The sequence below is a fragment of the Cryptomeria japonica genome, chromosome 2 (genome assembly GCF_030272615.1).
Source record: "Cryptomeria japonica chromosome 2, Sugi_1.0, whole genome shotgun sequence".
NCBI lineage: Eukaryota > Viridiplantae > Streptophyta > Pinopsida > Cupressales > Cupressaceae > Cryptomeria > Cryptomeria japonica.
This window is the reverse complement of record NC_081406.1, coordinates 495,096,786-495,236,571: the sequence shown is the minus strand read 5'-3', so window position 1 is coordinate 495,236,571 and position 139,786 is coordinate 495,096,786. Positions and strand designations below refer to the sequence as shown.

The window sequence follows — 139,786 nt, the reverse complement described above, 5'->3', positions numbered from 1 at the left end:
AAGTGGGTGTAACTATCATAGTGGGTTATGACATGATATAGCACTTTGTGAGCTTTCCGATGCATCAAACGGTGCATCAATCGGACACCCGGTTCACAAGTTATGGCCTCCAGAAGTTTGGACTCCTGAAATAGGAAATATAAATTGCATCAGACACATAAATGAGTTGTAAAAGGAAGGAACACATGTTGATGTGTATTTTGACACGTGATAGGGCATCTAGAATGGAGATAAGGTTGACTCTACTTTATTGGGTGGTTTTATCCCATGGTTTTGTAATACCATTTGACGGTTTCTTGTATTGTATCTCCTATATATGAGGTGCATGAGATAGAGGTTGTGTGTAAGAGTCTTATGGCTATTGAGTTACCTTTGAATCTCTAATTAGTGCTACTCCTATGAAGAGATTTCCCTGGAAGTATATTGTAATCTATTATTGATTGTTGAATAATATATTGAGCTGCTTTTGGAGTGTGGGGTTTTTCTCCCAAAAGGGTTTTCCCCACATAAATCACTATGTTGTGGTATGCATGATATTATGTTTATTTTTGCTATGTTTTTGTAACTATTGTAACGATATGTAATTTTTTTTGCATAACCCTCTCACAGTTAATGTAGGAACTTGTTCCGCTACTTAACTACCTTACAAATACCTATAACTATAACTGCAAGCTGAAAATGGTATGGTTGTGACTATAGAGGGGTTTTCCTTAGTCAACCCCCTTGTTTTGGTGATATAGTTGGTATTGTAACTGAAAAAGTGTGTGTGCTCTTGAATCTTATGTAACCCTGTAGGATAGTAATGAATATGCTTTAGATCACAATTATGATGCAATCCTAAAACAATAATGTAAATCTGGAAACTAATGTGATGCAAATTTGAAGCTCAATGTAGAGGCATATGAACAACATGAAATCATACCAAATCCTTAGGAAGAGGTACAAGCCAATCAACAGTTAGTGATTCCCTTATTATCCTCCAATGTCTATTTAAACTTCCATGGTTGATGAATACTTGAATGATGGATGAAGTTGAAAGTTTGAAACTTTACATATAGCAGCACTTTCACTTCACAATGATCTCCTCTTGAATTCCTAGAATTAGATCCACAAATGAAGGAAATATTTGCCTTATATGTGAAACTCTAATTTTGAATTTGATGAAAATACGACTTAGAATTAATGTGATTTGACACAGAGTGGGATTTGAATTAGAAAAGACCACCAAATTATCCTCCCAAAATTTGGGGATAAAAGTTCGGGACCGAGTAGTAGAGATTTGCCCTGGTCCTATCAACTTTTTTTTGAATTTCTAGGGATGTGAGATAATGGGATTCTAATGTCGATTTCTGCTCGGTATCTCAAACCAAGATGTGTAGATATGTGGGATGTGCTTCGAAGATAGAAATTAGGGTAAGATTAGGATTAAATTGAGATTACATAATAAAAAGAGGCACACCTAGGATTAAGGGCCCAATTTTATGATATGTGGATTGATGAGAGGGAACTTAGGTTTAATTAAATTATTAAATAAATTCATAAAGAAGTCCTATAATGCATGATGCAATGGAACACACTAAGGCGAGTGCTAACTAAGCATGGAATTGGACAGCCTAATTAAGGGTGTACAATTTGCAACGCTACACTAATGATCTTGCAACATTATTGGAACAAGATGATGACAATGGTTAAGAGTTTGTTGTGAACTATATTAGTCACACTTTTCTCCATTATGAATTTTAATATTTTGTAATTGAGAAATAGTGTCTTTATCTTATGTCTAGAATGCATAAGTTGAGACATTATCTTCTTAATGCAAAATCACATGTCATTTTATAAAATTTGATCCATTGAAACTTCTTTTTTCTAAAATCAATCTTTCAAGATGTATTTCTAAGCGAGTAATATCGTTAACAAAAATTGATCTTAAGTTTGTCTCCCAAAAGGCAATTAAGGGTCAAGCATTGGCCAATCACTTAACCAACACCCCTTCACCACTTTATCTTCCAAATCAAGACTTTTTCCCTGATGACTATGTCCTTTATTTGGATATTGATCAGAGTTGGATTTGTTCTTTGATGGTTTTAGATATCAAATTGGCTATGATGTTGGTGTTATACTACTACCTCACTCGAAAAAGCCAATTTTGTTATGTTATCAACTTAATTTTATTTGTACTAAAAACATTGTGTAGTATGAAGCCCTTATTCCTAACTTGCATGATACATTGTTTCTCAATATTCTTGAACATCTTTGTATCTTTGGTTATTCATACTTGATTATAAGGAAAGTCATAAGTTATCATGAATTAGCCCTATCATTGTTGAAGTGTTTCTCCTATTTCACTATTGATACGATTCCGCAAAAAGATAACAACATGTGGATGCAACAGTGAGCACTACCTCCCTTATTTACCTAGATGATTCACGTATGGATTACCAATTTATCATTCATAATCTATCCTTGTCTTTTTCTAAAAATTCTTCTGCCATTACCTTTTGTTATAACATTGATTCAAACAAGTGGTAGTCCCACATTCTAATATTATGTGATGGTACCTTTCCAAATCTATCATCTAAAAGTGCCTGAGCTCATATGTGTATGCTCACAACATGTCATAATATCTTTTCTAATATCACTTATCATAGAGCATATAATGGTATCCTTCTTTATTGTCTTGATAAATCATAGATCCACATTGCCCTTGAAGAGGCTCATTTAGGTGCCTACGGGGGCATTTTGGTAGTCAATATTTGGTTCAAAAGTTGCTTCATATGGGTTACTACTAGTAAAGTATGGATCAAGCTTCTTTTCATTTCATCAAAAAGTTCCCTTGGTGTCAACAACATAACAATTTGTTTCGATCTCCTACCCATGAACTTTGAGCCCAAGTTTCCCAGATTAACCATTTTTTGTGCAAGGTTTGGATCTTATTGGAAAATTTTCTCCTCCTCAAGGACATCCTTTTATTATCATAGCTATAGATTACTTCATGAAATAGGTCGAAGTGGTTCCACTTGTCTTCATGACTACTAAATTCATATGTAGTTTTCTTCTCAATAATATCATCTCTTGATTTGGTCTTTCTTCTTCTTTGGTTTCAAATAGTTGTACATCATTTAAGAACAAAGAAGTGAAGAGGTTCCTCAAGATATTTCACATCCAACATTACTTCTCTATGCCATACTATCCTCAAGTGAATGGACAAGAAAAAGCTTATAATAAAACAATTGAGTAAATACTTTAGAAAATTATTAATGAACATGGAAAGGGTTGGCACACTCATCTTTACTATGCATAATGAGCTTATACCAAATGATTTTTTGCATAGATACAAGTACCACCCCGTACAACCTTGTGTATTGTGTCAATGCAATCATGCCCTTGGAGCTATAAATTCCTTCATTGTTGATTTCTCTCAATGGCATCCATGATGAAAACGCTTGCATGGAATAACAACTTCAGCAACTTGAGATGATTAATGAACAACACATACATGCTCTCAAACATCTACAAGCTTATCGATAGAGTAAGCATAAACATAATGAACATTTCATTCATAGTTGGTGACTTGATGCTCTATGAAATCAAGCAATGTAAATGCTCCACCAAGTGAAAAAAGGAAATTTGGCTCCAAGTGGTTAGGACCTTACATCATCATCAACATCTATGGATCAAGTATATATAGATTACCTACAATGGACAATATGTCTCTCAAACAACATATTAATTATATGCACTTACATATATTTTATGCTTAAACTTCCTTTTCTTTTCTGAATTGTATGCTAGTATCTTTGTTGGTATGTGGTGATTGATCATGTTGCTAGGATTAATTTTGGTGACTTTGTCAGCCACATTTTCCCCCTAGATCAAATATAGGGGAGTGTAGGGAGGGCTATTGCTTTTACATGTAAATCGATCTATGTAAACCACAAAAAAGGCTTGATAAATAAGTGATTGTGAGATGTAAAATATCATCATATTGTAATTTGCTCTTATTGGATAATAAAAGAAAGTGGATAGTTGTTTCTTTGTGGATGTAGCCCACATTGGGTGAACTACGTTAAGTTAGTGTGTTATTGTGAATTGTTATTTTTTGTCTTTTTTATTCTACATTATATTTAATATTGTTTATTGCTCTAGTCTGCCTAAACCCTAACAATATTTCTAAGGCATGTTATGTTAGAATAGATAAGATAATTATATGTTTGGTGATGTTGCTTCATTCATAACAAACATAGGTTTGTCTTGAATTATTTAAGTAATTTTTTTACCAGTGAAATTTTTTTTTATTAGCATACAATTCACTAATTAGTGTACAATGTTAATTAGATCATTATTTCATTTAATTAAATAAATGTTTTTAAATTAGATCATTGTTCCATTTAATTAAACAAATGTTGTTTAATTAGATCAACATTTAATTAGATCATGATAGTTTTTAATTCAACATATGTGAACAATAGTACTTCTAGTATCTAATTGAGTGATTTTAAATAGGTCATTTAATTTGATCATGTGATTCATTTTAGCAATATTATGTTAATAGATGTATCGATTAGATCATTGTTTTATTTATTTAACGATCTCATTAGATTGTTTAGTTAAATTGTAATTGTATTTGATTATTCATACATTTAATTAAATTATACATCACATTATTTCAGTCAGATCACAAATGATGTCTAATTAAATCATCTTATAACACAAATTTTAATCAAAACTTCGAAATGTTATACATACATACAATACATTCGACAAAATCACCACTATAACAAAATGTGGTTTCTCATAATATAGCAGTAGTATACAACAACACTACACAGGATCGTGGCTACCAAACCCCTCAGGCCCAGTTGGTGGCTATGAGATGGATGATTGTCTCTATGAGGCTACAGACCATGAGTGGCTCCTAGATCCACTCCATTCCTGCATGCCCTACATCTCAGTTCTCACCCTTCAGCTTTGTTGCATCTACCCTCATATCTGTGTGCTACTACTGTAGCCTATCTCTCTTAGCTCGTAATCGATCCACCTCTACCTATAAGCTCACCACACGAGGATGATCTATCGTGGGTGTTGTTACTGTCCTAACTATATGAAGGTCTACTAGAGCCCGGTTTCTGGTTTCTCTCAGTTGATACCCAACCAAGCTCCACCAATCCCTCCACGTAAGCTACTCTCAATTGTGCCACAAGCTCAAAAATGTCCATGCGTCACCTACCAGTTGGCTGAGCCATGTAACTAGCTTACACCAACTACTGGAGTTGCACTATAGGGATCATCTCTACTATGACCTGACCTATAAAGTCAATCCATGCCCGTGTGCCAAGTTCAAGAGGAAAACAAATGTAATATCGACCATCTCATCATGTCTGTCCAAATCAAAAGTAAACATGCAACATCTAGTGTTCTAACCTAGCAAAAATTAAAAATGCAAATATTAGTTACTCATATGGGTTGTCGACCTTCCAATTAGGATTGACCGGGGCGTTGACCGTAATTGTGGCTGTAGTTGTCATCAAGACTAGGGGAACTGTAGTGGTAGAATCGCTCATCTCTATGCACTTGAACTAACTCAGTGCTCCAACTGTAAAGGGTAGTGGCCATGATACCTAAGCGGCTCCTCGGGCATATCATCATTCCCCTACCCTCATATCATCATTCCCCTACCCTCATCTCCCCATACTACGAACACTAGCTGCTCATCATCATCATCATCTCTCTCCTCATTTGATTCATCTCCTCGATCGACCCACGACCTAGGATCACTGATAGGGTGGTCTATAGGAAATATAGGGGTAAGAGGAGCAATGCTCCACCATGTAATATATGTTGGGCTCACATCCACATCAACAACAATGAATATGGGAGTTGTATACTGCTCCTCATCATTGGAGTCGCTCAAGCAACGTCTATGATCGCAGGTTGAATATAGGTTGGTTGTGCGATAGGGACCCCCTATACATGACCGAATTGTCTAGTCACTCGATCGTAGTAGAATTGCATGAAGATATGTTCAAGTGATCAACAAATATTCAATCCCTTTGCATCCTCACCATCTATCTGTTGGCATTTGCATGAAGATTGCATTAATGATATGTTATGTTGTCATTGATGTCAATTTACCGGTAATGATATTGTTGATATTGTTATAATATTGTTTTGTAACCGGTAGAGGAAGAATTTGTGGAGTGAACTGGTATTGCTATATATTGGAGAGTTGAACCGGTAACCGATAAACCCTACCTATTGTTATTGATAAACCCTAACCAATAAAGTTTGGTGGATTGGTTATATTGGTTTATGATCTGATGATGAGCAACAATGATTATGACACGTATGATTATTGTATGAAGACAATTTCAAGTGATTTTGGCGAGTTGTTGCAATGGTTTTTGTCTAGGGAATGAGCAAATATATTGCATATAATGTAAAGCCTGTGATGAGTTACTAAGTTCGATGAAGCGGTGATCAAGGAGCGATTAAGGTTTTCTTGATTGATGTGCAGAGATTGCTATGTAATCTAACGGTCATACTTGAACCGACTTGTTTGTAATCTCTATGAAAATTAGGTTTTTGTTTTGTTACCAACCTAATTGATTTGTTTATAAGGTCGATGAAGTTGTTTAGTTTAATGAGTTGGCAAAGATTTGGAAAAGATTAGTTGAGTGTGTGGTTGCCAAACCGGATGATGTATCTACAGTTTGAGTAAAGGTAGATAGGAGCATGAAATGGATCTGATCAAGCAAGTGTAGTGTTATTCAGATAGATCAGCAAACTCATGTTGTTTTCTAACAATTACAGCAGAATTGAAATCCCCTAACCGGGTAAGCTCTAACAAGCTTGGTACTATTCAAATCCTCTAACAAGGTGATCCATTAGCTTGGATTTTCAAATCCTCTACCGAGGTTACTCCTTACAAGGTATTGTTTCTAACAAGGCATTGTAGTCAATCCCTTAACCGGGTGATTCCTAACATGATCAATTCTTAACAGGACTTTTGTAAAAGCTTTAACAGGTTAGGCTCCTAACAGGGCGAACTTCAAAAGAGTTCAGATAGTTATCTTGTGAGTCTCATCTCACCGTGGTTTTTACCTATTTGGGTTTCCACGTCAAAAATATTTATGTTAAGTGGTGAATGTTTTTGTGGTTATGTTCTTATGGTTGATTTACTTGACTACTTAACTACTTTGATAAGTTATGATAACCGGAAGCATTGAGAAATGAAGTATGTTGACATATGTAAAAGCATTTGGATGTTTGTGAGTTTGAAGTTGTTTACTATTAATTTGTTGTAACAGTCAACCGATTTATCTTATGAGTTTTTATCTTGACAGTGGTATTACATTGATAGTTCTAAGTTTACTTTGAGAAATTGATTTTTGAGATTGGTGAAGTTTGTATCAGTTTTTATATCTACTGATTCACACCCCCCCCCCCCCCCCCGAACCCCCTATCTAAGTAGTTGACTGGATACTTATTCTTTCATCATACCATCAATTGGTATCAGAGCTAATCAGGTCCTCTAAGTTCTAAGCCTAACAGCTTGAGGTAAAGATCTTGTAGATCATGATGAAGAAGGAAGGTTCGAAGTTTAATAGAGAGAACTATAGGATATGGAGTGACAGAATGAAAATTTATATCAAGAGTTTGGGAAGCCAGTATTGGGAACATGTCGATACTATCAGTTCTTTATCTGATGCAGAGTATGTAGATGTTCATGGTCTAGAGATTGCATATGAGGTATGAAAAAAACTTAAAGATATTTATAGCGATGATGAGCATGGTAAGATTGCTAAAGAAGAGAGTCTAAGAGGAAAGTTTGATGACATGCGGATGGTTGAAGGTGAGAATATCAAGCAGTATGGTCAAAGGATAAAGAAGATAGTCTGTGAAATTAAGAGTGCGAGAGGTAAAGTGGAAAATTCCACAATGATAAGTAAGGTACTGAGAACCCTGCTATCAGTCTACGCTACTCGAGTTGCAGATATTCAGGAGCTAAAGTCCATTGACAAAACTAAGGTAACTCTTGACTCCATCATTGGCAAGCTTACTGCTTTTGAATTAAATGGTTATGATGGTAGTGTATAGAAATCTGAGTCTGCATTTAGATCTTCTGTTTCTAACCCATCTGTGAGGAAAAGTAGAGATGTCAGTCACAGTTATGAATCTAGATACAGCAGAGAAGTTGATGATGAAGACAGTTTAGTTGAGCTTGAAGCATTGTTGGCCAAGCGATTGCCTAGAGGTACAGGTAAATATAGAGGTAAATTACCTTTGAAATATTTTGCATGCAACAAGATTGGACACATAGCTGCTAACTGTCCTAATGGTGATAATGAGCACAAACGAGAGAAATTCAAGAAGTACAAGAGTAAAGGAAAAAGAGAGTGTCTTATTGTTGTTGATCGTGGTATCACTGATGAAGAATCTGATGGTGATGATAATGAAGACATTGTGTTTGTAGCAATTAAAGAAGAGATATCATACCAGAAGGCATTAGTATCTAGGATGGATAACTCTGATGATTGGATCATTGATAGCGGTTGTTCACATCACATGACCGGTGATCGAAGCAAATTTCTTTCTTTGAAGGAATTTGATGGCGGAGTTGTAAGATTTGGTAATGATTCGCCTTGCATGGTTAAAGGTAAGGGAACTATTTCTCTTAGTGGAAAGAGCAGTGCAGATGATGTCTACTGGGTCGAAGGTTTATAGCACAATCTTTTGACTGTGGCACAACTCAATGACAGAGGATACCCATTGGAGTTTAAGAATGCTATGTGCAAAATCTATGGCAGCAAAGGTGAACTGATTGCAACCGGGAAGCAAACTAAAGGTAACTTGTTTCACCTTAATCCTAGAGTCAGCAACTATTTAATTGCAAAGATAGATGATAGTTGGCTTTGGCATAGGAGATTTTGTCATATGAACTTTGATAACATTGTTAAAGTGAGTAAGTCCAAGACAGTGAGAGGTTTGCCTTAGTTGGACAAACCGGTTAATGCTCTATGTAAAGAATGTCAGTTGGGAAAGATGACATCCTCAACTTTCAAGAGCAAATCTTTTTCAGTAGAACATTTGTTAGATTTGGTTCATACAGATCTTTGTGGACCAATAAGGACAAAAAGTATTCAAGGTGATAGATATTTTATGATTTTCACTGATGATTGATCAAGGATGATGTGGGTCACATTCTTGAAGGATAAGACTAAAGCTTTTGGTAAGTTCGAGGCATTCAGGGTCTTAGCTGAGAAGGAGAGCGGTAAGAAGATAAAGTGTCTGAGGATAGATCAAAATGGTGAATTTACTTCTGAGGAATTCACTAGATATTGTGAAGGAAATGGTATCAAACGGAAGCTTTCTGCACCGAGGACATCACAACAGAATGGTATTGCAGAGAGAAACAACCGGTCAGTTGTTGAAGCTGCTAGGACGATGTTGATACAAGGAGGTGTAGCGAAAACTTTCTGGAGAGAAGTTGTCAGCACAACTATCTACACTATGAACCGGATTTTGGTAAAAAGAGGTAAGGACAAGACTCCTTATGAATATTGGTATGGAAGATCACCTGATGTTAGTTATTTCAAGATATTTGGAAGAAAATGTTTTATTAAGAGAGGTGATTATATTAGCAAATTTGAAGCTAATAGTGATGAAGGTATATTTCTTGGTTATTCCACCAAGAGTAAGGCCTACAAATGTTTTAACAACCTGACACAAAGAATTATTGAGAGTGTTGATGTTCGAGTGGATGAATATCTTGAAGTCTTAGAGGAAACCAGTTTGGAGAAAAAGGATGAAGATCCTTGCATTTTGTTTTTGGAACTGGAAACTATGAAATCTGAAACCGACAAAGCAAATACTGATGTACCAGTTCAACCGAAACAGATAAATTCAGAAGAGGATGATGATAATGAAGAAGTTGAACTTGAAGATAATGATCATGTTATTCCAAGATATGTAAGATTGAATCACAATCCTAAACAGATTATTGGGGATAAGGATGTTGGAGTACTAACCAGAAGAAGAATCAAAGAGAATTCTTGCATGACCTCCACTATTGAACCAAGAACTGCTAAGGAAGCATTTGGTGATAATCATTGGGTTAAAGATGTGGAGGAACTAGATCAAATTGAGAAGAAGAACACATGGACCCTAGTACCCCGACCAGTAAATAAAGATGTGATAGGTACTAAGTGGGTATTCAGGAACAAGCTGAATGAAGATGGTGTTGAAGTTCACAACAAAGTTAGGTTCGTTTGCAAATGTTATGCACAAGAAGAAGGAGAAGATAATGGTGAGACTTTTGCACCAGTAGCAAGACTGAAAGGTGTCATAACTTTACTTGCATTTGCAGCACACAAGAAATTCAAGGTATACCAGATGGATGTTAAGTCAGCATTTTTGAATGGGATACTGGAAGAAGAAGTATACATTGAGCAACCAGATGTTTATGCTTTGACTAATAAGAAAGACATGGTATGCAGATTGCATAAGGCTTTATATGGATTAAAGCAGGCATCAAGAGCATGGTATGAAAGGCTTCATACACATCTGATGAAGATAGGTTTTCTAAGAACCAATGATGATAGTAATATATATCTCAAATCTGAAGGAGATAAAATACTAGTCAGCGAAGTATTTGTAGATGATATCATATTTGGAGGTAATAATGACATGAGCAATAGTTTTGCAGATGAAATGAAAAATGAGCTTGAAATGTCTTTAGTGGGAGAAATATAAATTTTCATAGGCTTGTAAATACAACAAATGAAGAATGGTATTTTCATCACATAGTCTAAGTATGTGAAAGAGGTTTTGAAGACATTTGGCATGAGTGACTGTAAACCAGTTGGGACACCAATGGTTATAGGTTGTAAGTTTTCTAAGGAAGATGAATCTACATCTGTTGATGAGAAGAAATACAGGTTAATGATTGAAAAATTGCACTATGTTGTTCATCGCAGACCGGACATAGCTCATGCAGTTGGCATAGTTGCTAGATTCCAGAAGAATCCTAAGGAAACACATCTGATAGCAACCAAAAGAATTTTTAGATATTTGAAAGGTACTGTTGACTATGGATTATGGTATCCATATGGAGGAAATTTTGACTTGAAGGTGTACATAGATGCAGATTGGGCAGGAAATGTTGATGACTGAAAAAGCACAACCGATGGAGCATTTTTTCTTGGAGGAAGACTTGTTTCATGGAGTAGTACGAAGCAGAGTTGTACTTCACAATCTACTGCTAAAGCTGAGTATGTTGCAGCTTACATGAATTGTACTCAGGCTATCTAGATGAGGCACATTTTGGAATGTTTTAAGATGAAGATTTCAGAACCTGTAAAGATTTTATGTGATAATACAAGTGCCATAAATATTTCCAAGAACCCTGTTTTGCATGCACAAACCAAGCATATTGAATTGAAGTTTCATTTCTTAAGGGAAAAAGTACAGAGTAAAAATGTGATCTTGGAGCATGTTTCTACCAAGGAGCAGCTTTCAGATATTTTTACTAAACCTCTGCCTAAGACTACTTTTGAGTATCTTAGAAGTCAGCTAGGGATTGTACCCCTTCATGAGGTCAGTTAAGCATGATGTATATTACATTAGTCCCGGAGCTACTTGCAGAATTTTACAGAAGGATTGGTGTAGAAGTGGAGTTATTCCACAAGGGGAGCATCAAGTTATAGATTGTTGATGTTGCATAGTGAAATTTGACATTACATGTTTTACTTTCAATTTGGCATTGTTGTCAAAGGTGGAGAAGAATTATGTGATTATGGGAAGAAGAATCAGTGACAAGCTGAAGACATGGAGAGCATGGTGAATAATTGGTAATGTAAACCAGGATTCCTATTCACAATTACAGCAGCAATCAATGGTATTGATATTTGTATTGCCATCAATGTCAAAGGGGGAGATTGTTGGCATTTGTATGAAGATTGCATTAATGATATTTTATGTTGTCATTGATGTCAATTAACCGGTAATGATATTGTTGATATTGTCGTAATATTGTTTTGTAACTGGTATAGGAAGAATTTGTAGAGTGAACCGATATTGCTATATATTGGAGAGTTGAACCGGTAACTGGTAAACCCTACCTGTTGTTTTTGATAAACCCTAACCGATTAAGTTTGGTAAATTGGTTATATTGGTTTATGATCTGATGATGAGCGGCAATGATTATGACACGTATGATTATTGTATGAAAACAATTTCAAGTGATTTTGGTGAGTTGTTGTAACAGTTTTTTTCTAGGGAATGAGAAAATATATTGCATATAATGCAAAGCATGTGATGAGTTACTAAGTTCGATGAAGCGGTGATCAATGAGCGATCAAGGTTTTCTTGATTGATGTGTAGAGATTGCTATGTAATCTAACGGTCATACTTGAACCGACTCGATTGTAATCTCTATGAGAATTAGGTTTTTGTTGTGTTACTGACCTAATTGATTTGTTTATAAGGTCAATGAATTTGTTTAGTTTAATGAGTTGGCAAAGATTTGGAAAAGATCAGTTGAGTGTGTGGTTGCCAAACCGGATGATGTATCTACAGTTTGATTAAAGGCAGATAGGAGCATGAAATGGATCTGATCAAGCAAGTGTAGTGCTATTCGGAAATATCAACAAACTCTTGTTGTTTTCTAACAATTACAACAGAATTGAAATCCTCTAATCGGGTAAACTCTAACAAGCTTGGTACTATTCAAATCCTCTAACAAGGTGATCCATTAGCTTGGATTTTCAAATCCTTTACCGAGGTTACTCCTTACAGGGTATTGCTTCTAACAAGGCATTGTAGTCAATCCCTTAACCAGGTGATTCCTAACATGATCAGTTCTTAACAAGACTTTTGTAAAAGCTTTAACAGGCTAAGCTCCTAACAGAGCGAACTTCAGAAGAGTTCAGATAGTTATATTGTCAGTCTCAGCTCACCGTGGTTTTTACCTATTTGGGTTTCCACGTCAAAAATACTTGTGTCAAGTGGTGAATGTTTTTGTGGTTATGTTCTTATGGTTGATTTACTTAACTACTTAACTACTTTGATAAGTTATGATAATCGGAAGCATTGAGAAATGAAGTTTGTTGACATATGTAAAAGCATTTGGATGTTTGTGAGTTTGAAGTTGTTTATTGTTAATTTGTTGTAATAGTCAACCGGTTTATGTTATGAGTTTTTATCTTGGCAGTGGTATTACATTGATAGTTCTAAGTTTACTTTGAGAGATTGATTTTTGGGATTGGTGAAGTTTGTATCAGTTTTTCTATCTACTGATTCACCCCCCCCCCCCCCCCCCCCTCTCAGTAGTTGACCAGATACTTATTCTTTCATCATACCATCACTATTATGACTAGTCTACCCACAACCTGATAGCCCTATATGGTCACCTACTAGGATGTCTACAAGTTGTACTCTGTCAAAAACAACTTATTAATATAGAAAGTCACCACACTGCCTTGGCCTCCTAAGTGTGTAGTAATGTGCCTCAGAGGATGTCTAGATTGGCTCTACTAAAAATCCCACATGTCACATGCTTGTAATACGCTCGAAAACCCACACCTAAAGAAGCATGCAGGTCATCAAGCTTTGTCTCATAGTATACATACTACCTCATATCATGGTATAAGTGCACCAGCATGCTTCGTCCCTACACATAGATAGTCCTCTGTCCCTCAATGGCTCGAATAGTGTGAACGAGCCCCCACCAAAATGCAAGCCTTGTCTATTAGGTGCCACCACAAGTGCAATGCTAGTGATCAGGATGCAACATAGCACTTGTACACTCATGACACTGTGTAATAACCAATGTTTATAGATGTGTCTAGTAGCATTAGTGGGTACTGTTATCCAATTTACATTCTTATGTCAATTGCACAAATAAGGTCTGTACATATAGTTTCAAACTTCATTTTGGGTATTATATTCGGGATGATTTGTGAAGTCAGGTGAAGGAAGCAATAATCTTTGTCAAAAGCTTTATTCTTAATGACCATGTTGTGAAATATCAAAAAAGGTCTTGAGGTTTAAAGGTGCTTTCAAGGTTTCACTATGGGGTTGTAGTTTTAATTTGTGAATAAAATATCATTAAAAAGGGGGGCTTCCTATTGTTTGAAAATTTTGAAGGGAGAGTTATGTTTGGGAGAAAGAATAAATACTATATTGAAGAGTTTAACCCCACTTGTAATTATCAGCAAAAGACGTACATAGGGGCCAATATTCCTTGGAAAGCCAAAATCCTTATTGCTCAATTAAGAACTAATTCTCACTAGCTTCATAGTGAAACCGGTCGTTGGAAAAGACCTAAAGAAGATTGGGAGGAGAGAGTGTGCATTTTCTGCTCAACAGGTAAAGTGGAAACGGAAAAACACTTCATTTTAGAATGTGAAGCTTTCAAGGACAGTAGGGACAACTATATTAACATCTTGACAACTAACTCTTGGGACAATCTTTTCAGTGAGGGAATTGTTGAGAAGCTTGGAGCACTTATCATCACGCTGCATAAGAAGAGAGCTGAAATGCAGAAGGCAATCAGTGCTTAATCCAGTGCGGTTGGCAGTTTTGTCCCATACGTTATATTTAGTCTCGTGGACGTTAAAAAAAATTCTTCTTCTTCTATTTGTTTTTAGAAAGCCTTATGTTTCAAGTTCCCATGTAGTCTAAGTCCACTTGCATTTGGGAGGGAAATTGTTAATTTGAAGCAGCCTTTTCTTTTAATCATGTTTTAACATTGAGTTGAAATTTGGGTTAGGTATGAGTTGATCCATCCTTGAAAATTGGTCTTATGCAAGGAAAAGCCCTAGACTTGATGTTTTCTGGTGCTTGTAAACTTCAGTTTGGAGGCTGCCATGAATTGAATAACTAGAGAAGAACAATTCGTTGCAGCTGTATAAAGGGAAAAGTGTGACACATCTCATGCATGATCAGAAAGTTGAGGGATTTGTAACTGATGAGTCCACGTGCTAAAGAGCAGTAATTACCATTTCATCAGCAAATTTCATTCATATCTCGGGTATGCATCTTACCTCATCCTTCTCTAAATGGCCCAGGCATAAAGTATTGGGTTTTGTATAGGATTGATGCTTGTTGTATGGAGATATAGTGGCATAGTTAGTTCTTGCTTCAAGGTTTTGACAAAAGGTCTTAGGGTTTCCATGAAAAAATTCAAGTGGTTTATTATTTCCTTTAAGCTCAAGATCCTATTTGAATCATCACCATGAGCAGTTTGAAGGAATTATTTTTCTTAATAAACATGGGGTATCTTCACAAATACAAGAAGAAAATCAATGAAGTGGGTACTTGTGAAGATACCATACAGGACAGTACAGAGATCTAAGACTAAACAGTGAGAAAGGCATATAAACAGTCTTGTGCAAGACAGCCAAAACATAATCATTTGCAAACCTAAATAGTGGATAGCACAGCAGGGATCTCTACACAAAGGAGGAGCAAATCCAAAGCAAATAATGATCATCCAAAGTGCAGTCTATAAGGATAAGAACAGACTTCTGAGGGTTAGCATATATCTTGAGCCAAGAACAATCATGAATAAGGAAAGACAATATATCTCAGTAAAAGGATGTTGATAGCAACATTTCAATATAAGACAGTGACAAGGAGCCTTGAAGAGACCAAGTCAAGATAGTGAAGAGAGATTGATTTCAATCACAGAGCCATCAAAGATAGTAGTCCTGAAGCGCATCAAGAGATTACAGTCATAGAGAGGCCCAAAGACAGTGTAGTAATCAGAACAGTGACATGTGCAGCATTGTCAAAGCAAAGAAGACAGCCATCCATATAGTGAGTGGGGTCATACACAATAATGACCTACAGAGAAGTAGATAGAGCATGGTCATAAGTCATTTGAGGACAGGCTTAAAGGTGAGGCTCAATTCTATGGTCCAAGACATCCTCAAAAAGATACACAGAGCAACACACTCCTTGACAATCATAGGGCTCTGTTAAGGTTTTGTCCAGCTATAGAAGATCAAAGGCGTACAATGTTTGGGGATTGTTTTATTGACTGTTGTAATAAAGAAATACAGTTACAGAGTTAGAAAAGGTTTTTGACAGAGCAGAGGTCTTAAAGGTATAAGAAATGCAAGGATTGGGATTGTCATGACAGTGCATAAGGCAGTGAGATAACAAAGAACAATGGCATATAGAACCAGCAGAGATATGTAAGCAACTTTAGTGCAGCCCTAAATGTCAAAGATGACAGTCCATTAGACTGTCATAAGTTTGACAGAGATTGAGATTTTCATCAATGGCATTCAAAGAGAAATGTATATTCATTACTAAATCCAAGGACAGCTTTGTGACAAGGATGGAAAGCAAGAAAAGTATATTACAATGATAATATGGCAGCTAATCACCGTCTTAATAGCTGTTCAAATCAATCCAAACAGAGGCACAAAAGGGTGAAGGACTGAGATTAGACAGTAGAGAGCAGTAAAGAAAGTTTATTCAAAGGTCAAAAGCCTTAAGACAACACAAAGAACAGTGACTTTTAATCACTGTCAAACCAAAGAAATCCTCGGGTATTAAAGAAAGATTATTTGACAGCAAATAAGCCCTTATAGAAACATAAAACCCTATAGCAGCGAGTAGATCTCAAACAGTGATAGTTGCAGTCATAAGAGCAATGAGTGAGATGGCAAGAGCATCTTAGTGTTACAAATTTTGATTTATTTTTGGGTGTGAATAGGTTTTATTGAGAGTGCACATTGTCATAATCTCCCATGGATGCATTGCCCATTGGCAAAGAGCAGAGAGAATCATTCTTCATTAATATAAAAATAGTAAAGCAAAGTTGAAGAAACAACCAAGGTTAGTAAGAGAGATATTGTAGCGGCACCTATGTTCAGGGTTGAAAGGGCAAATAACCTATCAAAGGTCATAAATCACTTTCAACGTGGTTAAGCATTTAAAGGAGCAACATGAGCCTTATGAACAGCTAGGGCATCAAAGATTCAACAAAGATTCATGGAGATAGCAACTTCATGTACATTGAAAAGGTGTGAAGATCACAGTCCTCAACAAACGCCAGTCATGGAGGGAACATAGAGAGTCTCAGTCACATAGAAACATTCAGACTCTATCATAAGAGAGCCATGAATTAAGACCCTTATAAGGCCTATGCTAATATTAATTTCAGAGCTTCTAAGATAGTCACTGACAAGGTATGGATACAGTGAGCTTCATGAGAGCATCAATGATCAGACACAGTCAAAAGACTTCATCAGTTCAAAATGCAATGATATGAGAACATGGAATAGAGATCAAATGGAGTGCAGATCTTTAGGAACAATCCCAACACAGTGAATATGATAGCATAGTGAGCAACAATAATGATCCTCAAAGATCAATAAGTAGATGAAGATAGTGTCTGTATCTTGCCATAACAGTCCATAGATTAGACTTTCAAGAGGTCAAAAGGTTTATAACAATTGAGGGTTTTTTGTCAATCTTCAAGAGCAAAGAATTCTTCACAGCCAGAAGCATGAAGAATGGACAGTGGCAGGGTGTTTGAAAAGTAACAGAGTTATAGTGATCAATTACAAAATGCAGTCCAAGAGGACAGTGAGAAAGGAGCAAAATACATTTATAATAGTCATATCACAACCAGACCAATAGCTTGTCACAGTGAGCTTGTGATAAAGAAAGAATACAGTGGACGGTAGCTCGTAAGAGTCAAAAGATCAAAGAGAGTGACAAAAGACAGAGCAAAGTATCACAATCCCAAGTGATAGTGCAGATCCAATGCAAGGTTTAAGACTGTTCACAGTCACAAGTCATAATGTAACAGTCATGAGACTGTGATAAAGTATTGTTGCAGTCCTTGGTCGGAGTTACCAAGTAACCACCACAGTAAAGAGTAGGCATAAGAAAGTAGCAGTCCCCATGGAGTGATAATGTGCAGCCATGAGGAAGAGGTTACAGTCATTGAGTCTTTAATGTATCCAATGTATGATAGCAATATCAAAAGTTAAGTGACAGTCAATATGTTGGAAAGAGCAGTGGATATAGTCCTCTATTCAACAAAGGATAGTTCGTTGTTAGGAGCCTCCTGAAAATATCGAGAGGACAGTCACAAGGACAAACAAAAGTCTCAGAGTGTGTATAGTATACATAGCCATAGGTGACTGTCATAGGAATTTGTCACGGTCCTAAAGGACAGTGATGGCATAACCCTTAAAATCTGAGACAAAGATCAAAAAGACAATGCAATGGGTAAAGAATGCATACTGAAGGTTGAATTTGCAATGTATGAAGACAGTCAAAGGGACAGTGGTCTCGTATAAGAGCATAGATATCACCATTGAGGATAAAAGTAGAGACAGTGTCCATCATGACATTTGATGTTATATAGAAGTCCCACAGTACCAACCAAATGCCAGTAAAGTGTAGCTAAAGGAGAAGCAATCACATAAAATACAGTGAGAAATAACAGTCCATTAAAGACCTTCATAAGCTAGAAAACTTGTAGGGTTTTGAAGGAATGAAGAGTAATAAAGCATCCTCATTAAGGCACAAAGGTAGCTTTAAAGCTTTGAGCAGAACATGATTCATAAAAGGGAGCACATGGTGACAAGACTTGATTTTAAAATTCAAATTTGCCGTCAATGTAACTAAGTTCAAATTTTGGAAAAAGCCAAGCAGGGTCGACCAAAGACAAATCCCATGATTTGAGGAGGTCTTTTAGGCCTTTACAGCAGTTTTACACCTGATTTGAAGGCCCCCAAGGGTTAGTCATCAACCAAGGGGAGTTTTGGGAGCAAAGTCAGCCTGTTATCTTCGGTTCCAACCCCTTTTTGACGAATTTCCAAGGCCATCCACCCAGGCAATTCTGATTTCAAAATCACAAGCAGTTAGCTACCTGATTTGGAGGACAGGGAATAGCCAGCACACCCACAAGTTAGCTGAGTCATCAAGCCAAAGGGAGCCAAGCAATTCAGAATTCAAAAGTTTTGGAGCCACTTTTGAATATAAGTCATTCTTCTTCTTCTCTTCTGGACTAGTTCTGAGTCTTTCTTTTGCTGTAGCAGCAGAGCTTGTACTTTGTAACTCATTTCTTATGAGTTTTTCAGTCAATCTATAAGAATTTTTACAAATTTGTAATGCAAAAAACTTCTTTCTCTCAATTAAGAAGCTCATTTCCTTCTCAAGTATTCTCTGTTCCAATATTGTGTGTGAGTGATTTAATAAAAATATTGTGATTTTATATTAAAATCCTTCATTTTTATCCGATTCCTTCAATGTTGGGTTCAAAGAGTGTTATAGTGCAGGTTCTTGAATGTGTTGCCATTTTTTATGAAAGAATGTTATGAAAACAACATTGTTTTCTTCAAACAAACATTAAAGATTAGAACCTTTCATGAGAATGATTTTTTCAAGCATGGGTAATTGAGTTGTGTGCTGATTTAGCTTCGTTATTGAGTAATTTTGTAAGTTCAACGGCAGGACAAGTCTTTTTAGTCATGGTGCATCACCTGTTAATCGATAGTTTCAGTTTCAAGAGCATACTTTTATCCCTTTTCTCAAAAAGAAATCAGTAGTTTTTAGGATATCAAAAGGGGAGTCAGCTCATAACTTGGAGGTTCATATTCGAAATGAGCAACCCACAGGCTCGAAGATGTTCCCATGTTTCACGGGATTGCAAAGCATCAAGCTTAGCTCTCGAGTGCAAATCCCTGTGACAATAGGTACAACACGACTGAGATAGTACGTATGCAAAGAACAGATTTGCAAAAGTCGGTTTTGATTGGATAGGCTATCCATCCTTGGCCTTGTGGATGTTAAAATTCTTTCTTTCTTTATTTCTGATTACATTACAATTTTTCAAGTGGGTCCCATTTTTCGTGTTAAACACCCCCCAACATCATGCTACTTGCAAGGTGCACTGTCGTTAGATCATGAGATGCAATCTTGTCCGTTCAGTTCAAAAATGGCATGAAGGAGCATTACTAATGATAATGCGCTTTTTAAATAGTGCTTTGAGCTTGGGGTTGGACAACAAAACACTAAACTACTTCCACCAAGTAAGTGAACCTGCCACGTTATACATATTGCCGCCACATATAGCGGTAACTCTAAATTTGTCACTTTCGGTGCTAAATATACATATTATTCAGCAAGGAATTAGTTGATAAGTTGGGGTCACTTGTCATCATATTACACAAGAAACGGACAAATTTGCAAAAGTCAATTAGATCAGATGCGCTATCCCATAGACTTTGTTAAGTCTCGTGGACATTAAAATTATTTCTTTCTTTCTTTCTCTTTATGATTGGCCTCAACCCTCATAGCCTCACCTTGCACGAGCAACCATAAGATCTAATATACATCTTGCAATGTGACCATCATCTCCCCCATTGAAAGATGGAAGGTAGACGTGTCTGCATCCCAACGTTCCATGAGCACCATCAACATCAAGTCATGAAATCTAAATGTGGCATCTTTTATACCGACCATAATCCTACAACTCGAAGAAGTCTTATCTTTGCGGCAGTAAATGTTTGAGCGTGGTCATACAGTAATGTGTAGATATCCTGCTTTCATGCTCTCGCATCTTCAAAGGGACCTATCATCACAACAAATAGATTTCATCACTTTCCTCATGGCAAAAGTAATTTGAGCATCAAATTTTCAAATATCATGCAAAATCCCCTGAACACTGGCACCTAATCTAGATGTTGGTGCATCCTCTGGACACTTGCACCCATTTTGGATGTTAGCACTCTAGTTGGACACTAATCTCCAATTTGGATGCTAGCATTCAGGTTGGACACTGGGGAATGGCTTAAATCACACACACTAAGCTTATACTTCTAGGATTAAAAGTGTTAAACACTTAGAGTTGACTAATATTTTTTAGGCTTAATATGTTGCTTAAGGTGTGCGGTCACACTAAGAATACACTTCTAGGATTAAAAGTGTTAAACGCTTAGAGTTGACTAACATTATCTAGGCTTAATATTTTGCTTAGTGTGTGTGGTTTAAGGCTGGTCGAACACTAGCGCTCTATATGAGCCCGTTTTTACATGAAAAAGTACAAAAAGAAGATTATTCAATGAATGAACCAATAATAATGCCTACCTCGTAGGCATGGATACCTTACAAGATGTTATCCCTCACCTATAACCTAGGTCGTCGGTATGATTGTCTATGTGGCATCCTCTCTCATGATCACGTGGAACCCTCTAAATTCTCAAAAAAAGAAAAAAGTCAAATGAAAAAAAAGTAAAAAATATTTTTATTATGTCTAACCCTTCTATTCAACACTCTTTATTCAAACTTTCATAACTTAGACTTACAAACTTTGTTTTTTTTTTCCATTATTTGTTGCATTGGAATATTAGTTCTACCCTCTCTTATCTCAAATGTGTTTTGTTTGGGTGTTATTCTACCAAAGGAATTTTCATCAATTCTCTAGAAAATTGTATTGAAAAAAATATCACGCTATTTCTACATCCATAGAAGCAAAAAGAAATAGGGAGCATATATCTCCACTCAAATTTCATTCGCTTTAGAAGTTTTTTGGATTGATGTATTGTTTGTTTGCAGGATGATTTTGATTTTTGTGGTACTATAGGTTACTACATTGGGGGCTTGTTCTCACACCTAGCAACATTTTGTATCCTCTATAGTATCCTTTTAGGTATCCTTTACATGATTATTGGCTTTTAGTACTTTTTCCTATACTTAAACTATAAGGTCTACTCCCTTCCCTCTCCTTCTCATCTTATTTTAATGTGTTATTTGTATAAAATACTCGGTGACTTTTGATTATATGATACTTGGATGCTATTATGAAACTCAAGTGATGGTTTCATTATTTCTTTTGCTTTGGATATTACAATTATTATTGTGGGCACTATGGGTGTTGGCTTTTTTTCATAGACATGGTATAATTATAGTTATATGGATTGGTTTTGTATGATTATGTGATGGACTTTAGGTTGGTTAATGTTATTTTGTAGATAAATTGTTGTATCAGATGTTTTTTCTTTATGTGAAATGAAAACCTAAGGTTTATTGAGATTAGATTATAATACATAGAATACTCAATTGTGAGATTCATAAACTATTCAATTACAATGTGATTTGGTGAATAAAAGTTGTGGACATGGATTGTGGAAGCATTGGGATAATTGATTTAAGACATATTATTGATGTATAATAAAAATTGGATACTAATGCTGCAACTATGATGATTATCTATAACATAATAATGTCTATGTATCAAGTCTACAGGTGAAGTACCAACAAAAATTTGTGGTCACATAGCAATTCCAATCTATATTTTTTGCTCATGCAAATGATCTTAATTAGTTGGAGGAATTAAGATCATATGTTATATGTGAATGTTGTTGTGTTGTAAATATGTTGTATGTGAAGTCTAATGTGTCTTATCGTATAATTTGTTTGTGAAGAAAACTGATTATTGTTGTTCTTTTGTGAGTTGTTTCATAAATTTTCTTTTAAGAAATTTTATGAAAATTTTAAGTGAAATAATCATGTTTTTAATTTTGAAATTTAACCCTAGGTGTTAGGTATAGGGGTAGGGATATTTTAAACCTTTTAAAGACCTTTTAAAATGTTTTTAAGCACTTTAAACTTGTCTTTTCCAAAAGGGTGACAAAAATAAAGAAGTTAGTTGTGGGGTAGTTGGGGAGAGGAAGTTTTCTCCTTTTTCTTTATATGTTCTTTTAAGGGGGGGGCAATTTTTATTTTTTATTTTTTTATGAAATTCTTGGTTTCTTTAGAGTTTTCGTCTTTTAAAAACACACTTTCAAGGTTTGCAAACACTTAGAGTTTTAAAATTTTACTTGAGTTACATTTTTTGTATGTGTTATTATGTAAATTTAGTTATGTGAAAAAGTATTGAGGTGTGTAGTTCATAAAACCTATCTTTACTACCAAAATTTTCAGTATGTTTGTTCAATACTTTGGGCCACAAATTAATAAATACTTCAACTACAATGATTAGGGATTGTTCAACTACAATGATAGGGTTATTGTAGCTAGAGATTCCTTAGAGCAACAAAATGTTCTCTTTTGACGATCATTTTAATTTGCCTTAAACTAAATATATCTTTACAAGTTTTTAAATGTATTTATTTCTATTGGAACTAGTTGAGGATAAAATGGATTAGGTAATGCATGCCTCGAAGGAATTAAACTACAAGGTGGCTAAGAATGAGAAGGGACTACAAAATGAAAGACATTTTTAAGGGAGAACTGAAAGAATGCCTTAACTATTTGACCAACCTTATAATACCACTTGGCACAATGGAAAATCTATTGTATCATACCCTAAGGAACTAACAAATAAATAGACACTAGACCCTTTAAAGAGGAAGGTGATAGTAATATAGATGATACTCCCTATTGCATGGCTTGTTAGATGTGACACTCACCATTGCAATGCATTGTAGCTTTGGTCATTATAAATCCTAATGAAGATTATAATGAATGCACTAATGATAGTCATAGGTCAAATTTAGACCACAATCACCAAGACATTAACATTTTGTCCTCGCACTGTTCTTGTAGTGGAGATGACTAGTATTATGCTAAAGAAGGTGATCATGAACAAGACATAGAAGACAAGAGATATGTAGAAAGCTAAACCCATCAACATTTTTTTCTAATGAAGCAAAAGAGTTCCATGTTCATTACATTGATTCTTCTACCAAAACTTTTTGCTTAAGAAGGCCTCTAATGAAGAGATCAAGGATTTCACTATGGAAATAATTGCTCAAGTTAGAAAGAACTATAATTTGAGAATCAAGAAGAAATAGAAAGGAAGTCTTGTGTTAGGAAACACAAGGGGCATTTTATCACAGAAAAAAAAAAGTAACAAGGTGTTTAGACATCTACAATAAGTAATGCTAAAGATAAATAAGATGCCATCAAACAAGATCGGAACACTAGGGTCCTAGATTTGAAGAAAATGAATTCAAATAGCATAAGGATCCAATCCGTCAAACATTCTACAGTTGAGAAAGAATATGTAAAACAAGATATTGCTAGTCACATAACATTTTCTTCTAATATTATTATTCTTGTTGACACACCATTGCCTAAGTATATCTCATTGGAATATGGTACATATATTGAGCCAAATAAAATTTTATGTGCATTTGATGGGAATGATGAGAATAACAAACCATAAGTATAGATCTCTAACTTTGATTTGCAATACCCCTACTAGTGAATGTGATAATAGCAAAAGTCGCATTGAAGAGTGTAAAGCGGAAAAATCGAACCCTAGTCGTTCTCCCCTTCCCAACTCCAAGGAGAGAGAAGGGAGAGTCACTAGGGTTGATGGTTTTCACTTAGGGGAGACTTTACATTCAAAAGAGGGGTTGAAACCCACAAGATCCAATCTCACGCAATGCAAGATTGGATTCTAAATGAGTTTCAAGGGTTAAGACATCAAGGATACCCTCTTTTGTAAAGAAATGTAGATAGATTGATTGAACTAGGAATGCATGTAAAGTAGGAAAGATTCCCTTATAAACAGAGATAGGGATACGGGATGAAGCTGCGGACCTGGAATTAGTAGTAAAATGTCGAGACGGTGCTGTTCTGCAAATTTGAGCGAAAGTTGACGGGACGATGGCGCCCGACGTGCACACGGTCCTCCGAAAAATCCGCGAAACGAAGGTGGACTTGTTCGTCTCTGCACAAGGATTCCAGATCTTCAATTACAGCCGCGTACCTGCAACATGCGAAGGTGTAAATGTTGTTGTATGTTGTATGTTGTATGTGGTATGTGATCTCCTCTTCAATGGTTGAATCCTTGTCTTGAATGCAACACTTAGCCTTGAATGGAGACTTAGAATGATCAATTGCTTGAAGAAATGCTTGAATGCTTGAATGCTTGAATGTTTGAATGTCGTTTCCGCCTTTTTTTTCCATCTACCAAAATGGGAGAGGAAATGTAGTTTATATACTTGTCAATTAGGGTTGATAGACTGATTTTCCCGACCTTAGGCCGACCAGGAAACATTATTTTCCAATTTGCAAACTTAAAGACCCGAAGCCCCATAAGAGACCGGGCCCAAAATAGGGCCAGGGACCAGGGCGCTGGGCGCCATGGTCCCACCTCCAGGGACAGCGGGGTGCAAGGAGGATCAGGCCAGGGTGCTGAAAAATGCAGTTTTTGATGTTATAAACAAGTTTCGGGGTCTCCATTCAGGTTCCGTGTTGCATCGCCATCGTGAAGACCCAAATGCAATCGAAATTGCAAGTGTCGCAATTTTAGGACGCTACAAAGAGCAAAAGGAGAAATAACAAAGCTGACAATGTGGAAATGCTCTAGGTATATATAGGAAATACATTGAATAAATACCCATGTTAGGTGGACCCATTCTGTCATAGTGCCCATCAATAGCAAGCTTGTTAGAAATTGCATGATAGACTTTGGATCATCTACAAGTGTCATGCCTCTACAAGTTATGAATCGATCGGTCTACAAGTCACTAGGTCATTTGGTAAGTGCTTTGTTGTAGACTCTAAAGAAGCCCTATTATTGGAGTCATGAAAGATCTTGATTTTTTTAGATTAGTTTGATATCCAAAAAAATGATATAAAATGAATGTGACGATATACCCCCATAGTATAGTATGCTCCTATCAATGAGGTGGTGAGCTAGAATTAGAGGGACCATCCAGATGGATTCTTCCTATTCAATGATCCAATCAACAAAATTAATGTAAGATTGGATGGGGAGCCTAGAGACCAATAAATAATTGATGATCCTACTAATATTGACTGAGAAGAGAGCTATTGATGCTTTAGGGTTGAAATCAACAATGGAGAAGATAGTGGTGATTGTCAACATGGACGAGAGGACCAAGAGATATTGTTAAATGATGTGTGGACTATGCATTTTGACGGGGATTGTACCAAAAGGTGTAGGGGTTGAGATTGTTCTCATTCCCTTGAAGGTGAGTCCTTCAAATCTTCTTTCAAGTGAAGGTTTGAGTGCATAAATAATATAACAAAAAATGGATCTCCGCTTATTAGGTTTGAATCTTACTTGGAAGCATAATTTTAAGATTTTGAAGAGTGTTGGGAGATTCAAAATTGGTGATCTCCCAAATTAGAGGAAGGTATACTTCTAAAAACAAGAGATTGAAACAATATAAGAATGTTGCTTTGGACAACATATGTTTCACTCTTGATAGTATTGCCTGGACTCTTGTTTGTCGATGGAGAAAAGATCATTCTTCCTCCTCTTCCCAAACTCTTCTTCGAGTTGCGGGTGAAATTTTCACCCACCCTTAATGTGGGTTGCTAGCTGTTCTGCTAGGTGTTGTAAGTGGTCTATTATGGCCTGTGTTGTCAGTGGTCTATTCTTGACCTATTGTAAGTTGTCTTTTTGACCTGTCTTTATATAAAGTCAGCACCCTTGTTTTGCTGCTTTTATAATCAAAAACACATTTCAAAAAGCTTAATCTCAACAATTTTTCCCTTTCTGTAATAGACTCATCACTTTCCTTCTCGACATTAGACTCGTTCAAGAAGTCTTCCTCTTTAAATCATCTTCATTATCACTTATTCCAAAAAAAAAAGTTAACAAAAGTTTAACCAACTCTCCCATGGATTGTTCTTACTCTACTTTACCTTGATGCCTATTTCTTAGTGTTGCCTCAACCACTGATGATTTTCCACAGTTGCCTTTCATATAGCGTTCTAGCCTAGTCACCCTCACATTTAATTCCTCTTCGGCTGCCTTTTGAACTCTTCTTGTCATTGTCATGCACAATCTTTCAACAAATCCAACAAGAAAACAGCCAGCTCCAATACCAAAATTCATTATTAACACGTTTGCTGTAGAGCTTAGAAGGCAACCAATTTGTAAATACTCCGTACTTGCTTTGGAAATGAAAGTTCAAACAACATAGAGAAGGAATTCTAACTAAAATAAGTGAACAACTCACAAAAAAAAATTATTCTTCAAAAACCCCAGGATAAAAAAATCTAGTACCCTACTAGTGGTTATTTGCCATGCTTCCTTAATTAATTTGGAAATGGAATATTACAAGAAGTGGGCAATCTCCTTGCCTTAATTTTCACAGATTTCTCCCTATTGTAAACAAATTGTAACATACAATAACTCCCACAATTCTCCAACACATTGATATGCCTTTGACGCTTGCATACATGGCTATTTATAGATTTCCAAGGACAACAAAGTTCTCCCAAACACCATCACTAGAAGTTGTACAAAAACAATTGGCTCAGATTCTAAGTCCTAACATGTGCACTGTCAGTCTGAACATTTTTTCCATCACAGTATGAAATCTATGTTTTCTACCATTACAACAACATCCAGTACTTGTTCATACACCTAAATTCAATCTTTTGTTCAAATTCTTCTGTTCTAAAACATTTTCCAGGTTCATTCCGATCAAGCTGACGCCCCAAGAGTGGCACCCTCTTAGAAACTCCCAATATGGAAATCCATCGAGCCAAAAAATGTAAAATTGGATTTTGATCATATTAAGGGCATGCCGGTAATTGTTATAGGCTTATAGCAATCTACTATCATATATTGTAAGACACGTGGCTATTACTTAATTTAACCTTTAACTTTCAGCATTACCTAATTAACCCTTAATTTGGTTGTTATCTTTCATTAGCATAATGTAAAATTAGCTCTTGTCACTACGTAATGAATGAATGAATGTTTTTAATGACGTCCACAAGGCCAAACAGCCTATGGGACCCACGGATAGCTAGCAAAAGAAGGCAAACGACAAGATATCTATACAACCATGATAATTGTATTGAATATATCTAGAATTAAATGTAAGCACCACGTTAGGAGTGTTATGTCCAGGCACATACTCAGAAATTCCTTGAAGAGACTCAAATAACTATTTGTACAGGACGGTGTACATGCACACAAAGCTATCTGTAATGAATCTACACCTTACATTGTCCTGTTATTTCAGACCCTTTAGTGAATACCTTTCTTGTATGTCCTTGTGGGGCCTGCCAACTTCCACCAGGTCTCTCAATGGGGTTTCTCATTCTAATGCTCCAACTCACTATCATACTCTATAAATACTTCGAAATTTTTTTATTTATTATTTTTTTTTGTTAAAATAGAATTCAATTATCAACCATTGTAATATATTATTGACCATTGTAATAATTATTGGAAAAAAATGATTATTGTAGGTAAGAGTAAATATATGAATAGTATAAATAGCGATTGTCAAGATGCTCTTAATAATGTAATCTCTTCATTTACGCTGTGCCTATATGGAAGTTCATTTGCGTTTTCTAATCATACTGTTTCAGTTAATATTGGAATGGCTTTATAAAATGGTGTATATTGGAAACTTCTGCTTGAATATTTTATACGCAGAAATGCATCCAATGATCATAGAAACAAAAAATCAACCAGACAAACTGATAGAATGAACCACAATTTTACTGAAACTTGAACAGGGATTCTAAAATCCATGAACATGGAGAACATATCCAACGAAGAGAAAAATGATATGATATATCAGGAACTCTCTCAAACAGAAAATGGTGTAACTTGCCCAAGATGAGGGTTTTAATGCAGAACTAGTCCACTTTAGGCTTAAGCCAAAACAAAAGTTCCAAGTTCGTCATACAGCATTTCCAAATTTGAGGAAAAAGGGAGTGTGTTGTGAAGTTCGACAATGACAACCAAGTTCGTGTAAACATAGCACTCAGACCTCCACAAAATTATGATTTTGAATCTGCAGATAGAAGTTGCCCTACAACAGAAGATTTCTTCAAAATTTTAATAATATCTTCACGATCAATAAAGAATTGTCACATATTTGTTCAAAAAAGCGAGCAATGGGTCATATAATATATAGATCACTTTATTCCATTGCAAATTGAATATTTGCTACTCAGTAGCATGTCAAATATGAACTTGTCCAATCTTAACCTTGCAGTTTGGGCAAATGAAGCCTACAGAATCTGCTTGCAGATCACTGTCAAGTCCATCATGGCTGAACTCTTGGTTACACCATACACAAACAAAATGCTGATTACTGTTTTCAATCTTGGCCAATACCTCTTCCCACTCAAATTGACCTGGGGGCTCCATTTCCTGCTGCAAAACAGAAGAATCTAAGCCCAAGTCCATTGGCTCATTGATTGGACTGTTTGTTCCTTGGCTTGTTTCAAATGAGAACTTCGGCATATACTCCATCTCAAACTGTTCAAAGCTTGTTAAGCTGTCAATTTTATGGTCTGCAGATTTATAATCAAGCTCATCCTGGAAAAATATCAATTTTTAAATATCATGATTTGAAAACACAAATGTGAACAAGGGACTAAATGAATTCCACCAAAACAAAATACCTTTACTGATGCTGCATCAAATGCACTGAATAATTGTCCTTCATGGGAAGATGAAAAGTCATTGTTTCCTGAGGGTGATGACGATTCAGGGATTGCTTTCAAAAATAAATCTGTATTTTGATCTTGCTTACTACATTGTTGGAAAGTGGAAATTACTGTATCATCAAGATTGGCCTCCTCTGGACACTTGTTATCACAGATGACATGAAGATTAGGATCTGCATTTTGCTCTTGCAGATTACAGTGTTCGGAAACTGAAGTCACATTAGCATCATGATTGGGATCCTCTGTATGCTTATTATCACAGATATCATGAATGTTAGAGTCTGTATTTTGCTCCTGCTGATTACAGCATTCGGCAATTGTAGCTACACAACCATCAAGATTTGTGTCCTCTGTAAACTTAGTACCACAGATGTCAAGAAGATTAGAATTTGCATTTTGCTCCTGCTGATTACAGTCATTTGAAACTTCAGTCATGGTTGTATCAAGATTAGCGTGCTCAGTAAAGCTATCATCACACATATCATGAAGATCAGTATCTGCCTTTTCCTCCTGATTGCAATGTTTGGAAACTGAAATCACAGAGGAATCATGGTTGATATCCTTTGCAGACTTATTGTCACAGGTATCATGAAGATTAGGATCTGATTTGCCTGCTGCATTGGAAATTTCACCCAATAAATCTTGAGGCCTTTTTGCATTTCTCACGTGAATACCAACATGACCAGTGTAACGATGACGCTCATTGAAAACTTTATGACATATCTGACATTCATATTTACCATCTACCATGATTACCCCGTCAGAAATGCTGGACTTAGCAGAGCGTGTTTTCTTTTCTTTTTGTCCATGATGAACAGCCATATGTGCAGTTAAAGTGCTCATGTTACTGAAGTTTATGTTGCACTTTGAACATTTGACAGGCATATTTTGGGTTGGTACATCATGATCCTTGCTAGATTTGTTTTGAACCATTCCTAGTGTTAAATTTGAAGCATTTTTTTCTGATGTCTCTTTATGCTCATCATCAAAGGCGATGTCATTTAACCCTGGAGAGTAATGTTCGAAACATCCTCCACCAGAGTCCACTGGGTCCACTGAGTTACAAGGCTGCACACAAAATCGGAAGTTCATTTGATGTTAATTCCATAGAGCTTGTATAGTGTCAATCAGAGAAACAAAATGACTTAAAGCGTACCATGCTAGATGTCGTTATCGCGTAATCATGTACATTTTTTGCAGAGTGGCAAGAGGGTGTTTCTGAAGGTACAACAGCAGGGCACTGTCCATTATTCGAAAGCATGTATGCAGAAACTTCACGACATGAAGCTAATTGCTGACCATCTGGGCTGAACAATGGAATATTGAAAAGTAAAACATAAGATATAAATCTAGAGCTGAAACAAATCACAAACTGTTGCACTATATACTCTAGTGTATAGATCTTGGTTTAATATGATTCTTAAACTAGCATTATCTACAAACATTAAGCCAAGGAACCATATAAACCACCTGACAAAATTGGACCTTTGAATATCAACATGCAAAATAGCTAACTCTAATCTGCATCAAAACATTGAAATCCACTTCTAATTCTCTTATGTTTGAACCATGGATCTAGAAGCATGGTTGCGTGAATTTTCTACATTGTTGAAAAAGATAATTGCATGCCATTACTAAAAGTCCTGCTTAAACAGATAACTGGTGATTCTAGAGCTAGTTCTAGAGCTAAGCAACTGCACTGAAAAGTGAGTCATACGAATCTATATTTGTATGCTTAGTCAATCACCATCCATCTCAAAAAGCAGGTGTCCTCAGAACACTTGCTACAAGAGCCCTGAGAATATCAGATAATCATCATTTCCAGTAAGACAGGGCATCTCTCTTAAGTGCTTAAATTTAATGACTTCAAGGATAGAAAAATTGCCAAGGAATTCATTGTACTAAGAGAGATTTTATGCAAACATCCTCAGATTTCATGCCCTACATTAAAGGTATATAAAATAACATAACCAAGATCCTAAAAATAGGTAAAGTCACTACAATTTCTTCTTCACAAAACTCTCGTGAGGATACTAAATCAAGTAAGAATCCCATTGCTCTCAGGCAGACAAGCAGGATTTATCTATTTTCATGCTCGTGTGAATGGTCACATATAGGAGAAACAGGGAGGTCAGTCCAGCACAGCTTGTGAGAGCATGCAACAGATGTTTTTAACAAGGTAATCAAATCAATCTTGGTGAAGCATTCATTCTCACCTCATGAGGTTTATACTGCAAATGCAAAAGTTCTTGCCAGAGAAAATCACCTGACGAAACAAACCCTAAGACATGCTGCAGATGCAGAAGCTGTTGCCAGAGAGAATCCCCTGACAAAGCTTAAGTCTAAGACTAGCCACTGAAATCATTACCAGACAACTTAAACTAGGATGATGACCTTGATTCGGGGTACACTTTTGAAGACATGTTATATAAAATGTATTTTATTTATTAATTGCAATAAATGGTGATTAATCAATAATTTGTGATCACTGGTCTTGCATTAATCCTATCTCACCCCACCTTGATGGTAGTTAGTGACCATTTAATATTTCCAATCTGCTCTTAATAAAAGTTTGGGTTTGGGGCAAGAGATATCCAGCCTACATGTAATTATAACAAATAGGGTTCTTGTTGTGACCATTTCACACATCACCCCATTGCAAATGGTGACCCTTGCTTTTTGCTTTTTAGGGTTTGTTTTTTGGTCTTTTAGGGTTTTGTTAGTTAGCCTTTGCATTTTGAGTGTCGCCTAGGGGATCACATGGATAAGCAAGACCGGCTTGAGTGATGTCCTGATCCTGAAATTTTGGCTAAGTCTGAATGACCTGATCCTGAAATTTGACTAAGTCTGGAAACTGAAAAACCTCCAAAAACTAGATTTTGCTATATAACTCCTGGAGGTTTGAAACCACTCTCAAACATCCTGAGTCATTCCTGACCTTGTTTGGTTAAATTGAAACATCAAAGGCATAGTGGAGGATGAAATGAACGTGATAGAGCATCCAGACTTGACAATGAAATGATGGAGTTTTTGTCTACAAAGGTAAAAGCGCTCCTGTCCCTCACCAAGGGACCAGAGCGATTTTCTTTATATACACATTTTTAGACCTTTCTTAGACTTGAACTCTTATTCATGGCGTGTAACAAGATGATATCTTCCTTAGCCAAGACATTTCATGGTGAAAAGTGAAGCATTTTGGCCTAGAAGACAAAATTCGCTCCTGTCCCTCACTGAAGGACCGGAGCTTGAATTTCAAATTTGCACTGTTCTTGCAGGATCAAGACAATTTTATGATTTGAAGAGACCAAGGAAAACATGATTTATCCATTGAATATATTTTCGAAGGCTAACAAAGGACGGATAAGCTTGGATTTGCAAAATCGCTCTTGTCCCTCTCCAAGGGACCAGGGCGAAAAACCTGATATCCACCCTTTCTCTTCAAGTTTGGACAAATCTAAGCCTTGACATAAGTTTGAAATGAGGTTTAAAATGCCTTGAGGTGGAATTGAGATGCAAAGATTACAAATTTTGATGACAATGGGGAAAAGCGCTCCTATCCCTCACTGAAGGACCAGGGCGAAAGGCTTTGGAACACCTATTTTGCCTTGCAAAAACAAGTTAAACATGTATGGAATGGACGAAAGGGATGATTGCTAGCCCCACAACGAGAATTGGCAATTAAAAAATGAAGGATTGAGGACAAAAGTAAAAATCGCTCGTCCTTCACCAAGGGTCCAGGGCGAAATTGATGATATCCTTCATTTTTTGCATTAATTGAACGTTGACATTCCTTGAAATTCACCAAATTTGCTCACTTCGAAGCCTTTGGAAGATTAAATCAAATTCACATTAAATTAAAGGCATTTCAATTTAATAAATTAATTTTGTACCTTGAAATAATCAAAATAAACATCTTAGAGGTATTAAAATTAATTTAAATAATAAAAATTAAAAGTTGAGCACACAAGGCATTATTTTGCCTTTATTTGGCAAGTCGGCTTACTCCTTTTGAGGTTTTATTTATTATTTCACCTTTTATTTGCTAAGTCGGCCTCATGGGTAAGTAGAAGGTGAGCGCTCTATATATTGAAGGTGTTTTTTCACAATTTAAATCATTCAATCATCCTTTCCTAAGTGCGAAATTGGAGAGCAATTTGAGGAGTGAAATCCAGAGGAGTGGAGCGAATTTCTACCAAGTGTGGAGACTAAGGAGGGCGAAATTCATCTTGAAGGCTATTGGAGAGGCGTATTTCTTGCTAGATTGGAGGATAAATTCTAGATGTTTTGAAGGTATTTGAAGGCGAATTTCCAGATTTTTTAAGAGGAAGGTGGAGTTCTTTTCCAAGCTAAAGGAGGTGCATTTTATCCAAGGGAGAGCTTTGATCTACACTTTGCCTAGCAAAATTCATCTATTTTTACATCATTTCTTAGAGTTAATTCCCAAGAGGAGGTATGGCAAAATCATCTTGACACCCTTATTCAAGGTTTGATTTTTTAGACATTTTTTGGAAAAATCTAAGTATTACATGGTTAATTAGGAAATGATAACAAAAGATTTATCATGAAGTTTCCTAATTAAAATCTTGAATCTTCCTTTTAAAGTTTAATTTTTAGATTTCAAGATATATTACTAATTTTGAAATGTTGTGTAGGTATCAAGATGGCGACTCCAAAGCCCGGAGGATCTACAAGTCGGCAGGTTCTCATCAAAGACGATCAAGCAAGGACAAGGGCGACCTCCTCCAGCCTAGCATCGACAAGGACGGCCTTCTTTGGACTAACGTCATCAAGGGCGACTTCTCCAATCCAGTATTCCAAGGTGAGGTACATCAATCATCCTGCAAATCAAGGACACAAGAAGTCAGAGCAAAGGGTTCGTTGAAGAAGCAGATAGTTCCAGATGAATTAATTAAAGCTAGCTTCTCAACAACATCAAGTTGAATATTTACCAAGTTACAAGTGTCAGACGAGGTGGCATCCTAGTCATCACTTCTCCAGTCAATGTGGTCCACCTCAGCATGTCCAGATTCAATGTACCTAACTCATGGAAGGTGGCACAAACTTCTATGTACCTACCCCAGCTATCCATTGGTGGAATTTTCTAGAGAGGACATGTGTCCAAGCAATACAATTTTATCATTGGTCAAGCATTAAATGTTATGTAATGGTTGTAACAAACCCTAATTAGGGTTTTCATTGTTGAATCTTGGCCATTGATCTCGAATTGATCTAAGCCATCGAATTGTATTGAGGGAACTATATAAGCCCTGGCATTTCATTTGTAAAGGCAATAGAATAGAAATAGTTGGAAGCAGTTAGTAGATAGAGAGTAGTTAGAAGGTGATTAGCTAGTTGATAGAATAGCAATTAGAGTAGAGTAGAGAGAGAAGGCAAAGATTGTTGCCAAGATGTTGTTGTAAAAGACTTGTAACTTCATTGAAGAAATGGTGAAATTTATGGGTCGATTCGACAATTTGCATGGTCTTTATACTTCTCATATTTGATTTCATGTTATTAGATGAGTGGAAGAAATGTGTTTGATTGATGGTGAAATTCGTATATCCATACTACTAGCAGTTTGTTGATTGCAGACTTGCCTTGCGTATTCAATTGGAATCGTTCAGCTTAAGCCTAACTTCAATTATCGCTTCTTCATTGATATGCATCAGCGTGATGGTGTCTATGCCTGCAGTGATGATTTGAACATCATAAAGCTTTCCTTCGAAGATCGCACTAGCCTTGTGGAGATGGTCCAGCGATGTCAAAACAAGACTTAGTTAGAATTTCATCGAAGATCAATCATTGCTCCTACATTCCTTAGTATTAGGATTAGATCCTCTCCTCACCCTCGTCTTTTTTCCTTTTTTTAAATCAAAGCTAGTAAGAGTCTGTGTTCCAGCAAATGTTCAAAGCAGATCAGAAGTTCAGGCATCAAGTGTAAGTCCCCTTGTGATTCAAGCAAATCACATCATACCACAAAGAGTTTATCCACACGTAGAGATCCTACAACGAAGAACCTTGGAGTCATCCTGATTGATCCTTTTTCGCGATATCTTCAGCAATCAGAGGCTTTATTCAAGAGAGGATAAGGTACCTTTAGGTATTTTATTCTGTGTTTGATAGTGTACAAAATACACGTCAACAGTTCTCTAAATCAGAGCAATCTTTCATCATTCTCATATTTATGATGGATCTCGAAGGAAACCAGAAAAGTCTATAACATTATTATTGTTACAAAGTAATCTCCAAAATAACTTTTGATACTTATTCTGGACCATGGAAGCTCTAATTCTTTAATAGTTTCCCCAAATGGAAGGGAGCTGTTTTTCCAAGTCAGGATGCTTGAGAAGCCGAGGTTAAACTGTCAAAAAAGATTGTCTTAATGAAGCAAATTTGACAAGAGGAATTAGTTTTTTGTAGGTTTTTTACTGATGACACAAGACACATCATCGATAAAATCTACTACAGCCTCTCCCATTGTCTTGATTTTGCTCTGCAGTCAAATCAGACAAGAATAAAAAGGAATTCATTGTGAAAAATAAATTCAGTAATCTCATTTTGAGATATATAGTTGGAGCTTGGCATCCAGACATTTGATCCACTCATTCATAGCATCCTCTCAATATTTTGAATAGCATATCTGCCCCAAGGTGCTCGCTTGACATGGTACATATGCAGAAATCCATTACTATAAAATAGGCCAGATGGACCTTTCATGGGTAATGCTGTGGTGAAAAACTGATGGTGCCACATTACTATATTAGAAGCTTCCAATGGTCAATCTCTTGTGCATGTGGAAATTACCATGCCCAGGTCTGTCTCATGACTCCTAAGATCGTGTCTAGCTCTCCATTGCCCCGCACACCCTTCCCTAGATCTTGGCTCAGCATCTCCAAGACCAATATGTGCTTGTCTCACATTGTTGGTGGGACTTTAAGCTATTCATACAAACTGTTGCAAAAGATTGATTTAAACTTGGATCATGACTTTTTCAAAAGAATTCAAGGTGAATTATGAGCAGCTGAGTTTGACAGTGTATTGAACTGTCTTCCAAACTCAGTTGTTAGTACTAAACTTTAGATTTCACCATGGCTCCAAGATAGATTTCATTGTTGAAGTTGAATGTACAGTTTTTCCTGAGGATGTTACAGAAGAACTATAGCAAGATTGTCTGATCACTCTCCAGAATAATAGTCACATTGGAATAATATATCAAAGAAGAATTTGCATTGTTAAGAGACTCAAACAATGAAGCTAACTTTTTTGTGAATAAGAAAGACTATTCAAAAGAGATGCAGGGTAATTGTCATGTTCGTACCATGGTAGTAAAAATCTCAGGAAAAAATATTTTTTCAAACAGTAAGGAAAAAATTAGATTAAGGTTATGGTTAGCATTATGATTAGGAAAACTTAGAAAATTTGCCACAGAAATAAGAAATAAACCAGAAATCCTATTTTTTTACCAAAAAATAACAATTTTTTTCTAATAAATTGCCAAACAAACTAGTCAAAATCCAGATTTTTTTAAGATAAAATCTGACGGGCGAATGTTGATTAAAAATCTGACGGGCGAATGTTGATTAATTGGGATGAACATGCAATTTTATAACTATGGCCTTTGTACAAGCAAAACTAGAGAAAAGAAAAAAATGGATAAAGCAAGTGTTAGGGAATGTAAAGAAAGCTATGAACAAGTTTTCATTAAGTACCTATGTAAAGAAGCAGCTTACATCTAGCAAGCAAATCACTCCTAGAATTTAGAGTTTACCAAAAATACACAAGTCAGCTATTTCACTGAGGCCAATTATCAATAGTAAATACCATAGCAGAAAAAATCGTTTAGGGATAAAATAGGCAAACCAAGAGTATAAGATTTTTTGAAAAAATCGGAAAAAATCGGAAAAAATGGATTTAAAAAAAAAAACATAAAAAATTGTAGAAAAAGAGAGAAAAACTATTTTTTTAAAAACTTAACGGCATTTCCATAGCATAGAGATATAGAGAGCAAAAAAATGGATTTTAAGCCATGAATTGTAGAAAATAACTTTTTGTTGTTTATATTCATATTGCTGATTACATAGGCATATATTCAGTTAACTTTTTAAGAGGGCAGTCACCAAATACATGAAATAGTTGTCCAAGTCAGATCAAATATTAGCTTAGTCTATTAAGTAACTGAGATCAAAACTTAACAGACAATCCAGCTACTGTTAGAAATTTAGTAAAAGTGGAAGCCATTTTGAAGTGATCCAAGAATTTCATTGTGATTGAGGCAAGGAGTTTTAATTCAATGTTTTAGAAAGCTTATCAAATCACATTCCACAGTTGCATTGCTTTATATCATAGCAGCAAAAATCGATTGGGGAAAAAATAGGCAAACCAAAAGTATAAGATTTTTTGAAAAAATGGGTAAAAAATTGGATTTTAAAAATTCATAAAAAATTGTAGAAAAATAGACAAACTACTTCTTTTTAAAACTTAAGGGCATTTCCATAGCATAGAGATATAGAGAGTAAATACAATAGGATTCAACCCATAAATTGTAGAAAATGGATTTTTGTTGTTTATATTCATATTGCTGATTACATAGGCAAATATTCAGTCAACTTTTTAAAAGGGCAGTCACCAAATACACCAAATAGTTGTCTAAGTTTGAGATCAAAGATTAGCTAAGTCTATGAAGTAGATGAGATCAAAATTTATCAGACTTTCATTGTGATTGAGGCAAGGAGTTTTCTAGGGGTAGTTCAATATTTGAGAAAGCTTATCAAATCATATTCCATAGTTACAATGCTTCATATGGGGTAGAATTCAACAAAAGGCATTTGTCTAGTTGAAGTAAAAGATTTTCAAGCCACTGGTTTTGGCAATACCTAGCTTGCAACTACTATTTTAGGTATAGACAAATTTTAATGATTGTGTGTTGGAAGCTCTTTTATTACAAGTATGTAAGCTTGTTTGTTGTCAGTCAGATTTATTTCATGGAGTACTTTGGATATATTGCTCACATAATGAATTGTATGTCTTTGTTTGAGCAAAAATTAACTATATCAATTATAAATTAACTTCAGACATTTAGTGTCATGGTAGAAACACTCAATTGGTGAGGCAGCCACCAACGTTCAAACCCCCGCTAGGCCCTTGAGCTCACAATGCTTCTGCCTTCATTAGGCCGTTGAACTTGCAGGTTTGAACAAGTGAAGTGTGGGGAATGATGACCCCCCGAAAATGGCCTCATGGGAAGAGATCCTCTGTAAGTGGTCTCTTTGGGATCAAACCAAGCTAAAAACCAGAGTTTCCACCATCAAAAAAATATATATTCTATATTATGTTAAAAATTAAATATGTACATTATAAATTTTACATTATTTTTATTTTATAGTTTGTTATATAACTATTAATATATGTTCATAGTCTAAAATAGTTTAAAAAATAAAACTACTTTATAGTATTAATTATAAACTAAAGGGGTCCGCAACTTCCCTGTCATAGTGCATAATAGTATTAATTTTAAAGCTAGTTTACAATATTAATTACATACTTGTTAGCAGCAGAATCCACTCGGCGAGGTGTGCAAAGAGCTTGTGTCATGTCAAAGCTGCAATTTAGAGCAGATTTGTCAGCTGCTTCAACACTATCTCATATGCCCCACACGATTTAGGATGATTGAGACCCTTTCAAATTCATTTGATGACCCCAATTGCTCGTCCCACTTCTTTATTTAGGGTTTCCAAAGGTCGGAAAGAAAACTAAGGGACAAAATAACAACTATTTCAACATTGATTCCACATTGACTTTGATTCCGTCTCAAATCGGCCCTATTTCTGAGCAATTCAGTAATTTCACGAATTTTTCTAGGGTTTTGCGAGTTTTTAGAATGATTTTCTTCACTTTTTTTGCCATTTTGGGGGATTTTTTAATGATTTTAATGCGATTTGAAAGAAAAAAATCGTTGAAAATTGGGTCAACGATTTTTTCATGAATCGAGATTTTTTTGAGGAAAAAATCAACTGGCTCAAGGATTTGACATTAATCGCGTATGATCGCAATTTTTTGCAAACTATTGCTTCTTTGATAAATACTAAATACCATTGGCTCACACAATTATGATCTAGCAGCATTTTAAGCCAAAAATGTAATGTCTCCTTGTTGAAATAGGATTTATTAATAAATAATAATAATATTTAAATAAATTAAAATATAAAAGAATAAAAATTAAAATTAATATAATTAAAATTTAGTTAAGTTTAATGAATGGTCAAAAGGCATGAAATGAAAAGTTGCAACTCCCTCAAACAAGAGATATAAAAGGGAGAGAAGAAAACTTTAATTGGAAAAAAAAAAAGGAAAAAGGAAGAAAGAAGGGAACAAAGGAATTAAGGAAGCATTAATGGGAAGAAGATAAGGAAATGACTCTTTCAAAGGGGCAGCGATGATGAAAGGTTGTGACCCTTTTGATGGGTGGTAATTGTGAAAGGTTGTGACCATTAAGAAGAGGTGTGACTCTCCCTTACATTGGAGGATATAAAGTGGAGAAGTTTCATTTGAGAAGGTAGGATTCATGGAGTAGAACAAAATATCTAAAGCGTTAAAAGCAGATTTAGAAGCAGACCTAAATCAGAATTATAAGAAAATCTGGAAGAATGATATGAACATTTATCAAAGAGATCAGAATATAAATACAGATCTGCAAACAATAATAAAGCAGGCATCGAAGGAAAGGAAAGGAAACATTAAATCAATAATCAGAGAATCAGACCTGATGGAATAGAAAGGATTCCCATACACACATATATATCTGAGTATAGGTAGAAGATCAGATTGATATAAACAGCAGACCTGTGCATTTAAAGAGGGAAACAACATTGAATTGAATCTATCCAAATTACTACAGCCGACTGAATATACATAACTTGCAATAACTCTACAAGTATATTAGGCAAGATTTAGTGTCCTCCCAAAAGGGGACATTACAAGTGGTATCAGAGCATGTTCCTACCAGCCTGGGGGAAATTAGTTAATGCAAATAAGTCAACGAGCTTTAGGGGCTATCGAAAGAAGAAGGAAGAAAGCCAATTACATAATATAGAGGCAATGTTCGATGGTGAAACAAAAGGAAATCCAAGTAAGAAAACAAGGCATGATGAGGAATATCTTAAAAGCTTCCAAGCAAGAGAAGAAGGGACAATAAATAAATGGAGTTTTGTGGAAGAGCCAATCTAGTAATTATGGCGCCCTTACATCCTCAAAATTTATGAGACATATTAAGCAAATGTTTGAAGCGTATTGGAGAAAGTATATGACACATCAATGAGCATACAAGAGCAGAAAGATTGGGGTTAGGCCCACTTTCTGACTCGAACTGGATTAGGAGCAGAAGGATTGAGGTTAGGCCCACTTTCTGACTCGAAATGGATTAGTTGCAGAAGGATTGCGGTTTAGGCCCACTTTCTGGCTCGAAATGGATTGGAAGCAGAAGGATTGGGGTTAGGCCCACTTTTTGGCTCAAAATTGGAATAGGAGCAGAAAGATCAGGCTTATGGCCACTTTCTGGCTCAAGAAGAAAGATTGGGGTTAGGCCCGCTTTCTAGCTCAAGAGGAAAGATGGGCTTAGGCCCACTTTTTGGCACATGAAAAAAAAGGAAGGATCTAACAACATGTGTATTTGCTTGTACACTCCGTGATTGCATATACTCCATGTTTGCATATATTCATATGTATACTTCGTGTTTGATTCATACTTGATATGTATTAGATATGTGAATAACTAGAAAGATATAAGTTGCATTTGAGGTAATATATGTGTGTCATGCTTCCAATCCTCATCTTAATATATGTTAAGATCACCCATGCTTTAACACAAAGATATCCATAGTATAGTGCAAGCGATGGGTCAACCAAATTAAAGAAGAAATACCAATCTCCAAGGATTGATTTATTCAGTTCTTAGAAACCTACATTGCTCGAGGACAAGCAATTTTGGGAAGGGCAGACTGTAATGTCCCCCTGTTGAAATAGGATTTATTAATAATTAGTAATAATTAAATAAATTAAAAATATAAAAGAATTAAAAAAAAAATTAATATAATTAAAATTTAGTTAAGTTTAATGAATGGTCAAAAGGCATGAAATGAAAAGTTGTGACTCCCTCAAACATGAGATATATAAGGAAGAGAAGAGAACTTCAATTGGAAAAAAAAGGGGAAAAAGGAAGAAAGAAGGGAACAAAGGAATTAAGGAAGCATTAATGGGAAGAAGATAAGGAAGTGACTCTTTCAAAGGGGCAGCGATGATGAAAGGTTGTGACCCTTTCGAAGGGTGGTAATTGTGAAAGGTTGTGACCATTAAGAAGAGATGTGACTCTCCCTTACATTGGAAGATATAAAGTGGAGAAGTTTTCATTTGAGAAGGTAGGATCCATGGAGTAGAACAAAATATCTGAAGCGTTAAAAGCAGATTTAAGAGCAGACCTAAATCAGAATTATAAGAAAATATGGAAGAATGATATGAACATTTATCAAAGAGATCAGAACACAAATACACAGATCTGCAAACAATAATAAAGCAGGCATCGAAGGAAAAGAAGAGGAAACATTAAATCAATAATCAGAGAATCAGACCAGATGGAATAGAAAGTATTCACACACACACACACACACACAGATATATATATATATATATATATATATATATATCTGAGTATAGGTAGCAGATCAGATTGATATAAACAAAAGACCTGTGCATTTAAAGAGGGAAACAACATTGAATTGAATCTATCCAAATTACTACAGCAGACTGAATATACATAACTCCCAATAACTCTACAAGTATATTAGGCAAGATTTAGTGTCCTCCCAAAAGGAGACATTACAAAAAATCTCAAACATTTCATGTTTAAACAAGAGATCAATTCTTTCATTAAAGCTTCGGCACATTATGTTACTTTGTCTAATTATAAAGTTGAAAATGAAGATTTCCTTCTTAGCTTTGCTTTTGTTCCTCATTTTACTAGGATATAGGCTATGGACGCCATCAACGTTCCAACAAAACGAATAGATGAGCAAAATATTAAACTTGTTGAACTTTGCCTGAGATCAACCTTTTTCAGCATTCAAGGTGTATTCTTTGAGCAGACAAAGATACATGTTATGGATGCCATCAATGATCCAACGAAGCTAATAGATGAGTACACTCTTGAACTCGCCATCAACGTTCTAACAAAACGAATAGATGAGCAAAATATTAAACTTGTTGAACTTTGCCTGAGATCAACCTTTTTCAGCATTCAAGGTGTATTCTTTGAGCAGACAAAGATACATGTTATGGATTCCATCAATGATCCAACGAAGCTAATAGATGAGTACACTCTTGAACTTGTTGAATTTCACCTGAGATCAACCTTTTTCAGCTTTCAAGGTTAGTTCTTTGAGCAGACAAAGAGTGTTATGTAAGGTTGCCCATTATCTGAGGCTCTCGACTGATCGCTAGTGTTTATATGGAGCTGTCATGCCCACTTTTTAATGCATGTGAGTCATGACACAAACTCAAAATAAAATTTGACCACTAACATAAAAACAATCTAAATCCTAATTAGGAATAAAATAAACCATTATTGAAATTTCCTTAAAAACTAATTGCACACCTAGTGGCACCCACTACATGTCACCAATAGCATGCCACACATTAGGTGAGGAAAGGGAAAATTTGAACTTTCTACAGGTTTTGATAGAAAAGAGATGGAGAAACTGAAACATTGTTGTTTAGAAGAGTTTGAGAGACCACAGATTGGCTTGTTATAGAAAAGAAGTGGAATAAAAAAATGCTTTGTATTTTTGAGATAACAGATTGACTTGCTACAGAAAAGAAATGGAATAGAAAACCCCTTTGTACTTTTAGGATGAGGATTTTTAGGGTGATTGTATCAACCCTAAGATCTAAGGGTTGGAAATAATCTCATCCAATGGTGGGTATTGGATGCTCACCAAATTAAATAAGAAGGTTCAATATTAAAATTAATTAATTTGTTTAAATATAGGATTAAACCCTTGGTGGGGAGGGCCTATGTGACTAGAGGCCCTCAAGACTTGTTATTTCAATTTTTCTTTTATTTTAAATAGTATCTTTATTTATTACAGGGAAGTGTAAAGTTCAATATTTACTTAGAGTAAAATGAATTGTTTAAATTAAGTTAAAATAAAAATTGGCTAGTTATAATAACCAACATTTTTAATTAAGTGCTAGGGAAAAAAAATTATTACTAGTTCCACATTAAATTAATATTCATTTCTAGCATAAAAAAGTTGATGACATTAATAAACTAAGAACTCCCATGATGCCACCTCTGCAAAACTCTGTCGCTGCTAGGGATTTTTCCGCCACTGACCATGGTCCACTTGCCCCTGCTCCTAGAACGTTTGTGCCTCATGTTGCGAATCTGGGATGCTTCAATAGGTTTGCTTCACAAGTTGGGGCTTTTGATCGAGTGGGTTTTGAAGCGGATTGGCAACAAGCTAGCAATGGCAACTCTAATCCTTTGATTGGGGCATCAACACTTACGGATCGGCCTCCTCTAGGGTTGAAAGTGCCTAATCACCCTCCCTCAACCCGAGACTCCAGGTCCTCTGCAAATGCTGCGTGGGCTCCTTCCCTGCCACCTCTGCAACCACAGCCTACTAGGGTTCACGATGTTTGTGTTGGGGAGAGGAAATCTGATTGCAACGCTTTGCATTTTTCTTCCAAGTCTGAGGCTAGCTTTGAGCATATGCATCCCTTAACTGTGTTGGATGAAGGGTCCTCAAAGGAGAAGGTGAAGTGGAGCAACAATCTCCCCAAGAAATGCGACACCCCCTTTGTCGTCATTACCAATGCATACTGCTTGGTCCCCTTTGAAAGTGGAATTGGGAGAGGAAATTCTAATGGAGGTCTCAAAGAATGAAGATTACTTTGATAAGCATGGTTCGATTGATAGGTTTAAAGGGTTTTGGCCAAGCTTATCTGAGCTTCATCAATGGATCTTGAATACATGGGGGCCCATCTTGAAGGACAACATTAAAATTTATCCCTGTGCACAAGGGTTTTTTGTGGTGGTCTTTGAAGATACTCGAGATTGGCAAACAATTCTATGTGGTTATCAATGGGACTTCAAATAACACATTTTGATGTTGAAGCCCTAGCACCCATCCTTCGAACCAAATTTTGAATCTTTCTCCGCTATTCCAACTTGGGTAATACTCCTGAATCTACCTCTGCAGTTTTGGATTGACTCTTGTTTTTAGGCTATTGGCGGACTTTTAATGGGTTGTCTTCATCTTCTTCGAATTTTGGCGGAATTCCCTTGCTTCTCCAAGGTATGGTGAAGTTTTGACTTCCTTCCCCTTAGTCTTCCTAACCTATGGCGGACTTTAGAGGCCCTTCCTACCTTGGGCGGACTTTGAACACATCCCCTAGGCGGACTTCTAAGACATCTCTATGCAAGGCAGACTTCTTGACTTCTCATGGGCGGACTTCAAGCACCATCCCCTTGAGCGGACTTTGACAAGGCTCCCACATGCTTGGGCGGAGTTTTGGAGGTCTTCCATATAGCCTAGGCGGAGTTTGAAGGGTCCTCCTTCATGGTGGACTTTGGAGTGTTGGCCACCAAGGTGCTAAGGTAGGGCGGAGTTTAGAGACACCTCTTAGGGCGGACTTTAGGCAAAGCTCCCACCACTTGGCGTGTTTGAGAAGACTTTTGAGGATACCATATAGCCTAGGCGGAGTTTTGGAGGCTCTCCCTACCTTGGGCGGACTTCTATGGCATCTCCTCTGGGCTCTCTTAACCTTGGCGGACTTTGGATGTGGCTCTATCAAGGCGAATTTTTGGCTAAGGCATAGGGCGGACTTCAGACAAGGTTCCTTCATGGCCTAGGCAGACTTCAGAGGTTGCTCCCACATGGCGGAGTTTGGACTTGGCATAGGGTGGACTTTGGGTGCTGGCCTAGGCGACTTGCACACCATCATGGGCGAACTTCAAGTACCAAGACCTTGGGCAGACTTCTTGACCTTCTCCTTAAGGCGGACTTTGGTGTGTTGGCTATCATGGCCTCTTCCAAATCATGGCGGACTTTAGAGTGTTGGCCATCATGGCCTCTTCCAAAACATGGCGGACTTTGAAGGGTCCCCAAGCATAGCGGACTTTGAGGGCATCTCCCATACACACATGGCGGACTTTGATGGGTCTTCTCTTCATGGCCTCTCGCATCATTTGATCCTGCAACCATACTTTGAAACCTTCATTAGCCAGACTTCAAAAAATTCTTCAAAATTTCAAAATTTCACAGCTTAATCAAATTTAACCGGGTTAACTTGAAATTTGAAATCCACGCCTAGGTGGGTCATCTGAAGCAGTAAAAAGCCTAAAATCTAGGGATTTGGCTTTTTAGATCAAAACTTGGAATTTTCGAGTTTCGATCGAAGCTGGTCAGTGGTGCAAGTGTAAACCCTAGGTTTGCATCCCGAAAAAGAAAAAAGCAGACATCCCTAAAAAATAGGGAAAACTTTCTAAAAATAGCCATACTGGGGATTGGGCTAAAAATGCCAAAAACGAAACTTCCTAAAAAATAGGAAAAAAACAAAAAAAAGCAAACTTTCTAACCAAATTCGTCCAAATCAATTGCAATCTTCGTCCTTTGGCCTTTCTAAGCACTCTGGTGGTGTTCGTATTTTGGAATCACATAACTTGCAAAAACTAACTTTCAATCGTCAGGGCCTGAATTGTTCAAAACAGGACAAGGCTTGGTGAAACTGCAGCAAAAGGCCATAAGACACTAACAAAACCCTAGAAAGCAAGAAAAGAGAGGGTCCCCATTTGCAATGGGGCGATGTGTGTAAAAAAGGTCACAACACTACCCTAGCATGCTCTAAAATTTGTATATGCATTTCATCATCCATTTTTCATATTTAGTGCATTAGGAAAGCATCATTTGCCCTTCTACAATGTTTCAAAGATTAAGCATACTCCAACTACATAAAATACTAGAAGATACATGTTTGCTAATGATGTCCTGTTGACGAGTGTTTTATGACCACACCAACACAGAATAAAGTTTCTAACTGTCACTCTATCCTCTCTTGATCAAAATCCCATGTATGCTAAGATTGCAGAAAGATCATGCAGTGATTCCAAGGTTCCAACTACGTACTTGCGACTTCATGATGGATATAGGCTCATTGGGTTTGATGTTGCTGGTAATCCAAGGGGACTTACGTGCAGCGAAGAAGACTTAAACAAATTTGAAACTTCAAGGAGATTTTGCGAATGTTTCAACAATAGATAGCTCTTTTTCTTTTTTTTTGGAACTTTTCTCCATAAAATATGCAGAAAGTAAATAGGAAGGGTTTACAAAGGTTTTAATCTAATCCTAGGAATTTAATAGAGAGCAAAGGCTTAGGCGAGATCGACCACACTTTACTTTGCCACTTTCAAACAACTACATAAAGAGGGTGCAATCTTCAAAGGTTGTGCTTGTAAGATTTTAAATCATCTATGAACACCATCAAAGAACAATGCTCATTCGACAATCCAGATTAAGAACACACAGATAAAAGCTCAGTCCAACCTTGCACTCCGGATAGAAATCATCTATCTGCAAAAGGTATGAGCGAATGATCTCACCATAAAGTAAAGCTATCTATTTCATTCATCTAAATACTTGAAGCAAATCTAATCTAAGTGAGGAAGATGAAACCATGCAATCTTTAAAATAACACAGGTGAACACCAAAATCCAATGTATCACTCTTATTATCTCAATAACTTATAGCAACAATCTCATACAATTCTCCCTCCCTTTACAAATGAAGGGGTGAACCCCTTTTATAGGCCCCAAAAAGAAAATGTGCGGTTTGGATTACATTAAGATCAATGGCTAAGATTCGCCCACGCAAAACCCTAATTAGGGTTTGACCAAAGATTCCCAAAATATGGCGCCAAGTAGTGGGGATAGCCATTAATGAAGAATCTCCCCCACTGCATATTAATTGCCCTTTGTTCCTAAAAGGGCATCCATGATGCATTAAATGACCAGAACTTTTCAAATCATCAACCATAAATTAATGACCCACTAACTCCTAAACATGGCAATCGTCATGCAATGAATGAGCCGTCACTTGGTCAAAATGTCTACCAGCAATTAATGATCCATCATGCCATCAGTTTAATAGATTCTCGGCCAAAATTGGATGACCATTATCCTTTTCATTGATGGCGAATGTAACAAAAATGGTCACGACAACCTCTGGCTCTCCTACGGAGACACTTGGCACAGTCTCCAATTTGAATTCCAGCATGGAAGTGCCCTTTTCACACTTGGAGAAAAACTTCTCCCACCTTGACACAACTTCCTGAGTCTTGCGCATTGTGTTGGAGAACCAGGAAACATTTTCCAAATGTTCCTGTTATCACAAAAGCTTGCACCCTTGTTGAGCTATCAACTCAGCAACCTTGTGAAACATTGAAACAACCCCGAAGTGTGAGACCTTGCGCAAGGGGGTTGAATCTCTGGAGAAGGCCGGCTTCCTTCTCATTCCAGGTGCAGGTGTTGAACCAACTCAACACTTCAAAACTTACTACTAAGCCTATCCTAACAACTTGCAGAGGCAAAAGGAAGAGGGAATTGCTTGAAATAAAAGGAGGTGATGCACCAAGAACAGATTGTTTCTCTCCCTACCAAAATGACACAAGTAATTAACTGAAACACCCTAAAGGTGCACAACTTTTCAGTTGTATGAGTGACCCCAATGCATATATGAAGGTTAGAATTCACTGAATGCCAAGAGGGGAGAAGGATTCCCACAAGTCACACTCAGAAAAACCAGTTAACACAACATATATGAAGAGAAAAAACCACAAGACATACACCTAAGAGGGAGGTAAGAAAGCATACACAGCATACATAAGTTGAAAAGAGGCAAGAATGGTGATTTTCAATTAATCATAAGGCCAAAAGCCAATCTTACAGTTGCAGAAATGCAAAAATTTACAAGTCTTCAAGAGAAGAGAAGAGCACAAGAAAGCTCAAGGCAGCAGGAAGAGAACCCTTTACAATGAGGCTTAAAAGCCATTATATAGAAAAATGGGTTACAATGGTGATCATGACCACTGCATGTCAGTCTGGAAGTGCAGGGAAGTGCATGCACTTGACTTGTACATGCAAGCAACCTAGCCATACCTCCAAAGGCAATTATGAGGAAGATAGATTGACTGACCTTCCAAAGTCAGACATGACATAAGTCACAAAGCATGGCCCCATACCTCCCTTGATGGAAATCCTGCCAAAAACAGTATGAGTCACCAAACTGTCAGAGCATTTAAAGCCTTGAGTGTCGATCACGCCATCCAGAAGTGTTGCAAGTCGGAAGCAAGATTAGAAGACTTCGGAGACCGGGGCCACCGTAGTTGGGGAACTTCGGGGACCGGGGTCTCCGTAGTTGGACAAGGAACTTCGGAACCTGGGGGTTCTGGAGTTCCGGGGTTGAAGACTAAGGAACTTCGGAACCTGGGGGTTCCGGGGTTCCGAGGTAGAAGACTTAGGAACTTGGGGAACTTCGGGGACCGAGGTCTCCGTAGTTGGGGAACTTCGGGGACCAGGGTCACCGTAGTTGGACAAGGAACTTCAGAACCTGGGGGTTCCGAAGTTCCGAGGTTGAAGACTAAGGAACTTCGGAACCTGGAGGTTTCGGAGTTCCGGGGTAGAAGACTTAGGAACTTGGGGAACTTCGAAGATCGGGGTCTCCGTAGTTGGGGAACTTCGGGGACCAGGGTCACCGTAGTTGGACAAGGAACTTCGGAACCTGGGGGTTCCGAAGTTCCAAGGTTGAAGACTAAGGAACTTCGGAACCTGGAGGTTTCGGAGTTCCGGGGTAGAAGACTTAGGAACTTGGGGAACTTCGGGGACCAGGGTCTCCGTAGTTGGGGAACTTCGGAGACCGGGGTCTCCGTAGTTGGACAAGGAACTTGGGAACCTAGGGGTTCCGGAGTTCCGAGGTTGAAGACTAAGGAACTTCGAAACCTGGGGGTTTCGAAGTTCCGACGTAGAAAACTTAGGAACTTGGGGAACTTCGGAGATCAGGGTCTCCGTAGTTGGGGAACTTTGGGGACCGGGGTCTCCATAGTTGGACAAGGAACTTGGGAACCTGGGGGTTCCGGAGTTCCGGGGTTGAAGACTAAGGAACTTCGGAACCTAGGGGTTCTAGAGTTCTGGGGTAGAAGACTTAGGAACTTGGGGAACTTCAAAGATCGGGGTCTCCGTAGTTGGGGAACTTCGGAGACCGGGGTCTCCGTAGTTGGACAAGGAACTTGGGAACCTAGGGGTTCCGAAGTTCCGGGATTGAAGACTAAGGAACTTCGAAACCTGGGGGTTCCGGAGTTCCGGGGTAGAAGACTTAGGAACTTCGGAACCTGGGGGTTCCGGAGTTCCGGGGAAGAGAAAGAGAGGGCCAAGTAACTTCCGACAAGGCAACACTTCAACCATGATTTCACTGCTTTTCTCCTTAATCAATTGGGCGGCGCTGGTCCATGGAACATATCTCTGATCGGCTCTCACTGATGGACCAAGGGTTTCATAAAATGACAACAGTTCCTTTGAGAAGGATTCCACAAAGAAGAATTCATGCAACCTATCTTTCAAGTGGTCTGCTATCAGCTCCTCATCAGTCAACCTTCTTGCAAACAATGCCTCCACTGCATTGAGGATTTCTTCCTGAACCTTTTTAACTAATGCCCTCAACAATGTTGACTCCTTGTTGGATCTCTCAAGAATTCCTTTCCAGTGCTAACTACATAAAACCATCACAGTTGCTTTGGCTATAAGATTGGCCAAGAGTTTGCCATCAAGTGCCAGAATTGCCCTTCTTTCAGCGTTGTAATGCTTCGCACATTCCATAATCAACTCAGGGCAATGGATGGCAAGAAGGAAACTGATAGCTGCTACAATTCCACTTTTGACTATTTTACTGGCACCGGCTAATGGAGGAAGTCAGTCAATTCCAAATACTCTCTTTTTGAACTCTCCCAACTTGAAAGTTACCAAGTGGTGTCGTCGACTTCTCTCCATTTCGAAATGACTTTTGTGTCAAGGAGAAATCCTCTTTGTGCGTTCTTGATTTGTGCCTATCGGGAGGTATTTGCCGCCTTGCTAGATTCCGCCATTCCTGCAAAATAAAATGATTAACATTAAATTTGTGACAAAAGAATTCTAACCATCAAGGAAGGAAATCCAGGCTGACAATTCCAAACTTGGAATAAATAAATACCTCCAAAATTAAAACTTCTAGAAAATGAAAAAAACTTCGCTCAGACTTTCTTCACTTTTCTCCCGTTTCAAATTTCTTCAAAAATCGGTGTGAAGAATGAATTCCAAGATCATGCTTAAATAGAAGTCAACCACTAAGTTGCTAAGTTGGTGAGGGGATAAATTTAGCAGTTGCATTAATTTACTTCAATCATGCGTCATGTTTCCTTAGACAACATGCCATGCAAGTGGACCCTGCCATCATCTTTGGGTTCGAAAATAGGAACTTCTATAATTCTCCAAGTTGTGCTTCATAAATACGGAATATTCTTTTTGCATGTCACCAACTTATCCCTTACAAGAATCTTTCCATCCTGGGCGTACAAGGAAGATTTTGGAAGATTTTCTTGCCTTGGAGAATTTAAACAATCTTTTCCATTTTTAAAGAGTTCCTGAATGTCTGGACATCCTAGAGAGAGAAAATTCTTTCCTAGAAAGATTTTGCCTTGAAGGAATTTTTTAGATGTTCGTTTATACTCTGTCCTGACAAGAGATTTTTCTGACAACTGACCATTTTTTCCATGTCCAAGGAAATTCATCCTATCTGGAGTCCTAAAGAGAGAAATCTTCCACACTTAAGCCAATCTTCCTGTTCTGGAGTTTTGCCAACTTGGGCGCATCAAGGAAATTCATCCCCTATCTGGAGTCCTGAAGAGAGAAACCTTCCACACTTAAGCCAATCTTCCTATTCTGGAGTTTTGCCAACTTGGGCGCATTTTGGCCCTGAGGAAGAAATTTCGTTGAGGATGAGAAATCCTCATCCTAAAATCCACGCTCTCTCTCCAAGCTTGGGCGCATTTGGGCATAGAGGGAGGAATTCTACTGAGGAAAAATCCTCCTTGACCAAGGATTTGCATCCACCATCTAACCTTGAGTGCATTTGAGGGGAAGTGGAGGAATTTCCTTGGGGAGGAAAATTCCTCCTTCACATGGTTTTGGCGCCCATACACTCTCCTTGAGCGCATTTTTGCTATAGGGAAGGAATTTGATGAAAATTGAAGAATCCTCCCTGACCTTTGTCTTGCGCCCTCCAACCTTTCCGAAGCGCATTTTTGGTGAGGTGAAGGAATTTTGAGGAATTTGAAAATTCCTCCTTGACTTTTGTTTTGCATCCATGCACTATCTTTGAGTGTATTTCCAAGGTGATGGAGGATTCTGATGTTGGGAGGAAATTCCTCGTTGCCTTGATTCTAGAGCTCCCCATCTATCCTTGAGCACATTTCAACTGGGGTGGAGGAATTTTGAAAGGATTGAAAATTCCTCCTTGATATGATACTAGCGTCCATCCCTCTATCTAGAGCGCACTTAGGAGGTAGAGGAGGATTTTGAGATGAAGGAAAATTCTTCCATCATCACTTGGATTTTGTGCCTTAGAATAGATTTTCATGCTTTTTTCATTTCAGGAAAGGATTCCAGACAACCAAAAAATTTATCTGCCTGCTTTTTCAACTTTTCCAAATTTAGAACTTGGATTTTCACGAATGTTTAGCCATCAGTGTCCTGCCAACTGCCAGAGATAGCCCTGCCAAAAATAGACTTACTAAAAATAGTAGGTTCTTCCAAACATAAAATTAGGGCAATCCGGGGCACAAGGACACTTGCTAAAAATAGTAAGTTTGTTTAAACGCAAAATTCGGCCAATCTGAGACACAGTGAAACTTACTAAAAATAGCGAGTCCTCAAAATTCGCTCAAATTTCACTAGTAGCTTCCTTGAAGTGTTCTTACTTCATTGCTTTGTTTGAATTTCTCAAAACCCTAACACTAAGCTACTGACCTCAATTCCAAGTCTGAAGGGTAAAAACCCTAAAATATACAACACAAACTTCAAACTTAGCCAAATTTGCCAAAACACTTGCAGACCTAAGGAGATTGGAGAAATTGTTGCCAAACCACCCAAAAGACCACAACCAAAAGACCAAGTGGACCAAAATTGTAGGGGGCCCCCATTTGGAATGGGGTGATGTGTGATTAGGTCACAACAGGTCCCATTGTGTTCAACCTTGTAAAGGTTCCTCTTTGTTACATCAAATACTCTATGTATGAGCTCATTTGGAATTCACGAGTTTGCTCAAATTTATCAATTATTTATACAAACATTTGCTAATCAAGATATTCCAATCAAAAAATGTCATGCCCCCCACCGAGAAGACCTTTGCATATGCTTTTTCTTGTGGGCTATTTTTAAGTTGGGCCCAATGATTTTTATTCAATGGGACAACTTAATATAATATTATAATTAAAAAAAATTAAAAAGTTAATTATAATGAAAATATTTTTAAATACGCTGGAGGGAAATTTAGATCCAAGGGTCCAATTTGAAAAGGTATATCAAGAGGGTGCCCAACCTCATTTTGATCATCACATCTCATTTAGGCAATTCCATTCTTGAGCTTTGTTTTCTTTCATACCCAAGGATGAAAACACTTGCCTTTTTCTAAGGTTTGAGAGGACAAAATCCTTCTTGAGCTTCCATTTTTTAGGAGAACGAAAACCCTTGCCTGTAGCATTAGCAATTCTACTTCAAGGGTTGGATGGCGTACTAAATTAAAGGATTGTCCAAATTTTTGTTAGGGTTTTGGAGCAGATCAATTAGCATTCACCCAAGCCCCATAAGGAAGAGGACAATAACAAATCAACAAGAGGCAAGTAACAGGAGAACCATCGGATTTGGTGTCTGATACACCATCATCCCTTGCTGGTTTTCGAGTCAGATTTGGTGCCCAGGGGTTTCTTGCAGGCTTGAAGGCAGAAATTCAACATCAAAGCAGCAAATTGTGACAAGAATCACACATGATATCCAAGGGAAGACAATCAACAGCCCAGGCTAGATTGGACCTCATTTAGACCAGCCAGCCAATCTCAATTAGAATCGTACAAGTTTGAAGGTGCGAGAAAAATTTACTAAAAAAATCCAAAAATTGCCATTCAACAAGTTCAAACCAGTGATCAACTGCAGCAATCAAAAATTCAAAGCTTTGGGAGCTGTCATACATCTGACACCTGCCTAAAGCCATCAATACAGTGATTGTAAACTTGGTTGTACAGGTCCTCTGTGAGTTACAAAAAAAAATATAGAATTCAGTTGGGTATTGTAATTGATGATTTGGATTTTCAGGAATACAATAATATTATTTTGAAAAGATTTTTGGCGTCTTCCAACCACCTAGGGTTTACTATAAAATTCTAATTTTGACAATAGATCTGGGGTTTGATTTAAAGTTCAAATTTATTTATCAAAATCATTCGCTACCCGTATATTTCACTTGTCATTGAAATTCAAGCTAACCCTAGGGTTGAAGCCTTGATCTTGCTTGGGGACATTACAGTGGTATCAAAAGAGAGATCTTGCCAGCTTGTGGATATAATTTTGTGATGCAGATCTGATGCGATGCAATGCAATGAAAAAGAAGTGAGATATCAACAAAGGGAAAGAAAGAAAAAAGGGCAAACCATGGGTGATAAGAGAGATGAGATGAACATTCAAGAGATTCACTAATTGAAGAAACATACAATTGGCTAGAGAGATCCATTGCAAGCCCAATCAAATGATCCAAATAAAACCCTCAATGAGCCACTAGGCTCCCTAACTTCCAACACCCACTTGCCCTTTTTTGCACATGTTTAATATAAATCACTTGAAGTACATGTAACTGAAGTCATTAAACCCAAAAGGGGGACATATTAAGTCTTTAGGCTAAGAGTCACTTGAGTTACATTAAAAGATGTGCCCACAAGTTATGAATAGAATGGAGAACAAGCTAAAGACTCCAACACTTACCCAATGGATGCATAAAAAGACATGCCCACAACTTAAGAATTGAATAAAGAACAAGCTAAAGACTCTAACACTTAGCCAATGATACTCTAAGTCCTCTTCCTCTTGGGTAATCCAAGGAAAGGCCAGCCAATACAAAGTTAAGCCTCATGGCTTGAGTTGGGGACATTACATAATCTTACATGAATCAAGTATTGATTAAACATTTGAGGAAGTTTGTATTGGTTTTCTTTGATAATATACTTATTTATAGCAAAACATGGGAGGATCATTTGAGGCATATAGATGAGGTATTTGGTATTCTAGAGCAACAGACACTCTTTGCTAAGCCATTTAAGTACAAGTTTGGTTTGATAGAGATTTTGTATTTGGAACATATCATTAGTGCCCAAGGAGTGCAAGTAGACGATGTGAAGATTAGAGTGATCCAAGATTGGTCACCTCCTAAGACTCTTAACACAATTGAGAGGGTTCTTTGGGCTTTGTAGCTATTACAGGAGGTTCATCAAGAGCTTATCACAATTGTTTGCACCATTGACAAAGAAAGGAGCCTTTGGTTGGTCAAATTCAGTACAAGAAGCTTTTGACAAGCTCAAGGAGTTAGCGAGTTAATGTCTTGTTTTGGTTAATCCTGATTTTTCAACTCTCTTTATTTTAAAGTGTGAATACTTTAGGGAAAGGATTGGAGTAATGTTGATGCAAAACAAACATCCCATAGCATTTGAAAGTAGGAACTTATGTTTATGATAAAGAGATGTTGGCAATCATCCATGCCTTAGCTAAGTTTATACAATACTGGTTTGCAAGAAATGTGTGGTCAAAACAAATCATAATAGCTTGAGATTCTTACTCCACCAAAAAGATCTTAATGAGAGACAACAAAACTAGGGTGAGTGAGTTACAAGCTTATGATTTGGACATTGGTTATTGTTGTGATGTTTTCACACATCGCCCATTGCGAATGGGGACCTGTTGTGACGTTTTCACACATCGCCCCATTGCAAATGGGGACCCATGTTTTTTGCTTTTTAGGGTTTGTTTTCTAGGTCTTTTAGGGTTTTGTTAGTTAGCCTTTGCATTTTGAGTGCTGTCGGGGAGATCAATAGGATAGCAGGTCCTGCTGGAGTGAAGTCCTGATCCTGAAATTTGGCTAAGTCTGGAATGTCCTGAAAATTTGGCTAAGTCTGAACATCCTGATCCTGAAATTTGGCTAAGTCTGAAAGTCTTGATCCTGAAATTTGGCTAGGTCTGGAATGTCCTGATCCTGAATTTGACTAAGTCTGGAAACTGAAAAAACCTCCAAAAACTAGATTTTGCAATATAACTCCTGGAGGTCTGAAACCACTCTCAAACATCCTGAAAGTATATATGGAATATAACTTAAAGTATAAGAAAGAAGAAACATAGAAGGAAATGTCACTTATACTTAAATGTTATATTCCATTAAAATTGTCCTGATAGAGAGTTCGAAAAGTCAAATTTCGCTCCTGTCCTTCACTGAGGATCCAGAGCGAATTTCGCTCCTGTCCCTCCCAGGAGGACCAAGGCGAAGCGCTCCTGTCCCTCACCAAGGGACCAGGGCGATAATACTTATTTGAGCCATTCCTGACCTTGTTTGGACGAATTGAGACATCAAAGGCATGGTGAAGGGCAAAATGAGCATGATAGAGCATCCAGACTTGATCAAAAGCAATGAAATGATGAAGTTTTTGCCTAGAAGGTCAAATTCGCTCCTGTCCCTCACTGAAGGACCAGAGCGATTTTCTTTATATGAACAATTTTAGACCTTTTTTGGACATTAACTTTTATTCATAGCCTGAAGCAGGATGATATCTTCCCTAGCAAAGGACATTTCATGGTGAAAAGTGAAGCATTTGGGCCTGGAGGACAAAAATCGCTCCTGTCCCTCACTGAAGGACCGGAGCTTGAAATCCAAAATTGCCTTGTCCTTGAAAGATTTGAACAATTTCGCGAATTGAGAAGATCAAAGGAGATACATTTTATCAGTTGAATATAATTTGAAAGCACAATCATGAGGAAAATTGACCCTAGAAGCAAAATCGCTCCTGTCCCTCTGCCAGGGACTAGGGCGAATTTAAGTGATAGCTCCCGTCCCTCTCCCAGGGACCAAAGCGAATTTCCTCATGAGGCATGTTTTTGGCGAAGATCAAGTAAGTTTCGAGTTTGAAGCAACAAAGGAGGGTGTAATGAACTCATTGAAGACAAATTGAAGATTACAAGACATCAACGGGAGACTCAAATTGACCTAGGCGCTCCTGTCCCTTAGTCAAGGACCAGAGCGATTTTGCCTTAGGTCAATTTTTCGCCAAGTTTGAATGAATTCCAAGCCATGGATGAATGAAGGGATGCACAACAAGATCGTTGAAGATAAATTTTGGGGTTGGCAAAGTGTAATTGAGCTTGCACATGAAAATTCGCTCCTGTCCCTCAGCCAGGGACCAGGGCGAAATGATGATTATCTTGCCTTCCACTCAAGTTCAAACCATTCCAAGTCAAGGTGCATGGAGGCAAGGACGTTTTGAAGCGTCTCGACGAAGAACAAAGTTACAAAGGTCGCTAAAGTTGAAAGAATTACACCAAATGCCATAATTTGCTCCTGTCCCTCAGTCAGGGACCAGAGCGAAATTCCTATGAAGGCTTGGGTGTTGAAGGTTTATCAAGTTTCAAGTGTCCAAGAGGGATCAAAAGACCTCATTCTACATGGTGAAAGTGATTGCAAGTCGATACAAGCAAGGATGAGCCCAAAATACTCAAATTCGCTCCTATCCCTCAATCAGGGACCAGGGAGATATTTACCATATTGGCCAAATCCTTCAAAAATCACGCCAGGTCAAGGACGTACAAGGTTACACAGGGGCCAAGGTGTCTTAAGAGGATGATATACAAAGAAATTAAACGTCAAAAGGTGATCAATTGAGCCAAGGAGACAACATCGCGCCTGTCCCTCACTCAGGGACCAGGGCGATTTTCACAAGATCATCCATTTTCCTTCAAAATCATGACAAGGCAAGGATACACAAGATCAAGGATATCGTTTGGAAGGCAATGAACAAGAAACAAAGGTTACAAAGCGACAAATTTAGGCTAAGATACAAGGTTCGCTCCTGTCCCTCACCAAGGGACCAGGGCGATAATCCTCCAAGCATCAAAGTGCCTTGTTAACGACAAGTAGAACAAGCATGGAACGAAAGGATAACGTTGTTTCTCCCTCATAATGAAATTTGGTGATCGTAGAAACGAAGATCAAGGAGAAAACACCAAGATCGCTCCTGTCCCTCACCAAGGGACCAGGGCGATATCAACCTCAGGAGGCACTCATCCACAAAATCAAATCAATCAAGCTCAAGGTTCTTAGCGAAAATGCCAGTTTCAACATAAAGATGGAGATTTTGAACGTCAAAGGCGAAAATCAAAGGCTAAAATGGAAGTTCGCTCCTGTCCCTCAGTCAGGGACCAGGGCGATAATGGTTTGTATCTTTCCACCATCTCCAAGTTTTGGCGTTAAAACATTTTTTTGAATTTTATTAAATGCTAGAAAAATCGATAAATTGGAATATTCAATTGATAGCATTTAAAAATTAACGCATGAGCATTTAATTGATTAATTTTGCCTATTTAAAAAAAAACGAATTAATTAAAAACGATGGCATTTAATTAATTAATTATTATTTTAAATGAAAACTTGGAGCGCTTGGATTTACTTGTTTTATTCTTACAAAGTCGGCCTTTGGTTTTATTTTAAAAATTGCTTTTAATTACCTCATTTTGCAAAAGTCGGCCTAAGGTAATGCATGGGGTAAGCGCCTATAAAGGGAAGGTGATAATTTCATTTTCAAATCATCGTTTCACCTTCATTCATATGCGATTTGGAGAAGACAAAGAGAGGTGCGATTTGTATTTACAAGGAGTGAATTTCATAAAGGAGAAGTGCGAGTTTAGCAAAGGGAGTGCGAACTTGAAGTTAAAGTGGGGCAAACTTGCCAAAAGACTACATTGAAGACCCCCCCCCAAAGGTGGCGAATTACTAAAGAGGATCGCTCGTTTGAAGGAGATCACGTTGAAAGTTTCCAACATTAATTTTTGCCTAGGCGATTTTCTTCATTTTGCATTTTTTGAGTTAATTCCCAAGTGGAGGTATGGCGAGATTCTCCTAGTCTCAATTTTGAATTTTGAATTTTCAATCTCAAGTGGCTTAGTTAAATTTAGGAAATGATAATTCAAAGATTTATCATGAGGTTTCCTAATTTAAAACTTAAATCCTCTTTCTAGTTTATATTTCCACGTTGCAAAACATGTTACTAATTTTGAAATGTTGTGTAGGTATCAAGATGGCGACTCCCAAGCTCAAAGGATTTACAAGTCGGAAGGTTCTCCTCAAGGAAAATCAAGCCAGATCAAGGACGGTCTCCTCAAGGACGATCAAGCAAGGACAAGGGCGGCCTCCTCCAATCCAGCGTTTCAAGGCGAGGTACATCATCATCCTGCAAATCAAGGACACAAGAAGTTAGAACAAGGGTTCGTTGAGGAAGCAAATAGTTCCAGATGAATTAATTAAAGCTAGCTTCTCAACAACATTAAGTTGAATATCTACCAAGTTACAAATGTCAGACAAGGTGGCATCCCAGTCATCGCTCATCCAGTCAGTGTGGTCCACCTCAGCATTTCCAGATTCAATGTACCTAACTCATGGAAGATGGCACAAACTTCTATGTACCTACCCCGGCTATTCATTGGTCGAATTTTCTAGAGAGGACATGTGTCCAAGCAATACAATTTTATCAGTGGTCAAGCATTAAATGTTATGTAATGGTTGTAACAAACCCTAATTAGGGTTTTCATTGTAAAATCTTGGCCATTGATCTCGAATTGATCTAAGCCATCGAATTGTATTGAGGGCACTATATAAGCCCTGGCATTTCATTTTGTAAAGAGAATTAGCAATAGTTAGAGAGTTAGAAGATAGTTGGAAGAGTTAGAATATAGTTGATAGAATAGCAATTAGAGTAGAGTAGAGAGAGAAGGCAAAGATTGTTGCCAAGATGTTGTTGTAAAAGACTTGTAACTTCATTGAAGAAATGGTGAAATTTATGGGTCGATTCGACAATTTGCATGGTCTTTATACTTCTCATATTTGATTTCATGTTATTAGATGAGTGGAAGAAATGTGCTTGATTGATGGTGGAATTCGTACATCCATACTACTAGCAGTTTGTTGATTGCAGACTTGCCTTGTGTAGTCAACTGGAATCATTCAGCTTAAGCTTAACTTCAATTGGCGCTTCTTCATCGATATGCATCAACCTGATGGTGTCTATGCCTGCAGTGATGATTTGAACATCATAAAGCTTTCCTTCGAAGATCGCACTAACCTTGTGGAGATGTTCCTATGATGTCAAAACAAGACTCAGTTAGAATTTCATCAAAGATCATTCATTGCTCTTACATTCTTAGTGTTAGGATTAGATCCTTTCCTCGCCCTCATCTTTTTTCCTTTTTTCAAATCTAAGCTAGTGAAAATCCTGTGTTCCAGCAATATTCAAAGCAAATCAAAAGTTCAGGCATCAAATGTAAGTCCCCTTGTGATTCCAGCAAATCACATCATACCACAAAAGAGCTTATCCACACGTAGAGACCCTACATACAAGAACCTTGAAGTCATCCTGATTGATCCTTTTTCGCGATATCTTCAGCAATCAGAGGCTTTACTCAAGAGAGGATAAGGTACCCTTGGGTATTTTATTCTGTGTATGATTGTGTACAAAATACACGTCAACAGGACCCCACTTATTTGCTTTCCGGTTTTGTTGGCAATCAGGTGGCAATTTTGAGCTTTTAATGACCGAGTCTCGCCCCTAGTTGTGGTCATATTTCCAAGACTTCATGATGCTAGCAATGCTAAAATTTGGGTTTTGAAGTCAATAGGATCAAGGTGTTTGAGAAGATTTTAAAATGTTAAAGTGATCCTAAATTTTTTGAAGTGTTGAAGTTGCAACTTGCCCTAAAATGCAAGCGAAAAATGTTAAAAATGTTGCAAATTGGTGTGAATTTTGTGCACAAGTGTCAAAAGTCCCTATAGGAGTCATTTTTCCACTCCTAGGGCATAAAATAAGTTTAAAATGCACAAAGTCCCGATGGACTTCTATTTTCCACCCCTCAAATCTTGACGAAATGTTAAAAGTTCCGATGGAAATAGAATTTCCACTACTTAAAATGATGAAATTTGATAAGTTTGGACTTTTAGAATGTGAAAATCAACTTAGTCCCGATGGAAAACGTTTTTCCACCAAGTTATCAAGGCATAAAATCAAGAGTCCCGATGGGAAGTGTTTTTCCACTCAGTTATAGAGATGAAATGATGAAAGTCCCAATGGAGCATGATTTTCCACTCCATCTTGAGCATGAAAGTGTCAATTTGATGATGAAAATGGATAAAGTCCTAATGGAAGTCGTTTTTCCACTCCAGAATTGAGTTTACAAGTGATATTGTGGAAAGTCCCGATGACTAGAGAATTTCCACTCAAGACAAAACTAAGGACAAAGTGAGTCCCAATGGAGGTCGTTTTTCCACCATGCTTACAAAAGTGAAAATGCACAAGGAAAGTGAGTCCCGATGACCCACGTTTTTTCACTTGATGGTAAAATGACCAGGTTAAGGTGAAATTTAAGTGTCCTATTGAAGTTCAAATTTTCACTCAGGGAAGAAAGTTTACAAGTCAAAACACATTAGTCCTGATGATCCACGTTTTGCCACTAGGCTGGTATTTTATGATATTTATCCCACATTCATTGTGGAGTGGAACAAAATGAGGTAAGAATGAATAAACATGAAAGTGGGTGAGCAAATATAATGTAAGTGTTTCAAGGATAAATTTGTCCTTATGCGTACCTATTTTCCACCTTGCCGAAGGTAACATTTTTTTTATCCCACATTTGTTGTGTGATGAAAGTGAAAGGTGAAATGCTAAATAAAAACACAAGCCAGCAAGCAATATAATATCATAAGTTGCTGATTCAAGGTCATGAGAGATGGAAGAGAAGTTGATCAAAATCATCTAAGCCAGCAAGAAGGAAGGAAGAAGTGCGAACTTGCCTAAGGCATTAAAGACACCATAGCTGAAGAAGTTTCGCAACCCAGCTGAAGATGCCATTGCTGACTAAGAATAACATTACCAGCCCTCATCTCAAGGAGAAAATGTCTCATTTCCAGCCAAGCAAATACAAATTGCATCAACAATGAGAATCGTGCAAGGAGAAGAATGACTTTCAGCTGATAAAAAACAATTTTCAGACTTTGTCTCAAACTTTTGCACTCAAAAATCAAACCCAAACAACCAAGCCTTGCAGATTTATCATCTCACTTTTTGAGTTAAGGAAGTAATTTCAGCTTTCTGAGACATTTTCAGACATTTATACTCAAAAATCAGATTGGGACAGTGTTGTGACCATTTCACACATCGCCCCATTGCAAATGGGGACCCTTGCTTTTTTTTGCTTTTTAGGGTTTGTTTTTTGGTCTTTTAGGGTTTTGTTAGTTAGCCTTTGCATTTTGAGTGTCGCCCAGGTGATCACATGGATAAGCAAGTCCAGCTTGAGTGATGTCTTGATCCTGAAATTTGGCTAAGTCTGGAATGTCCTGAAAATTTGGCTAAGTCTGAACGTCCTGGTCCTGAAATTTGGCTAAGTCTAGAATGTCCTGATCCTGAATTTGACTAAGTCTGGAAACTGAAAAACCTCAAAAAACTAGATTTTGCAATATAACTCCTGGAGGTCTGAAACCACTCTCAAACATCCTGAAAGTATATATGGAATATAAATTAAAGTGTCACTTATACTTAAATGTTATATTCCATTAAAATTGTCCTGATAGAGAGTTCAAAAAGTCAAATTTCGCCATTAAAATTGTCCTGATAGAGAGTTCAAAAAGTCAAATTTCGCTCCTGACCTTCACTGAGGATCCAGAGCGAAAAGCGCTCCTGTCCCTCTCCAAGGGTCCAAGGCGAATCGCTCATGTCCCTCACCAAGGGTCCAGAGCAAAAAAGCTTAGTGGAGTCATTCCTGACCTTGTTTGGACAAATTGAGACATCAAAGGCATGATGGAGGACAAAATGAACGTGATAGAGCATCCAGACTTAATTAAGGACGATGAAATGATGGAGTATTTGTCTAGAAAGGTAAATTTGCTCCTGTCCCTCTCCAAGGGACCAGAGCGATTTTATTCATATACACATTTTTAGACCTCGTTTGGACTCGAACTTTTATTCATGGCGTGTAAAGAGATGATATTTTCCTCAGCAAAGGAAATTTGAAGTGAAAAGTAAAAAGATTTGGCCCTGAGAGCAAAAATCGCTCCTGTCCCTCACTAAAGGACCAGAGCTTGAATTCCAATTTCGCATTATCCTTGCAAGATTTAAGTGGTTTCGCGATTTGAGGAGGTCAAGGGAAGTATGTTTTGCCCGTTGAATATAACTTAAGAACGCCACAATGAAGAAAATCGGCCTAAGTAACAAGTTCGCCCCTGTCCCTCTCCAAGGGACCAAGGTGACTGGCTAGGGCGCTCCTGTCCCTCTCCAAGGGACCAGAGCGATTTTTCCTCAAGACAAGATTCGGGCAAGAGAAAAACAAGTTTTACGTTTGAGGTGGGTGAAGGAAGACGCAATCGATCCGTTGAAGATAATTTTCAAAGCTAGCAAAGGACGAATTGGCTTGTAATTGCAAAAGTGCTCCCGTCCCTCACTGAAGGACCGGAGCTTGAATTTCAAATTTGCGCTGTTCTTGCAGGATCAAGACAATTTTATGATTTGAAGAGACCAAGGAAAACATGATTTATCCATTGAATATAATTTGGAAGGCTAACAAAGGACGGATAAGCTTGGATTTGCAAAATAGCTCCTGTCCCTCACCAAGGGACCAGGGCGAAAATGCTTTAAAGTGCACTCATTTCAAAGATCGAATAAATTGAACTCGAAATTCTAAGTAAAAATGCCATCTTGGACGTCAAAAATGAGGTCTTGGACGTAAAAAACAAGAAGTGTGAGGTCTAGAATGAGATCGCTCTTGTCCCTCACCAAGGGACCAGAGCGATCTTGTTAATAGCCATTATTTTTCATGATTGGGCGCCAAATATCCTTCAAATTACATTAAATGCCAGATTCGATAAAACCTTGAAATATTTTTGGCATTTAATAAAAGCGCATGGTATTTAATAATTAATTTTGAGCCTAAAAAATCGAATTTTTTAATTATAAAGGCATTTAAAATTAATTATTATTATTTTAAAAAAATAAAATAAAATTGGAGCGCTTGGGGTATTATTTAATGTTTTTATCAAGTCGGCCTCTTCTTTTATTAATTTTTATTTATCTTTTGGCCTATTTTTCCAAGTCGGCCCATGGAAATAAAATGGTGAGCGCTCTATATATTTGAGGCATGTTTTTCATTATTCAAATCATTCACTCATCATTTCAAGTGCAATTTGGAAGAGCAATTTGAGGAGCGAATTTCTACCAGGAGTGGGGGCTAAGAAGGGCGAAATTCATCTTGAAGGCTATTGGAGAGGCGTATTTCTTGCTAGATTGGAGGATAAATTCCAGATGTTTTGAAGGCATTTGAAGGCGAATTTCCAGATCTTGAAGAAGCTAGTGGAAGATGGAGTTCTTTTCCAAGCTAAAGGGGGCGCATTTTGCTAAAGGGAGTCTTGATCTACATTTTGCCTAGCGAATTCTCCTATTTTTGCATCATTTTTTAGAATTAATTCCCAAGTGGAGGTATGGCGTAATCACCTTGGCACCATTTTTGAAGATTTAAATTTTGCTTTGAAAATCCTAAATTAGGAAATGATAACTCAAGATTTATCATGAGGTTTCCTAAATTAAAATCTTGAATCTTCCTTTTAAAGTTTAATTTTTAGATTTCAAGATATATTACTAATTTTGAAATGTTGTGTAGGTATCAAGATGGCGACTCCAAGCTCGAAAGATCTACAAGTCGGAAGACTCTCCTCAAGGACGATCAAGCAAGGACAAGGACGATCAAGCGAGGACAAGGACGACCTTCTTCGATCCAGCCTAGCATCGACAAGAACGGCCTTCTTTGGACTAACGTTATCAAGGGCGACCTCTTCCAATCCAGCATTCCAAGGCGAGGTACATCATCATCCTGCAAATCAAGGACACAAGAAGTTAGAACAAGGGTTCGTTGAAGAAGCAGATAATTTCGGAAGAGTTAATTAAAGATAGCTTCTCAACAACATCAAATTGAATATCTACCAAACTACAAGTGTCAGACGAGGTGGCATCCTAGTCATCACTCCTCCAGTCAGTGTGGTCCACCTCAGCATTTCCAAATTCAATGTACCTAACTCATGGAAGGTGGCACAAACTCCGATGTACCTACCCCAGCTATCCATTGGTGGAATTTTCTAGAGAGGACATGTGTCCAAGCAATACAATTTTATCATTGGTCAAGCATTAAATGTTATGTAATGGTTGTAACAAACCCTAGTTAGGGTTTTCATTGTAAAATCTTGGCCATCGATCTCGAATTGATCTAAGCCATCGAATTGTATTGAGGGCACTATATAAGCCCTGGCATTTCATTTTGTAAAGGGAATTAGAATAGTTAGGAATAGTTGGAAGCAGTTAGAAGATAGAGAGAGAATAGCAATTAGAGTAGAGTAGAGAGAGAAGGCAAAGATTGTTGCCAAGATGTTGTTGTAAAAGACTTGTAACTTCATTGAAGAAATGGTGAAATTTATGGGTCGATTCGACAATTTGCATGGTCTTTATACTTCTCATGTTTGATTTTATGATTAGATGAGTGGAAGAAATGTGCTTGATCGATGGTGAAATTCGTATATCCATACTACTAGCAGTTTGTTGATTGCAGACTTGCCTTGCGTAGTCAACTGGAATCATTCAGCTTAAGCTTAACTTCAATTGTCGCTTCTTCATCGATATGCATCAACCTGATGGTGTCTATGCCTGCAGTGATGATTTGAACATCATAAAGCTTTCCTTCGAAGATCGCACTAACCTCGTGGAGATGTTCCTATGATGTCAAAACAAGACTTAGTTAGAATTTCATCAAAGATCATTCATTGCTCTTACATTCTTAGTGTTAGGATTAGATCCTCTCCTCGCCCTCGTCTTTTTTCCTTTTTTCAAATCTAAGCTAGTGAAAATCCTGTGTTCCAGCAATATTCAAAGCAAATCAGAAGTTCAGGCATCAAATGTAAGTCCCCTTGTGATTCCAGCAAATCACATCATACCACAAAGAGCTTATCCACACGTAGAGACCCTACATACAAGAACCTTGAAGTCATCCTGATTGATCCTTTTTCGCGATATCTTCAGCAATCAGAGGCTTTACTCAAGAGAGGATAAGGTACCTTTAGGTATTTTATTCTGTGTTTGATAGTGTACAAAATACATGTCAACAGACAGCAATCTGGGTTGCAACATTATTCAATTTTCTGAGTTGAGAGGGCATTTTCAGACTTACAAACTAAAATCAGACCTTTCTTAAGTCTGAAAATCAGGTTTCCTTAAGGTGAAATTTCCAAATTTGATCCAATCATTTGCATTTGCCAGAATTATGTCTCATAGCTTCAATTTTCTGATTTTAAGCTAATAAGTCTGCAAATCATTTAAAAATCAGAACCTAAGTTAATTCTGGAAAATTAATTATTCAAATTACCTATCACAATCTGGGACAAAAGTTGGGAGCAAAAAGGTCCCTATGAGGTTCGATTTCCACTCAGTAATGACAATCAACTTACACATCGGGAATGGGGGCAAAGTAAGGAACATTGAAGTGTCCTGATGTGGTTCGAATTTCCACTCTATGGTGATTAAATCAACACAAAATTTTCAAAGACAATAAATCTCGATGAGGGTCGGATTTCCACTTGAGGGCAGAATTACAAAGGAAGAGCATAAGTCATGAGGAATGAGGAGTCCCCATGGAGATCAAATCTCCTCTCCAAGGGTAAGGCATCAAAATGAAGTGAATTTTGCTAAGAGCAAGGAGTGCCTATGATCTTTAAATTTCCATCATGAGAAAATGATCATGAAGACAACGATAAATTTCAAGGACTGAATTAATCCCTACAAGGATCAATTTCCCACCAAGGTTGAAACAAAGTATCCTATAGGTGTTTGATTCAATATTTGTTTGTTTTGCAGGTCTGCTACAAGGAAGGGAAGCATGATGATCAAGGCTTGAAGTGAAAAAGGATGCAGCTTGCAGGGATACCAAGGGCTCAACACTTCAAAGCAACAAATGATGAAGGATCAGCTCCAAGAGGGCAAGCAAGTGAAATGCATATTGCAAGGACAACATCACAAATGTGAATGAGGAAGATCAGCATTTCAAGGATTGGAAGAGGATATCAAGACAAGGATTTCCAAAAGCAAAGATGAGGACTAGTTTTCCAACATGATGGTGAACAAGCGAGGGAAAGACAAATCCAAGACATGAGCACAGGGGTTCCAAGTCAAGATTCATTCAAGGATGGAGCAAGTGACACATGGCGCTACATCAAATATTATTTATCTTACCTATCCTCATCTCTCATTGGCCAATGTAATGGTGGTTGTAACAAACCCTAACTAGGGTTTTATCCTGTAATCCTGGCTATTGATCTTGAATCAATCTGAGCCGTTCATTGTAATGAGACCTCTATATAAGGCTCAGTGCTCTCATTTGAAAAGGTTAATAGTTGAAGAGCTATAAATTAGAAGAATAGATAGATTAGAAATTAGAAGTTAGAGTAGAGTAGGAGAAGAAGAAATTGTTACTAAGACTTGTAAATGAATATATTCTTTTCATTGAAGATATGGTGAAATGTGTTGTTTCAACAAGTTGCATGGTTTCTACTTCTCATTTGAACCCTTTGAATTCCATATTATGACCTCACTATGACAAGTTGGCCTGTTCCACCAAGGAGTGAATGCCCATTTGCTGAGACAGATAGTATGTTATGAGCTTCAAATTTGCCAAAACAGATTTTATGGGTTGTTCTGAGGTCTGCAATTTTTGCTTAAGTATCTCAAGGATGTCCCATTCCATCCCTGATCATCCTCAATTAACATGACAACCCCTTTTTGCAACAAAACCCATCAAGAAATGTCAAACTTTGTCTCCTAGCTCCATGCCAACGCACCAACCAAACATGAAACCCTAGGACTGCAATGATCCAGTTTACTTGGACTCGACTTTTCAATCAGCAATGGTTCAGATCCTTCCTTGACGTTATAGAGCTAGTGCACAAAGTAAGGTTCCAGTCCAAAGTCAGTCCTCACAAGTCACAACAAATGCCTCTTCCTCTCAGCCTTCACCCTCTTAAGACTTGACCATTTTCCTATTCAGATATTTAAATGGGAGCTCCATAAAGGGCTTTCCCTCAACCTTTACTATCTTCTAGTCACATATGAATTTATTCAAACACAACTACTCCTACCCAGTGACCTCAAAACAGGCAGGAAAAGACTTAACTTCTGTCTTCAACCATTCCAATTAACTCTCAAAGTCAGTAAAATTCCCTTCAGCATCTTGACCTGAGAGTTCTTCCCATGACAGTACCCCTTGAACCTTAGAATCCACAATCCAGTGATAAACTGATTTTTCTTCAAACATCGCTGACAGAAATTTTAGAATATTGTGCTCCACAGAAGTCCTGATTATCTTTGTCATGTTATTGACTATCCATCACTGTCTTGATCATCATCAAAGAATCCGGCTCCTCTTAAATTCATAAAAGCATTTTTTTTAGTATCCTGTTAGAGACAGCCCCAGTCAACAGCATGTCCCTGTTTGTTTTAGCAGCCATCTTCCACTCTACAAGTCTAAACTGTCTCAATTAAAAGAAAACCCTACCAGCACAGAAAAATTGTAGAAAACATACAGCAGAGTAAGCAATAAAGAAAGAACCATTGCAAACAGAAATGAAGGCCAATACCTATCTTACAATTTACCCTGCCTTTCACACAAATATACACCTCGATAGGAAGTGAAGATGGGTTTTACGAAGGATGACCAATGATAATTGATAAGCATTCAACCACTACCATCATTTGATTATAACAATGAATTTTAATTTTTTTTTAATTTATTAGTTTTTAATTGATTTTCAAAATAAGAAAAAAATATCAAGTGACCTCCAACGATCCATAAGTATCTAGAAAATCTTTTCAAACCTTCAAACAAACAGACTTCTATCAGAAGCAGAGTTAAATCAGAAAGCATCTATGAAATGACAAACTGCAAGACAATATAGGATGGCATATCTGGCAGTTGTGTTACTGTCAGGTAGTAACACATTTCTCAAGGAGATTTCACAAGAGCCATTGTAATTTTGCATGTGTCATGTTCGTTTTTTAAGTGTCATGGTTGTTCCAAAAATGACATGGTGGGTTCATTAGGACATGATAGTTTCATTAGTGATAACTGCTGCAGCTTCTCTCATTTCAAACAAAGACAAATTTATGGCAAAAAGACTGTGTCTTCAATTCCCATGATGTTTGGGTTCTTATAGTAATCCCAAGTTTGAACAGATAAACATTCGGTTCCAGTTGGTTCAGAGATCAACCATCTATTGATGTGTGTTTTATGCACATGCAAGCATCAGAATAAAATACCAAAGTACTTTACCCTCTCTTGAACAAAATCACCTCAGATGCTAAGGGTAAGATCAACTAAAATGATTCCAAGGTTTCTACAGTCAGGTCTTGACGAGTGGGTAACTCAATGGTCGATGTGAATTCTTGTTTTCACTCGGGGACTTACACAATTGTTCATATCAACTTTGCTTATCATGAATATGGAATAGGTGTGTTGATAACTTAGGATTTAACAATGAAGCTCTTAACCCAATTCTAACAAGACTTTCTAAAAAGGACAAAAGGAATAGGGTTACGAAGTCTATTCTAAGCCTAGAATGCAAGAAGTAGTGAACAAATTCAATAGAATCGAACTAGGCAAGGTCTCACCATCAAGTCGAACAGATTTTGACAAAAGCTCAGTGCAATCATCTAAGGTATATTTCAAAGATATTCAAATCACTACCATCAAACATCGATACCATCCAAGTTGATGCATAACAATGGATGCATAATAATCGAAGTTAAGCTTGCATAAACTTCCAGTTGACCATGCACGGCACACTTACAATCAGCAAGAGGCTAGTGGTATGGATAAATAGATTCCACACAAATACATTCAACAAATTCTTTCATTCAATGACAATCTAACAAACTTGAAAGCAAATTCTAAATCTAAAATTCTAATCTAACTTGGAGGAATTGAGAACCTTGAATGCAAGACAACACTTAAATAAAAATCACCATCAATTCGAACAATGATTTATATTCAAATCTGTAGCATCTACCAACAATTCTCAAAAATCTCTCTTACAAATGAGAGGCAATGGGTTTATATAGAGTTTCAAGCCAAATGGATGGCCAAGATTAAATCAAAATCAAGGGCCAAGATCATGCCAACAAAGCCCTAGAGTTGCCCTAATTAAGATTTACATCAAAATGGGGCCACCAACATATGGCCCAATAGAAAGACACCTAGTCATCAAATAGGGAATCTTCCAGAAGATATCAAATAAGTTGATTTCTTCATGGCCAATGAACAATACCAACCATGGAAATCCTATTTATCTCCATTATGCACAATATTCTTCATGATCAACATGGACATAGGAATTCTCTTCAAGGCTCTGAGGCATGGAATAGTCTTCTCCTGAATAGGTCGGAATTCCTCTCAAACTCCCTCTAGATACTGTACCCTGAATATGAGCGCCATTGTCTTGTCAAAAGCCTGGACAAAAAGAGTAAGGAAATCATCCGCCTGTCTCTTCGTATCTTCAATCCATTTCTCCAATTATGAGAGTGTACCTCTCGCTGCCTCGTAATCTGTATGTAGTCCACGATCAATTGCAATAGGGGAAATAAGGGTGGGATTCTCATGCCTTATCCCTACAATGCATTCTCTAAGTCTAATATTTTCTTCCTTATTTTCTTCTTTCTTTTCTATCTCCCTGTCCAATCTCGCACTGATTGCCTTGAGAGTATCACCAACTTCCTGGAATTCCTTCTCTTTTGTAGTACGACCAAGGGCAACTGAAATAATTTGGAAATCCATGGGAGTAGCAACATCTTTTGTCACATCTCCAATAAGAACAGCCACCTGCGCAATCTGCATTTCTGTCTCATCTCTAGTTATATGTGACAAGATCTCAACTTTCTTTGGTTCTTTTTCCTTGTTGCTCCTGGCTAAGTAGTCATCAATGTCGTCAATTGGTTGTGTCTCTACCATTTTCTTACTTTTCTCCATACTCTTCATCAGCCAATCAGAAATAGCGACCATCTCCATACCATCATCAAGACACATCTCTCGATCAAGCTCTCTCAATGCCGAGATAACATCATCATCATCATCAGAATTATCCTTAGTCAAATCATATACATTCTTCCCCAGACTAACCTCCAAAAGGATAGTACAAGATCCCGGTTGATCATCATCTTCATTAGGTGGAGCAGATGTAGCGGTGGCATACAAGTCTTGAACATTCTTTGGCAATATCACCATGTTGGAACATTGTTCAATCTCGTTGTTCTCTTCTAGTACTTCAATTTCCCTGATTGATGAGACACTAAGGGGAGGTGAAGGAATGATAGATGAAGGAATGATAATTTTTTGCTTCTTCTTCTTAACCTCCTCAATCTTCTTCCCTCTAGCCTTGACTTCTCCTGGTGTGTTCTTCCTTCGCTTGGGAGCTTGACTTTCCTCATCCGCATAAATCCTTATGTCGTTGATAGTTATTTGATCATCTTCGGAAGAGGATTCCTCATGTTTCATCTTTTCATATGTGAAGATAACACCCATGCCAACTAACTTGTTCATCTGACTGTCTACCCATCCTCATGAGAAACTCAAGACTTCTCTCATCAACACACTCAAATTTGTCATTTCTTGTTCTGACCAATTAGGCAATAGAATAGCCTTCTTCATTTCATTCTCATATTATGGATCCGTATGATCCTTGTCATCTGATATCTGATCAGGAATGAGGAAAAGACCACACTTCCTCATGAAATCCACGAACATTCTGGACCACATTCTTCTTTTCACTGGTTGCTCGTCCATCAAGTTGGCCCAATAATCTTCTATGTCTACCTTGTGTATGAACTTATCTCCCATGATCCTTCCAACTTTCTTATGAGGATCAAATATTTCTCTTCTCTTGTATGTCGCAAGGCGATAAAATGCAAGTTCCTCAATAACTGTGTTAGCTGCAATGGTGGAATGGCAAACCTCCAATGTCTTCCCTACTGAAATAGGAAATGTCATTCGCTTTCTATGTTTGTCCTTCTGGATAGAATCAAACTCCAGAAGTTGTCTCACCACCTCAAGTAATATCATTCTGTTTGTTGGATACCTAGGAAGCCTGTAAGGTTCAAATTGAAATCCATGAATCCTTAGGTATGTGAAAGTGGGAAATTGTATGTACCATGATCCATACTGCTCAATCAACTCTGTTGCCTCCTTGGACAACCTCTTGTGAATTTTGCCCTACAACATCCATGTGATGTACATGGTGAACGCATCATTCACTCTCTTGTAATCTTCAATTTGATACATGTTCAGTTGTGGATAGCATTCATAACTCCTGTACTACCCTTGTCCATTCCCGACTTCACCTCTGCATATCAATCCTTTGCAAGTAACAAATCGCGCAAGTATACACACGAGATAGGAAGTCATGGCAAATGATTTAGATCTCTCCACATTCCTCAGCTGAAAATCCAGATTGTCGCTTATGATTTTTGGCCAATTGATCAATGTTCCCTTCAGACAATCCTGGATAAAATAGAACATCCATCCATGATATAATGCGCCTTGTGACATCCCCATCACTCGGTTAAGTAGGAATACCAAATCGCTATATTCCTCTTTCAAATATGTGCACGAGTGTCTTGGGAGCCTTGGAATGATGAGCCCTAGGTTCGATCATCCATTCCTTGTTCACTATGGTTTTACACACATCCATCCTCTTCTTGTATTTTTCTTCATATTCATCCTTTGTCCTATCTTTCATGTTTGCTCCACGTGGAATTTTGAACGCCTCAGCAATCACATCCTCAGCCAGGAAAGCAATGGTGACACCCTTAGGAGCCTTGATCATTTGGGAGCTCGCTACACTGTATGGACTACGGAAATCCAACGGCCTGATAAATACCACTCTTCATAATGTTTGCATAAGTAGGGGAAGGAATCTGGTTTCCAATTCCGAACATCCGCTGCCACATCCGGTCCATGTTCAGGAAATGCATATTTGTGTCTATAATCTCCTTCCATCTGGATGACATCTTGGATTCTGGATAGAATCCCGTCTCAACTAACTTTTGTTGTTCCTTCCTGTTGTGACGTTTTCACACATCGCCCTATTGCAAATGGGGACCCCCACTTTTTTCTTAGATAAGGTGTGTTAGTTGTCTTAGTTTCTTTAGTTGTTAACCTTTGCTAATGTGTAAGAGATGTCAGGTTGAGGTCATGTTGCAAAAATGCTTGAGGATAGAGGTTGTCAATGAGGATAAGAAGTGTCCTGCAGATCAACCTAGGTTGGTAGGAAGTCAAATTGCTTAAGTTCAAACTTAACTCTCAATGATGAGAAGGAGATTCAAAATCTAACCTCCAAAGATGAGAGTTGGTAAAGGAGAGTTGTGCATCAACTTAAGGTGAAAATCTCAAGTCGCATGGATGAGGGTTGAAAAGATGAAAGATGAGACCTTCAAATCACATGGATGGAGGTTAAAATCTAAGTCTCAGAGGATCAAACCTCCAAGCATCAAGGTTAAAATCATCAAGTCAAAATTGAACCTTTGAGGGAAGGTGTTGGATGAAGGGTAAGGCGAATCTGAAAGAGATCTGAACATGAACAGCTGGGAAGTGAATAAAATCAGCCTTTTCACAAAAGTGAGAACATAACCCTCACAAGTCGCAAGCATCAAGGTTCAAAATCATCAAGTCCCAAAAGCGAAACTCTAGACATGCAGGTTGGAGAGATTGTTGAAAGAACAAGCCATACAAACTGAAATCAACACAAGGAATTTTTACAAGGAAGATCACTTAAGTTGAAAGAATGATGGATAAAAGAGATGAAGTTCACAGGAAAGACAATGAAGGGTGAGTTCGCTGATCAAAGAAGATCGCACACAAAGATGAAATTCGCTCCTTCAAGTCACAAACATCAAAGTTGAAATTACTAAGTATTGAAATCAAACTTCCAAGGATCAAGGTTGAATTCTAAGCCGAACCTCTAAACAAGCAAGTTGAAGTCGAATTCTAACTTACACAGCTGGAAGTTGAAATCATTCATGGCAAAATTTGAATTCCCTAAACAACTAAGGCGAATTTTCCAAGAGATGACAGAGTGAACTAACTTGAGGCGAAAATCTTGAGTCACATGGATAAGGATTGGAGATGAAAGATGAGACTTCCAACTCGCACAGCTCAAGGTTGAAAAACTCAGATTAATTCGAACTTCAAAACATGAAGACAAGTCAGATTCAAGTCACATGGCTGAAGGTTGAAAGGCACAAGGAAATGAGACAAAGTTCAACTTGGACAAATGGAGGTTGAAAATGGCTAATCGAACCTCCAAGGATGGGAAATCTAACCTCAAAGGGTGGAAGCTGGAATATTTAAAGATGAAAATCAAACGTCTAAAGATAGAGGTTGAAAATGACTAAGTGTTGAGGTAGAACCTCTATGAGTGGAAGTTCAAACCTCTATCGATGGGAGTTGAAAATGACCAAGTATGGAAATCAAACCTCTATGCATGGAAGTTCGAACCTCCAAGGGTGAACATTAAAATCATTAAGTATTAAAATCAAACCTCCAAGGATAGAGGTTGGAAATCACTAAGTCAAATTCGAACCTCCAAGGGAGGATTAAGATCAAAATCTAACTTCCAAGGGTGAGGGTTAAGATCAAAATCTAACCTCCAAGGATGAGAGTTAAAATTGAAATCTAACCTCCAAGGATCGAGGTTGAGATCAAAATTGAACCCCCAACGATAAGGGTTAGAAATCATTGAGTTTCGAAAAATTAAATCTCTCAAAGAAGACCGTTGAAAGTTGAAAGATCAATGGATCAGAGTTGATGGGCGTTTCAAAACAAGATGACATTACATTAAGTCGGCTAAGAGGAGAAGTAAAATCACAAGGGGTTTAATTCAATGCAAGGCGATTTAGATTAAATTAAATAACAAAGCATTTCTTTATTAACCAAGTCGGCTTTTGAAGAGCATAAACAGGTGTGACTTTTAACCCCAAGCCATATAAGTAAAGGGAAGAAGATCTCTTGAATGATACAAACACAAATGCAGATCATAAACTCGCAGATCAACAAGTTCACCCAGTAACAGGTTCGCACAGCAGATAAGAGGAAGAAAATCGTCCAAGGTTGGTAACATTGCCTGAAGGAAGAAGCTCGCTGGCCTTGAATACACAGGTTCGCCATCAAACAGCACCACAGATCCATTCATTATATCTGGAAAGAGAGGCTTTCAGACATCAACTCGTGGAAGAAGGAAGACTCACTGAACTTGTCTTAAGAGCCAAAAGGCTGAAGGTTTAAGTCAGATTTTTGAGCATAACAAAGCCCAGTCATCTCAGAAATTAACTTCAGAATTTGTTAATCATTAAAGAGAGGAGGAGGTATGACTCAGATTTTCTGAGTAATAATCAGATCTTAAGGAGGGTAACATTCAGATTTTGGAATACAAATTGCATGCACTATCATGACATTTCCAGAATTTGATCCAAAGTCCAACTGGACTTCGATATGACATATCATTTCCAGATTTGTATTTTCTGATTTTTCAATGTTATTTCCAGATCGGGAGGGTTTTTAGGAAGAGTGATTTGCTGAAGTATTAGTATTATTTTCATTAATTTCTTAATGTTTTGATGCAAAAAAATTTGTCCTTCAGGTTTGATGCATTGAGAGAACTTCACAAAGAACACCTCAAAAGCGTGGGAAGGATCATTAATACAAGGACATGATCCAGCTATTCAAGGATGTGGATGAAAGAATCAACAACATGAAGGGAATCACAAAGAAGGAATTCCAAAGGAGTCCAAATTCCAAGTCCAAGGCAAGGAAGTTCAAAATCAAAGAAGGTTAAGGACGAAGATACTTCATGATTCAAAGGATGAAATTATGAATGCTTCACAAGGAGGAAAATTTCCAGGTTAGAGTAAAGAAGAGTGAAAGCGATCAAGGAATGGAGATAATTTCAGAAGAGGCTGATATGGCATCCTATTCGCATTCAAGCCAATCAAGTTACTTCCACATCAGCAGGACCAAGTTCAATGAACCCGATTCATCTCATGGTGGAGCAACTGACACATGGCACCTCATCAAATACTATTTTATGTACTTAACCTATTCTCTCATTGGTTAGAAATCAAAATGGACATGTGTCCAATTCATTGTAATGATCTTATTGGCCAGAAGGAAGTTTGTTATAACAAACCCTAATTAGGGTTTTCATCTTGTAATTTCAGCCATTGATCTCAAATCGATTTGAGTCTTTGAATTGTAATGAGCTCTCTATATAAGGCTCAATCTTCTCATTTGTAAAGGTTAATAGTTAATAGCAGGTTAATAGTTAGCAATTGATCAATAGATAATAGTTAGTTGGCAATTAGAATGGAAGTTAGATTAGGAGAAGGCAAAGATTGTTGCCAAAACTTTGTTGTAAAAGATAATTGATTTCATTAAAGTTATGGTGAATTTGACTTGTCATTTCAACAAGTTACATGGTCTCTACTTCTCAATTCGTTTGCTTTCATGTTGATTAGATTGAATGGAGGAATTTGTTGAATGCATTTGTGTGGAATCCGTTTAGTCCATACCACTAGCCTCTTGCTGATTGTAAGTGTGCCTTGTATGGTCAACTGGAATGATATGAGCTTAACTTCATTATTATATATCCATTGTTTATGAATTAACTTCAATGGTAATCAATGTCTGATGACAATGATTTGAACATCTTTGAAATGCCCTTAGAAGATTGCATTGAGCTTGTGTCAAATTGTTCAGTTTGATGGTGAGACCTCGCCTAGTAGGATTCCGTCAAATCATTCACTCTTCTCTTGCATTCTTAGGATTAGAATAGACTCCCTAAACCCCATGTCTTTGGCTCTTTCTTTATTCTCCAAGCAAGTAGTTAGGATCTAAGTTCCAGCAATTCAAGCATTCAATTATTCAATGTAAGTCCCCTCGTGATTCCAGCATAATCACATCAAACTATAGAGCTTATCCACACGTCGTGACCCAACATTTATGAACCTTGGAGTTGTCTCAAGTGATCCTTATGTGAATCTTCAGCATTTGAGTAACTTTGTTCAAGAGAGGATAAGATACTTTTTCGGTATTTTATTTTGTGTTCGCGTGTGTATGAAAAACACATCAACACTTCTGAATGCTAATTCCGGACTTCGACATTGCACCTATATGAAGCTAGAAGTTAGAAACTTCGGAAAATTTTCCCAATAACTATTTTTAGAATTGAATAAGTTCTGATTTCTTAATGATTTAGACAATTTTAGGGATGGAAATCGGGAATTTTATATATAGTCTCAATGAATTCCGAAAATAGAATGTAAATACAACAAGGTTAGGGTATGGAACCCTCATGAAATTCATCAAAATCATAATTTTCAGACTTAACAAAGTCTGAAGACACCTCCTTATACTTAGAAATTTCATCAAAATTAGAGTGCAAAGGAGTATACTGGATTGGGAAATGAGCTAGGAAAAGTGTGAAAAATAGGATTTTCACTCAAAAATTGTCTGAAGACACCTTTCCCAGGTCAACAATGACTGCCAACAAGTCTGAAGACAACCTGCAACTCTATAAATTAGTCACTATAATCATGTTGCAATCACGTGAAAATGCACAGATTTGATGAAAATAATTTTCCCATGGTGAAAAAAATCAATTCCGGGTATGTATGTATGGCTGGTAAAAGAAAGATTTCTGAAGACAAGTCTGAAAATGTGTGTTTCAGACTTACCAACACCTTGCAAAGTGATAAGAAACCCTGGAAATGATCACAAAATGACACAAAAATGCCCTCCAAGTAAAATCATTAAAGTTGCGAAAGGGCTGAAAATGAAGAATTTTCTGAGGACAGCCCCTAGCAATGGTGTCTCAGATCTGCAACAGCGATAACAAGCTCTCAAAATGCACTCAAATGCCCCAAAATCACCTCCAATCAAAATCGCCCAAGGTGGAAGTTGCTGGGAAATAAAAACCAAGTCTGAAAATCAAACTTCCAGCCAACAATGGAGGTAAAATAAGTTCCAGCAATGGAGGAAAAACTCAGATCTGAAGGTTGCAAGGTCACGCAGCAATGACAGCCAACAATGATGAAGGAAATGCACCAAAATGGAGGAAAACGACCTCCCAACAAAAATCGCCATTCTCCACAAATGGCGCCACCTAAGAAAATCGCCAAAAATCTAAAAATTTGTCTTCCAAATCAGCTCCGATCGACTCCAAAATAAATCGCCTAGGTCTGAAATGAAGAAAATAAATAATGAAATCAACTTTCAGCCTCAAAGGTGTCAAGTTGACACTTCACCAAATTTGCCCAGCTGGAGAAATTCGCCCAAATCAGCAACTTAACACTTACACTTGGCAAATATAATATTATTATATTGCTGGCCTCCCTCTTTTAAACTAGTTTTCACCACACAAGTAATGTGTGATAAAACTTTGCTCTTTATACTTGCCTGGGGAAAATCGATTTGCTTCTAGAAGGTAAAAATCATTTAATGTTTATTGCAAATCATTTATTAATTATTTTTGTTTTCTTTTAATAATCGTTAATGATCCCAAAAATAATTAAATTTGGGGTCATTTATTAAAAATATTTAAAATTTGGATCAAAATTGACCCCTAGGGGAAAATCGCCCCATATTGGGATAAAAATCCCAATGGAAAATTCATTTAAAGTCATCAAAATGTCGTTTGGGAAAAAATCGACCCCTATTGGGATAAAAATCCCAGCAAAATTTCCATCAATTTGCACAAAAATGCCTTCAAGGGAAAATCGACCCTTGTCTGGAATGAAAAATTCCAACTTAGATTCGTCATTCAGCTCAAAAAATCACTTTGGGGGAAAATCGACCCCTAAAGATAACTTTCCAAATCAAAAATCATCAAAGTCATCACTAGTGGAAATTGCCCTCATGTCTGGAATCATTATATGCATCAAATCCTTAAAATCTCGTCATAAAAAGCTCTGGTGGAAAATCGATTGTCATCAGGAATCATCATTCCAATCATCCGCAATCCTAGTGGAAAAACGTGGGTCATCAGGAGGATTTCCCAACACTTAAATCTAATTTTTTACCTCTTGGTGGAAAGTAGCCCCATGTCTAGATTCGGAGTGGGGGAAAAAAGGGGGTCCATCAAGAATCCAACGGAAATTCACCTCCCATCAGGATTTTGAGTGGGGGAAAATCATGGGTCATCGGAAATGTGGGGGGAAAAGCACCTCCCATCAAGAATTTTGACATTTTGACCCTTCGAACATGGATTTTCATTGGGAATTTAACAATTTAACAACTCAAAATCATCTGGACACTTAAAATTTTCAATAAAATGCATCGAGACTTAGGCAAATTTACCAAAATTTGAGTGAAACAAAAGGAAACCTATTGAGATAAAGTGCAAAATCAACTTGAATAACTTCCTAGGAGTGAGAAAACAACTCCTAAAGGTCAAAAACACCCTAGCACTTAAATATTACTGATGAGGACATTCAAAAACACATTAACACTCAAAAGGTCTACACTTAGACAAAATTAGGATCATTTAAACTCTTGACTTCTACGCACTTGACCCTATAACTTCAAAACCCTAAACGACAATTAGGCATGATCAAAATCCCGAGACTCGGGCATGAGAACTCAAAATTGCCCACTATGCTGCCAAAACCCTATACTAACCAACGTAGAAAGTAGGAAAGAGGGAGGTCCCCGTTTGCAATGGGGTGATGTGTGAAAAGGTCACAACGCCGTCCTGTGAGAGAGTTTCAGAACAAAGTCAGATGAGAACCAGGGAAATAAAGGAGAGACTCATCTACTAGTGACACATTCATCTGAAGTGAAATTGGGGTAAACATTTTAGCAAAAGCAGAAAACATCATATGGGAGCAGGGCTAGTAGACCATTTCAGCAGTAGGTGAAAAAATCCAGTGAACAAAAAAATTGCAAGGTCAAGACTCTTTTGGGAAGTTTAATAGGTTTTCCTTCCATCTCTTGGTATGAGTGATGTTCCAAATTCTTCCATTTCATCTTGGCAACTCTTGCGCTCATACTTGAGCATAAATACTGGTACCAATTGGGAAATGAGCCAAGGTGATTTGAAAATCATTTAGAAAAAGTGAAACAACTTTTACAAGTTCTTAGAACAAGGGATAAAAACAGGAAGAACAATGATTTTTGGAGATGCACAGAGATTATCAAGCCTTGAACAATATCACTATCAAAAAGAGGTATACACTCGCACAAATTGATAAGTTGTCAGACCAACTTCAGCACTCCATGTATTTAGCAATGTTGGATCTCAATTGACATACCATAAATTTCATATAAAGGAGTAAAATATATTGTATACAGCCTTACAACAAAACAAAGTTTGTATGAATTCTTCAAGCCAGCAGATGCTAGATATGCCAGCTACTTTATTTTGTTAGGGAGAATGCCTTAATTGTAGGAGCCTCTACAGTTAATGATGGTTAATCTGGAATGGTGTAGATGGCCAAAGGCAAATGCTGTTGAAAGAAAAAAGTGTGAAACAGAAGATCCTTGATGAAGATTGATAGTCTACAGTGAGGTAAGAAATTGCTGATTTTATTATTATATTATTATGCTGTTGATTTATTAACTTTGTAATAGCATTCACTCTTTGTCACTTGAGTCTTACTCTTTTTTGAAATTTTAATTTTCGTAATTTGTTAGAAAAATGTTTGCTCCTTCATCTCCCATGTTGATATAGACTCTCCTAGCTTTGGAGAGATTTATGAGACATCTGACAACATGCTTGGGCTAATAAAACAAACCATTCATAGCAGGGATCATTTATTTGAGATTTTATGAGGAGCATATTACGGCCATTGTGATGAAGCAATAGAACACCATGAACACCTATCTTCATATGGCAGTTAATGCTCTAAATCCCAAATAGTATGTAACAAGGCCTTGGAGAATGCCTCCATCTGATGATGAAGATGTGACTGAAGGCCCTTCAAAAGATGTTTATTGATGAGGAGCCTACATTACTTCAAACATGGTGGTTAGCTTGTCAATCTCCATGCTCCAACATTCTATAAATTGGACAAAGACAAATAGAGCAATGCGAGCTCAAACTGACTCTGTTGGATGGTGGATGTGGCATAGCAAGAATGCATTAGAGAGTTGAGAATACAGACACCACTCGCCTCCTTTCATAGGTTGTCAGTTCCTTTGGTACAGCGAGGAATTGGTTCACATACAACTTTATCCAACCACTCAAGCTAAATAGCCTTACCTCTCAACAAGCAAAGAAGTAGATGGCCATGCATGGTACCTTGCACCTTAAGATTGACAAACTCTTGAATATCAGTAAATTCCAACCACACGCTAAGAGTTGATCCCAAATATGCCACACAAATGGATGAAGGGAAGGCACAGGAGGGATTGACTGGGGTTGCATTAAATGAATTAGCCCCTTGTAGTGGCAATAACTCAGATTCAAACTCCAATTTTGATGCAGTGTTAGCAGATGTTGATTAGTCAGTGCAGCAGATTTTCCATGGTTTTGTCATCTTGTAGTTTAAACTTGCGGCCTTTGAGCATTTTACTGTAATTTTTATATAATGCATGCACACTGACAATGAAATCAATTAAATTTTGTTAAATTGATTGTTGACTTTCATGTGAAATCTCAATTCAGCCTTAATCTTATGCATTAAGATTCTATAATGTATATAAGGAATGCCTTATCGTTATCATATGATTATTTCAAATTTCCTATATCTTTAAATTTTTCCTATTTTTTAAATAGCCATCAACTGGCATCCCCTTAAAAACAGCCTCCCAAAAAATCCATCCCAAGGAACATCCCCTTGTCTCCTCCCATCCCTATCCCATAAACTTGGTGTATCATAGGTGTTCACACTTGGTGTAAGTTTTATTTCCTACTACTATATAACCTTCTACATGGTGTAACTAATTTGTGTATCATACGTGTTCACACTTGATGTGAATTTTATTTCCTACCACTAACAAACATTCTACATGTTAACTAAATTGTGCTTTCATATGGCACTCAATATATCATTCAATATAGACAATATTTTAAACTGTACTATGGTGAATACCCTTTTAAAAACCACACCATATGTGTATCCTTGTAAAAAAAATTAGCTGTGCAAAGAATCTAATTCAACTTCCTATTGATGTATTTTGCTCCAACTGTGGAAGCAACACTAGCTGCACACAATTTATAAATCGATAATGTGATATCTATCTTTCTTACTGTCAAAAATATTTGTGTCGATGCAAGTCTTTCAAGGTGTTGATAAAAGAGCAAAACAATTTATCTTTGAAAAATGAAAACTATAGGGAAGCACAAGGAATTTTCATCTAATTGAATATTATTTGTAGGAGAAAATAATTATATAGAAATTAGCAGATCTGCTTGCATAAACATAATCCAAATTATCATTCGAATCTAATATCAATATGGCATGCAGACTAAGCTTCAAAGAGAGAGTCAGAAGCATATCCTCCTTTTTAATACAGCTAAACTCATAATGCCACTATGCAATGCCTCTTCTGACAAAGGCAAACACTACCATACTTGTAAAGTAAGATTTACCTACAAGAAAAAAGAGAGAAAATCATAGATACCAAACTCAAAAATCTTAAAATAGCTACTCCATTCTACGCCTACACGTTTATACTTCACTTGTTTCACAATCTTTGAATAGAAAGAAAGAGAAAGAAGAATGATACCTTATATATTTGCGACATTCAATTATGAAACGACTGTCTTTCTTTCTAACACCTAATAGAAGCTTCCAACCTTTAGGGAACCCTTGAACAAAGTCTTCAGCTTCCACAATCTTACGTTTCTTTCTTTTGGAAGCCCATTCCCCACCCAATTTCTCAAAATACACTTGTAGATCTGCTTCTGTTTCTAAAGTTCGAAATCTTCTCTTCAGTTGAGGCACAAATGGTTCTCGCATACCCAAAGGCTTAATGTCACCAGTACAAGCAGAATTTTGTGTCACAGTCTTATTCATATCTGCTGACATTTGGTCACTCTGTGAGCAGTTACTTGTAGTTTCATCCTGTATATATCTGACAACTGTTTTAATGGTATCAGTGGTAGCATCTGCTGTTTTGTCATTCTCAGCTCCTGCATTCCAAATGGTTGTAATGGAGCTGCAGTTTTTCATAGAAGTATTCTGTGTATCCCCTGGTATTTTGAGCACAAGTTTTTCTTGTGCATTAACATGCTGTCCCTTCCTTCTCGCATCCTCTTTTGTTCTCAGCTTCTTTTTCGGTCTATCCAAGCTTTCATCCAGTGTAATCTTATTCCTGTCCATGTCCAGAAACGTTGTCATCGATGCCTGCTGCATCTTTGCATCCGAAATAACACTAGCTTCATCACAGATTTTATCTTCTATCTTTTCAATGGAACTCTCAATCTGCATATCCTGAATGACATTGTTGCTTTCAATCAGCTGTAAACTGTCCTCTACTTTGGGTGGGCATATGACATCAGAATCATGGTCAAGGGTACTATTTGAAGAGGGATTGCTGGCACTTGCTGAGTTAAGAGAAGGAAGATGGGTTGACTGCAAAGCCAATGCATCTTTTTGGTTTCTGTCTCCAGTAATTTTACATACAGAAGAACGTTCTCCTTTCATAAACAACTGCCTCAGCAGCTGCAGAATATGATTATTATCGTTTAGATCAGATGCGCCTTCATGGTTCCTTCCACCTCCAATTGAGGGTCTTGACACACTGAGAAGCCCAGCTCTCCGTCTTGTAACGCCACCAAGTTGCTGCTTTCTTCTCTGAGATAGACGCAACCTTGAATAAGTTTGCTTCCGACTACCAGCACTCTCATTAAAAATAGACCTGTCTATCTTGGGGACCACAATATCATCAACCCGCAGGTCCAAATACTCATCTGAACATTGTGCCGCACAGTTGATTTCATCTTGAGACAAATATCGCAAATCTATGACTGGAATTTTACAAAAATCAAGATGACTGTCCAAATCATCCAAAGCTAATGCCATCACCTGATGCAATGAGTGTCAATTCCAAGCAAGCTTATAAGTTATGGCACCTGTAAATAACTATAAAAGCTGGATGACTGAAGAAACCACTCAAAGTACTAAACACTCTATGCCGTTAATCAAAATTATGATATCTAAAGTGTTAAACTCTTTTGAATCACTACTCATAAAAGTTAGGTCAATGAATAAAAAACTCTAGTATTTTATACTCTAAATAGCTAGTTCAAAAAAAGTTTACTTATCACAACATCCAACAAAAAAGGAATCAAGAAGATAGATCCAATACATTGGTAAAACAAAGGAATTGACTCAGATGCAAGAAATTTTCAAAAATCAGCTATATAATAATGCCAGACTGTTTTAAAATCAATATTCATGAAATAAGAGCTATTAACAGAATAACAAGCACTAAATACTTTTAATACAGTCAATCCTTAAAAATGACATCACTTAATGTTAAATTGCAGAAATCTCATGATTCTCATCCACACAAAATACACGTAATTCTCCACAGTTAATGAGGTGAGAGACAAATAGTTTGCAAGAAAGAATTCTGTATGGTTGAGAGCTGTGGAAGGGTTTCCAAGTTAACTTTTGATGGAGCCTGCAGAGACAATCCAAATCTTGCTGGAGCAGTAGTGATTAGAGATGAGCATGGCAACTTTGTTCACAGAATTTCTCTCAATCTTGGTTGTTAAACAAATAATGAAGCAGAGTGGGAGGCTATGGTTGCTAGGATTTATTTGGCCTCTTCTCTTGGAATTAAAAATATCCTGTTTGAAGGAGACTCTCTTAATGTTATTAACGGTCTCCGTAGAGGCAATTATCCTAATTGGAAACTTCAGCATTATTGGGGAGGCGGAATGATGGTATTAGATGGCATGCTCCCTGAATCATGGTCAGGCCAAAGGGAACAGTTAGCCTTAAAGCCACCGTAGGCGATCTTTTGATTCTTGCTTAAGCCACATGACGGCTTTTAAAGTTGTCCTTTAATTATTAGTGGATTGTGTGATTGTTGTGCGAGGGAGGTGATTTGACTGAGGTTAGTCTTTAAATTAAGCTCACTGCATGCAAATTAACCACCAGGGCGTGTGAATGAGGCTTTTATTGGTGGGAAAGTCATTGGCTTCTTTTTTTTCATTGTTGTTTTTATTTTCAGTTGCAGGTTGTGGGAACAGTGATGGCCAGTGGTAGTGGAGTTTGGTTTCGGTGGCATTATCTCAGTTGTCCTGGGGACTCAATTGCAAAACATGGTGAATCTTCTCAGCCCTGTGATCCTTACTTACATGGAAGAGTGTCTGATAGATGCCTAAAAACTATCTTCCAGTGCAAGAATATGACTATGCTCAGGTTTGTTAAAGCAGTGATGGGGAATGATGGTGTGGGTGTTTCTTGCTCTCTGAGTGCCATTGATGGAGGTGTGGATGTTGTTGTCGAGGCATTTTCTGCCAGAATACTCTTCTGATTCAGGACTGGTGATGGAGGAGCCGAAGGAGAAAGATGATAAGGAGCCTGGACCCTCCTTGGTGACAACTATGGTGGACATTAGTCTGGTCAGAAAGAAAACACTCAAAATTTACAGGAAGCTGCACGAGTTACAAACAAACTGCTCTGATTTGGGTATAGTTGTGGAGAACTTGATGGTGACTCATTCTGAGGTGCATCTGCAAGTGTCAAGCACAATTACAATGCCAGCCTTGGATTCTGAAACATTGTCAAGATCGAAGAACCGGGGAGGTTTTCCAGAACATTAAGTTCATTGCACTTGATGTGCTTGGAAGGGCTGATGGGGCTGGTAATATTTCTTCAGAGCGAGAAGAGATGGTGATGCAGGAAGTGGCAGACTGGGATGTTCCTTCTGGTTTTGGTGTTGGTGAATGGAAGCCTTGTGAGCAGTCTTCTAAAAGTTGGTAGTCTTTTTGGATGATCAATTTTTGTCGTGATTTTTAAACTATAAAACATTCCTTTTCTAAGCATTTATGTTTTGTTTTGGGTGAAAGCCCCAATAGATCCCTCATTATTTAATCAAACGAATACACAAGATTCTTTACCCAAAGTTTGATGTCAAAGAACACTACATAAATATTAATGTTAAAACTCTTTTGAATCTCTGATTATGAAAGATGGGACATCGAAGGAAGGCCAATTACTAAAACTTTCAACCAGGTTAATCCCGATAAAATAGCATCTAGTTATGTTGAACAATAAAGCCCCTTAAAAACAAAATAAAGAAAAAAAAATTCCCGAAGTTGGTGTCAATGAGCACGAGGTAAGTATAAATTATTGAGCTCAGTCCTTAATAAAAGTCGTGAAAACGCCATGCATTTATGTCTCACTCGCCCAATTTCTCTTCTCTTTTGAAGATTGAACATTAAAGATTCTCACTCAATGCACAGTGACCTCACAAGCGAGCAATCAAAACTTTAAACGCTATAAAAAAACGCATGCAAATGATTTTGCTCATTTTGGGACCTTTGAGTTTTAAAAACTAGCAAACGGTGATCCCAGAAGCACACGTGCAAAATATAAAGATCAAACAGAAGCCTACAAGCATTTTATTTCTCTTAATTTTTTTTAAATTCCAAAGCAAAAATTCAGAAGTCTTACTGTGAAGTTATCTAATTCAAAAAAAATTAAACTTGTTTTCAAATAAAAAATCCTACCCTGAATTTGCACTAAAATTCAATAACAGAATGAATTACTGTGCTACATTGTCAAGAAAAAACTAACTAAAACTGTAGTAGAAACCCTTACCTTCGAGAGCCGACCAGGATTCTTTGATTTTGTTCGTTTGCAGTATCAAATCCTACATAGCAGGCAGCTCAAATTTATTTATTTTATTTTTCCAATCAGGGTCACGATTTTCATTGCTTTAAATACTATTCCATGTAATTCGCATCTTGTCATGAGAAAATATAATACAGAAAATTAATCAGGGTTTCTTCATGGGAAAAGGTTAAATAAACTAAACCCCAGTTAATGTAGTTTTCCCGGGCGCGAAAGTCTAAATCCGCCCGCCTATAGTATTACGTATGTAGTGGAGGGGTATAAAGAATTTTGGAGGACTTGAGCTTATGATAGAAGAGAAATTATAAGAACATGGTAAGGGTCTAGAAGTTGTGCTTATTAATTTTGGGAGCATGTAATAGTTACATGAAATGTTGTTTATTAAGAAATATAAAATAATTTTTTTATTTATTTATATATAATTAATTTTAGAGGTGTGATTCATCTTACATCAACATATTTAGTGAGAAGTGTCTTTATAATGAATTTTAAAGATTTAACCAAAATTTAATCATAGAACCCTTAGTAATTAAACAAAAAAAATATCATTTATTGTTAGAAGAATATCATATTTTTATTTTAAAAATAACTTATGTACAACCTAAATGATCTCAATACCTTTTTTGTAACCATAAAACATGTGATTTGTAACTTTTATATCTAGATAACATGAATGATCTATTAGTTGAACTCAAAAATATTATTTATTGATATAAAAACAATGCATTATAATTTAAGATATAACTTGTATATTAATAATTGAATACAAAATTATAATTTATTGTTTTAAAAACAACACATTATAATTTAAAATACAACAATAGTCAATGTTAAATGATCATTAAAAAAAATTACTTTTCACATTTCATGATGAAATATAAAGTATTTATTGTGTTCACCTTTTATATTTGGGATAGGATAAACATATGAAATGAAATAGTCCAATGCATATGCATTGCTACCACAATAGTTGTATGCATAAAAATAGAATTTTTTACACAAGTACTTGTTTAGATGAACATCGTATTTTATAAATAACACATTTATATTAGATAAATATTATATTTTATATGGTTCAAAAAATATTCATTTCACTTGGTAATGAATGTATTTATGATTTTTTAAGATTATTTTATTAAAGTGATCTAAATGAAATAATAAGTGTATAGGTGATATATTTTGACATAAATTTTGTGCATTGTATTTTTGTATCTTGTAACTTGGTCATGATACTTAGATTCTCTATTTGTCGCTCTTGACCAAATTTGTAACTATCAACTTGATATAGGTCACTTATGCAATCATGGGCTTCAACCCTAAACTTTAAAAATGAAATTTCAAAATATTATTTGTTCACTCCCTCTTATTAGTCATTGTGAGCTAACCTAACACACATTTTTTGATTGTGCACTTGCTTGATGTTTTCAATCTTTTACTTGGAGTGGAAAAGTCAATTTTACTAAGGGTGTGACTAAGGAGAATGTGACCCTTAAATTCGTTAGATTAATAAAGTTGTTTCTAAACACCACCAACCCTTACATAATGTAGATGGTCAAATCCTCCCCCACTTCTCCTATCATTTTTTTCTCTAATTAAGTAAATAAATCATTGCTTAATAAATTTTACTAATTACCCCTAAACTAATTATTTTTAGTCACAAATCGATTAATCCAAATTGAATAATGTGACAAACCTAACCAATCAATCATAAATAATCCCCCTTCACATCTATAATGTTAATTAGTTAACCTTAGTCCAAAATTCATCTAACTAATTAATTAATTAATACGTGTTTATTCAATTGATTAGGCTAATTAATCAACTTTTAGTATGTTCTTTTAATAAAATTCTACCTCATACCACTAAAAGAAAAGGCGACTTGACCTCTAATCTTCACCATCCATCTAAAAACCAAAGAGTGGATCTAAACTCTCCATCTTCACACATATCTCCTTAAACCACTTGTCCCTGCTTGATCACACATGTGTGAGCATACAACATGGAGGAACATTGACCTTCCATTTCATATCTCAATCTCCATCCTCCACATATCTCCTCCATTCATTCCCAATTACACACATCTCCCTCCATCATTCATTTTAATGAAATGTCATCCATTGATTAGACACATTTTACCACTTGCTAGAACTTATCAAGAGGCTAGGATGCACATCCATACAAAGAAATCCTAGCCCTTGATTTCACCCTTCAATCCAAACCCTCCATGTCCAACTTGGAAAGTCTATTTGAGAAGGCTTACCCAAAGGACATGGAGATCAATCATTCAAGGTATTTAAATGACAAACTGAGATACATCACAGTGAAGAGCATCCACAATATAATCATTCAACATTTGGAACATATCACAAAGATCCAAATTTGGGGGTATAATGTTATTATTCATTATATTTACATAATCATGAATTCTAGCATCCATTTTTCGTTCCAACTTGAGTCTATGAGACTTGCTTGAGTTGTTTCATTGCTTGTTTATGCATCTAACACACCTATTTTAGCTCAAATTTTACGTCCAATTTTTGGGAATACTCAAGGTGTTAGTGTGAATGGGGTTATTTCCTATCTATTTATTAGTGGGAACCTATTCACATGCATGTTAAGGTTACTTGAGCCCTAGGTTGCATCTTAAGTTGGGTTTCATTATTCTAAGTTAGTTTTCCTTATATCCTAGGTGTCATTTCTAGAAGTTCCTTATAATGGGGCCATGTATAATTATTTACTTTTAATTATTAAGGAATGGATATTTTCTCATGCATTTGATGTTTGTATCAAGGGTAGTCACATTGCATAGGATTAAGACACATGTCCACATCTTGCATACTCCTACCTCATACCTTGCATATATAAGCAAGGCCTCTTGTACATTTATATTCATATTCAACTATTATTAATTTATGCATTGTTATGCAAGGTATCTTGTAGATATCTCTTATGGAAGCTATTACATCTAGTAGGGATCCTTGGGGATGTCGAAGAGTCACCTATCTACTCCTACACAAAGGATTCTTGATATAAGAAAAAATATTGTTCTTAGAGCTTATTTTTGTGAATTTTTTTAAGTTTTGATGTTCTTAAATGCATTTTAGGTTTGGGGTGTTTTCTTTCTACATCATAGCATATGTGTATGGTACTCATTTCTACCTCTTAATATAAAAAATATACTACATGGCACCTATGCAAACAATATACACATATAGTGCTCATGAAAATTTTTCCCCCTTCCTAACCTTGATGTTGTATATTTTTTTTCTCTTTGGATTTTACAAGCATCTTCCCTTTCATTTCTTATGATCGTGGAATCTATTTTGATGTTGTTTCGTCAGTATTTTTATTAGGTTTAATGGATTTCTTTATGCAATGTTTCACTATCATTTCACTCATTTTCACTTTGTACTAACCTTGGTTTTCCTATGTATCATCCTTAATATCCTTCATAAACTCTATTTTGTAGGACGTAGTGATTTTAAGAACAAAATTTAAAGTTTGTAGGTTTGTGGGTTTTTTTAGCATAAACAAAATGCTACATGGTTCCTACGCACTTATCGTGGAACCTCTATATTTCCCATGCCAATTGTGCTCTTTGGTGATATTTGGGTCATTTGTGATCACATTTGCATGATTGTAGCTTTTAACTTACTTATTTTCCTTGTATTTTGTGCTTTAGGTTCTTGCTAACATTTACTTTGTAGTGTAATACCCCACCTCACATGTAACTAAAACAACCCTAATTTGTTTTATACATTTCCTTAATATAGGGTTAGATGGATTGAGGGTGATAGAAGAGGTGATTGTGTGGCAATATTTTATTTTTTGTTGGCAAACTTGATGGAAATTATACACCTTTATCCTTCAAAATATTTTCATGAGAATGCATTTAAATAATGGTGGGAATTAAATGACATTTTATGGATGGTCTCTCATAGGGCCCAATAATCCTTGTATTTCATTTTTGGCATTATGCTTTGCTGCCACTATCTTATTTAATGAAGATATTATGCACTTGCAATTTAGTGAATATAAATTTAAATTATAAGGTAGGTCATTGTTCAATGTTAGAATTGTACTAGTAAATAGCTAGGTGAATGATTCACAATTAAAATTATGGATATTCGACTAACAACTAATATGATTTCTAATGTGGTCTAACTATGCTCATAATAATGTTGGCTAATGTGCAGGAAAGTAATTTCATGAATAGGAGAAAGTAGAACCATCTAGACCAAATCAGAGTACATATTTGAGAAGCTCTAAGTTTAACCCTCTTAGACTTAGAAAGTTATAAAGTTATTGTTTGGGTGATTAAGCTTATGAAGTTTAATATTATGGGTGAAGTTTAAGTACGATCGAGGGAGGTATTTAATCATGAGTTATGTGATTATGTGTGTCTAAGTGGGGTTAGGGTTTGGGAACCCTTATTGAAGTCTAAAAATTTGTATTGAACTTTGAAGGGGTTTTTAAGGAGTGATGTTTAAGTGCAAAAATAGACCCATGGGGTTTATACCTCTAACATAGGGTCATAATAAACATGAAATAATGTCCTTAGGGCTTGATTTAACCCTTCAAAATATCTCATTAATGTTAGTGACAAATTTTTGAGATTGGGTGGGGGTAAAAGGATTGAAGGTACCAACCCCATCCCCAAAACTAATCTATGAGTGGAGAGTTTAGGGATGGAGTGTCCAAGTGCATTTCCCTCTCTTTAATGAGGGAAAAAACCCTCTTGGTGGGAGGAGTGGATGGGAAGGTGACAAGTGTCACCTCCTCATCCAAGGGTTTAAAGTTGAAACTCCTATATATTTTGTTTGTGAATGAGAAGTTGGGTGTTGCCCACTTCTCCTTTTGGAAAATCCTTATTAATTTTTTAGGGGAGAGGAGAGAGATAGGAGAAGGATAGGGTAATTGCATATGGAGATGGTGATCAAAATGCATAGTTTTAGAGAGATGAGTTATCCTTCTTTCCTTGCAACTATTAAGTTTGTCTTTTGTATGAAATTTATTTATTATGTTTTACTTGTTTTTTTTCTTCAAAAGTGTCATCAAGGAGAGTTCTTGGTGGTAATTGGGAATATTGTAAGAAATATGAGTAGTAAAAATGCTAGAGTGTTTATTTGTGTGATAGGTAAATGGGTTTTGTGAATGGGCTATTACCATTTAACACAATGGATATATATTGGCTCCTTCTTGCTCGAGGGTATGGCCAGAGCCCCTTAAGGCTTCATGATGCCATTACAGTAGGGTGGAGATAAACTTTCATTCCATTGGATTGTATTCATTAAAGATTATTCATGACGTGAAGACCACATGTGTTTGGATGTGCATTTGCTGATTTCATAGTACTCTTGTTGTTAAAAAGAGCAAGTAATAAAAGCAATAGGCTATCATGTGTGAAAGAAATATAATGCTGATTGTTGTAAAGTATTATGCAAGATTTGTATGAGATTTTTGTTCCTCTCCATTATATTGATTAAATTGTTCTCGCATTATGAGACTTAAAGTTAATTTATGAAAATCTTATAGAGATATTAATTGTATTATCCATAGATAGTTCATTTTCTCCACATAAACCAAAACTTTGTATTAGTTCTTACAACCAAAAAAATTGTCATTGTAAAGCAAGAAATGATGCTAATGGTTATAAAAAAGTATTTAAGTGGAAGAATAAGATTTGAATAAATTTATGTTATATTGAAGTAAAAGAAAAGAAGGAAAAGAAAATAAGTGGATTTTTATTGTTTGGTAGGCAATGTAATGTGTGAAAAGTTACTTGGTTTCGCCATTACATGTAAGAAGACCACTAATTTTTACTTAGAGACCATTGCATTAGGGAAAGATGGAATTTGATAGATCTAAGCCTAAGAGACCAAGATTTTGATCAAATTCCAGGGGTTTTAGATGTGCATCTTCTTTCCCTTTAAATTGAATTGATTTGATTAAGAATGTTTAAAGTAGGTTAAATGTGTGTAAATTGAAGCAACTATGCATAAACAATGAGCTACAGCATCAAACAGAGCGACAAACTTGGATTTGAGCAACATGTGAGTGTTTGGATTTGTTCCCAGAAAGTCGACTTGAATTGTTGGGATTAGAGTCCTGGTTGCTTTGGTCCTCTGAACTTTTCATTGTCCAAAAGGGAACTTGTTCGTCTCTGTGAATAATGTTGATCCTAAAAATTACTACTTTGTACCTGTTCCTACACATAGTAGAGAAGGGAAAATGGTCAGGAATAGGGTTGCCTTAGGTCGAACCCCGATTTTGGAATTAACCAAGAAATAGAATTGAAATGTAAATGCAATATTGTAATGGAAATGTTTTCCTTTTTGAGAAAAAGGCAGAAAATTTCTGAAGCACTAATGTTATACCTTTTAATGAAGTTTTGTTTATCTTCACAAGTAATTAGGGTTTCATGTAGATAGTCTTCATAAAACATAGAACATGAATGCATCTTGAATGCTTGAATCTTGACTTTACTTTTGCTCCAATGCTTGAAAGAAGAATGATTGCTTCCTCACTTGAATTTGTTGGATGTAACTAAGGACTTGAATTTTTTGGATTGATTGTCAAAATGAGAGGAGTGGACCTCCTTTTATGCATGCTAGTCGAAAAACAAATTAATTTGTCGACACGGGATCTAGGTTCCCGCTCAAATTATGTTACCATTATGAGGCCCCAAAATATGCCCTTTTGGAGAGGACCAAGGTGTTGGGCGCCATAGTCCCTGAGGACCAAAGCACCCAACGCCCTGGTCCTGGACATCAGGGTGCCAAGATCTTGAGGAAGGAAATGTAGATTATGAAAAATTGAGTTAAATACATAGTGTGAGAAGAATCAGTGCTTCAATCAGGCCTTAGGGGATGAACACAAAAGTGAGGGCCCAAGTGAGGACAAAATTGTAAGAGAGTACAATTTAGGATGCTACTAGTAGTGCATAGCCATGCCCATCCCCTCCGCACATGATGGAACAAAAATCTGAAAACAAAATTAATAATAGTAAGGTAAATAAGAATGAATAAACTTAATATTATTGGCAGAGCATTCAATAATAAAATAAGTATATGCCCACTACCATTACCCTTTCGTCCTATGTGTGTTGTGCAATTGTTGTAATTGTTTTGTTTGTTTGTACTTTATTAACTCTGCTAAATTACACACCTATGTATTTGTTATCAGCCACCATTGGGGAGTCTGAAGCTTCTAGTGTGGTAACTCCTTTCCCTATATTGGAGTATCCCCTTTTGGCCTTAAATCATTATTTTCTTTGGTTGACCATGTATCAAGTTTAAATGCATCTTTCCTATTGCTTAAGAGAACCAAAAATATGTTGACTGATTATAATGAAACCCAAATCTAGGAGCAAAACTCAAGAGTATTACCAAATCATTGTCTAACTAGTATATGGATCACACAACTTGAGATGTAGAATAAAAATAAATACTTGACCATCGTAGATGTAATTTGGGAAAGCCTGTATAACTACAATCACCTCTCATTTTAAGACAAGAAATAATGTTTCCACAAATTTAAATAAATAATGTAGCCAATCAACTTAGTTACCTTACTTTTAGGAGGTAAATTCTCAAGACTGTCATGGGATTGACTAGTCATTGCATGTTCCCCATGCCTTAAATGTTGCTTGCATAAGTGGCACATAAATTATATGAAATGCATGTATTGAATCCAACATTGTATTTAAGGTTGTCTCAATCTATTCTTTGTGTTATTATGACTTCCTATAGAAAAAAAAATTGTAGACGCCTAAAATTAATTAAATATTAATTTAATTAATTTAGCCTTTTTCGCATAATTAATTATATTAATTATGTCGGGCATTCTTCTTCTTAAAATTAATTAAATTATATTCTAATTAATTTTGTCACCTTAACCATATAATTAATTTATTAAAATTAATAATCCAATTCTTCTAAAATTATTTCAATCTGAAACCTTAGCCAATCTAATCTTGGCTATTTAATTAATACTAATTAATTAACTAATGCCTTGATTCCTACAAATCACCCTCTTAATCCCCATCACTTAGCCTAATTAATCCTAGCCTAATCATGATCATCATTTTCTCCAATTTTTAAATTCCTCCACTCATTCTCCCTCCTCATGCCCCATCCTCCTAATTCATCCTCTTGCATTCTAATCCCCCATTATCCCACTTAATCATTTGTACATTCTTAATCACCATGGTTAGGGATGGTTCAACTCTTTGTCATTAATGGCTTTCCCATCTCACCTCCCAACCTTAAATGCCACCCACTTTTGTCTATCCAAGGAATTTCAAATTCCTTGAGTCTTACCATGCACTCTCTTCCCAAGGAAATTTCAATTCCTTTATTATTCATTCTTCTAATGCCCCCTCTTTCTTGGTAATTTTTAATTCCCCTTTGTCCTCTCCCGAGGAATTTTTAATTCCTTTCTCCTCTTCCCAAGGTACTTGGAGAACTCTTCCCCATGTACTTGAGAAGTGTGGAGACATGGAATGTCTTTATGGCAAATCTCTTGGATCTCCCACTTGCCTCTCGAATCCCTCTCCTCTCACATTCAATCATATCCCTCCATTTCCTTCAATCCCGCCCATCCATTTTGGGCCCCTCCAATCTATAAATTGGACTCCTCCCTTCACAATTAATCAATCATTTTTCATATTGTCATGTTATCCATTTGATCCAAGAAATCATCCATTAAACCCTTATCATGCCCAAATCTTTCCATATGTAATCACTCAATCCCTATCATTTTGTTGTGTTTTGGAGAGCAATCCACATCCCTCACATAAATGGAGAAAATAAAGTGGAGATAAGGTCACGACTTCCACTTCTAGCTCAATCAGAGGAGGTGAAGAAAGAAGGTATAACAAAAGGTTCTTCTATGTGTTTTAGTGCTTTATTGTGCTTTATTTTATATTACATGCATCTAACCTTTCCACCACTTTTCCTCAACCTCAATAATTTATAATGATTCCTAGTGGAGCGTTGACTTTTCTTATCTTGGTAGTGTGTTGTACCTTTTTTTTTTACAATGCATTTAAATAAGTAATGTTGAATTAGGAATGTGTGATAATAAAATCAAGGGAGTTATGAATTGAATTAATTTATTTTGGATTTGTGCTTTGAACATTTGAAGTTATTGTGAGAGTTAAAATTTATTGTGTTCTACAACCAAATATCTTGCATGTGATCAATAGAATATCCTTTGATACAATTACCTACTATTTTATTTAACACAACCCATTCTATGGGTACCCTAATTACAACATATGTCTTCTTCAAAATATTTCTCGACACGCAAGAATGTAAGATAATTCTCGAGTGAAAATTATTAATATATAATAGTTTTTAATAATAATTAAAAATAATAGGTACAAGTGTGCAACTATGTGTTACATCTTGAGAAATGAGTTCAAGAAATGTCTTTGAAACTCTAAGCTTGTCTTCTTATGACCAGAACAATTATGTCATGCATGTGGTTCATTTGTAGCATCAAATCCACTTCATTATCGGTATCATTTAGAATCTTCAACCAATGTTGATCTTTTTTTGCGTTTTAGGGTCTCTTAGCTTGCGCCCCCGTGCCCATTTAATAGGTTGTCTATTGCCCTCTCCAAATAACTATAGATGCATCCTTTTACTAATTGATTATTTCTTTTCTAATTTGTTTTTATGATTTTTGTCTTTTAGTAATATTATATAAATAGTAAAATTCATATTCAGTACAAGAGCCACTCTTAATACATAATAACTATAATATAGGATATGGGAGGTTTGATCACTAAGAAATTTTAATACTATAATTTTGTCTCAAACATTTATACCTTAATTGAACATTTGTGAAATAAATGAATTGAGGAGTCAAAGGGGAAATGTAGTTACTACCAATATTAATTTGAAGAGGTTTAAAGTATATATATAAGAAAAAAACAAGTGTTTATATTTTGATGTGTTAAAATTTAAAATTGTGTTATTATTATTTACTTACATTTTGTTTAAATAAATTGAAATATTAAAGGATTTATAAATAATGGTTCAAAATTTTGAGGTTGATCAATAGGCACCATGAAAATGTTGAGCGCCTTCAAATGTTAAGAGGGGTGAGGAGGTGAATCAACATATATTAAAACTTAACCATTCATTCAATATTAGTTCCAATTATCATGTGTGTAGAAGTAAACAACATAAAGAAAAAAATTAATCACACGATGACACCAAGATTTTACATGGAAAACCCAATAAGGGAAAAACCACGGTGAGAACCATCTCACAATATGAAAAAGTGATTACAAAGTTTTAGGCTATAGGCCAAGAAAGCTCATTGCTCCTGATTGGACTTGTAGGCTAAGGGACACAACCTTAGGTCAAGATGCAAAGGACTTGCAAAATATTGAAGATCACTTATATAGGGCAAGATACAATAGATCTGATCACAAAGAGTAATTATTGTTGAACTTAGTAGAAGTGCATCCTCTGAAATGTTGATTACAATTCACTATTCGAAACATCTGAAACCAACTTTGTCATAGCCCATCTGCACTTGTGCACCTTCATACTTACACCATACACCATATACAAACTTCTCATACAACTCATACAATCACCTCGTTTCCTCCAAATATCTCATCCTATATATATACCATCCACTCGAAGAAAATACATCAATTAGGTTGGCCTAATTAGATGTAACATATAAGGTATAAACCATCGAGCCAAAAACATTCTCCAAAGCAATGTGGAAGGAAAACAAGATGTGTGAAGAATCACACCATGTTGGCCCACCTTCCTATCAATCCTAAATCATCGTCATCAACTCCACATGGACCAAAAATACTCAAGTTGGCTCCAAATGATAGAACCAATAAAATAACCAAGTTAAACATGTAGACACCTTAAAATGTCTCATCGATTACACACTGATTATTCCTCTTATTGATTAAATAATTCTTCAGTTATTTAATTTAAATAATTAATTTTATTCTGCTAAATTCATATTTCTTCATCATCTCACTAATTACCCAATCTCTATTTCTTTCTAATCAATTAATCATTTAACCCTTTTCTAAAGATTAATTAAATATTTATTATTTAATTAATTATGGTTTAATTCCTTTAATTAAGTAATCTTTATTATTTAATTAAAATTCAATTTCCAAATAATTAAATAATTTTTTAAAATTATTTATGAAAAAGTTGAGAAATCCAACTTCTCACAACCCAAGATCACTTGTATGCAAGAAAACATGTCACAAGAGAAGAATGGAGACAAAAAACCAACAATGGCCCTGAAGAAGGAAATTATCATTCAAAGAGGGAAATTAAAAAAGAAATACAATACAATCCTTATAAAAGGAGTTTGTGCAACCCTAAAAGGCATGCAACCCTAAATGAGAATGTATTAAATACATACAATGCATAACTAAGAGAATATTAAGAAGGAATAAAAGGTGACTTAATTAAACCAATTAAGTTAAATTAACCTTTTACTCTAACACCCCCCCTTAAGATGAACTTAGGGAGAAGCTGCAAACTAAATGCAACTACATGATGAAAGCAAAATTTGGGTCTTGGTAACAAAGCCTGATGAGGTACCCAATCACAACCAAATCTCTATAAACCAGAGAAATAGAGAAAACCACGTGGGAAAAACTCTACTCCAAAAAAGAGATGGAAAAATCATGCTTAAAAAAAACATGAAGGAAAGAAGGCCTCAATGAGACCCCCAAGGACAACTTCCCTCACCCCAAGCATAGAGCACAACTGAAGATAGCGTGGAGATGCGAAATATTTAGTGAAGATGTCAACAACTTGATCCTCTGTAGGTATGTACTCCAAGATAAGAAAGCCATCCTGAATCAACTGTCTAATGAAGTGCATGTGGATCTCAATGTATTTAGTCCTCTGATGCTCCACTAGTTTGCGGGAAATGTGAATGGCACTCTAATTGTCACACCAAAGAATAGTTGGACTATCAAGAGGGAACCCAAACTCAACGATCAACTGTCGAAGCCATAAAACCTCTTGACTATCTAACACGACTGCTCAGTACTCAGCCTTTTTAGATGATAATGCAATAGCATACTACTTTTTGTAAGACCATGTGATAGGGCCATAAACAAGGCAAAAAACAAAGCCAGAAGTAGACTTTCGATCATGAGCATCACCAACCCAATCTGAGTCAATGAAGCCAACAATGTGAGGCGATCATGAAGTATAGTGAATGCCAAACTGTGTAGTGCCCTGAATGTATCTCAAAATATGTTTGGCATCTCGCCAATGACTCTCATGAGCATCATGTGAGAACCTAGAGACAAGGCCAATCACAAAGGAAAGATTTGGGCGTATATGTGTCAGGTACAACAAACTACCAACCCACTTCCTGTATAAGGTAAAATCCACGGAAGGTGTAGAACAAGTGGCAAACAAAACAACACCTAACTGAAATGGTGTGGGTGCAGGCTTGCAAGAAAGCATGTCAAACATGTGAAGCATATCGAGAGCATACTTTGAATGAAGTATGAAAATCCCTTCGGAAGACTGAATAACCTGTAGGCTTAAAAAATAGTTCAGAAGTCCAAGATCTATTATCTCAAACTGCTCCATCAAAGCTCTTTGAATATCCTAAATCAAGGAGGACGAGCTACTTGTAATGATGAGATCATCAACATATAGCACAAGAATAACTATATCATCCCCCTGACGCTAAATATAAATTGTGGGATCAGAATGATAACATGTGAAGAGTGTGGAAAGCAAGAAAGAGTCCATCTTCTCATACCAGGCCTGAGGGTCCTATTTGAGACCATATAATGAATGTCGAAGTCTACAAACCAAAGAAGAATCCTGCACAAATCCCTTAGGCTACTCTATATAGATCTCCTCATGAAGTTCTCCATGCAAAAAGGCGCTCTTCACATCCAACTGAAAAACTATCCATCCCTGTGAAGCTGCAAGTGAAAGTACAAAGCGAATAGAATTCATGTTGGCATCAGGAGCAAAGGTCTCAGAGTAATCAATACCCTCCACTTGAGAAAACCCCTTCGCAACAAGATGACCCTTATACTTATTAATAGAACCATCTACAACATACTTGGTATGGTACACCCACTTACACCGAACCAACTTTATCCCTTTCGGAAGAGTACAAAGATCCCAAGTATGATTCTTCATCAAAGAAGAATACTCCTCATCCATGGCCCTATCCCACTCTGGTGACCTGTTGCCTCTGAAAATTTCTGAGGATCATCCGAAATGGCATGACTCAAAAGAATAGAACCAGATATATGTGCACGAGTATGATGAGAATCTGAAGGATCACCTGCCATAAAACCAGCTGCATCAACTGTATACCGGGCCCACTTGGGAAAAGGTTGAGTTGCGGGTGGTGGTGGAGATGGCGGACCATCATTTGCATCATCCTCAAGGAAGAAGGAATCCTCAAAAGATGAAGAGGAAGGAGGAGGCAATGAGGGAGAAGTTGGTGATGGAGAATCCATCTAAGGAAGGAGCTCATCAAACTGGACATCTTGCCTAAACAGGACCTCTCTGGAATCAGGATCAAACAACCTGTACGCCTTAACATCCTCATAGTAGCCAACAAATATAAGTGGTCGACTCTTCCTCTCCATGCCTTTCCTCTGAGCATCTGGAATAAATCCCCAAGCCTCGCTACCCAAAACTTGGAATGATGAAACATCAGGTTTGATATGGGACCAAGCCTCCTCAGGAGTCATCTGTTGCAATTCCTTACGAGGCATCTGATTCTGAATATAAGTAACACAATTAACTTCCTCAACCCAAAAAGCAGGCTGCATAGAATGTGACTGAAGCATACAATTGGCCATCTCCCGTAGTGTTTTTTTATTTCTCTTGGCAACACCATTATGCTGAGGAGTGTGAGGAACTAACAATTGATGTTGCAAACCATGCTCTGTGCAGAAATTTATAAAATTTTGATTCACATACTCTCTCCCATTATCTATGCGCATCCTCCAGATAAAAAGACCAAACTTCTTTTCTACTAATGTCTTAAAGACTCGTAATGAATCAAATACATCAGACTTGTACTTAAGAAAGTACACCCATGTACATCTGGAGAAGTCATCAATGAATGTGAGCATATACTTGGCCCCTGAAAAAGATGGAGGCGGAAATGACATAAGATCACTATGTACCAAATCCAGCGGTGCCTTAATATGTGTGGCTCTACCTGTAGGAAAAGGATCCTAGTGATTTTTGCCAAGTGCACAACCTCGACATACACCATCAATACATGATATTTGAGAGAGCCCAATCACAAGTGTTGTGTGTTCATCTGTTGTAAGTATCTATAATTGACATGGCCAAAACACTCATGCCAAAGTCTTCTCACTAAATCGGCATGTGCTACAAGAGAAACAGCTGAACCATCTAGACTCTCAAAGCCATCAAACTTGTATAACCGAGAATTAGGATCAACACTGCCAGTAGCCACAACCAAATCAGGAACATAGAGCTCTCTGATAAGAACATCATGTGGTGAGAGCTCAACTATTTTACCAGAGCCAAAATGATAATCTGATCAATAGAGAGGAGGCTTGTCAAAATGTTAGGAAGCAGAAGAACATCCTGAAGACAACCACCTGTCAATGGAACATAACCTGAAACTGAAAGTTGTGCAGAGTCACCAATTGCAATTTGTAAAGTATCACTGTGAGCAAGTGAGGTAACAAGTTGCTGAGAGTCTGTCATATGGTGAGAAGCCCCTGAATCAATAATCCAAGTTGATGCAGAAGTAATAGCTCATGCAGAAAGAGCATGTCCTTTCCATGTAGAAGAGGAAGAAGGAGGCTGAGGAGAAGAAATATGGTGTTGTTGCATGGCTACCTCCAAAGCCTCTAATCATTTCCAACACTTGGAAACTGGATTTCCTTCCTTGCCATAGAAACTACAAAGTTCTTATGATTTTGTCTTAGTCTCAGTGGAGGAAGACTCACCAGACTTAGAGGATTTCTCCTGTTTGGGATAGGACTTTGGTTTAGAATCAGACTTAGGTGGTGGCTTGGAGGGACTCTCACTGCCATCTGAATCCCTCTTAGGCTTTGGTTTCTTCTTCTTGTTCTCTTTAGATGTATGTGCAACCAATGCTTTGTTCTTTGATCCTGTGAGAAAGTCCAACTGAGATAGGTGAGCCTGCTCACGAGTCAAGCGATCACATAACACATCAAATGAAGGCATGGTAAAACGTACACCCAAGGCATCCATAGTATAATAAAATTCAGAAGCAAATACTTGATAGGGACCTCAAAGCTTAGAGAGAATCAGGTAGATACACCCTGTGTATGTCTTATTTTTACCACAACTGTGGAGGATAGATCTGGTGGTTTTAAACTTGTTCAAAAAGTCCTCAATGTGAGGAAAGGACTCAGGTAATAAAGAAGAGAGTTTCGCTTCAATCTGTAATGCTCTAAACTCATTGATGGTACCAAAAACATCAACAAACTTGGACCACATAGCCCGAGGAGTGAGAAAACCATCAAGGTGAAAAATCAAGTTGTTTGAAACATGTAAAGAGATGACACCCATAGCCTCATCCATCTTATTCTTGGTGTTAAAGAATCACAAAAGGACATTGCAACAGAGGTTGAGCCTCATCTAAATAGGAGCACAACCCTCTTGATCCGAGAAGCCTCGTCGTACGATCTTTTTAGAAGTGATAGTTATGTGATGTAAGAAGCTCAACTGAAGAATCTTCCATGTGTACCTGTACTTGTACCTGCTCTCTTTTTTTAAAAAGTGATATTTCAGACTAGACAGAGGATGCAGAAGGGTTTTTTTTTGAGTTTTAGGTGTTCTTATTTTCTCAAGTAAATTACAGAAGTAGAAAATAACACCCCCCACAAGATGAAAAACCAAACCCTAGTACAATCTGAGAGCTAGAAAGAAAAGCAAGAGCAAAAAAAATTGCTTCAGACAATATCTTGTGTACCTGGTAAAAATTCTGGAACAATGAACCCCAAATCTAAATAGGGCTCTCCAAGATCTTTTCGACGCCTATTCATTTGCCAAAAAAGGAGTCTGTTTGCCCAAGTCATGGCTCCCGAAGTGCAGAAAATAGCTTTGACTTTGATGGAAAAAAAAGGGTACAAAATGAAAAAATATTCAAACCTCTCCTTTAGATATGGATAGTGCTTTAAAATATCTTTCCAATGATATATGATACATCGAAAAAGGCCTTCGTTTATCCAAGTTATGGCAAAAAAACCACCCCCTATTAGAAGAGCAAGCAAGAGGGGAATTGGTGGAGCTCTAGTGGCCAGTGGGCAGCATTGCTGGCGGTGGTGGCGCTTGGGTTGAGTGGAGGTGGTAGATCTGAGTGGTGCACCAACAGTGGAGGAGGTGGCTAATGCGGCGGTGATAGTAAGCGTTGGGTGGTAGCGGAAGCCACTAGCGGCTACCCTAATCGTAGTCGACAACAAAGGCAGTTGCTGACCACAATGGCCAATGTAACCGTTGCGGCAGCGGTGTAGAACTGCCTGTCAAGGGGCAAGAAGCTTGTAAGACATGTCGACCTGCAAGCCATTAAATTGCGAAAAAAATTCTTTACCTATTTTTTGAAAAAATTTGCCTTAATCTGCGTGCATAAGGGAATACGACCCTGAGCAAAAAAAATTGTCCCAGAAGTCAACTTTGTCCAAATTGGACAAATTGTATATGGAAATAGGGGTTTTTTGGGCGCTTTGAGCACAATTTTGTGTTCCATTTGAGCCCAAATGCCCCAAAAAAGGCTACCCCATTATCCAATAGAAAAACCTCTTAAATTTGAAACCCTCAAAGCTCCAAAATATTCTTCAACAAATCAAGAACAAGTTGCAATGGATATGAGCTTTGATACCATGAAAAAGTTGAGAAATCCAACTTCTCACAACCCAAGATCACCTGTATGCAAGAAAACCTATCACAAGAGAAGAATGGAGACAAAAAACCAATGGCTTTGAAGAAGGAAATTATCATTCAGAGAGGGAAATTAAAAAATAAATACAATACAATCCTTATAAAAGGAGATTGCGCAACCCTAAAAGGTGTGCAACCCTAAATGATAATGTATTTAATAATTAGAATAATTATTAAATACATGCAATACATAACTAAGAGAATGTTAAGAAGGAATAAAAGGTGATTTAATTAAACCAATTAAGTGAAATTAACCTTTTTCTCTAACAATTTAATTAACTAATTAATTATTCAAATTCAAATTCCAAATCCCCAAATTCCAAATTCATCTAGTTTCATTTATTCCTCTAATTCAAATTCAAATTTCCCCAATTTCCAATTTCATCTAATTCCATTTATTCCTCTAAATTCAAATTCGAATTCATATTTCCCCAAATTTTAATTCTAGTTAATTTCAATTACATGTGCATTTCAATTTCATAAATTCAATAGTCCAATTTCAATTCTCATGCAAAGATCAAATTGAATTCCCAAATCAAGTTCAATATCATGCAAATCAAAATTGAATTTTTAAAATAAAAAAATCCTACAAGACATGCTAAATTTATAACTAATTGATCAATTCAATTAATTGATTAATTAAATCATTTCCTCAATTATCTCTCCAATCATCTTTTTCTATCTTTCATTTGGCTTTTTTTCTGAAAAGCATTCAAACAGTTAACTCAATCATTCATTTTTCTGTCTTCCAATCAGTTTTTTTCTAACAAGTCATCAATTAATTAACTGAATTAACTCTTCAATCTATTCAGTCATCAATTCAATCAATTGAGTTCCACCTCCCAATTAGTAGTTCAACTATCAATCAACATTTGATCTCACTTGAGTTCCACCTCTCAATCAATTTCACCCAAAAATCTATAAATTGAGCATCAATTCTCCTTTTTCAACAATCACGAACTTCGAATCTTTGTGCCATTTGTAGGTTAGCAACGCAATATCTAAGAGCCAACATTCATCAAGGAAGAGGACAATGGAAGAAATGTGCATTTGTGTAGTAGGGGGGTTAACTTGATTATTTTACATCCTTGTTATCATATTTGCTTATTTTCATTGTTTTATTTAGAATTCTTTAGCTAGAATAGGGATTCGTGATTTCCTTATTATTTCTAGTTAAGACAAGATGAATTTTACTGATAAACATTTGGCAAATCCAACATGAATCTACAACTAATTATCTCTTCTTCTTCTTCTTCTTCTTTTTTTTTTTTTTTGTGTGTGTGTGTTTTTGCATGTTTGCGGATTTTGTACGGTTTTTTGTGGATTTTGTACGGATTTCGCAGGCGCGATCATTTATTTTATATTCGTCCACATCATGTTTCATATTCATCTTGACATTGTATCGCATTCATATTATCAGAAATTCGCATTCGTCTTGTGCAAATTTCGCATTCATGTTGTCTTCATATCGCATCTGTTCTTAAATCTTTTCGCATTCATTTAGCTTAGTCTTCCATTTATTTTGTTTTGTCATTTGATGTCTCAATTCTATTTTCTGTCTAACCCATTATTGATTTCTCAATTTTGAAATTATTATCTTCATATGCTTCTTAAAATACATGAAATCTTATGACAGGCAAGGTAACGTTTAAAGTTTCAAGTTCCAGGAGAAAGGCAGAATATAGAAGACATCAGAGGTTTTATCAAAGAATCCTAAAAGCATAAAGGAAAATCTAAGGCTTGGAAGATCAAATTGCCTTTTCTAGATTTGAAAACCTTGTTCAATCATACACCATGAAATATGATTTGATCAACATATAATGGTTAATGAGGGATCTAGCTAGGCAGTAACTTTATGTTTTGTAAGGTTTCTTATCTTTTTGTGCTCTTTGTCTTTCATGTCACATTCATCCTTAGGTTAAGTCGCATTCATTTAGGCAATAATTCGCATTCATTTACACATTAATTCACATTCTTTTAATTAATAATTCACATAAGTTTAGACATCATATCGCATTCATTAGCATTTTGTGTCACATTCATCAGTTTAGATTGAAGGATTATTGTCTCTGTCTTTTCTATTCTGTTTAGGCTTTTTGGTGTTACTAATTATTTTGTTTATAGCCTGTGGCAAGGAAAACATTCTAGGCTTGATCAAATCCGAGATTTTTTTATAAAACTACTGACATGCATGATTTCAAGATCCTCTAAAGTCAATTCACTTTTGGATTTTTGGGCTTAAAATTGACATGCATGGTTTCACACTTCATTTTGGGGCTTAAAATTGACATGCATGATTTCACACTTCATTTTGGTGCTTAAAATTGACGTGTGATGCAATTAAAATGTACATGCATGAAGTCACTTTTTGATTTGGTGCTTAAAATTGACATGAATGTGCGTATCTCAAACCTCAGTTTTGGTTTTTATAATAGAAATGAATCTGGCTTATGCTTAGTTTAGTGCACATTACAATATCTTGAGGAAAACAAAACTTTTTGTGCCTAGAGTGGTCCTACTATTAACACACACTATCCTCTCTCCTAGATTTTGTGGACTTGGGTGCAAGAGAAAAGTGTTAACGATGCTCAAATTTTAATTTTTAAGAAATTAGGGCCTACCTTTTGGAACCCCATTGGTTATGGAAGGGAACGACCCAAGCGGTACTCTCTTTCAATCCGCTATAGAAATATTTGTGATTTTGGCGAAAACCATAAATCAACTGGTATAGATGTGTTATATTGATGGTTTTCCTTAGTATGTACATGCAAATACCTCTATGGTCTTGACAAAAATCAAAATCTCTCGGTGCTTGTTTGTCAGATGTGTAAAAACCTGTGTTCTACAGGCTGGGATATCTCTTAGATGAGTTATCCACCGCATGTATAGCCACTTGATTTACCTCAAAAGTTCCCCCACTATGAACCAAAATTAGTAGCCCAAATCCCACATCTGATGATTCAAGGAGTGTGAATTGTACCCCGTAGATACCCTCCATGTACCTTGCATTGTGAGACATAAATCCCTCGATGATAAGATCTTCGGATCTTCGAGGTAAGAGAAATTTGCATGCCCGAGAAGTGTGTGCTATGGAGTGGAGCTAGTGTTGCCAAATTCTCTATCTGTCCATCTTGTTTTGGTGTTTTGTAAGGGCCTCATTGGATGGTTTCAAATTTCTAGCCTAGGCATTATTTGTTATGTTTTTATGTGTATCGCTCATGTTGAACCAGTATTGAGTTAGTTCTTGGGCTAATTTAGGCCCTTCGCCATGTGTTACTCTAATTCTCAAAGTTAGTCAAAATAAAATTCAACTGACCATACTTATCTGTACACAGTGTTCACAAAATCGACAAAACTGGTCAGTACCAAACAAAGTTACCTTAGCAAAAAGTACATTCAAAACAAAACAAACATTTCAAAAAAAGGTCCCCGAATTCCAAAACAAAAACGTTTTATTCTTTGCGAAGGTCCATCGTCCTTGCATAAGTCCTAATTTGCATCCTCATTATAGTCCACATTTACGTCCACATTACAATCCTCATTTACGTCCTCATTTTTCACTTAGCTTAAAGTCCAAAGTTTAACAAAGTTCGTCACTAACCATAGTCCTCATATCAATTCCTTGAATAGTTCATTATATGGACCTCATATAGCATCATTTTAGCATAGTTCCTTACATAGTCTACACTTACGTTTGTCATGGTCTTCCACTAGCTACATAATCATTATAGGAGTCATAGGCATGTGTCAGAATGGGTCTACTAGGTGACAGTTTATTCCCATTTGAACAACCTAATTTATGGCCAAACGACGGTCAAAGAGAAATCCTCGATGCCTTGGACATCTTGGCTTGGGAATAAAAAACTAGCGCACCCCAATAAATGGGAGTTGAATACAAAATAAATCAAGAATATAAGAAGGCCCACATAATTGATTGAGAAATCGTACAAGGACTCCTTCAAGGAGAGTTTGAAAGGCTCACATTACGACAAAAACATTCTCAACAAGCGCCCCAACGAATTCCCCATCTTAATCCTTAGTAGGGTCATTATAGTCTGCATATATTATAATCCTTCAGTCTTGAGTCTATCACTTACATCCTAGGACCGTCACAATCTTGCATAAGTCTTAGCGTCATCATTAGTGTCATTAATGCCCATAACTAGGTCACATAAAGAAAAGAATAAAATGGATCCAAACAATGACCATTTGTTTAATCCTACTTGGAACATGGACGTCTTGAATAGTCAAACCCATAGAAATACAACATTGTCTGGAAACATTTACACTATGCCATTGATAGAATAAGTTCAACAAAACTTGACACAAAAGGAAATTGTGGCTACCCAACAAGATTTGTAGGTCCTCGTGATTCTAAATGCGCTTATTAACACTGGCAGGGACAAATATCTTTCCCTATTATTAGATCACAATCTAGCATGGTATCATCCAATATAAATGTTACTACTCGAATGTCTGCCAGTGTCAATGCACAAACTACATCCGCTATAACAAGTACCCCTACACAAAGTCAGACACAAGCACTTTAGATATCGAATCCTACAAGTACGATTCAACCTCCCATGTCTATATCACTAGGATCAACATATAGTCACCAAAATGTGAGCCAAGGTCCCACTAGCTCATTTGGTGCAACTCAGCCAAATGTTAACACCCAATTTGCTTATTTAACTCTGCCTAGTGGGACTCAAAACACACAAAGTTATAACTATGGTACATTTCAACAACCTCCCGTATACACAAGTACCAATCCATTCATTGACAATACATACATACCAACTGCACCATTAACTCAAACATAAATTCTCTCAACAAGTGCAAAATCTTCGAGAACAAATGACGAACATGCAATCAGGAAATGACAAGAAAAACTATACGATGCAAGACTTACACTCGTATCCTTTTGATCACACACTATGCATGCTAGCTTTTCCTCTCCACTTTGAAACACCAAAATTCAATAGATGCAGAGGAAAAGGGGACCCTAGATATCATATTTGAGAGTTCTTCACCACCTGTATTGAGGTTGCATATGAAGGTACATACTTAATGAGATTGTTCCCCAAGAGTCTTGGAGGTTCAGCTTTAGAATGGTTCTCACATCTCCCACCAAAGATTACATCATGGGGTGAGCTAGCAAAACAATTTATAGCAAAATTCTCACATAACATTGATACCCCTATCACTTTGATGGATCTATGTGCTACACGACAAAAGGAAAATGAAACCTTTGCATCCTTTCTAAAATGATGGAGATCTCTTTACCGCAAAAGTCAGAGTCATATTTCAAAAATCGAGCAAGTTGACATGTTCACAGAAAACCTGATACCTCAAATCAAGTATCCTATACAAATGCAACACGTCTTACCTCGTTCAAACAAATCACAAAAAAAGCCCTAAAATGTGAGAAGGGACTGTTAGAACAAGGAATCTTGAAATATGGTGGTTTAGCTAACAACACAAACAATAACAAACCAAGGTTTTGGTCCAAAAACACGAATGTAACCAATGGTGGAATTGTAGATGCTCATATAGTAAACAAAGCTCAGCCAACAGTATCCCTACAAGGGTCAGTTCAATCACTCTTCCAAAACAAAAATTAGTTTAAGGAGAATAACACAGTTTCAACAAATGCAAACATTGTACAATCTAGTAATGCAAGGTTTCCAAGAGTTAATACCCCAAGGAGGAGCTATACACCACTTGAAGAACCTATTGAATCAACATTAAAGAAATTAATACAAACTAATGTGATCACATTACGAGAAATCAAGGTATATGAACCAAGTCCATTCAAACCAACTTGGTGGAATGACAATGACTTCTGTGATTACCATCACACAAAGGGCCATAAGACAACAAGTTGCTACTAATTGAAAAACTTAATTTAATATCTTATAGAACAGGGAGACATCATAGTGGATACCAACAAAGGATCAATGAATACAAATCATACTATCTTTAAGGATCCTTTTGTTAAGCACGCAAGGGCAAAGCTTCCAGTTCAAGAACATAAGACCAGAATGCAAATTATACCAAGGTCACGTACGATTATACCATCAATTCTATCAATGTAGGAGATGAGATAGTTGCTACCATCAGTATAAACCCAAGGGATAGAGATTGTGCAGTAATCACATGCAATCAAAGGTTACCTTACAAAGAGTACCTTCTCACCCTCCTCCAACAATAGGAAGTTACAATGTGGTTAATCAGTTGAAAAAGACTCCTCCACGGATATCACTTTTTGAGTTGCTACAAATATCACCAAATCGTAGAGCTATTCTAAATAAGGCTCTTCAAGATTTAGTTGTGGCACGAGACATAGATGAAAACACTTTCCAATCCATGGTGGGGAATTTGGCTACTTCTACACGTATTGCTTTCACAGAGCGAGATGTTCCTACAGATAGACCTTTACATAATGATCCTCTACACCTAGAGACGTATATACATAAGAAAAAGGTTAGAAGAGTATTGATAGATGGACGAGCTAGTCTCAACATATGTACACTCAAATTGGTCAAAGCATTGGGATATTCCAAGTTTCATATTGATCCCACAAAGAAAATAAACATCAAAGTATATGATGATGAGGAATGCCCGTCCAAAGGCATGGTTATTCTACAATACAAGTAGGACCAATTACAACTAATGTTACATTCCAAGTACTGGATAGAGAGCTCAGTTATAACATGTTGCTAGGGCGCCCATGGATTCATGCCATGTGGGTCGTGCCATCGACATTTCACCAATGTGTCAAATTCCCACATAATGGCATTGAGATCACCATACATGATGAGCCAGACCCGTTCCAACACTGTAATTATTTGAAGGCAAGCGTTGATAACCAAGTACCTATTAATCAAGAAACTCTACTCACATCACAATTAGATTCATTACCAATCATCGATACACAGACTTTTGCACCTTGTATACCTATGACAACTTCTTTGCAAATCAAAGAAGTAGGATGTGGGGAGTATTCCATTGCATAGGCACCAAAAGCTAGGAAATTGTCTCTCTCTCCAAGATCTTTTGGGAAACCTCAATCTTCTCTAAGTAGACAAGACAAAGGGAAAGAGATAGTTAGATATTTAGACTCATGCTCATTCATTAGATGGGGAGATTTACAGGATGAATCTCTAGATGAAGATGTGAACCAATGGATATATAGAGAAGAGGATGGCATGACTATAATCAAGCTTCCTTTAAATTAATATGGAAATGGTTTCAAAATGTTGTAGAAACATGGCTATGATGGTACAATAGGCTCGGGACCACGACAACAAGGAAGAATAGAACTTGTTTTGCCTCAAGAAAATCCAAAGAATCAAGGTTTGGGATACAAACAAATTACAAAGGGATCAAAGGGTAGACAACATACACTGGATATATTAGATAGACCTACACAAAATTCTAAATCAACACCTCAAAATAATTCTTCAATGGCGGTGTTTATCCCATCATCTCAAAGAAGTGAATTGACTGAAGACAATCCTACTAATGAGTTAGTTGTTGAGAGCTTCCAGCTTTTCATCCAAGATACAAATATAGTACCATCCAGTGATATGGAACTTGCAGCATCTTCACAGGCCAACATGGTGACAAAAATGAGTTTAGTGCCAGTAAGTGATTTAACTATAGAAAGACTACAACTCCTTATACCAGAAATGAGGACTTTCTCTACAACAAAACAAGGATCTACAAGTCATAGCAATGTCCCATTGTTTTTCAACACTGCTGAAACTTCTTTATCTCCTATTGAGGAAGGTGATGAACTAAATGAAGAAGGATCAAACATTGAGACATACACTGAAAGCATAATTGACTCTCATGATTATGAAGTCTTGTGAGATTTTGCCAAGATCAAGAGCTCAATGAAAATTACAATAGAGAGACAAAATAGATGATAGGAATAAATTATATTCTATCAAGATGAAAATACTAATCAACTGGATCATCAATCAATCAATCACATATAATGAATATGAGCCTTCTTATATAGGCAAGGCTATATGGATATGTGAGCACACAAACATGACATGTGGCTCAATGAGAAACAAGGGTAGGTAGGAAATAAGTGTGGTAGGTAGGAGAAACAATATAATATTCCACAAGAGGTGGATCATCCACCGAATGTGGAATGTAACAACAAGATAAGACCACAAAAGGTGGAAATTCTCCTACACACACTATCCCAATGTGGCACAAACACCCAAGTGTGTCATACCCAAACTACTATGATATGCATGTACCTAAGTAAACTTAAGTAAGGTGTAATAATATCCAACACGAATAATTAATTACACCAACACCCCCCCTTAAGTGCAACTTAGGGGAATGCACTTAAGTCTACAATGCAACTAAGCAATGCAAGATGGGTCTCGACTACGAGGCCATGTTAGGTACCCATGTACAAATGCCAATGCATGCAAACTAATGCAATGAAATCTCTCACAAAGTAGGGAAAGAGAGAAAAAGCCCAATGGAAAAAAAACCCTCCCCCAAAAGAGAGATGAAAACTATATACAAATAAATCTCAAAGAAGCATGTGAGGAACAAAACCCCATGTGAGGAAAAAGTCCCCCCCATATGAGAGAAGAAGAGAGATTAGGTAGCCCCCCCTCAATTTAGAATCTACATCAATGGTAGAAGCTCGAACATATATGAAGAAACTGCTCCATGAACGTCAAACAACGTTCCTCCCCTTAGGAAGAAACAAAACCAAAGGTGTATCCATGAAGTCTCCCCAATCATTAAGGGAAGATGTAGGAAAAGACTCATGATGAATGAAGTCTTTAAAAACTGCTCAAGTGTCCCCATGTCGATGGTGAAAGATACCCCCTCCAAAGGTGGTGAACTGCTCCACACTGCTGAAAAAGGCACTCCAAGATATAGTGGAGATGAATGTAGAACAATATCCAAAGACTCACATGTCTCCTCTAAACATAAAGAGATATCTTCCAACTGCTGTACAAAAATATCCACAATCATGTCAACCTCAAAAGAAGGATCGTGTAAAGAATGCACAAGAGGGTTAGAGTGTTCCCTCACAACAATCAAAGAAGGATCATCTTCATCAAAGAGAAGATGAATGTCATCAATGATGTCTCCCAAATCTATAATGTAGGATTCCACAAACAAACCTGCAATGTCTGTTAAGTAGTCATCCCAATGAACTGAAGCTGGAAGACAAGAAATATCCCCTTGCACTGAATCACAAGATGGAAAAACTGTTGCACTAGCTGCATCATCAAGTGCAATAGGTGGTGTAATATTAATAGGAGGAGACAAAATGGAAGGCTCAAGAACGGGGTCACATGTGAGAATCCCCAAGTTCAAGTACCCAAAGTTCTCCTCAAAATCTGAATCATCAACATAGGAAGAATCAACCTCATCAATAGGAGAAAAATGTGAAAAAGAGTACAACCGAGATGCATGATCAACCACCCCAGTTGCAATGATAGATCTAGTCTCCAAGTTTTTGATGATAGCTAAATCAGGTGTGAACTCCACAGTTTTTCGTGTTGCACCATGTGTGATTTGATAAGTTGAAAGAAGATAGTTTGTCAAATGGGGTACACACAACACATCATTGAAGGAGTTATCCCAAATGGCAATAGATCCTTTCCCAATCATATCCATTTATCTATGATTACCCATCAAAATCTATGGCATGGTGCAAGGCTCAAATGAAGAGAACATAGACTACAAAGATGCCATATGATGAGAAGCCCCTAAATCTAGAAGCCATCTCCTTGAATCATGACTTGTAGTAGCACAAAGAGCTTGTCCCTTTCCTTTATCTATCCCAAAAGAGTGATCCTTTCCTTTATCCCTTTCTTTGGAAGAAGAAGCCGAAGTAGACATTCTAGAAGGTAGGTTGATTTTGTTCTTCTCAAGAAGATGTTTCAACCCATCAATATCCTTCTTGTAACAATGTTGTTCATCATGTCCCGACTTGATTTCCTCTTAGGTGAGGAAGTAGAATCACTTTGTTGTGGAGAGGATGATTTTGCTCCATCTTGTTGTGGTTTTGACTTGGGGTTGCTTTTGATTCTTTCCTTTTCCTTGATTTCTTTGATTCCCCTTATTAGCCACCAAAGCTTGTGACTTTGAAGATTTGAGAATCCCTATCTCGGTCAACTTAGATTGCTCAAGTATCAACATCTCCGTGAGTGCATCAAATGAGGGAGAAGTGTATGAGGAACCTTGAGCTAACCTATGGGTGTGAAAGCTAGATACAAAGGCTGCATACTCTGAAGGAAGCTTGTCCAACAAGTTATAAACCAATTGAGCATCCTTTTTGTCAACGCCACAATCCTTTAGCTTTGCTCTTAGCTCATTTGCTTTTGTGACATAATCTTGGATTGTATCAAAATCTATGGGATTCAATGTTGTGAGTTCACTATCAAGCTTGTAGCCCTTAATCTCATCAACTTGGCCATACAATTTTTCATAAATATCCCAAGCCTCTTTAATTGTAGTACACTTATCGATGTGAAAAATAAGGTCATCTGATACATACTTTCTAAGAGTCCCAAGTGCCATAGCATTCTTAGTGAGCCATTCAATTTTAGCATTAGGATCAACCTTAGGATCGAGTGGTGCTGTTATAGTTCCATTTACATAATGAATGAGTACTTTTTCTATTAGTTTACTCCATGCCTTTATCTTCCACGATGCATAATTATGAGGAGTTAAAGTGGAAATTTAGGAGAACCCATAGAACCAAAATGAAAAAAACAAGATAGAGAGAGGCACAATAACACAAGACACCCCCCCAAATTACTCAATCAAGAACCCCCCCCAAATGGTGATTTGACACTTTATACTTAGTGCATATACAATGGGCCTGTTGGATCTCAAATCAACAGATTGGATGGGTTCTAAGGAAATTCCAACTCCTATGATCAAACCTTCCAACTTGACTTGGCCAACTTATAGAGTGAACCTATTTGGTTACTAACTCTCTCACTTTAGGCTCTGCAAGACCTAGGTGGGTATACCTATTCACTAGTGGCTTTCGATGACTAATGCTTTTTATAGCAGATTGAGTATCTTGATCTAAATTCTTCCCTATCTCAGAATGGCATAGGTTCCTAGGATAGGTGGCTTTTAGATGAGTTCAAAAATGTTTTTATGGAAGCTATTCGATCTTTGTGCTTGAAATTCCTATATATGTACACTATTACTAACTAACTCTACACTTCTTACTCAACTAATCCCTATTTCTTTAATGCAAAGGTGCATTCATATAATGATAATTATGGTTTATTGATGACCAGTGCCTTCTTTGTTGTTTGGGCTACAAAGTCTTATATTTCTCTAGGACTTAATGTATGATTTGTGAGATAATTTTTAAATCTATCCCCTTTGGTAAATCTATCAATTATTGTTTCTTACGAGATCTGCTAAATGTTTATATTATAAACCGCCTGAATGAATTTAACCCTAACCTTAAGGGACCATTCAAGGAAGAACTACAAGGAACAATTACAATCCACGAGTAGAGCCTTTTAATCCAACTTTATAACATAGAAACACAAAATTCACTGTAAGAATATGAATAACCTTATCTACTTTTAATAATATCACAAACATCCGCCTATAGAAGATAAGATGATCCACAACACATATGCAGAGAAAACAACTGATTCTATTAGAGTTTCAAAATAGTACAATAGTTTGCCAGAGGCTATCTTATATTTTTCTCTCACTCTCCCCCTCATATCTACATTTCTTAACCACTTATATATGTGGTTGAATGGGCACCATACCCCTTTTGGGGTGAAAAGTCACCATTTTACATTAAAATTAACAAAACCCTTTGAAATTAATATGAAAATTAGTTAGTCCATAACCTTGCTTTAAGCTATCTTTATGGTTTTTGTTTGGTCGACAGCCTTAAACTTTAGATAAGAATTTGAATTTTTTTGTGGTAGTAAGAAACATCCACTTATAAAATGGGTCTTCATCAGATTTGATATTTGCATACATTTTCATTCCAAGTCGACATCTTCTTTCATACAGGTCGAAATAATAGGTTTTTCAGCCTTCTTACGGTCTTCTGTATGGTCTACAGCCAAAAACACATTGTAAAGATCTAATATTTTTACTGGAACTTGGAAACTTGATTTTGTGAAATGGGTATTTCTTTTATTTTCATGTTTCATTCATTTTAATTCTCTGTTCATATCATCTTTTCTACAGATCAAAAACACTAGTCTTTCATGGGGTCCATTGGAATTAATTTATTCATATCCTCCTTTACTCTAAGTTTTGAAATCATTAATCATCCATTATGTGTCATTTCCATGAAGTGACCACCATTTTCAATAGTAAGGTGCTTGAAATTACTTGGAAATTTGAAGCCCCAATAGGGCCACTTGCAAAACAAGGCAAGGTGGACTTCTAATTTCAATTTTACAACTTCTCAAAATAGAATATAAGAGACTTCAATGAATATTGCAAGTGATCTAAATTGAGATCCAAACAAAATACAAGTACCAAATAGGCCAAAAATGACCAAATACTGAAAGTACAATTTCTACTCAAAATCACTGCAAACTAATGGCAAATTATGAAAGTAGACGAAAAATTATGCACTTTAAAAAAAAATGACACCTGAAAAGGAGGTCGTATGATCCCAAACGAAGCCTCTAAAGTTGCAAAATCGAGGATTAGATAGGTACAATCATGAGAATCTGTAAATTATGAAAAATCCATCCATCAAAATCATAAAGTTCCTCCACCATTGTGAAGAGCACAAAATTCTAGCCCATTTCAAATAAAATTGCACCAAAAAAGGAGCCAAAATGAGCAAGATAGGGCCATTTGAAGCTGAACTACAATTTCAAAAAGCTCAATGAGAGGGAGGTAGAAAAATTTCAAAAATGTTGATGTAGTGCTGATGTCAGCAAATAGTGAGCTTAAAATTAATGCCAATCTGGATGTCAAAATGGTCATCGCCCCTTCCTACCAGTCGTACGGAAAATGCCACGTGGCTCTGTACGGACTTATGAGGTGTCTGTCGAGTTGGCAGGTGACTGAGCATTGAGTTGATGCTTTGCTGGCGTGAAAGGCCCTGCCGGAATTACGCAACGATCGGTTGGGTGGTGGGAGACGAAAGTCGAAGTGGAGGTGCTTGGGTGGCGGAAGGGTTAGCGGACGTCGGGAGGTGACAGGAGGTATGGTGGCCGGTGGAAGGACGACTGCCAAAGAAAAAACAAATGTTGCCGGCGGGAGGGTCGATGAAGGTGTCGGTCGGAGAGAACGCAGCAGCCAGAAAGAATGTGACCGACGACAATAAAACCAAGTGGGGTTGGGAGGATCAAGGTGGAAGCAGCACGTGTAGCTGTAGAAAAGTGCACGAGCCTGCAGAAAGGTACAGTACGGAGTCGAGGGTGGGGGTCACGACCCCCCCCCAAAGTACAGTAAACTATAATTTTTTTTAATACAAATACTTTTAAACAACCCGCTCAATTAAAAAAAATATTCTGCGGAATAATTAAATAAAGTTGAAAATACGCAAAATAATAAAACAAATGTAAATATTTTTAATAAATCTATACGAATTTGATCCAAATTGGTGAAATTTCTTCCTCCTCCGAATATAGCTGAGTTTTATACTCAAAATTTATGCAAACGACCTTTAAAACTCAACCGTGATGTCTAAATCATTGTATGACGCCCCTAAAAATAACACCTTCCCAGATCCAAAAATTAAAGCCTCCAAAAATGCCTCTCAAAGATAAATCAATGATGCTCTAATGACTCTGATACCATGTGATATTTTGCCAAGATCAAGAGCTTAATGAAAAGTACAATAGAGAGACAAAATAGATGATAGGAATAAATTGTATTGTATCAAGATGAAAATACTGATCAACTGGATCATCAATCAATCAATCACATACAATGAATATGAGCCTGCTTATATAGGCAAGGCTATATGGATATGTGAGCACACAAAAATGACATGTGGCTCAATGAGAAACAAGGGTAGGTAGGAAATAGGTGTGGTAGGTAGGAGAAACAATATAATATTCCACAAGAGGTGGATCACCCACCGAATGTGGAATGTAACAACAAGATAAGACCACAAAAGGTGGGAATTCTCCTACACACACTATCCCAATGTGGCACAAACACCCAAGTGTCTCGTACCCAAACTACTATGATATGCATGTACCTAAGTAAACTTAAGTAAGGTGTAATTGTAAAGCTCTGATGCCAATAGTTAATAAGATGAGAGAGGGGGGGGGGGGGGGGGGGTGAATCATACAAACTGAACTCATTCAATATATTCAATAGATTCAACCTCGATAGCTTATACTTCAGAATATATAACCAAAACTGTAAAACATTCAAACTTATGAACAGATAACATCATAACACATATAACACCAGATTTAATGTGGAAACCCGAATAGGGAAAAACCATTGTGGGATTTCGGACCCACTAAGAAATATACCCTTCTAGAGTATGCTCGGTTAAAAGCTAATCCTGTTAAAGATTAAAAACACATTGTTTGATGTGACCCGGTTGAGGGATTTCCCCCAGACTTGTTAGAGTCTTGCACTTTGTTAGAAGTGACCTTGTTAAAGGATTTCAAACACTCATTTAGAATGTTACCTTACTAGAGGGTTTACAAATAAGACTATTAGGTCCACTCGGTTAAGAGATTTTCTGTCATTTACAGAATAAATAATAGTAGTAAAATATATTTGCAACTTTAAATCTAAAATGCTAAAGCAGATTCTATTTGCTCAAAACAATCTTGTCATAAGACTTATCTTGTCCCTTGTGGGGCTTGCAGGGCTTTTCAATCTATTCTCCAATCAGATCTTCAAGCTTTTGAGCTCGGTAAATATTCCTGTAGCATCACTGTGCATACATTTGCCCGCTTTTATTGTTCATCAACAATTCATTATTTATAAACACTTTCTAACCGCTTAATCTCCTTGATCACATTTCCCATGATCAATCTTAGCCATCAGATCATCAAACTTGACTAGGTTCAATGTATCCTTCGATAAAAAAAAAAATGTTTTACCTCGCCTTGGAACTTGCATTCCTTCCTTGGAACTTGTGCTAGGTTATTGTGGTTCAATCTATGCTGTAGATCTTCCTCTTGATTTTCCATGTCGTAGATCCTTAACAAACTTCTTGTGTGACATACCAATCATTTATTCATCTCTAGCTCATCAACATCCTTCATTAAATAATGCTCTTATCCATCCAATGCGATCTATTATAACTCGGTTGTTAGTCGGTTAGTACTAAACTTCAATCGGTAGACATTCTGCCTTCTTTAACCGATATCGATAACCTTAGGGTTTACCGACTAGGTACCTTAGGGTTTACCGACTAGGTACCTTAGGGTTTACCGACTAGGTTCTTCGCTCGGTGACATAGTACAGTATTAAACTTATAATCAACAACATATGTAGGATATCAAAACAATCAAAACAACATGATCTCATCATTGTCTAACTCGGTAATAGTTGCCCATTGAATAACTTATTATTCCCCTTCATTATATCATTCTTTCTATGTCACTTACCGATCTCTTAATACTCATCAAAACATACTTCTCAAGATATGGCAACATCATACTGAACCAGAAAATCAATTTCTTGACATCAATGACAAAATAATATTATTAAGACAATAATCATCCTTCTTCAGTTATATCGATAATCTCCAACAACCTTCTCAATATCCTTATTGAAATACCAACAATCTCCTTTCTATTGTAATGCCAACTGATCAACTGGATCATCAATCAATCAATCATGTACAATGAATATGAGCCTGCTTATATAGGCAAGGCTATATGGATATGTGAGCACACAAACATGACATGTGGCTCAATGAGAAACAAGGGTAGGTAGGAAATAGGTGTGGTAGGTAGGAGAAACAATATAATATTCCACAAGAGGTGGATCACCCACCGAATGTGGAATGTAACAACAAGATAAGACCACAAAAGGTGGGAATTCTCCTACACACACTATCCCAATGTGGCACAAACACCCAAGTGTCTTGTACCCAAACTACTATGATATGCATGTACCTAAGTAAACTTAAGTAAGGTGTAATAATATCCAACATGAATAATTAATTACACCAACAATTCTTATCTACTCATAGCTATAGCACATATTTGACATATAGAGCTTATGCCAATTAACCACCTGTGGATGATGGCATTATATATGAAGATAAAGAATTGGATCCAGTGTCAATAAGGTATGTTTATGACAGTCGAGTATGCACGATATCAACAACACCTCATATAGAAGAAAGCAAGGATTTATGTCTTATCCATCCACACTTAATTGACTGGGGGCAAGAGGAACCACCACACCTAGATTGGTTTAAAAATGATGAAGCTATAGTAGGGTTCCTGGGTATTAGAGATGGATTTCCCTACAATGATCATAAAGATGGATTTGCAATAGACTTGGACCAAACGACATATTTTGGAGAAGCAAGCTCTTCTACATCACAAGATCCTGATGAAATATACATAAGAAAAAGTAAGCTAGACGATCTTCCCATTAACCAAGAAGGTTTTGCATTACTTGTTGAAAAGATAGAAGTCAATATAGGGAAAGTTGAAGTTGCACATAAGATACACTTGGCAGAATCATTTAATATTAAAGAGAAAGAAAAATTCATTAAGTTCTTCAAGAAAAGGCCCATAAACTTTGCTTGGTCTTATGCACACATGCCTAGGCTGGATCTAGAATGAGTGCTTCATCATTTATGACTATTGCCAGGAATCAAGCCATATAAACAAAAACTTTGCAAGATGCATACGCAAATTGCATTGCTAGTAAAGGTGGAATTACAAAAACTATTAGATGTGGGATTCATAAGACCCATAGACTATGCATAATGGATATCAAATTTGGTTTCAGTGACTAAACCCGCTATGGGTATAAGAATCTACAGGGATTTCAGAGATTTGAATAAATCTTGTCCTAAGGATGATTTTCCACTCCCCAATATCGACATGATAGTTGACTTAATTGCTGGAAATGAAATGTTGTCTCTCATGAATGGTTTTCGGGCTATAATCAAATCAGAATCAGGCTAGAAGACCAACACAAAACAACATTCACCTGTCATTAGGGTGCCTACTGTTGGAATGTCATGCCTTTCATTCTCAAGAATGTTGGTGCAACCTATCAAAGGGAAATGATGACATTGTTCCATGACATGATACATGACATCATGTAAGACTATGTGGATGATATATTAGCAAAATCCAGAACTAGAGAAGGTCACCTAGATGTTCTTGCTAAAATATTTGACAGACTTGAACAATACAAAGTCAAACTCAATCCAAAGAAGTGTATGTTCGATGTCACAACCGACAAACTTTTGGGTTTCATTGTTTGTAATAGAGGAGGAATAGAGGTGGATCCCGCAAAGGTAAAAGCAAATATTGAAATGCCAACACCCTCTACACTCAGGCAATTAAGGGGATTGCAGGGAAGATTACAGTCAATATTAGGGTAAAAACACAAAACTGTGTCACGTTTTAGGCCAACTTATCAGCACAAATAAATTTACGTAACTAACTAAAAATTAATTTTAGTCAAACATATGGTCTATAGAGATTCATTATAGCTATCTTACATATGAGCCACAACTTTTCCAATTGGAATTGTATACTAAATTTATATTTTATACCACTTTGGGTCTAATTACCCAAACAATTTTTTTGTTTGAAAAGTCGATGTTTCAACAACTCCTACTCTTATAAATAATATATATTTTTTGAAATGTAAAAATACCCTTTTATAGATCTATAAGTGAACTTTCCAAAATATATATGTTTTAATATTTTAATTAGTTTTTATATTTTATATTTTATTTTTATTGAAAGTAGGGCATCAACACTAAAATATAAGATTGATTATCTTGTAAAGGAAAAATACTAAAATTTGGTTTAGTTTGAAAAAATATTTTGAGCGGAGCAAAATAGCGGCACTGGATGGTAGCAGGATCGACACTGGTGATAGGAGTAGGGTTACTGATGTGTGCTATTCCGACGCGCAGTCTTTGAAGGTTGGATCTTGGAGCGATGAAGCGGACATTGCTTTCCCCATTGAGATAGGTAGATTGCAGGCCTTTTAGAAACCGATTAATGCTAGGAAAGCAGATATGGTCCAGGGCAACAAATATTCCAGACCACGGTTAAACTTTAGAAACCCTTACTTGAATGGCAACCAGTGCCCTATTGACCCACATAAGTGGAAGGAGAATGGTTTCATTTGGAATAACAAAGGCTGGTTTCATAAGGCTAAGCATCCCGCATCCAAGGCTCCCCGAAACTGGTATCCACCACCTGAACCTAGCATTTCCGGTGTGGCACCCGAGAGAGGCAATCCTCACTCTGACTCTTTTTTGGTTCCCCCAATTGATCACGACAATCCCCAAAAGCAGAATGGGCGCTTCAGGCAATACAACTCAAGGGCAGACCAAGCAAGGTTCTAGAGATCCAATTTCCGCCCTAACAAGCGGAACCCTTGGTCGAGCCACGAAAGATGCTCTGACTTTCGAAGAGCATCCTCCCGCCTTTAGTGATCCCACTTTCATAAACCGGTAAGAAAAACCTCAAGACCCACCATCTTTTTGGATGAGAATAAAATTAATTTTGCTAGGTCAAATTTGCTCGAGTCTTGCCTTTTCATCAAGTGGGGTGGTGGAAAGCGGGTTAAGGATAACTTTGAATCCTGGTGTAGAGAGCAGTGGGGTAAGGATATTAACATTAATATCCTCCCGAATGATTTTTATATGATTGAATTTATGAGAAATAAGGATAAATGACAAGCACAAAACAAAGGTACATACATCTTAGATGGCATTGAAGTTTACACCATTGATTGGCAACCCAATTTCAACCCCCGAACGTATGTACTGTCGGACATCAAGGTATGGATAAGACTATATAATTGTCCCTCAGATTATTGGCACATTGATGTCATCAAGGATATATGCAAAGACCTTGGCACCATTGTATCGACAGATGATATCTTGGAGGATAAATTATGGGGAAGCTTCCTCAGAATTTGTATTAGCATGGATCAAATCACCAAGATTCCTGACGAAGTCAGAATTATTGGGGCAGGGAAGATCTGGATCCAAAAGATTGATAGAGAAGATCAACTATATATTTGTCCTAAATGCTTTTCCTTAGATCATACCGGTATTAGTTGTGATGTTTCGGCTATGATTCAACGAAGTTATTCCTATATGCAATCTCCTATTGAGGTAAATCTGCAACCAGAACCTTCTATTGCCTTTGACATCGAGGAAGCTATTTGCAACAACACTCTTGACAATGAGAATGTCCCACTAATGGAAGAAACCCCTTTGATCATAATTCCTCCCTCCTCTGGTCAATGCGAGAGTCAACAAGATCTTCTCACACTTTTGGAGAAGACCAAAATCCTACAGGCAGATATTGAATCTAAGTTAGCAGATTCACTTCCACCCTCCCCCTGTGTGCCTAGGAATCAACTGGTAATTGAAGATGGCAATCTTCACTCTTCGGTTATGGAGACTGGCACGTTGAGGGAGATGGGAGGGTCGATCCTCTCCTCAACATGCATTGAGTCGGAAGATGGTGAAATTGAAACCTCCGCCTCGGAGGGGGAGGAAGACTTTGAACCGGACTCAGATCTTATATTGGAGGGTACTCCAAAAGGTTTTGGTAAATCGGATTCAACTATTGACAAACCTAATTTTAAGCCAAAAGGTGTGTGGGGGCGCAAGTCCAAAAAAGTTATGCTTGCAGTGGCTGGTGTTGCTTGTGGTCAAACCAAACTTAATTTAGGGAAGGGAAATACCCTTCCCCAGGAGAAATGAAACTCCTATCTTGGAATGTCAAGGGCATCAATGCCCTTGACAAATGGCGCTTGATTAAGTGCTAGATTGATGACACTAAAGGAGATATTTGGCTACTTCAGGAAACTAAATGGAGCATGGCTGAGACTGCTGCTAAAATGAGAGTTTGGAAACAATGGAATGGGATTTTTAGGCAATTGGATGGAGCCTCTGGTGGCTTGGGTATCATTTGGAACCCCATGAATGTTAAGATCTCACTTGTAGGGGATGATAAGTATTGGCAACACTACTCGATTACCATTCTTGGATGGAATGAGAATTTCAATCTTTTCAGTGTGTACGAACCATCTACTGCCGGTGATAAACGGGCTCTCTGGGCTCTCTTATCCAGCAAACTAAATAGTATTATCGATGGTAGTTGCATGGTAGCTGGGGACTTCAATGTGATCCTCTCTGACACTGAGAAAAGTGGGGGTATTCAGAGAACTGGTACGTCCTAGAAGGACTTTTTGGATTTTGTTGAGTAGAATCACTTTTTAGACATTGTTCCAAAAAATGGTATTTTCACATGGACGAACCGAAGAATAGGTTTTACTAATATTGTTGAATGGCTTGACCGGTTTCTTGTCTTTGGTGAGTGGTTAGGACAAAATTTAGTCTTAGAATCGTCGATTCTCCCGCTTATCAGATTAGATCACTACTCGATCTGTTTGGAGGTCGCCTTGGGTCAAGCGGAGGGGGGCACCCCATTCCAGTTTGAGAAAATGTGGTTCAAAATGCCTGAACTATATGACCTTATAGCCACTTGGTGGAATGAACCAGTTTTTGGGAATTATTTGAGACTTCTAATTCTCAATAAAAAGCTCAAGTATATTAAGGTCAAGATCAAAGAATGGAATAATAGCCATTTCAAGAATATTCATATGGAGAAATTAAGAATTAAGGCTGAACTAGCAGACTTAACCAGCTCTGTAATCACTTTTGGAATGACTGAGGATCTATTTATCAAATAAAATTCTCTCGAGTTTGACCTAAATGAAATCCTTCAGTGTGAGGAAATTCACTGGCGTAAAAAATCAAGGGAGTTGTGGCTTAAGGAAGGTGACAAAAGCACCAAATTCTTCCACCGGTCGGCCATTTCCTATCGAAATAGAAACAAAATATCAGAGATTATGAGATTGGATGGAGTTACTGTTAGGAATTATGAGGACATTGCGCAGGAAGCTATAAGATTCTTTGACTATTTGTTGAACGGGGTCCATTAGATCGATCATATAGCAAGAACCAAAATTCTGAACTCAATCCCATCTGTTATATCCAGTTATCAAAATACAGCTCTATGTACTCCTATTTCAATTGATGAGGTAAGGACTACCACCTTCTAGCTAAAATCGAATAAGACTCCTGGCTCGGATGGCTTCCCTGCTGCTTTCTTCCATCATTTTTGGGATATCATTGCTCGAGATCTACACCTTGCAGTAGAAGAATCAAGAAAGAATATGACTATGTTAGGGGGCTTCAATCACACCTTTTTGACTCTAATTCCGAAGAAGCAAAATCCACAACAGATGAGTGACTTTAGGCCCATTGCTCTATGCAACATTGTATATAAGATTGTAACAAAGATCATTGCTAACATATTGAAGCCCCTTCTTAATCACATTATATCAGATGAACAAAGCGGTTTTGCCCCTGAAAGATCCATTGTGGAAGGGATTATCGTTGCTCATGAAACACTTCACACAACCCGAAAGACCAAGGACTCCTATATGGTTTTGAAACTGGACATCCTGAAAGCTTATGACATGGTGGGCAAGGTTTTCTTATTTGATGTTCTTAATAAATTTGGCTTCTGCAAGGAGTGGCTCACTTGGGTCACAAGTTGTCTTTCTTCCCCCGAATTCTCTGTTCTAATTAATGGCTCATCCCATGGTTTTTTCTCTTCAACAAGAGGAATCAGACAAGGTGATCCATTATCACCATTTTTGTTTATCATAATGGCTGAAGCTCTAGGTTGATCTATTAGAGATCTTCAGCAAGATGACCGTTGGGTTGGAGTTAATGTGGCAATAGGGGTTGAAAAAATGACTCATCTCCAGTTTGCTGATGACACCATTCTGTTTGGTTTAGCTTGTAGGCAGGAAGCTAGAACTATTAAATCATGCCTTGATGATTACTGTTTGGCTTTCGGGCAGAAAATCAACTGGCATAAATTGGAAGTGTTTTTTGTCAACAACCCGCTTAACCTACAAGCTGTATTATCAAGGATTCTTAATCTCAGAGTCCATATCTCACTACTGGAAGCATCTTATTGATAAGTGCAAATCCAAACTCGCATCTTGGAAAGGCAAGTGGTTATCCTTTACTGGGAAGCTTACTATGATAAAATCAGTTCTTTTAGCGCTACCAGTTTTTTTCATGGCTTGCTTGAGATTATCGGTGGCAATTGAAGATGAATTGATTTCTCTAATGAGAAACTTCCTTTGGAATGGTTTGAATGACAAAGGTAAATTCTCTTTGATAGCTTGGAAAAAGATCTGCCAACCAAAAAAGGCAGGAGGTGCTGGCATTCGCCAAATCTCGGTCATGAATTTAGCAATGGGTGTTAAGTTGGTTTGGGAGATCTGTAGCGACGGGAAGAAAAAATGGGTAAGGCTCTTAAAACACAAATATCTGGACTCCCTAGAGCCTAAAAGGATACTGACTATCAATAATCCTCCCAGAGGCTCAGCTATCTGGAATTTCATTATGGACAACAGGGAAATCATCAGTGATCAGGTTACCTGGGATGTTAGGAATGGCAAGGATGCCTCCTTTTGGTTTGATTCTTGGTCTGGTGAAGCTGACCTATGCCACAACCCCTCTCTACAACCTATTATGGTAGAAACCTATCACCTTTGGGGGTACAATATTTGTGATTATGGTTGTAGTCACACAAATCTGTCCAGCTTAATTAAAAAAGAAGTGTCATCATAATATCAACTTGAAAAGAAGACCATTAAGCTCAAAGGCTTTGATCAAAAGGGGGAAATTCTTCTATATAAATAGACAAATCTTTGTCTCCCATAGAGTTTTTCTGCGTCACATGCACCTCTACCTTCAAGGCAAAACAAACGAATTTGATTCAGAATCATTGAACCGCATAGCTTTTATGCAATATAGAGCTCTGAGTTATCACAAAAACCAAGGAGGTAAGATTAATCCCAATTTTTTCCCAAACGTCTGTATCACATACAACACAGCTCGAGAAATACCACCAACACCCGAAAGAGAAGAGGTAGAGTTTGTCCCATTTGTGACACAAAGTTTTTATTGAAGTTGAAAACATTTCATCCATTATCTTACTCATACATCATCACTTCATCATCAATCCGTCCCAACTCTCAAAACATTAAGAAGTTCTTGTCCCAAGTTCTCTTTTTTAGATATTGCTTGAATCAAACACATCACATCACTTTTTAGATTGTTTCTACATCTAGGATAAGCTCATCCTAAGAGACACATCTATGCAGGTTAAAACTAGTTCATGAGTGAATCCTCTCATTACTAGGTAGTTAAATCTGTAACACATCTCAGATTTCTCTACACCTTATCACATCAAAACTTATCAAAAAGCAATTCAAGGAAGGAATTTCAGTTACATCCACCTTAAAAGTGTTAGAGATCCACGTGCAACACAATTCACCAACCATCAATCTTTCATTTCATCAAACAACTCATCATCATTTTCACACAACTTCAACAAAAGCTTGTAAAACAAAATGACCCAAACCCGATCACAATCAAGGCAACGAGAAATAGAAATGGAAGAAGAAGAAGAGGAAAATCTCAATGAATTTCAAGAAGCACTTGGAGGAAATGCGAATGATGAAAACCCAGGTACTCCTACTCCTGCAACAATAGAAAGGGCCCAACATAACCCTCTCTTTAATAGACTTTTTGACGAAATACTCAGGAGCAATGCGGATGCTCACTTCTTAAAACTCACTCAAGAAGGAGCAAAACTCCCCTCTGACTTTCATCTTGCCCAATTAAGACAAGCATCAGAAAGACAAAGTCACCATGAAGAGGAAAGAGGTAGAGATCCCATCAGATATAACATTCCTCGAGGTAACCCACCACCTCCTCCTCCAAATGAAATGGAGGTTGCGGCAACAAGTCTAGAATCTCGCCCAACAACTTCATAGTGGTGTCAAAACTAACCAATTCTCACTCAATGACATCTATCCCTATCCTTTTGATAGGAATCTTTATATGCCACCCTTTCCACGAGGATTCGAAACACCCAAATTCGAAAAATATAGAGGAAAGGGGGATCCCCGCGATCATGTCAGAGAATTTCATTCCGCTTGTCTCGAAGTAGCATATGAAGACACATACCTAATGTGCCTTTTTCCCCAAAGCTTCGGAGGAACAACCACATCATGGTTTTCTCGACTATCAGGTGGCATTAGAACATTTGAGGAACTTATCCAGAAATTCCTCGCTCATTACTCTCATAACATTGAACACGACATCACCATGGCTGATCTGTGCAACACCAAACAAAAACTAGGTGAACTATTCTCAGTATTCCTGCAATGATGGCGCCAAATGTCTAGCAGACATTCTCTTCAGTTACCTGAACGAGAGCTAGTGGAAATATTCATTTCCAACTTAAACAAAGAAATGGAATTTCACCTGGATGTCAAAGACATGGACTCTTTTAATGATATGATCACCAAGGGTTTGAAATGTGAATGGGCACTTATCAAGAAAGGACTCATCAAAATCTATAATGAACCAAAGGATAGTCCTCGCCCACGCTTCAATAGTGATAAACCAAGCTTCTGGAATAAAAACAAGAATATCGTCAACGATGGGGTTGTGGATGCCAGGACTATACAAACTGCACAACTTGTGGTTCAGTTTGCAGGACAAAATCCTCCACCTCAGAACAACACAAATGTTCCTTCGAATCAAGGTCGCATCACATCTCACAATGAACCTAGACCTCGTCAGCAAAAACAAAAATGCACATACACTCCCTTAGGGGAACCCATTGAAACAGTATTGCGACAACTCATTTCTCAAAATTTGGTCACCCTACCAAAAACATCAAACCATGAACCTCAGGTCAAACCTGCATGGTGGAGAGATACTAAACACTGTGATTTCCACCAAGGAAGAGGACACAAGACAAGTAATTGTCACCGATTGAAAGATCTCATTCAGGATCTTATTGATCGAGGAGAGATTGAAATAGAAGGACATGACCCAAAAACAACCAATAATGATCATCTGATGTTCAAAAATCCACTTCCATCACAAGATCAAAGGGGTCCTTCCACTTCCAGGCGAGGCACTGATACCACGGATTATACATAGGCTGCATATAATTATACTGTAAATCACCTGTATGATTCCAGTGAACAAGTTGCAACTATAACCTTCAAAAATCCCAACTCAAATTGCAATGTTGTTACACATCGTGGCAAGGTCACCATAAAGGCAACTCCACAAGACACCACCTCCATCCCAAAGCAATACAATCTTATGGAACAATTAGACAAAACCCCTGTGCTTATATCCATTTTAGAGCTTTTGCACCTATCGCCATCTCATAAAACAATCTTGGATCAAGCGCTCCAAGAGGCGTCAATCCCTGCAAACCTGAATACAGACCAATTTCAAGGCATGGTTGGAAATCTAAAGTCATCACCTTGTCTCACTTTTTTCGAAAGTGATAACTCTTCCTTCCAGCAACCTCATAACGCTTCGCTACACATTGAAGGCTTTATCAACCAGCATAGGATCAAGCGAGTCTTGATCGATAATGGAGCAGGCCTGAATATTTGTACACTACAGTTGGTCACAGCTTTGGGATATGCCATAAAATCAGTGGATCCTCGTAAGAAGATTACAATCAAAGCCTATGACGATGCAGAGCGTTCCTCCAAAGGAGCTGTGGTACTACCAATCCGAGTAGGCCTTGTGGTAAAGCACATCATTTGTCAGGTTTTGGACCTTCCTCTGCCATACAATCTATTATTAGAAAGACCTTGGATACATGCGGTGCAAGTTGTTCCATCTACCTACCATCAATTTATCAAGTTCCCACATAATGGTGCAGAGATCACAATCTTGGGCGATGCAAATCCCTTTGCATACTGTCATAATATCAGCCATCAACCAGAGATTACCGTTCCTAATAATAGAGAAGCCATTTCCTCCACATCATATATAGGTCCCACCTCTCTTGCCAGTTCAAACACCACTATACCCAAGCAAGAAAAGCTTAAGATGAAGATAGCAGAGGAAGGTCCAGGGGAATACAACTTGAGTCAACTCTTTTGTGTGGGACAAATGCCCACTTCTCCTAGAACACATGGTAAACTGCAACAGTTACTCCAACAACCACTGATCACACTAGCATGTGCTTTGACACCTTTCGTCCCTGGAAAGAGTCAAGAAGAAGAAACCCAAGATGAGGACTTAGTGAAATGGATCTATGAAGATCCCATCACCATTGATATACCGCAAGCTACGCTTCCTACGGATCAATATGGCAAAGGTCTCCTCATTATGCAAAGAATGGGGTATGATGGTCAGAGTGCTTTAGGATATTGCAAACAAGGATGACATGAACCTCTGCTACTAGAATTAAAGCCCAAGGATAATACAGGCCTAGGCTTTGAAAAGGAGATCTTTCCTAAGCTCAAATTCAAAGGAAAACCCAACAAACCACTATATCAACCTATTGCAAAGAGAACACCTTTTATTATCAGAGCAACATCAAACACCATCGCAACTGCCCCATCGAGACTCAAAATCCCAGCACAATCAGCTATAATGCCAATCATCCCACCCAACAACCAGTAGTCCCATCAACAGTACCATTAGCAGCAACAACTGTATCAGAACCCGTAGCAACATCTATGGCACTAGCAGTTCCAGCAGAAGCCACTGAGTCAATATTACTGATATTCCCTATACCAGATTCTTTAATCCCCATCAACCTTCCTGCAACACCAATCACTACAAAGGTACATCAACCAATCACACCTGCAGTATTTAACTCAAAAGACATCCTAGTATGGTATAGTAATCGGATGTTGGAAAGTGACTCAGAGACTGACTCACATGAGTGGGAATTTGATTCTGTACAACTTAACACTTCAGATGAGGAAGATGCATCACAACTTCCACCACGCAAAGACATCCCTGTTTATGGAGAAGCACAGATAAAGACCACATGGGTTCCTGAACTGGAAACATCTTCCATAGACCCTACGTCTCATCGTACACCTGATTCTGACAGGGATAGTACCATCAACGACCTTCACCATAACATCTTAACCCTCACTAATACATTTAATGCACTTAACCTAATCGATGAAGTAATGCCCATTATCCACCTTGAACTCATCGAATGGCACCAACCAAATCCCCCATGTCTTGACTTCTTCCAAAATGATGAGGCCATCATTGAATTTTTGGAATTAAGGGATAACCTACCAAGCGGGGATCACAAAGCTGGATTCGCCATTGAACTTAATAGCGCAACATACTTCGGGGCAGATGCCAAACCTTTCAACTGCAAAAATATAACAATAAAACATGGATCTTCCAGTGAAAACCACATTGTGGCACTGTTTGATCAAACAAAAGTAAAAAGAAAGAGCGTATCCAATGGTGAAAACCTCTCTGAGGTGCCTGAGGATGAAGGGTTTGACATTCTCCCTGCTAATGCACAACAGGAATGATCAACGATTCTCATCGAGGAAACTAAAGAATACAATGTAGGGACTCCTGAAAATCCTCATCTCATACATCTGGCATCTCTTCTCACTCCAGAGGAATAGCCTAAATTTATAGAGTTCTTCCAGAAGCGTCAGATCAACTTTTGCAGGGTCATATGCAGACATGCCTGGGCTTGATCCTGATTTGGTCATGCATCACCTCACCGTAGCAGAAGGAGCCAAACCTGTCAAGCAAAAGCTTTGTAAGATGCATCCTCAAATTGCAGTACTAGTCAAAGTAGAACTTAAGAAACTCCTAGATGTTGGTTTCATTAGACCAATTGATTATGCAGAATGGATCTCCAATATTGTGCCTGTCGGCAAACCAAAAGGGGGCATCCACATTTGTACTGACTTCAGAGATCTAAATAAGGCATGTCCTAAGGATGACTTCCCCCTACCAAATATCGACATCATAGTGGATCTGACAGCAGGACATGCCATGCTTTCACTCATGGATGGCTTTTCAGGATACAATCAAATAAAGATCACACCAGAGGACCAACATAAGACAACCTTCACATGTCCATGGGGCACATATTGCTGGAATGTAATGCCTTTCGGTCTCAAGAATGCAGGAGCAACCTATCAAAGAGCAATGACCACCGTCTTCCATGACATGATGCATACTATGATGGAAGATTATGTGGATGTCTTACTAGCAAAATCACTTACCAGAGAAGGGCATCTCCACATCTTAGATAAAATCTTTGATAGACTGGAACAATACCATGTTTGACTCAACCCAAAGAAATGTGTCTTTGGAGTAACCTTCAGGAAGCTTCTAGGATACATTGTCTCAAGCAAAGGTATTGAGGTTGACCCAGCAAAGGTAAAAGCAATCATGGACATGCCACCACCAAATGATATCAGTTAGCTAAGGACATTACAAGGGCGGCTTCAATCCATCCGAAGATTCATTGCACAGTTGGCAGATAAATGTCACCCATTCACACACCTGCTACACAAGAACATCCGCTTTCAGTGGGATGCCAGATGCCAGCAAGCATTTCAGACGCTTAAAGACTATCTCATGAATCCACCATTGTTGATGCCACTAGATCCAAGTAGACCGTTGTTACTCTATATCTTAGCAACAAGTACAACATTGGGTGTACTACTAGCACAACATAATGCAGAAGGAAAAGAGTGTGTTGTTTACTACATCTCTCGCACACTGGTGGGCTATGAACTCAATTACACGCCTATTGAGCGAGCTTGCCTAGCAGTAATCTTAGTAGCCACTAAACTGAGGCACTATCTGTTAACACACAAAGTACAACTCATTGCAAAGATTGATCCACTCAAGTATTTACTCAGCAAAGCAACATTGACAGGTTGCTTGGCCAAATGGGTGATGATTCTAAGTGAATTTGACATCAAGTATGTAGATCATAAAGCTATCAAAGGTCAAGTTATTGTGGATCAGTTGGCCGATGCGCCTCTCATAGGCGATCATCCTCTCATTTCCAATTTTCCAGATGAAGAGATATTCATGATTACAACAACAGAACCCTGGAAACTATACTTCGATGGTTCATACACTAGGCATGGCTCAGGGGCAGGCATTCTGTTTATCACACGTCAAGGTGATAGCATCCCAAAGTCTTACAGGCTCACATTTCCATGCACCAACAACATAGCAGAGTATGAGGCCTTGATCACAGGACTCAGGCTAGCTGTACAATGGAAATTACAAGAACTACAAGTATATGGTGACTCACAACTGGTCATTCGACAAGCAATTGATGAATATCAGACAAAGGATGATAAACTCATGCCATATAAGAAAATGGTGGACAAACTAAAGACATCATTTATTACTATCACTTTTGAGCAGATACCAAGAGATCAGAATCGAGCTGCTGACGCTATGGCTACCATCGCATCTCTCCTAGATCTTCCACAGAATTCAACACACTACGAGTTCTTGGTAGAACAACTTTGGATTCCCGCTTATGATATCCTCGAATCCGAAATGATATGTCGCCTTGTCAGTTCTAAATCCCCATGGTACGGTGAGTTCTACACCTATCTCCACAATCACACCCTTCCTCCCAACCAATCAAATAACCAACGTAAAACCTTCATTTGCCAAACTGCTCGATATACCATTATTGTTGAAACCCTATACCGATGCGGTCTTGATGGTACTCTCCTTCGATGTCTAGAACAAGGTGAGATAACAAAGGCTTTGGAAGAAGTCCATGAAGGAATTTGTGGGACTCACTCAAGTGGTCCGTCACTAGCCAAGAAACTCCTACGCAATGGATACTATTGGCCCTCTATGGAAAAAGATTCCTACTACTTTGTCAGAAAATGCAAGAAATGTCAAGTTTATGGCGACCTGATACATGCACCAGCCCAGGAACTGCAACCAATCACAACACCATGGCCTTTTTTTCAATGGGGCCTTGACCTTGTGGGTAAGATTCATCCATCTTCATCCAATGGCCATAAATTCATTATTACCGCCACTGAATATTTCATAAAGTGGATCGAAGCTGTTCCACTTACCCAAGTCACCGACAAGCAGATCGCCTCATTCATCCTCAACTACATCATCTGCCGGTATGGTGTGCCCATGTCCATCATCACAGATAACAGTCTTCCTTTCAAAAATTAGGATGTCCGTGAACTTTGTGAGAAATTTCATATCCAACACCGCTTTTCCACTCCCTATTACCCACAAGGCAATGGTCAGTCCGAAGCATCCAATAAAAACATATTGAGGATCCTAAAGAAGACAGTCAATGATGCCGGCCGTGATTGGCATGTTCAACTGAATCCAGCACTATGGGCATATCGAACTAGCATTCGGACCCCTACAGGCGCAACTCCTTATTCATTGGTCTATGGTGCCGAAGCTATCTTACCTATTGAGGTGGAGATACCATCACTACGGGTTTCCTTGCATAATCTAATAGATGATGAAGCCTACAGAGTATCCCGTCTTCAGGACTTAGAGTTACTAGATGAGAAGCGACAAGCTGCATACAACCATCTCAAAGCCTATCAGCAACGCATGAGCAGAAGCTACAATCACCGAGTTAGACCTCGTACATTTGAGGTAGGTGATCTTGTTCTACGAGAGAATCCTCACAACCAACCAAACAGAGAACATCAGGGCAAGTTTGAATCAAACTGGCTGGGCCCATATGTTGTCACTATTGTATTCGGGTCCGGGGCATATCAGTTGGCTACATCAGAAGGAGAACCGCTTGCAGATCCAATCAATAGCATGCACCTCAAACAGTTTTATACCTAAGCTGAATAGAGCATCAGGCTCCCCTGCATACCAGAAAATACCAAAAATATTTAGAAAAATGTCCTGAAGAAATACAAAAACATTCAAAAAGTAAAGAAAAATCATGCATCCAAACAGTGAACAACCACTCCGGTGGCACCTTGGGTAAGTGCGATGGTGAAAACCTGGCAAACAGGCACCACTCGTAAAGATAATGGCTCCAGTATCTTTTAGGCTTGTTGCGATCACTTCATACATACATCCATCCATCCATCAACCATGGCTTGTTATAAATCTACAAATCCAAGAAAGTACTGCATGCATCCTACATCCCGCTTTTTTATAGTCATATCTAAAAACTTGGGGCAATGCCTTTAACCTATTGATGGAAGTGGATTCTACATTGTCTTGTGATTCATTAAAGTTCTTCATTTAAAACTATCTCACAAAATTCAAAAAACATTCAAAACAATTCAAAATCCAAAAACATTCAAAACAATCACCAAAATATCAAAAACATTGGAAATCAAATCAACAAAATCCAAAAACATCAGAAAACATAAAAAAAAATCAATCAAAAACATGGCAACACATTGTACATACTCATCCGCGCAGATACCAAACAAACATTGTGATATACTCCACAAAATGACCACTTATCAATCGACCACACAATCAACATCAACACTCAAAACTATCTTCACAAGGATGCATCCTTCCTTACCAAAACAAAGACAAGATGACATTTTCTTTGACAAGAAAATTCTGTTTACGCTATCAAATACTTGGTTGATTTATGGGCTAGTTATTTATATCAGGTTCCTACAGCATTGTTTGTGTATCTTCGGTGCATTATTCCGATGAAGTTCTGGGTCATGTACTAATGTGTCTACGTGGGAAGTTCACCAAGCTACGTGATCTTATGCCAAATGCAGTCATAGATCATTACAACTTGCTAACTACAGTGTATACCTCAACCATATGAGCATGAACCATTACCAAGGATCTTTATTCTTTATTCTTTATGTATATACTGTTTGTTTGCAGGTACAATGCTCTTTCTTTGGTTCCTCCTACCTCATCCAAACTGGATAAAGGTTTTTATCTCTTAGTACGGTATGCACTTATCTCAGGATATGATTGGCCTAAGATCAAGGAGGATGATCCAAGTCATGCATGAAAGGAGATAATCCTTATCTGTTCCGCAAGCAATACTCAGGTCAACTTGATCCATTATATCAAGTTGTTTGTATTAACTTGCTATATCAAATCCATGTAAGAAATACTCTGGTCATCTTGAATCTTTATGTCAAGTTGCTTGTATTTTCTTACAACATTTTAAAGCTCAATGATGAAAATAGAGCACTATGGATCGTCATCTCATCTCATCTATATATATTGCATTTCATTGCATTCCACCCATCCATACATTCATAATAGTTGCATATCATGCATACATAGTCATAATAATGCATACTCTATTTTACTCATCTTCTTCCATAGGACTTGGTCCTAGTCCTCCATATCTTCTATCTAACATCGAATCCCCCCTCACCCTCCCTATCTTGATCATCAACATCATCCTAATCCCTTCATCGCTTCCCATCCTCACTCATCCGCAAAATTAAGCCAGTTACTCTGTCTACACAAATACATCGACTCCCACACACCTAGACTATCAACAGATACTCTGATCAAGTATCTTCGGGTCTCAACAGGTAATCGATCATGGTAATCCTAGACTACATCAGACATTTATCATAATGACCTAGTCTCAACGGGGCTGCCATGATTCCCCACAACCATCCATCACACGCACATACTATCAATTGATCAACCAATCAAACACAATCCAACAAACAATTACATCAATTGTCTACGTCTCAACAAGTATTTTGCTTCATATACCTTGACTTCATCGGACAATTACATCAATTGTCTAAGTCACATCAGGTCATTTTGATTCACTTACTCAGACTTTATCATGTCCAAGCGACCAACTGACATCAACTGTCACGCTTTGACTTGACCGGGGCAATTAAACCGATTGCACCAGATTGTCCAACCAATTTTGATCAATTGTATAGCATCAATCCAAACCCCACACTACATCTGCTATGTATCTCTTGCATGACCTCAGGGTACTTGCTGACTTGTTGTTTCTCCATATTCACTCTATTTTTATTCCATTCTTTCACCGTTGTTGCTAATTTCTTCTATTCTACCTCCCCTCCACTTCTCGTTCTTTTTTGAGAGATTGCCCAATTTTTCAAAAAATTTCGGCCCATCTCTCGAGGGGGCATACCACCCATTAAATTAACATTTATGGGGCATTTTCTTCACACTAGTTTTTCTTTCTTTGAAACGACGCGATAAACCGCACCGTCTCAAAGAGGAGCAAATGTAGTCACACAAATCTGTCTAGCTTAATTAAATAAATAATTGCTATTTATTTGATTAAAAATCCACTAGCTATCAATTAATTAAATTAATATTTAATTAATTCATCCCCAAACATTCTTCTATTAATTAAATAAATTATTCAATTTATTTTAATTAATTCATTAAATCAAATTCCAATCAATTAAATAAATAAAATCTATTTATTTAATTAAATCCCCCTATTCCTCTTTTAAATAAATTAAATAAAAACATTTATTTAAATCATTATCCCCCCCCACTTGCATTTTCCTACAAATGCAACTTGCACTCATTGGAAATAAACTAATTTTATTTTAAATAAAAATCCTATTTTCCCTCACCCACCAAATCCAATTGCAAAATCTAATCCCCTTCTAGATTCTTCTAACCCCTTCCTAATTAGCCTAATCCATCCCCTGATTATTGTCACATTCCTAAGCAAAATGGAGTCACTTCTCAAAGACTTCAAAAGTCTTTGAAAAGCATTTAATGCTTTGTGTGTTCAACAAATTAACCCCCAAAGTCTTCAAAAACAACTAATGGCTCTTACATGACCATTTATGGCTCTTACATAACCATTTATGGTTATTTCAAACTTGTCTCCCAAAGCATTTATTGCTTTGACCATATTTATCCTTCTTGCCTTTGCACAAGAGTTTATCCATTGGATAAAAGCTTTATTCTTTGAATAAAGAGTTTATTTATTCAACTAACCTTGACTTTAACTCCCAAAGTCATGTCAAGCATTTAATGCTTATTCCCTCTCCTCTCAACCTATCTCACATTGACACTTGTCATCCTGGGATTGGGTTGAAAGCCCTCACATGGATTTGAAATCATTCAATCCTGACCCTTGTTGAGATTACTCAATCTCAACCATCCATTGCTCCATTTTTCCTATAAATAGAGCCCATTTCTTCATAATCCAGATCCTGAAAACTTGTATGCATTTAACCTATAGGCATTTTAGAGAGCATTTAGCATAGCAAACTAATATCTTTGTTATTTTAGTTAAAATCAATCATTTTAATAGCATCTAGTATTTTAGTTTTTCATTTCCCATTTGAAGCAAAATACTCAAATCTCAGTCCTCCATAAGCATCCATAGTGCAAAAAGCTGCTGAGAGCTACACTATTTTGGAACTTGGAGAGGAGAGGAACAAAGGAGAAGAAGCTAAGAGCATGTTAGGAGGTATTTGGAGATGCCTCATCATATTTGCTTCTTTAGTTAAATACGCTTTCATGTTTTTAGTATCTCTTTTGATATGCCTGTTTAGATTAGTTTTTGATTGATTAACACTAACGGTTTCTTGTGTGTGTGTTATTTATCTCAGACTAACCTTGTCTATTTAGTAGGGCATCAATGGTTATTCGATCCAAGAAAATGGTATTACCAAATGGAAATGGAACTCTTTGGATCAGCTGGACTTGGATCAGCATCAGAAGGACCTGTTTACTGACATTCTCAACAAAAGGTTTAATTTCCCTTCCCCTGATAGGGACATTATTAGGTGGTGCGGCTCCTCCGATGGCAAATACAAAGTATGTTTTGGTTACAAACTGAAAGAAGCAGCTATCGACAATCAAGACTGGCCTTTTAATCTATTTTGGCATCAACATCTCTTTCCCAAAGCGGGCTCCTTTTCCTAGCTGGCTTGTTGGAGAAAAATATTGACTCAGGAAAGGCTCCAATCAATGGGTATCAATGGACCCAACATATGTCCTTCATGTTTGGAACAGGAAGAGATTATGGATCATCTTCTTCTCCACTGTAAATTCTCTAGTCACTGCTGGTGGCATTTCATGGGTAAACTGCGAATCTTTGGCCCCTTCCCAACAGGGCTGGTCAACTGGTTTTTGCAATGGCCTAAACTGGCAGGTAAGGCTATTTTTGCTGATTTTCTTTTTATCGTCCCTTCTCTTCTGATATGGGAAATTTGGAAAGAAAGGAACAACAGAATCTTCCAGGGTAAAGAAATGAGCCTATTGTCTCTTTGTGGGAAAATAGAGAACCACCTGACTGAACTCCTGAATGAGGCTGCCCAATCCAAATCATTAAAGAAAAATTTGTTCACAGTCTGGGATTGTAAGATTAAGTTGGTTCTTCCAAACCTCCTCATCCCTCCGATCTTCGGACTGGGTACCCAGTGGATCAAATCAATCCAAGAGTGGGGGTGAAATGGGATGCACCAGAGGTTGGGTGGTGCAAGGTAAACTTTGATGGTGTCTGCAGGAAATCTGGGTCAAAGTGGAGTTGGTTGTATTCTGAGGGACTCTGATGGTCTTTGTTTAAAACAAATCTCTAAAAAGATTGGTGTGGTCACTAAAAATGAAGCGGAATTCAGAGCGACTTTCAGAGGTCTTCAGTTAGGGAAGGAGTAGGGGTGCAGAGAATTCATTTGGAGGGAGACTCATTAAATGTTATTAATGTGATCTGCTATAATAGCATCCCTAGTTGGTGTCTTAACCAGTGGCTTCAACCGATCTTGGCGCTGCTAGCTACCTTTGAGGAATTTTAGGTTAGCCACATTTACAGGGAAGGTAATGGTGAAGTTGATAGACTTTCTAAATTGGCTATAGCCATAGGTGACCCCACTTGATTTTTCATTGATGATGTTTTTTGGGGCTGGTTGGTGATGTGGTATTGGTTCCACCAGTTGGCATGCTATCCTTGCTCTCCGTTTAGGGGGTCGCTCTTCGGTTGGGTCTATTGATGGTTGTGCGCTCTCCGATTCATTTCGCAACTACCGGCTGTGGAGCAATTTGC

General features: G+C 37.2%; 1 protein-coding gene across 2 annotated transcripts; it reads right to left on the bottom strand.

The window, feature by feature from the left end:
- Positions 1-28,456: 28,456 nt before the first annotated feature.
- Positions 28,457-86,972, bottom strand: LOC131030608 (uncharacterized). Of its 2 annotated transcripts, XM_057961487.2 has the most exons (5): positions 86,701-86,972; positions 82,649-83,949; positions 30,593-30,743; positions 29,392-30,504; positions 28,457-29,305 (listed from the first exon to the last, which is right to left on the bottom strand). In XM_057961487.2, the coding sequence occupies exons 2-5, from the start codon at positions 83,944-83,946 to the stop codon at positions 28,946-28,948; spliced, it is 2,922 nt and encodes a 973-aa protein (XP_057817470.1). In that variant the 5' UTR covers positions 83,947-83,949; positions 86,701-86,972; the 3' UTR covers positions 28,457-28,945. The 2 variants fall into 2 exon arrangements, with proteins under 2 accessions (XP_057817470.1, XP_057817471.1); XM_057961488.2 differs by lacking the exon at positions 86,701-86,972 and having other exon boundaries at positions 82,649-83,969.
- Positions 86,973-139,786: the final 52,814 nt, after the last annotated feature.

What these genes read in the sequence shown, in the direction of transcription:
- LOC131030608 (XM_057961487.2), bottom strand. Translation starts at nt 83,946, where the DNA reads ATGGCATTAGCTTTGGATGATTTGGACAGTCATCTTGATTTTTGTAAA. An exon ending in GAATGTCGCAAATATATAAG is followed by an intron (nt 30,744 to 82,648) that starts GTATCATTCTTC and finishes TCCATTGTTCAG; the next exon opens with CCCAGATGGTCAGCAATTAG. An exon ending in CGATAACGACATCTAGCATG is followed by an intron (nt 30,505 to 30,592) that starts GTACGCTTTAAG and finishes TTTTGTGTGCAG; the next exon opens with CCTTGTAACTCAGTGGACCC.